Here is a 144,179-nt window from a genome sequence, read left to right on the forward strand (position 1 = left end):
AAGAGTAGGCAGAAAAAGTGTAAGATCCAGAGGGGATGGAAGACACCAGAAGAGCAAAGCCCTCTGAATCAACTAAGCAAGGTGCAAGTAAGCATACAGAAACTACAGCATAAAGCACAGGGCTTTCATGAGACTGCATCAGGTCCTCTGTGAGTAGCATGAACCTGGTATTTTTTATGGGACTTCTGAGTGTGAGAATGAGTGGACCTTTGCTTCTTCTCCCTGCTCTTAGTACTCTTTTCCTTCTTTTGGTTTGCCTTATCCAACTTCAATATGATGGTTTTGTAATTTTTCATGTTTGGTTGTCTTGCCTTAGAAATTTGTTCTTTTCTATTGAAAGACAGAAAGGGAATGGATCTGCAGAAAGTGGAGATGGGAAGGAACTGGGAGAAGTAGAGGAAGGAAAACCTATATTCAGAATATATTATATGAAAAAATCTATTTTCAACAAAAGGAAAAAATCAAAAGAAATATAAAACTACTTCTTTCTTCAAATAACTGCCTAATAATGTTTGATTATAAAAATCACTCTACTCAACTAACATGTAGATATTCTAATTTAAAATAACTCTTGATTGATGATTTACAAGAAAGAGTGATTCATTATTCATTCATATTGAAAGACGATTGATGAATCCAAATCAATATTAAGTAATTCTTCCATATCTAGTAGCAACATTTGTGACCTAAGTGCTACAGAAATACAAACACGATCCAGTATACCCTTTGAAAAATGATACAGTAGATTCTAAATGAAACTTTTCCAATAAGTTTTAAACTACTATTGTTAAAACAGTCTTTTTGAAAGGATAGAATATATAAAATAAAAGGGAAATAGTTGGTTACAATGACTCTTTATTATACTGCACAAAGTATTGTGAAAATGTTTTTGTTATTTGTCAAGAGACATGAAAAATCGAAAGATTTACAGAGAAAAGTGATATAGATATTAGAATTTGAATTTTTGTCATTAGTTGTTTTACAGTTTTTCTTTGAATTAATTTTAATAGTGTAGTTCAGAAGACATACTCCTCTGAGTGCTAAAAGCTAAAAGCTTATTTTATAATTATACCCACCTCAGGTTATACGCATTAAGAAAGATTAAGTTCATGGGATTTTGCTCATTATCCAGCATTTTGTTTCATTTAATGGATCAAATTTCTGTTAGTAATTAATTACAAGAATTCTATGGGTTCAGATTTCCCCAAGATGTACTATGTAGTGTATGGCATAATTGGTTCTAATGGTACAAATATTTTGGAGATATTGGACTAAGTAAGCATACATCTGGTTCATTACTGGCCTTTACTTTTGATCTATGTAGTGATGATCTCATAAAGAGGTAGTTTGTCACATTTTCTACATGTAATTGGTGATGAAAACCATGTACTGTGGAGCATTTAAGACCAATTTAGAGACTACTTTTTGAGACTAGTCTAAATATTGTTCACAATAAATTGTTTCAGAATAAATTGACAATCTTTTGTTCATATTAGCACCTTATCATCATACTTTGCCAACATTTTCCATTCAATTCTTAGCATGGGGATTTTAAATTCCCTGAATTTGGAGCTTCAAAGTTCAACTAATCTTTTTATAGAGGTCCTTGTATAATTTTACAATGATTATAATACACATCATTATTCATAAATTTCCTCATCATAACCACTGTGTGGTGGATAAATGCTAGTCAACCCCCAGTTTGGTGATGATTTTGGGTAAAACTTTTAGTCAAAGTCTATAGATTTAAGAGGTAACAAAATTTGCTCTTTGCCAGGTGGTCTGAATCTATCATCTAACCCTATTTGTTTATAATTACTGGTCTTTTGAAACAAAGACTCCTCTGTCCTGGGCTGGCCTCAAACTTGCTATGTAAACAAAGATAATTAGAAACTTATTATCCTGCTTCCAATGGGATTACAGGCATGTCTGGTCATTTGGTTTCAGTTTTAGAGAATGAATGTAAGGTCTCATATGTGATAAGCTAAGCAGATATTTTGTTGATGAGCTATCTAAGCAACCCCCAATATTGTCTTCTTTAATTCTGTCACCAACCATCTCAGTGCCACTATATTAACATGATTATACAAATAATCTGTATTCAAATGTATGTTCGTCTGTGATAGAAGCCATACTTACTGGATCACTCTTCTTGCTGACTTCATCTCCAAAATGAGCAGGGACAACACTTAATGAAATATTACTTTTGGTCTGGACTAATCCTGATTGTTCCTAAACTGTAAATGAGGTTCTCAAGCCAGAGAGTTCTCTTCTGCTGCAGAGGGTCTCAGCAGGAAGCTGATCAACTCACATACCTGAAAGCCTTTATCATCTAATTAGTTTCCAATTGTCTGCTCCAAGGAGTTCTCACACATCATTTAACTAAAGCCTCAGCTGGTCTTTGTCAGCTCTCATCAGGAGATCTGCATCCCAGTGATATCAAATCAATTTTATATCACAATATAAGTCAAGTTGTAAGTTTGCTTGGCCAGCATCTAGGAACTACTTTATTCTAACTGAAATTCAGCATTTCCAAATCTGTGTTTTAGAACTACTGCCAGGTGAAGGACCATAATGGACTTAGGAAGACCAATTAATTAGGATACTGTTTCACCTGTCAGAGTTGTTTAGCAATATCCAAGTTAACAGCCGTGTGCTGCTTCCAGGTGCGTTGCTCAATTTCTGAACTTTATTTTTGGCATTTTTAGAAGAGTTTAAAGCAGCTGCCACCAACCTTGGCATCTTATTAAATTATTTATGGATGTTTAAAAAATTTGGATGTCCCTGTTCTACCTTCAGAGACACAGATCTAATTGATCTGGGGTAAGCCCTGGGCAAAGATACTGTTGAAAAAATTGCCCTCCTGATTCTAGTGTGAAGCCAGGCTTGAAACTTCTGCTTTGTAACTGCACCAGTTACTTGAGTTTCTCTATGCTTTACATAATGTTCTTTAAGTTCAATTAACAAGATGTTCCATCAGGGAAGCAAGAAATTTAATTGAGGGCTGTATTTTTAAGCTAATATGCATTCTGTACTGACTCTAGAAAAATCTACATTTTAATGCTGCCCTTTTTTAGAATTAATGTGGAAGTTTTTTGTGATAATATCACAAATCACAAGTACATTAAACAACTAACAATTATTTATTGAAAATCTGTCAAGTTAAAGTCTATTGGAAATTTAAGATGAGTAAACAATATCCTAGATTTTGATGCATAACATTATTTGTGGAGGTGTATTTATCTGAAATAATAACCCAAGTTAGGAAGTAAAGTAATGCATCACAAATTAGAAATAGATATACATATTTATCAATTTTTTGTCCCAAAATGATAAAATTCCCTCAGGCCTTCGGATGGAGAGCCATCAAAGGCCAGAAGGAAGAGATGGGAAATTATGAAAGTAACAACACAAAGGCTAATATTTGGGAAACAATGGCAGACCAAAGTTGCTTTGGTAGATTACTAAATCAATCTCAGTAGTTTCTGCTTCCCTGATCCACAAGTTGCAACAGTTCTATCCTTTAGTGTTAGATTTGGGAACATGACTTACCAGCAATTGGTGTGGTGAAAATGACTTTAAGTATTATATATTTCTATTTGTCTTCTGTTAACATCATTGAAATTTTTCTGCCTGCCCTTTTATAGAATGAGAGAGGTGGGTTCAGAGCACTAGACTGAGTGTATAGGTTTCACATGTGTGAATAAGCCCAACCAAGTTCAACAGAGCTCCCCAGCTATACTCAAGTTACATGCATGTATGTATGAACAATACACTCAACAATAGATAACATTCCCATAAGTAGAGTGAAGGAATGTTACAACTAAAATATATGTCTAATGATTGCTTCATTCCTACAAGTTTGAAAATATAAAATACGATTACACTTTCAATTATTTATTTATTTTTTTATTAGTTCAAGTTAGGGAACAAGCTTGTCTCACATGTATGTCGCTTCTCCCTCTCCCTCCCCTAACCCCAACCCTCCTCCACCACCCCCAACCTACCCCCACCCCATCCACCCACCACTCCCCAGGCAGGGTAGGACCCTCAACGGGGGCTCTGCAAAGTCCACCAAATCTTCCTGAGTTGGGCCTGGGCCCTTCCCCATGTGTCCAGGACCAGAGTGTATCCCTTCATGTGGGATGGGCTGTCAAAGTCCCTTCTTACACCAGGGAAAAATGCTAATCCACTACCAGAGGCTTCCTGGAGTGCAGAGGCCTCCTTATTGACATCCATGTTCAGGGATCTGGATCAGTCTTGTACTGGCCTCCCAGACAGCATCTGGAGTCGATGCGCTCCCCCTTGTTCAGGCCAACTGTTTCTGTGGGTTTCTCCAACCTGGTACAGACCCTTCACTCTTCATTCCCCCCTCTCTTCAACTAAATTCCAGATTTCAGATCAGTGTATATCTGTGGATGTCTGTCTCTGCTTCCATCAGCCACTGAATGAGGGCTCTAGGATGGCATAAAGAAAAGTCATCAATCTCATTTTAGGGAAGGGCTTTTAGGTTATCCTCTCCACCATTGCCTGGATAGTCAGATCGTGTCATCCTTGTAAGTTTCTGGAGATCTCCCTAGTTCCATATCTCTTCTTGGACCTATAATGGCTCCCTCTAATGGTATCTCTCATGCTGCTCTCTCTCCTCTATTTTCCCCCATCTCAATATTTCTGGTCTTCCAATTCCTCTCCTCTATCTTCTACTTTTGCTCTTATTGTGGCAGCACCCTTTCCCCTACCCTCATGCTCCCAATTAGCTCAGGAGTTCGAGCCACTTCTCTTTCCTGGGGCCCATTTATTCCTTAGAGTCCTTAATGTTTCCTAGTTTCTTTGGTGAAGAGGATTATAGGCTGGTAATCCCTTGCTCTATGTCTAAAATTCATATATTAGTAAGTACATACCATGTTTGTCTTTTTGTGACTGGGTTACCTCACTCAGAATGGTTTCTGATATTTCCATCCATTTGCCTGCGAATTTCAAGATTCCCTTGCTTTTTTCTTCTGAGTAGTACTCCATTGTATAAATGTACCACATTTTCTCAATCCATTCTTCAGTTGAGGGGTATCTAGGTTGCTTCCAGGTTCTGGCTATTACAAACAATGCTGCTATGAACATGGTTGAACATATGTCCTTGTTGTATGAACGTGTACTATTTGGGTATATATCCAAGAGAGTAATGGCTGGATCTTAAGGTAGACTGATTCCCATTTTTCTGAGCAACTGCCATACTGATTTCCAGAGTGGTCTTACAAGTTTGCATTCTCCCCAGCAATGGAGGAGTGTTCCTTTTTCTCCACATCCTCTCCATCATAGATTGTCATTGGTATTTTTGATTTTAGCCATTCTGACAGGTGTGAGGTGGTATCTCAGAGTTGTTTTGAGTTGCATTTCTCTGATGGCCAGTGATTTTGAGCACTTTCTTAAGTGTCTTTCAGCCATTTCAGATTCCTCTGTTGAGAATTCTCTATTTAGTTCTGCAACCCACTTTTTAATTTCATTGTTTGGTGTTTTGGTGGCTAGCTTCTTGACCTCCTTGTATATTTTGGAAATCAGCCCTCTGTCAGATGTGGGGTCGGTGCAGATCTTTTCCCATTCTGTGGGGCGTCGTTTTGTCTTACTGACCATGTCCTTTCCCTTACAGAAGCTTCTCAGTTTCAGGAGGTCCCATTTATTAATTGCAGACCTCAGTGTCTGTGCTACTGGCATAATGTTCAGGAAGCAGTCTCCTGTGCCAATTTGTTCAAGGGTATCTCCCACTTTCTCTTTTGGAAGATTCAGTGTGGCTGGATTTATGTTGAGATCTTTGATACATTTGCACTTACGTTTTGTGCATGGTGACAGGTATGGATCTATCTGCAGTCTTCTGCATGCCCGACTCCAATTGTACCGGCACCATTTGTTGAAGATGCTATCTTTTTTCCATTGTATAGATTTAGCACCTTTGTCAAAAATAAGGTGTTCGTAGGTGCGTGGGTTAATACCAGGGTTTTCAATTCGATTCCATTGGTCTATCTGTCTATTTTTGTGCCAATACCAAGCTGTTTTCAGAACTATGGCTCTATAGTAGAGCTTGAAGTCAGGGATGGTGATGCCTCCAGAAGATCCTTCATTGTAAAGAGTTGTTTTGGCTATCCTGGGTTTTTTATTTTTCCATATAAAGTTGAGAATTGTTCTTTCAATGTATGTGAAAAACTGTGTTGGGATTTTGATGGGTTTTCATTGAATCTGTAAATTGCTTTTGGCAGGATTGCCATTTTTACTATGCTAATTCTACCTATCCAAGAGCATGGGAGATCTTTCCATTTTCTGGTGTCTCCTTTAATTTCTTTCTTTAAAGTCTCAAAGTTCTTATTGTACAGAACTTTCACTTTTTTGGTTAATGTTACCCCAAGATATTTTATGTTGCTTGTGGATATTGTGAAAGGTGATGTTTCCCTGATTCCTTTCTCATTGGATTTATCATCTGTATATGGTAGGGCTACTGATTTTTTGAGTTAATTTTGAATCCTGCTACTTTGATGAAGGTGTTTATGATCTGTAGGAGTTCCCTGGTACAGTTTTTCGTGTCACTCATATAGACTATCATGTCATCTGCAAATAGTGAAGTTTGACTTCTTCCTTTCCAATTTGTATCCCTTTGATCCCCTTTTCTTGTCTTATTGCTATAGCCAGAACTTCAAGTACAATACTGAAGAGATATTGAGAGAGTGGACAGCCTTGTCTTGTTCCTGATTTTAGAGGAAATGCTTTGAGTTTCTCTCCATTTAGTTTGATGTTGGCTATTGGTTTGGTGTATATTGCGTTTATCATGTTTAAATATGTTCCTGTTATTCCTGTTCTTTCTAAGATCTTTTATCATGAAGAGATGTTGGATTTTCTCAAAGGCTTTTTCAGCATCTAGTGAGATGATCATGTGGTTTTTCTTTTTCAGTTTGTTTATATGGTGGATTACATTGATGGATTTTTGTATGTTGAGTCATCCTTGCATCCCTGGGATGAAGCCTACTTGATCATGGTGGATGATTTTTCTGATATGTTCTTGGATTTGGTTCGCCAATATTTTATTGGGTGTTTTAGCATCGATGTTCCTGAGGGATATCAGTCTGTAGTTCTCTTTCTTAGTCATATCTTTGTGTGACTTGGGTATCAAAGTGATTGTAGCCTCATAGAAAGAGTTTGGCAATATCCCATCTGCTTCTATTTTGAGGAAGAGTTTGAGGAGTACTGGAATTAGCTCTTGTTTGAATTTCTGGTAGAATTCTGCAGTGAAGCCAACTGGCCCTGGGCTGTTTTGGGTTGGGAAGATTTGATGACTGCTTCTATTTCATTAGGGGTTATAGGTCGATTTAAACTGTTTACCTGATTTTGTTTTAATTTTGGTAAGTGATATTTATCCATAAAATTGTCCATTTCCTTTAGATTTTTGAATTTTGTGGAGTACACGTTTTCAAAGTATGACCTGAAGATTCTCTGGATTTCCTCAGTATCTGTTGTTATATCCCCCCTTTCATTTCTGATTTTGTTAATTAGCATGCTCTCTCCCTGCCTTTGGTTAGTTTGGCTAGAGATTTGACTATCTTGTTGATCTTCTCAAAGAACCAACTCTTTGTTCCATTGATTCTCTGCACTGTTTTCCTAGCTTCTACTTAGTTGATTTTGACCCTCAGGTTGATTATTTCCTGGGTGAGTTTGCTACTTTTTGCTCTAAAGCTTTCAGTTTTTCTGTCAATTCTCTAATGTGACTTTTCTCCAGTTTCTTCATGTGGGCACTTAGTGCTATGAATTTCCCTCTTAGCACTGCTTTCAAAGTGTCCCATAAGCTTGGATATGTTGTGTCTACATTCTCATTAAATTCTAGGAAGTCTTTAATTTCTTTTTTTTTTTAAATTTCTTCCTCAACCCAGGAATGGTGCAATTGGGTGTTATTCATTTTCCATGAGTATGTAGGCTTTCTGCCATTTGTATTGCTGTTGAATTCTAGCTTTAAATCATGGTGATCTGATAACTTTCAGGGGGTTATTTCAATTCTTTTGTAACTGTGGAGGTTTTCTTTGCTGCCAACTATGTGTTCAATTTTAGAGAAGGTTCCATGTGTCGCTGATAAGAAGGTATATTCTTTTGTGTTTGGATGGAATGTTCTATAGATATCTATTAAACCCAGTTGGGTCATAACTTCTGTCAGATCCTTTGTTTCTTTGTTAAGTTTCTGTCTGGTTTTCCAGTCTAGTGGTGTAAGGAGGATGTTGAGGTCTCCTACTATAAGTGTGTGTGGTTTTATGTATGGTTTGAGCCTTAGTAATGTTTCTTTTACAAATGTGGGTGCCTTCATATTTGGGGCATAGATGTTCAGGATTGAAACTTCATCTTGATGGACTTTTCCTATGATGATTTTAGTTTGAAGTCTAATTTGTTAGATATTAGTATTCCTACACCAGCTTGTTTCTTGAGCCCATTTGATTGGAAAATCTTTTCCCATCCTTTTACTCTGAGGTATCGCCTGTCTTTGAAGTTGAGGTGTGTTTCTTGTAAACAGCAGAAGGATGGATTCTGTCTTCATATCCATTCTGTTAGCCTATATCTTTTTATGGGGAACTTAAGACCATTGACATTTAGGGATATTAATGTCCATTGTTCGTTGGTTCTTGTTTGTTTTGGATTTATTGTTGGTGGTGTCATTGCGTGTGGATTTCGCCCTCCTGTTTCTTTTTGTGTTTGGTAAAATTAGATTATATATTGCTTGTGTTTTTGTGAGTGTAGTTATGTTTGTTGGGTTGTAGTTTTTCTTCCAGAACTTTCTGTAGTGTTGGATTTGTGGATATGTATTGTTAAATCTGTTTTTGTCATGGAATATCTTGTTTTCTCCATTTATAGTGATTGAAAGTTTTGTTGGGTACAGTAGTCTGGGTTGACTTCCATGCTCCCTTCCTGCTTGTAGGGTATCTATTCAAGACCTCTGGCTTTCAGATTTTCCATTGAGAAGTCGGGTGTGATTCTGATTAGTTTGCCTTTATATGTTACTTGGCCTTTTTCTTTTGCTGCTCTTAATATTTTCTCTTTATTCTGTAGATTTGGTGTTTTGATTATTATGTGTCGGGGGGGACTTCTTTTTGTTTTCCAGTCTGTTTGTTGTTCTGTAAGCTTCTTGTACTTTCATAGGCATATCCTTCTGTAGGTTGGGGAAGTTTTCTTCTATGATTTTATTGAATATGTTTTCTGTACTTTTGAGCAGTGTTTCTTCACCTTCTTCTATACCTATTATTCTTAGGTTTGGTCTTTTCATGGTATCCCATATTTCCTGGATATTTTGTGTTAGGGATTTGTTGGATTTGAGGTTTTCTTTGGTTGATGAATGTGTATCATCTAGCAAGTCTTCAATAGCTGAGATTTTCTCTTCCATCTCTAGAATTCTATTAGTTATACTCACATCTTTAGTTCCTGATCATTTATCCAGCCTTTCCATTTCCAGCATCGCCTCATTCTGTGTTTTCTTTATTGTGTCTATTTCAGCTTTCATGCTTTGAACTGTTTCAAGAACTTCCTTCACTTGTTTGGTTGTTTTTTCTTGGGTTTCTTTAGATTCTTTAAGAGATTTGTTTATTTCTTGAATTTTTTGGTTTGTCTTTTCCTCCAATTCCTGTAATTTTTTGCTTGTTTTTTCTTCTATTTCTTTAAGGAATTTTCTTTTTTTCCTCTTTAAAGTTCTCTATCATCTTGCTGAGATAATTTTTGAGTTCCGTCTCTTCTTCATGCTCTGTGTTGGGCTTTTCAGATCTTCCTGGAGTGGAGTCCCTAGATTCTGGTGGTGTCATAATGGTCTTTCTGTTGTTAAGTGAGTTCTTATTCTGCCTTCTTCCTATATCTTCTTCCAGTGAGTGCAGGAGGGGTCTCTCTATCTCCTCTTTGAACCAGTGGTGTGTAGGGGCCAGGAATTCAATGTCTGCTGCTCTGGATGGTCTTGCCTCTCCTGGTAGTCTCCTCACTCTGAAGGAGTTAGGCCTCTGTAGGGGTCAGGTTGGAAGAGAGGGTGGGAAGGAAGAGTGGGGTGTTTCCAGATTCAGGGAGCTCCTCCCTGCCTGGGTGTGTCTACTCCAAGCAGGCACAGGCCTGGGGAGATCAGGGTCAATGATGCTTTGGACGGGAGTTGGGTAAGAGCAAGAGGCTCACTCACCTCGTTGTGGATCGGTTAGCAGAAAGGGAAGGAAGACCACTTTCAATTATCATTTGCTCTGATATTTATTTCACAAGTAGTTTTAAGAATATGTCTGAATATTTAGGAGTGTTGATAGACACATCCTCCTTTGTATGCAGTCATCCAGAGAACTACCTAAACCTAAAAGACAAAACCTTAATTTCAGAAACAATTTAAATTTGCCTCATCACACAGGAAAATCAGAGAATAGAAAGAATTTGACTTTCTTACTTCAGGAGTTGTACTTGTAGGGAAGAAATGTAATAATCTCGTCTAAACTTAATTTGTTCTTTCCTGATGCAAGCATTTCCTAACCATGCCCAATTGCTTTTAATAACAGCTCAAAACACCAGCTTTATTGGAGTGTTGATATTCTCAAGAATAGAATCACCCACATAACCAGCACATTTTTGCTAAAATTCAAAGGCAGAATGATGTTGAGTGAACCTTGTGGAATTAACAGGGATCAAAATATTAATAAAGAATTTAAGGAGGTGTGAGGAAAATCACATATATAGGTAATTCTCTTCTAGTTTTCTTCCAGTTTTTACAGACTTGCTTTGACCTAATAGCAATATAAAAGAGCTGCATATAGCACAGATGTATTATACTGCCTGGGAATAGGGAAGTAAAATTGAAGGTTATCATTCACTATAAGTACACATTCGTTGTTGCTCTAAGAATAACCTATTTTATCATTCATTTTCTTATATGTACTTCCTTGATTATGTATCAGTTTGGTCAAGTTTAGAGTTACCTGACAAGGGTGTCTTAACTGAGGGAGTTCCCAGTTTGTATTGGATTGTGTGTTTGTCTATGGATGATTGTTTTGATGGTTAATTAATTTAGGAAATGACAGACCACTGTAGGCAGCACCATTTTCAGGAAAGTGGCTCTGGAATATATAGGTTGGACATCACAGTGAAGTGGCATGCGGTCACATTGTGAATGGTTTCCATAGGTACCTGCCAGAGGGTAGTAGAGCTTCCTTGGAAATTATAAGAATGGGCACTGTCAGAAAAATTGTCAGTCATATCCAGAACATGATCAAGGGTGTTACACTAGGATTCCACTACAAGATCAGGTTTAACTATGTGTGCTCACTTCTACACCAATGTCATTATTTGGGAAAATGCTTACTTGGTTAAAATCTGAAGTGTCTTAGGTGAAAAATGCATCTACAGTGTCCAGATGAGACAGGTGTTGCTTGTTCCATCTCTCAGGCCCAGAAGAATTAATTATTCCTTGAAAGAAATGAATTTGTTTAAAATTCAGCAGTTTTGATTCATAAGCCATAACAGTTCAAATTGAGGATATCAGAAAGTTTTTGGGTGACACCTATGTGTCTGAAACAGGAAGAGGGCAGCAGGCTGATGAGTAAGACCCAAGGCACCCAGCTCAGAAAAAAAAAAGCTTCTGGGTTATAAGTACAATTTAGGGTGTCTTTTGGGACCAAAGAAAACTTGTACTGAAAAATAAAATACAGGAAGACCAAAAGCTAAGAATGAACCAGAAAATAGCATTCCTCCATGACTGCTTTTTCAAGTTCCTGCTTTCAAGTTCCTTCCTTTCACAGTTGTGACCTGACTTCCTTTAATGTGGATTGTGACCTGCAAAATGAAATAAACTCTTTTGTCCTCTAGTGTGATGATATCATGTTTATATTATAACAAATAAAGCTTGTCTGAAGATAAGAGAGTGGAGTTAGTGAGCCACTAAATAACCATAGATATCTGGAGAACTATACAAACAGGAAGTGATATGGCTGGGTAGAGAGAGGAATATAGGCGGGCAGAGAAAGTAGCTCTGTCTGTTTTTAGTCTGAGGATTTCAGAGAGGAAAGAGCTCTAGTAGCTGGATGCTCTGCTTCTCTGATCTTTCAGCTTTCAACCCCCATATCTGATTCTGGGCATTTATTATTAAGACCTATTAAAACTCATACTACACTATATTTGTTTTTTGGCCAGAGTATTTTGTCCCAGCATTGATACTATAGCATGTCTATGAATGAAACCAGAACATGTCTCCTCTTTGTCTTCCCAAGGTTAATGAAGACTGTAAAGCTGTTATTTGTTTCTTTGAGAACTAACTTAATTTAAAAACAATGCCTGCTTTTACTATTCACTGTTTCCTTTTCTGATGCATTGAACTTTGAGGGACAGCTTCATGATACAGCTTATGCTAAGCATGTGTGACACTATGGGTTTGTTTTCTAACACACTCAGAAAATTGAGCCTACATTCTTTCACAGTATACATATTGATGTTCTAAATGCTATTATTGTACCACTTTTTATAGTCCTCTGTGGTTTTGGTGTGCGACATTTTCTTTTCATTTCTGCTGTTTTAAAATTTCATTAATAATTTTCATTGTGTTTCTCAGTTTCTTGCTTTTTTTTCTTGGTTTTTTGAGACAGGGTTTCTCTGTGTAACTTTGGAGCCTATCCTGGCACTCGGTCTGGAGACCAGGCTGGCCTCGAACTCACAGAGATCCACCTGCCTCTGCCTCCCGAGTGTTGGGATTAAAGCCATGTGTCACCAACGCCCGGTGTGTTTCTCAGTTTCTAAACGTAGAGGAATTTATATCATTTTATTATGAACTTCTAAATTACATTGTGACTAGAGTAGAAGAATATGGTACCTATGTTTTAAATTGTATGAAGTTTGCTCTTATAATAAATAATTGATTTAGAATATCTTCCCTTGTTTTCATAGAATAATGCATTTCTCTTAATATCATATGCAAATCCTGTATTTTCCCAAATAGTCAAGTTGTTTGAAAACTTTTCCCCAGATATTTCATATAATTGAATTTCTTCATTATTGCAACTTCATATATCAAAAAGAGATTTCCTGAAATCTCTTAGGATAATAGAAAATGAATTCATCCCTCGTGAGTTGTAGTACATCTTCATAAATATATTTTAGGTATATACTTTTTGGAAAATTTGAATTTCTGCTGAGTTATCACTTTATTTTAATACTACTGATTTTATTTTGAATTGTTGAATTCAAAATAAATTGAATTATATCTATGCCTGTAGCCTCTGTGAGAGTATGTGCAAATGAGTGAAGGGATGTGAGGAGACCAGAGATGGATTCACTCTCTTGCAGCTGGAATTTATGAACTTGTGAGCAACCATGGGTACTAGGAACAGAGCTCAGGTCCTCTGCAAGAGAGTAAGTGCTTTTAACCAGTGAGTCATCTCGCTAGTCCCTAGTTATCATTTTGATCACCATGTAACTACCTAATTCTTTCTCTAACAACACGTTTTGTTTTATATTTTTATCTTATTTTATATTAATATACATATATTTGCTTTGGGGAGTAGGTTGCCTAATATTAGTTTTGGGGTTACAGTACACACAGTATTAGTTTTGGAGTTAGAATATGCCTAATATGAGTTTTCTACCCTTGTAAATATTTGATTTTTTATAATTTATTATGAGTTAAAATCTTACAAAAGAATTTTTAAATATAGTCTGATATGTATTCTGATTTTTGTTAATTGACAGTTTATTGTACATTGTTTTTCTAACATTTTATCTTTCTATATTTTAAAGTGTTTGCTCTACTACACTGTCACAAAATTTCATTTGTTTTTCCACTAACCATCAGCAAGAGACATTGATAAGTGCATAGGGAAATACTGAGTTGCAATCTGTCCAACATTGCCTCCCAATTGGCCTTGGAAATTCCTGTTGCAGCCAAGGTTATGATTTTTTAAAGTAAATTTTTGTAATCATTAAAGCAACTGCATAAAAACCAGATAGACTGCCAAAGAATGTAGAGAAGATATCTGTTAATGAAGCTGGAGAATAGTCATTTGCCCTGGCAGAAGCATTACATACAATAGCATTGATTCACGACATTAGTAGTCTATGCACTGTTGTGCGATTGAGGTTCTAGTAATATTTGCCCTGTTTGTGTCTTTAGACTTAATTTTTTTCAAGATTTTGTTACTGAATTGTAACCTCCTCTTGATGATCACTCTATTGTACACAACACACATACACACACACGCGCACGCGCACACACACACACACACACACACACACACACACACACACACACACACACTTAGTAGGGGATGAGAAGCTTCAGGTGCTTTTGGTTTATTCAAAAGTTGATTTTCAATTACACCTGGAAAAGAATGGGATTTCTAGGATAATTTGTTAGAACTAATGCTGATCTTAAAATTAAAATGTCTAAGGATCCTATAATGCTACAATATTAGCCTCCCTTTCTCACACCCTGTGTACATTAAAAATAGAGCTGATATGAGGATATTAGCTCAAATTCTCATGACAAAAAGTAACAAAAGAGAGATATGCCTCGAAAAATAATTCTACTAATTGACAGTGAGCTCAATAATATTTCAACTTTAACTTATTAAAGAAAAAGGTACAGCATAAATAACAATTCAGTTCTTAATTGATCAGTTGAAGTGCATAGACCCTGGGTTTCAGAATCTCAAAGCAGTAAGTAGCAGAACACAATTTATTATTGTTATTAACTTGCTCCCAGGAAAGTCAGAAAAACAACAAAATATTACAAAAAAGAACAGTAGAGTTGAGCAAAGATTCTAAATGATCCTCATTTTGTCAAGAAAAATAATATAAAAAATGAATGTCAGTACTTTTTTCTCAGTTTGTTGAAAATGTTCATATAATTTCCAGGCCTTACTCTATGATATGTTATATTATTCTTATTTTCTAGAAAGGGCAGTAGACTGTATGGAACCTGGATATAAGGTATGGGGTAACTGAGATCATTCATCTTGCCCAGTAATTATACATAAAGCCAGAACTCCACCGGGGTATTCCCTTTGCAGCAGAAGAGCCATTTTATCTTAAGGTCATGCCTACCTAAATTTCCCCTTTCCCTGATGTTAGCATCAATAACCCATGCTGGGATTAATACAGTCTACCTTCCTAAAATAACCTTCTATTACAAGGTTGGATAGTTTTCAAAACCACCTTCAATATCAATCTTATGTAATGATGAAAACACAAGGTTAGAAAGTTTGGATTTAATATGTTTCTACGAGATTTTTCTTCATAATAACATGAGATGGTAATGATTCAAGATAATGTGAGGATCTGTATTGATAACTGCTAACCACACATGAAAGACAAAACTCACAAATTCATAAATGTCTTCATGGATAAATAAGACAGAATTATATTTAATTACTGGTGCATAAGATCATGTGAGATTCTAAACTGATTCCCAAGTTTGACACAGTTATAAAAATGATTTACTTTCCTAGCCTCATATAATTAGCTTATGCCTATCCTGGGAAAAGTATATTGCCAATTATTCTTCATACAAAATATATGTCACATAAATTTTGCTAGGCTAGTGATACAGTACAGGATAAACATTAGTGGTAAATATACTTGGTTCAAATCCTGGCAAGATTTGGAAAAGGTAATTATCCAAGTAATTAGATTCCATTTATAAAACATTATAATGGCATGCTTCTTACAGGATGGATGTGAATTCAAGTGAGATTATATACATAAATCACTCAGCAGGCAATTGGTACTCACATGGCTTGTTTTCTTTTAATTTCAGAAATCGTTTTTGAAATTCTTGAAAGCAAAGTGGCAGAATACAAGATTGATTAATTAAAAAAATCAGCAGCCCTATCTAAGATTTATAAAATTCAGGTTTTAAGAAATTTTTGAAATTTTAAAGTAACTTGTTATTTGAATTTTTACTACAATGTCAGCATGAGAAAGTGTGAAAATAATACCATCATCATTTTTAAATGCTACTAATAAATAAGACATACATAACCAGAGTAGTGAGAAATGAAAAAGGAATATGTAAAATGTGCTCTATTTTACATACTATAATATATGTATATATCAAATGCATTACAAATAATTTATTATATGTGTTTTAATCTTATATTATCTAATATGTTGAATATATAGTTATATATCACATCTTATATGACATTCATCAATACTTTCTATAACATTGTGTGTTGTATAAAATTCCATTACCATTTAATATCTTATCTCTCTTAAACACATAGGAGTTAATAGGTTATTTTTTGTTTATTACATACATATTTTACAATACTGTTTTGATATAAATTATACATTACTTGTTACATGTTTATATCAAAATATGTATACTTAGAGATTTAGGCATACAAATTTAAAATTATCACTTATTATTATTATTGTCTTTTTACCTAACTAATTGTGCCTTCTCTATTGAGTAAAGGAGTATGCCAATGTACTTTCAAAACCTTTCGATATGTTAGTAGGTTGTATGTTTTAGGAAAAATAATTTGAATATTTTGGAGCTATTAAATAAAAATATCAGAGTAAACCTTACATATTATATATATAATATAAAATGTCAAAGTTGTTTTATTAGTCTGTTATTTGCAAACAAGAAATGTCCTTTATAAGTTTGTGGTGTATTCTACCATTTTAAGTTTGTCTGTTACTCTTAATATTACACTTGACTATAAATAACAGTGAAATCTGTTCATTAATCACAAATTTTATCTCTAAGTATTGTGAAATTTTCCTTTATTTGTATATTAGAAATAATAATGCAGAACATCATGTCTATTTGAATTTTTAATAATATTAAGTATTCTGTTACTATGGAACATCTAGATATATTTAGTAAGATAAGCACAGACTTTATGTTCCTAAAATATTTTGTAGTGATAAAGTACTTAGATTTGGCCTTATTCTTGACTTACTGAGCCATTAAGACCACACTTTTAATATAATATAAAACTTTATTTTATTTCAGCTCTAGCACATTAATGTTTATTTGCTGCTTCAGCATTGTATATAGATATTCAGAATATCAAAAATGGTCAAATGTCAAATATACAAATGGAAGATATTACTATACTTCTTAAAAATGAGTATAATCAAGGAAAAACAAATCCAGAATGATTACATGTATTGTGGTATGGGTCAGGTTATGTGTTCTTGAGTTCACTTGCCAAAGGAGGTCAGAAAAAAAGTATAAGATACATTGTAACAGGAGTTATAGTTGCTTGTGAGCTGCCTGAGATGGGTGCAGAGAATTGAATTCTGGTTATCTGTTATCACAGTTGTACTCTAAACCACTACTCCATTTCTTCAGCCCCAACCACAAGCATTCTACTCTTAATACCATGAGTTATTTATCAGTAAACACTAGGTATCCAGAATTGGACATTTTCTAAAAATTAAACCACGAAATAATGGTCCAGGCAATTTACATAGTTCAAACTTCCACCAAATGAATTTATGCACCTATTTACTATGTAAGAATCTGAGAAATGATGAAGATGCATGCATGTAAAATACTATGTTTTGAGGAAAATACAGCATTCTGAATTAATATATATATATATGTGTGTGTATATATGCATATATGCATATATATATTAACTTTTAATTTAAATGCTTTATGTTGGATTGTTTGGAAGAAGAAATTAAATATAGCTGAATATTTTCCAAATGTTGGTAATATTAATATAAAGTTTAATCTTATCAGGATTAAAAAGCAAGAAGTCAAAAAGTTTAACTGCTTTGTATTGAAGTCAAAATTGCACACATTTTAACATTGTTTTATAACAACAACAAAACCCTATAAATCAATAGCATCAATGTGCTTTTGCCACATAGCAACATAAACAATATAGGTATAAAAGTATATGGATTCATAATGATACTACTATGTGAAATTAAGACTTTTTTAGTGAAGCAATTTGCTCTATATAGATGAAAAAGGAAAAAAACACCCCAGAAAAACTAATATAATGGCTAGAAGAATTTAAAGTTAGAACATTTTAGTGTGAAAGCCCTGGGTTTGATCATCATTGACTTTGACCACTGATAAATAAGTAAGAATGAACAAATCCAATGATATTGAGGTGTTAATATTTTCCATATGGAGATTATTTTGAATATTGAGAAGTTATAAAGGGAGGCAATATTTGTAGGCTTGTATTGTCTTATATTGATTCCAGGAAAGTTTCTGTTTGTGACAGCTGGTGTGTGCCATCTGTGATAGAATGAAAAAGATAGCAAAATTACTCAGAATACATTAATGTGTGATGTTATCCATGCTAGAAATAAGTACTCATTCATATAATATTTTATTAATTCCTTGAGAATTCTTATACGCTATTTTCCTACTACCTGCTGCAGATATACCCTCAGCTTCCTGTTATTCTTCCTAATATTGTTTCCTCTTTATTTAGCACCCCAATTCCAATTTTTGCTGCCCATATACTCATGGTGTGAGGCCATCCACTGTATCACAAGCAAACTACCACAGCCAAACCCTTAAAAATAACTGACTTTCCCTCTCCAAAAAGTTATTCTATAATACTTCAGTTCTGTGTGGGGACTCATGAGCCCCCTCGATCTTCGATTTTAGAAATTTGACTGGCTTGGGTAGACACTACAGCTTTTGTGAGTTCATAAGTATAGCAGTAGTTCACTCATGTTCAGAAGAAACTATTTTAGTTCCTTTGGCTTTTACAGTATTTCTACCCTTTCTTCTATGATCTTCCTTGAGCCTTGGGCACAGCAGTGTGTTGCTAAAGATGTCCCATTTGTGGGTATGGACTCAACTGACATGTATTCCTTGCACTTGGAACAATTGTGCATTTCTGTGTTAGACACTGTACACTGCATGAAGAAATTCTCTGATTATTTCTGATACCTGCACTAATCTATGTGTATAGAAACACAAATGTAGATGGCAGGTTGATACTATGTCCATTTAGCAGAATATCAGTAGTAGGTGTACCCCTGGTGCCTGTGAGCTCCCCACAGATTGGCTAGATTTGCAGTAATAAGAATGTGTTTCTTCTTGTGGAGTGTGTCATAAATTCACTCAGAAGGCAGTTAGTTAACCCCATAATATTCATGCCACCATTACACTTTGGGCATATTTTACCACTCTGATGACTATTATAATTCACATATTCAGAGCTGAGTAAGACTGGTGATGACTATCCCCTCCCCTTAGCCTACTTAGCACTTTCTGGTACTAGCCATCAAGGAAGGTCCTTGGTAGTCAGTGAAAACTTGATTTCTCAGTCCTCTGGTAAAATATGTGTATGGTGTTTTCAGCAAGAGGGTCTTACCATAAAGTCCTTGTAGACAAGCAAGAGCAACACCAATAACCTTTACTCTGTGTGTGTTCCTAAGAAACCTATAGTAAATAAGTTTAGAGGAGATATCCTACATCTAGCATTGGGATTTTTATTTGATAACCTATGGCTTCTAGAAGAGCTTCATTCTTTCTATAGGTCACCAACTATCAAAATTTTTCGTATGAATAAATGTGTACTGGCAAGGATGTGATTGACATGAACCATTTATACACTGTTGTTGGGAATGCAAATTGATTGCAGCTACTAAGGTAATCAGTGTTGCAGTTGCTAAGGATCTGTCATCTAACAGAGTTGTACCTCTCTTGCATATACAATTAAACAACTCGATTTCATAGTAGAAACATACTTATCTGTTTTTATAGCTGTTCTATTTTCAATAACTAAGACATGGAAACACCCCAGATACCCATTAACAGGTGAGTAGAAAATGAAAATGTGGTTCATTATAGATGGAAGTTTCTGTCCCAACCATTGCTACAGCTGTTGATTCCCAAATAAACAAACAGAGGCTTATATTCATTATAAAATGTTTGGCCTATTGCTCAGGTTTACTAACAAACTCCTAAAATTTAAATTACCCAATATTTGTTATCTATGTTTAGCCATGTGGCTTGGTACCTTTTCTCAGTAAGGCATTCTCACCTTGTTTTCTCTGTTTCTGGCAAGCAACTGCATCTCTGCCTTTCCTCTTCAAAGAATACTCCTAGTCTGTTAGCTCCTCCTCGATTTCCTGACTGGCCATTGACCAATCAGTGTTTTATTAAACCAGTATAAAGTGACAAATATTTACAGTGAACAAGAACATTATACCACATCGGTACATGCAACAGAATATTATTTAGCTATAAAATTTTAAATTTGCAGGTAGAAGAATGGTCCTAGGAAACATAATGTTAAGTGATGCAACCCAGACCAAGAAAGACATATGTGATATATTCTCATTCATATGTAGATTATACCATCACATCTTTAAATTAGTGTTTAATTTGGATTACCTTTAGAATCCATGAAACTAGAACGAGACCATTGGTTGAGAGGCAGAAGAACGGTATTAAGGCAGAACTATAGTAGAACAGAGGTGTCATGAGGAAAAAATGGAATAATGGAGAGGGAGATTTAGGTAGGAAGAGGGTAGGAGACTATGGAAGAAGCGACATGGAAATAGGGATAATTAACACTAAGGATGTTTGCCAATAAGTACTTTTAAAGGCCAAATTCATTAATTTTAATACAGGAAAGAGTAAGTGAGAGTCTGGAAATTGGATTCCTATACTCTTGCCAAAACTATTGTAAAAGGTGTCCAGTTAGTTCTAAATTATCAAGAACAAAGTTTGGATATCTTTAATTACATTGCTTTCCCATATGCTAAGGATGCCTTCTTAGCAGTCCAACAAAAGCAGAAAAAAGAAATAGAAATTTGGTACAAAGTTGCTGTTGAAGAGCATTCCATATTCAGCTCATTTCCTTGTCTCCCCATGATCTTTTTCCAAATAAAAGACAATATGCTTTCTCCTGAAAGAAGGGTTATTTCCAATTATTTGTTCTCTCCTCATCTATATAAGAACCTTATAGTACTTTCAGAATTCAAACATGTAGATTTAGGTTTTACTTGAGGTCCGAAAAACCCTATTAATAATAAAAGTATGTTAAGTATACATATTTCTGACCCTGTCTCAAAAGATTTTGCATTTTACAATGATTACCAAGTCAAAACTTTCTGAAAAAGATTAAAAGTCAAAAGTATGATATGAAAAAAAAAACACAGAAAGGTCTCTTATTGGCTCAAGTTGTCTTATCACCTACCCAAAGTAGTAATTCTATTGATAGGTCACAGGAAGTAGAAAAACCCACTACTTGTACCTGTTGCTACTAGAAGTAATATCATGTAATTGCTGTGTGCATTTGATTACAAAAGATAAGCATATACTGAGAACAAAGTGGCCTCAGTGTCTTCTAATATATGTTTTATTCTATTATATCAAAGAACGCTTATCTTACTCTACAGAGTAATAGTTATTGAACAGCACATATTTAAGCAACAATAATGGTAATTAACATTTAAAATATGTAGTAGTATCATATGGTCATTTGACATCAAAATGTGTGCATTTTCAATTTAAGGAAAATATTTTTAATTAAATGTAGACAACATAAGAAATTTAATATTCTACTAATGATTATTCCATGGCTTCAGATTATTGCTATTACTATATTATATCAGTGTGCTCTGGTCTTATACAGTTAGGACTTTGGAATTTATAGAAAGCACTGAACATTTATTATTATGGAAGGTGATGTTAAGTTCTTTATCTTAAGAGCTTTGTAGATTTTAGTATAAATAATTTCCTTTATTTTTAATAATATTATAAAATCTTTTCCTTGACACTGTGTCTGTCTCTGCCTGAATCTCTGTTCTTCCTGTTCAGTTTTGAAACATGTCCTTGCTGTGTATTCCAAGATGGTCTTGAACTTATAATTCTCTAGCCTGTACCTTATTCATGATGAGATCACCAAAGTGTACCAATATACCTTTCTCTATACTTTCTTAATTTATTATGTTCATCATTTTGTTCATATTTCTAATTAATAAGTAAATAATAAAATAACTTTTATGAGCAAAAATATTTATTATATATTTCAGAATTATATTCTGCTTATTATCATATCCATCATTAAATATACTGATCATTTTCTAGTTAGAACATTTAAATCCATTATATTAGCAATGTATATACATGTTATTAATAGCATAATAATAATAATAATAATAATAATGTTATGAAATAGATTTCAAAAGTTATTCATCCTGTTTACATCTTTATTTGCCTTAGTTAACATGTTTCCATTCCCAAATTCTACACCCCCAAATTCAGTGTTAATCTAATAAAACTTATCAACAAAATACTGGGAGCAAATTATTGGGATAAGAACATGAAAGATCAGAGAACATTGGGCAGCTGCCAGTTGCCTACTACCTCTCTCCTTCCTCCATCCTAAAGGGCTGAGATCCGGTCTCATCCCTGCCTTACTACTTCCTGTCCCTCTCTACAGTCTTCCAAACCTCTATGGTAAGCTAATGCTTAACTTTGCCCTCTGAGTTCAAGCAAGCTTTATTTGTCAGAACATAATCAAAATATCACAGAATATTTCCCTTTTTATCTAAATAAAATGAAGATTTTAGCAACATAGTAAACCATATACAATGAGTACAATAATTATATAAGGCAATAATTACATTAACAATGTCCAGTCCATTTGCATTTGACAAATTCAGATAAAATACTCCAGTACCTGTTCTATCTTGGTAAGTCCAAAGTGTTGTACCAAATTCACTCTCTATCCTAACTTGTATTATGAATTCAAAACTATCTTTTTATGTCTCTCAAGATTATGGAGAGAATTGAGCCTAGGGCCATGTTTAGGTTCATGGTCATGCTGAAGCTGGGATCTGTGTTGATGTTTCTGGCCCATGTTACCACCAAGGGCCATGAGAATCATGAATATTAAAATCTGAGGGAGTTATTGAGCCAGCTCCAACCTTTGCTGGCCTTGGGAGATCTTGTCCCACCACTCATCCATCAGTCCTGGGAGAGCTGGCCCTGCCCTAAACAGGAGGACTAGCCCCATGATACTGTTCCTCAGTCAGCTTGCCCTACCCCTCATGAGAGAGCAGGTCCCTCACTTGGGAGAGCAGGCTCTATCCCTAGCCTGAGGGGTGCTCCTAGCAGAGGCCTGACCAACCAACTCAGCTACCACCCAAGCCCATATCCAGTGCTTTGAGTTGGTCATCAAAGCTCCATCCCATCTATGACCTGCTGGAGCAAATGAAAGGACTGGTAAAACAACCTTAGGATCTCCATGACTCAGTGCAACAGTAGGATATCTGAGAGAAGTTTTGGTGAGGGTCAAGTATTTATTGATGGTATGCCAAAAGTCAGAGCCTGAAACTGATCAATAACTCATTACAATGGACATTTGAGAAAGTAAGCTGTTTGGGCAAAAGGTTATACTGTATGATGCACCACAGCTCCCAATACCACTAAGATGAAAGAAGAGGTGATGGAAATTTAGGAAAGTCATAATAAGGAAGTTGTTTGTTTTTTGGTTTTATAACTATTATTTTTACTTTTTAATTTTTCCTTGGTGGGTGGACATAGCAAGGATGAGGGACCAATATAGGGTCACTAGGAAATGAGTGGGATTTGAATACACGATGTGGAATTCCCAAAGAATCAGAAGAGAAGAAGAAGAAGAAGAAGAAGAAGAAGAAGAAGAAGAAGAAGAAGAAGAAGAAGAAGAAGAAGAAGAAGAAAGAAGTCAAGAGCCCACAGAGACACTGACAGGTGTAAAGAGGTAAATTAGAGTATGGCTATTCTATTGTGAGGCCAAGGAGAGAGCAAGGCTGTCACAAATTGTCAGAACTTCCCTTGAAATTTATGTTTTAAATTAATTAATGCAAATCATTTTAGAATATTTTTAAAGGCTTGAATTTGTAGATTGTTATCAGTTATTTGCTCTATTAAATGTAAATGCTTCTATAATTATATTATAAATTGGACATGAACAGATTTGAGGAACAATCCAACTACACATCAAAATAGAATGATATATCAATGTATTATAATTGCTATGTGTAAATATCTAAGCACCATGCATAACTGGCCATCTTCTCCCTCAGATTCAAATATGACATTTGTTTTTTAAATATGCTATTTGCCTTTGGCTTATTTGATATTAAATAATGGAATATGAATAGAAAATAAAATAAAGCTTTCCTTTAAAAGGGAAAAGAAGTGAATACAGATGGAAGTTACTTATTCACAGCCAGTTTCAAACCCTATAGGACAAGGACGGCAAAAATATCATAGCATCTCAGCGTTGTAAGCTGACTGCATGACCCTGTAGATGCAATTTCTCAGAGGAATTTCTTTTCCTCTTATTTCTATGGTGGCAACTATCTTTGCCCTCTTGAAGGCTATTTTGTGCTTGTTATCTTCTATAACACATTTGAAGCAAAGCAACAAAGCTTTTTCACCTATCTGTTTTGCTGGTGTTGACTGAGAAGCCTGGAGTTGCTTTATAGTTTACACATTCATAAAATTTTACAGTTCTGGCTTATATTTGGTCTATGTTTTTGTAAGGGATTTTTATAACAAATTTCCTGTCGTGTATTTCCCAATGACACGGTTATGTTCTGAGAAAAATACTTCAGATTACGTTGATTTTATCATTATACAAGCATCATAGTGTCTTTATATATGCTAGATGTCTGTGTTGTCATTTCCCAATGCAATCTATGGTATCTCTGTAGCACATATAGTTGATTGTTCCGTGAATGTGTTTATGCAGTGTAGGACTATATTTCAAAATTGAGTTTATTTCTGACTCATTTGATTCAGGCATTTGCTATATGCAAAGAAATACTTATACTTTAAGATTCTGGTCATTTATTTATAGGTCTGTATCCTCTAAACAAGCTATACCCCACAGTTCATTCATTAGCTATCCGAAATATTAGACTAATGAGAAAAAAGTCATTAATCCTGATTTTGAAATGTAGCTTTTCAATTTGGTTTTTTTTTTTTTTTTTTTTGCAGTGAAGAATGTTGGGGCCCATAAAATGGCTCTGATTTATCTTGACTTAAGGTCAGAGTTCACACACACTATCTCTCTTTCAAGGATAAACAACAGGATATTTGGCCTAAGGAGTAACTAAAGGATGTCTTATTTTAACAACAGGATATTTGGCATAAGGTGTGTCTATTGAATGTCTTGCCTTGGCAACAAGATATTTGATTTAGGGTGTGGTTACTTGATGTTTAGGGTATTGAGAAGGTAAATTAGGCTAGCTTGTTCTCTGTATCCTGCTGAGGAAGTCTTTTGCCTTCCCCTCTTTTGGTTGGGGTATTTAAGAGCTGTGATAGAGAGCTATTATATGGAAAATTTGAGCAAATTTTCCTATCTCACTGTATTTTGATATCTGTTATTCATCATAAAAATGTTATTACTACATCAGTTAAAACAAAAATATAAATAACAATAAACCTTTAAGCATCAATTTTCTATTAAGTTTATTTTCAATGCCGTTTAATGAGTTGCCATATAATACACCTTGCTTAAAATCTTGGTGTGCTGTTCACTATCTAAAATAAAAATCACAAATTATTTTTCATCCTAGAAACAACATATTTTTCTCATTTGTTGCCATCTATTTTTATCAAGTTATTCATTCTTTATATAAAGATACATTTAATCATAATGTTGCCTTTGTTCTTCATTATACCTCTGTTGGGTGGCTTTTAGTTTCCTTACCAATCTTTCCTGTTAATTTTCCCATTAATCTTTCAAAGTTTCTCAAATGCTTTACTTTATCTGTATAAGGCTTTCTTGGGTACCTTTGGCAGTAATAATTAATTCTCTGTTCTTTCTATGCATTCCTGTACTATCTTCCACATTATTTTAATGGTATATTACTTGGAATTTTCTTCAGTTTCAATGCATTTTCTCCTTACCAAAATTCTAAATGTGATTAAATTCCTATTGTAGATACGTGTTGAGGCAATGGAAGCAATAAGAAATAATTTGTTGATGGACCTCTTCTCTCTTGAAGGGATTAATGTAATTATTACAAGACTAGGTTGCTGTAAAAAGAGATTGTCATGTGTGTGGTGTCTGTGGTGTGTGTGTGTGTGTGTGTGTGTGTGTGTGTGTGTGTGTGTGTGTGTGCACGCACATGCGTGCGTGCATGTGCATGCATGCTCATAAATGAACTATTCCCACTATTTGGCTAAAGCAAGAAAGTCAACACAAATCAGTACTGTAAGTTTGTCTGATTCTTTTAAAACAGTAAACACAAAGACCTTTTTAGTCATTCCAATTTAAAAAGCACGTACATGCATAGGTACACACAAACACACACAAATTTTGTTTGTGATCATGCATTTTTGTCTATGTCATTTTACCTATGTGAAGTTCAGATGACAGCTTCAGAGTCATTTCTTTATTTCCTTTATGTGGGCCCCAGGGATTAAACAACAAGCATCTTTTCTTTCTGTCGTCTTAAAGGCTCAATGCTGTTGTTCTGCTTTTTTCTTAATTAATGTTTGTATATTCAGGGGCTATGTTAGCCATAAATACATGTGGTCTATAATAAGTATGTAATTAACCCTTTAAGTGTTCAATATGGTACCTTGGTCATTCTGACTATTCACCTCATTTTTCTTGGCCAAACATGGAATAAGTTTACCTAAACCTGCGTTTTTGGAACATTTGAATCACTGACAACATATTATGTTAGAATTGTTTCATGGTAGTTGGACAGCTCGTATTCCTGAGTGCTACCTAAGGTACTACAAGGTGAGTAGAAGGCAAAAGGTGCTGTCATCATTTATCAATGATATAAAATACCATTATGAAGATCGTTGCTGTCAACTTACCATTAAATTTTTTTGTTTTCATTGATTCGTGTTATCAGTTTCTTTTGTGCAGTGTCTGCTTTGTCACAGAATTCAAATGCAGGGGACATTAGAGGAGGAAATTTGTCATCACATGGGGTTTAATTAAATTTTGCTAATACACAAATTCTGCATATGTTGTAAAATTATTCCTTGAGTAGTTTGTAATCCAGCCAAATTATGGTATTTTGTTCTGCTATGATTAATCTCTTTAGCTTCAAAAATGTCTGTTAGTTGCTCACAAGTGATAGTATGTAAAATGAAATACTCTGTTTACATACTGATTTCTTATATTCTTAATTTGGAAATATCCAAGTGAAAAAAAGTAGAAACTGAGGAACTTACATGAAGAGAAAAAAGCATGGCATACCCATAGATCAGTTGTATTTTATTGGTATTTAAATTCCATAAGGAGTGAATGATTTATAATCCTCAAACAATCCCTTATCAGTAGGTTTTTAGTTTATACTCTTTTGATTCACTGTTTGTAGGGAGTGTGATAGCAAGAAGGGAGTGTGAATGTAAGTGTGATCCTTGGATCAACAGCCACACATTCTTGTCATAGACAAACTTTGAACTTCTTATGAGTAATGCAGACTTACAGCCACATCTCAAAAGACCATATTTTGCAGACACATTTTCATTTCTATCCACTTGCGCAGAAATCTAAGTTAGCAACAAAATGTTATCATGTAGGATGTATTCATACAAATGGTATTAACTTTCCCTTCTGACTTTTAGTGCACAGATATATAAAATGGAGAAATCTTTAGGAACAGTGTTTCTAGTTGTGAAAAAGATTAGAAGTTTAATGGGTAATATTCATAAATTTTATGTTAAACATTATAAGAACATGCCCTTTGTGTAAGGGTGTATTTGTAAAGAAAGATTAAATTAAAAGCTTTTCTTCATTTCCCCAAGTATAATGTCCACTTGAAAGTATACCTAAATATTCCAAAGTGGCTGCACAAGTTTGCAATCCCAAAAGGAATGAGGAGTCTTTCCCTTACTCCACATCCAGGCCAGCAAAAGCTGTCATCCATGTTTTTGATCTTAGTATTTCTGACTGGCGTAAGATGGTATCTCAGATTTGTTTTAATTTGCATTTCCCTTTTAGCTAAGGATGTTTCGCAATATATTGTCTTCCAGCTATTTGAGATTCCTCTGTTATGAATTCTCTGTTTAGATCTATACCCCATTTTCTAATTTGGTATTTTGAACTCTAGTTTCTTGAGTTCTTTGTATATTTTGGAGGTCAGCCCTCTGTCAGTTGTGGTGTTGGTGAAGATCTATTCCCATTTTGTAGGCTTTTGTTTTGTCTTGCTGACCATGTCCTTTGCCTTACAGAAGCTTCTCAGTTTCAGAAGGTCCAATTTATTAATTGTTGCTCTCAGAAATCAGTATGGTGTTTTCTCAGAAAGCTGGTAATCAATCTATCTTAAGATCCAGTGATACCACTCTTAGGCATAAACCTGAAGGATGAAAGCTTATACCACAAGGACATTTTCTCATCTATGTTCATATCAGCATTATTCATAATAATCAGAACCGGGAAACAACCTATATGCTCCTCAACTAAATAACAGATGAAGAAAAGTGGTTCATTTACATAATGCATTACTACCCAGCAGTAAAAAACAATGACATCTTGAAATATGAGGCAAATGGATGGAACTAGAAAACCATCCTGAATGAGGTAACCCAGAAAGACAAACATAATATGTACTCACTCATAAGTGGATATTAGAAATAAACCAAAGGATAACCAGTCTACAGTCTACAACCCCAGAGAAGCTAGGTAAGAATGATAAACCTAAGTGAGACACATATGGATCCCCCTGGTAAGGGGAAGTAGACAAGGACTCCTGAGCAAATTTGGAGCTTGGGGTGAAGAGGAAGAAGAGGAGGGGTGAGGAGAACTTGAGGGGATGGGATGGTCCATTTGGGGAAAGAACAGAAAAGGAAAGCAGGAAGGAGATATCTTGATAGAGGGGGCCGTTATGGGGTTAGCAAGAAATCTGGCACTAGGGAAATTCTCAGGAATTCACAAGGATGAGTGCCCAGCTAAAGCTCTAACCAACACTGGAGAGGGTGCCTGAACTGGCCTTCTGCTGTAATCAGATTGATGACTACATTAATTTTCATCATAGAACCTTCACCCAGTAACTGTTGTAAGCAGATGCCAAGATCCACAGATAAGCACTGGGTCAAGTTCCTGATGTCCAGTTGAAGACAGGGAAGAGATATAATATGGGCAATGGGGTCAAGACCTTGATGAGAAAACCCACAAAAACAGCTGAGTCAAGCTAGTGGGAACTCATTGACTCTAGACCCCTAGCTGGGGAATGTTCATAGGACAAAATTAGGCCCTCTGAATATAAGCAACAGTTATGTGGCTTGGATAGCTTATGGGGGCACTGGCAATGAGATCAGGATTTATCAATACTGCATGCACTGGCTTTTTAGAGCCCATTCCCTAAGGATGGATACCTTGTTCAGCATAGATATAGGGGAGAGGGCCTTGGTCCTGCCTCACTATGATGACTTTGTTGACTCCCCATAGGAGGCCTCACAATTTTGAGGATTGGTTTGGGGTGTGGTGGGGGAAGATAGGGAAGCAGGAAGAGAGGAAACTGGGATTAGTATGTAAAATAAAAAAGATCATCTTAAAAATAAAAATACAAAAAGGAGTACCCTAGAGAGACATAAATGGTCCCCTGGAGAAGGGGAAAGGGACAAGATCTCCTGTGCAAAATGGGATCACAGGAGAAGGGGAGAGGGAGCTAGGAGAATGAGAAGTGGAGAAGAGGTGGGGTGAGGAGGACATGAGGGAGCAGAAAGGTTGTGTCAGGGGAAGAATAGAAGAAAACAAGAAAGGAGATACCATAATAGAGGGAGACATTTTAGGTTAACAGAGAAATCATGAAACAGGGAAATGTATGGAGATCTACAAAGATGACACCAGCTAACAATCTAAGCAACAGAGGAGAAGCTACCTTAAATGCCCTCCCTGTAATGAGATTGATGACTGTTTTATATGCTATCCTATAGCCTTCATCCAGCAGCTGGTGGAAGTAGGAGCAGACACTCACAAACTCAACAGGAATCCAGTTGGAGAGAAGGATGAGTGATGTGCACAGTGGTCCAGACCAGGCTGGTGAAACCCACAGAAACAGCTGACCTGAACAACGAGGAGCTCTTGGTCCCTAGACTGATATCTGGGATACCAGCATGGGACTGATCCAGACCCCAGGAACGTGAGTTTCAGTGAGGAGACCTTGGAAATCTATAGGACCTCCTGTAGTAGTTCAGTACTTATCCCTGGCATAGGTGTGGACTTTGGGAGTCTATTCCACATTGTGGGATAATCCGTGAGCCAAGACACATGAGGATGGGCCTAGGCCCTATCCCAAAGAATATGATAGACACTGATGACCCCCCTATGGAAGACCTCACCCTCCCTGGGGAACAGAAAGCATATGTGATAGGTGCGGTATTTGTTGGGGGGTTGTAGGGGAGGAGGGGAGGGAGTGGGAACTGGGATTGACATGTAAAACAGTCTTGTTTCTAATTCAAATAAAAAAATAAAATAAAAATAAACCTAAAATGCAGTCATGTTCTGCTTCACAAGCAGTTAAGCACAGATACTGATAACAGTACCAGTGAATAGACATTATGGACACTGAGATATAGTTGTAATGTAACAACCAGGTTTGATTATAATCAATGTTCACATAAAAATCCACCACATATCCAAAAAGTTAGTAAAATTTATAAACTGATAATGTTTTTATCTCCCAAAATTAGCATCCCTGCTTATGCTGAGATTTTCTATTTACTATAATCATCCCAACCTAGTTTGACTCTCTCATTAACAAATCTGTTATTTTAAACGTGCACTGGTTGTTTTTTTGTAAATGTTTGTACATATTTACTGTCTTCTCAATTCTTCCAACATATACCCTGTTTCCCTACAATCCAACATTATACTTTGTTATTTTAACTCATAAAGGCAGTGTGTTCTGCACAAACATTCTTGGATGTATGCACTTCATAGAGAGCATGGTTAACTTATCTGGGTCTACACTCTTAGAGAACACTGACCTCCCCTCTTCCAATAGCTAAGAATTAGTTATAGCTTCCCAGCTAGATGCGGGGTTGTGTTTCAAGCATCCTCCTCTCTTCACACTGAGATTTGATCTGGCTTAGTCTTACATGGGTCTTGTGTGTTCTTTCTCAACCACAGTGAGTTAAAATATGTTATTTCTGTGGTATGTCCAGAAGACACTGACATTGTTTCTCTATAGTGGTTTACCAACTCTGGCTCTTAAACTCTTTCAGCCCCATCTCTGTAATTATCCATGAGCCTTTGAGGGAGAATATCTCTCTCTCTCTCTCTCTCTCTCTCTCTCTCTCTCTCTCTCTCTCTCCCTCTCGCTCCATCTCACCCCTCTTTCTCTTACACACACACACACACACACACTTATTTAAAGTTGAACATTATGCAGTATCTTATTATTTATACATTTGGCAGAGAGAAGTCTCTGGTTTGGTTACCATCTACTGCAAACAGAAATCCTCTCGTGTGAGTTGAGAGACATCTTAATCTATGGACATAATAAGTCAATTTTATTATTTGAATAAAAGAAAAAATGTTATTTCATTAAGTTTAAAAAATTCTCAGAATTAGGAATGTATCACATTGGTGAAGGGCTTACCCAGCATGCAGATTTCATGCTTTAAAACATAAAACAGTTATTTTCAAATAGTATATAGGATATGTCTAGTTATAATTCTTCCACTCTATTTACATACTAAGATAATTTCATGTTTAGTTGTTATCTTAGAAAAATCAGTTTTCTTAATATGGATAAAAGAAGCTGTAAAAATGGCTTATGCCTTTGGAAGTCAATTCAACTAGATTATTTACTTGAATAGTTTACTGCATATTCCTGCTTCTAAAAGTACATTCAATATGTATACTAAAGATAATTTTATATATTTAGAAATATTGCATGTTTATATACTTTTGCTGTTTTTTTTTTCAGAAATATTTCCTAGTCTAAAATTTGATTATAGTATCACAACAAGTTAGAAATTTTAATACATGCTTCTTTAAATACCAGGGAGAAATAACTACCCAGTAAATGACTCTTTATTAATATTAGAGAAAGTCTTTTTATCTTTTCTCTTAACTACAAAAATCCAATTATTTTGAAGTTGTTACAGTTATCATTTTAAAATATAATCTGTAAAGGAAAATAAATGTAAAATCCCTCATCTCAGTTAATGTTTCTTCAATTAAGTATTCTAGTGCTGTAAGATATAACATTGGCATATTATTCAACATATTCATCATTTATTAAAAACTAAACAGCCAGTGATTATAATTAACTGCTTACTTTACATCAGACACAGTGTTAAAGTTTAGAGATGTGTATGGTTACTAAAATCAGACTTTGCTTTTTCCATTATTAAGTTCGTAATTTAGAAGGAAAATGAGAATCTTTCTACTTGCTATATTTTATGTACCCACTCATATTTGGATTATAGACATAGAGCAGAGGATAACCAGCCGACAACCCACACCACCAGAGAAGCTAAGAAACAAGGAGGAGAATAAGAGAGACATACATGGTGCCCTGGAGAAGGAGAAAAGGACATGATCTCCTGAGCAAATTGGGAACATGGGGGAAGGGGAGAGGGAGCTAGGAGAATGAGAAGGGGAGAAGAGGAGGGGACAGGACAGGAGGGAGCAGGAAGGTTGAGTTGGGGGAAGAATAAAAGAGAGCAAGATAAGACATACCATAATATAGGGAGCCATTATAGGTTTAAAGAGAATTAAGGCACTAGGGAAATGTCTGGAGATGTACAAAGATGACACCAACTAATGATCTAAGCAACAGAGGAGAGGCTACCTTAAATGCCCTCCCTGATAATGAGATTGATGACTAACTTATATGCCATCCTAGAGCCTTCATCCTGCTACTGGTGGAAGTTGAAGCAGACATCCACAGCTAGTCTCTGAACTGAACTTGAATTCAGTTTCATAGAAGGAGGAGTGATGAGCAAAGTGGTCCAGAGCAGGCTGGTGAAACACACAGAAACATCTGACCTTAACAAGGGAGAGCTCTTAGGCTCCAGACTGATAGCTTCGAAACCAGCATGGGACTGATCCAGAACCCAGGAATGTGGGTGTCAATGAGGAGACCTCTGTAGGGGAACCTGAAGCCATGCCTGCTTAGGGCATTGTCAGGGTGATGTAGAGTAAGAGTTTGAGTTGGCTGAATTTCAATTTCAGTTTTTCACACTTTTCAGCTTGCATACAGACCACTGCCAGGCAGGCTGGCTAGGTTGCTCTGTAAGTAAGGCTTTTCCCTATTAAATACCCTTATATTTCTACTTGGCTCTGTATAAATTTCCCACTATATCTGGTTGTCAGGAGAGGGATATTGGAAACCTAAACCCCATTGGGGACAGGGTGTGTGTTCAACCTGGCCTGTGGCCTAGGCACGGAAAGCTCCCCCTCTCCACAGGTGCTCCCGGCTAGCAGCAGACCCACTGCAGCTGAGCTGCTCAGAACCATCCACCCAGCTTGGAGAGAGTTTCTAGCTGCCTAGAGTCGAGGTAGGGCTCGGCTTTCAGCAAAGGCTTCCCCTGGCCGCTGCTGCAGTAAAGCAGCATCTGTTTCAGTGGTTGTTGCAGCAAGGCCATATACTCTCTAAGATAAGCGTAGCTAGTTTTGTGACCTCTCACCACCACTGACCGACCGCTGCCAAATGCCACACTGAGTAGCTGAATGCCTGAGTCACCTGCTGGTCAAAGATAGTTAGTGCATCTGGAGTAGAAATTGGATAAAATTATGGTGGAATATTTATCATTTGCTAAAATTGGTAATATTTTTAACTATTACATGAATTCCATGTTTGAGGAAGATGCTAATCTGCCAATTACTGGCCTATATACCGTAATGGCAGTTAGCTTGCTGGTACAAATAATATTACTAGCCAGAGGGCTCAGGAACAGGGACAGAGATAACCTCACCACCGGCTTGCAGGAAATAACAGCTTTACACAATGAGGTTTTGGAGAACAGATTAGGTCAGGCCACAATTGTGCAGCAAGTAGAAGAGAAATTGGATGATATTTACGATGAGATAAACACAGAGAGAACCTCCATGTATGAGGCCTTAGAGGCTAGGCTGTCAGAAGACCATGACAGGCTAAAGAATATCTGTAGCCAGCTAGAAACTCAGATAGGCAATGTTACCCAGAAACTAGATGCAAAGGTGCAAATACCCAGGATAGGGTTGAAGAATTGGACAATGCTATTCAATCAATTATTGATGCATCTAAGATAGCTGATCAGAAAATTGAGTCTAGATTTGAATGTTTGGAAGATAATTTACAGTACAGGGTTGACAGATTACATAGGTCCATATGGTCGATTGCTGAGGACACAAAATCAGCAAATCATGACCTGGAATCTAGACTCCAATACCTAGAAGGCAGTTTCCATACCATCCAGATGCTGCCTAAGGATGATAGTATTAAAGACCTAGAAAAACATGTAGATAAGCAGTTAGAGCAATTTACAGATTCACTAATATACTTGGAATCTTTTATGATTAAGGAGATTGAAACTTTTCATAAGGATATCATTACTAGGCTAAAAGATCATTGGGATGCCTCAGAAGCAGAATCACTTTAATCTGAGGCACCTACTCCACCCAGGTATTATGACTATTCCTCTAAGGTTGTTACTCGTACATGATTAGTATACCCAGCTACCATGGTAGAAAAGCCAGCTTCAAAGAAACACCCTCATGGACGGATGGCTTATGAATGGCAACCTATACAGCTGAATGATCTTAAGAACATTAAAGAATAAGTTGTCTCATATGGTCTCCATAGCCCATATGTAAAACAGCTATTACATTCATGGGCAACCTTTAACAGGATGACACCCACAGTTTGGCAATGATTGGTAGCAGCTGTACTTGAGAATTCATGCCAAATCCAGTGGAAGGCATTAGTAAGGGAAGAGGCAAAGCTCCTTGAGAGTTGGGGCATAAGGAAGGTTTTGAACCCCCTCTAGATAAGCTTCTTAGTCAGGGTATTTATGCTGACCCACAGGTTCAGGCTGAATATGATGACGATATACTGTCTCTATGCAGTATATTAAATGCCTGGGATAAGGTTTGTGAGCCAAGAGAACGCCTAGAAGCTTATACCAGAATAGAACAGGGACCTACAGAACAGTTCCAGGACTTCTTACAAAGATTAACTAGGGCAGTAGAATTACAGGTAACAGATCCAGAAACAAGACAATTGATTATATATACAATAGCTTGTGAAAATGCAAACCCAATACGCAAAAGAATACTTTAGCCTTTAAAGATCAGATCAGCTCCGCTAGAAGAATGGGTTTTGTATGCAGCCAACATTGAATATAATGTGCAAGATACTGGAGCTTGGGTAGGAGAAGCCATTTCAAAAGGTTTAAAAAGGCAACAGGAAATTAAAAGTTCTAGATGTGAGAATACAAGGGCTTGGGAAGGAGAAGCAACTTACAGGTACCAAGCAACATAAGGTACCAAGAGGCTAGAGGTTACTACTAATATGAACCCATACCTTGGGTAGGTAGAGACTTCCCCTGGAGACCACGAAGGCCCCAAGAACCTAGATGTTTCAGCTGTGGTAATGGGACATACTAAGAGAAATGGGACATACTAAGAGATGGGACATACTAAGAGAAATTTTAGACAAATGAATTTTAACAGTGTCTCATACGGAAGGCGACTGCCTTCTGGATTGTGTAGAAGATGGGTAAGGGCAGACACTGGACCAATGAATGTAGATCGACCAGGGACATACAAGGAAACCCTTTAAGGTTGGGAAACCCCGAGGAGGAGCCTCAAGAAGGCCCCCACTTCGAGAAAGTTCAGGTCATTCCAAGTAGCAGTGGGAGACAATCTCTCACAGGACAAATAGATAGTTCTTTGCCTATTTTGAAAAATGATACTGCTCTAGATGGTAGGTTGAATAGTGATGAAGAATCAAATGTGAATGTACAAAATGAGAAACAGATATTTTGGCAAGCTTCTATTATTGATAAAAGGCCTCAGTTTAAAGTGAAAATTAATAATAAAGTTATTTCTGGCTTAGTAGATACTGGGGCAGATGTAACTGTTATTACCCAAAAGACTTGGCCTCAGAAATGGCCTCTTGGAGAGGCACATGTACAATTTTTAGGAATTGGAACTCTATCTAGAGTTCGACAGAGTGTTAACTCGGTGGTCTGCATTGGACCGGAATGACAGAAAGGGATACTGAAATACACTTCTGCAATTCTGATGCAAAGGGAAGATACTATATTGGAATGGATATTTCTGCAACATAAACAGAATAAAAAGTTAAAGACATATATAAAAGATTTCTGATTTTATTTTAAAGGGAAAATTAAGACTTCATCAACTGACTGGAAAAGATCCAACAGAAATTATAGTACCTTTAACTAATAATGAAATTTCCTCCTAGTGGAAGGATAATGAATAATGGCAAATAGCTCTTACTGACTTTTTGGGAACAATTAGCAACAACTATCCCAAAACTGACAGAATTAAATTAATAAAAAACAGTCTGGATTCTTCCACGTATATTAAGACAAACTCCCATTTCTGGAGTTCTTACCTTCTACACTGATGCCAACAAATCAGGTAAGGCAGGTTATAAAGCAGGTAAGGAAAGTAAAGTAGTTCAAATTCCATATACACCTGTGCAGAAGGCAGAATTATATGCAATTCTCATTGTGCTTATAGATTTTACAGAACCTCTTAATATAGTTACTGATTCTCAATATGCAGAGTGAGGTATGTTACACATTGGGACTGTAGAATTTGTTCCTGATAATACAGAATTAACTTCTCTGTTTTTACAATTACAGGAAACTATCAGAAACAGAAGTAATCCTATATACATTACACATATCAGATCTCATACAGGTCTGCCAGGTCCACTAGCACAAGGCAATGATGAGATTGATCGTTTATTAATTGGAAGTGTGCTAGAAGCCTCAGAATTTCATAAGAAACATCATGTAAATAGCAAAGGTTTGAAAAGGGACTTCTCCATCACTTGGCAACAAGCCAAGGAGATAGTAAGAAACTGTCCTCCATTGCCATCAGGTTTTAATCCTAAGGGCATTCAGAGAAATGAGGTTTGGCAGATGGATGTCTTTCACTTTGCATAATTTGGAAATTTGAAATATATGCATCATACTATAGACACATTCTCAGGGTTCTAATGGGCTACTGCTCTTAACTCTGAAAAAGCTGATTCTGTTATTACACACCTGCTGGAGGTAATGGCAGTTATGGGTATAGCTGCACAAATAAAAACTGACAATGCTCCAGCATATGTCTCTACGAATTTAGAACAATTTTTTAAATATTATAACATAAAGCATGTTACAGGTATACCACACAATCCTACAGGACAAGCAGTGGTTGAGAGATCTAATAGAACACTTTAAGGAGATGCTCAACAAACAAGCTTGGAAGACTAAACCCCCAAACATAGGTTGCATAATGCTTTCTTAACACTAAACTTTCTTAATGCCAATGAGAAAGGACAAACAGCTGCAGAAAGACACTGGAGTACAGAAAAAACTGCTGAACTCAATCAGCCGGTATACTTCAAAGATGTAGTAACCTCTGTATGGAAACCAGGACATGTGTTATGTTGGGGTAGGAGTTTTGCATTGGTTTCTACAGGAGAAGAAAAACTCTGGATACCATCAAAGTTGATCAAGATTCAAGTTGAAAAGGAAAAACCTCTCGACGAGGAGAAATGACAGTTATTCTACTAAGGTATATTTTATAAACTAAATAGAAACCCCCCAAAGGAAAGGGAAGTGTTTTGCTTTTATCTTCACAGGAAAACTCATCTCCAGAAGGCAAAGGACACTGCATGGGTAGATGCTTAAGGAGAAAAGGTTGCTATAACCATCAATCAAAGGAACGTGCCATATGGTAAACTTTACAGCTGTCTCTCAGAGAACTCTATTTCTCTTTATTTCCTAGTCCCTATTCAATTAAATCAATGCTGGATTTAGAGGTGGATTTGACTTTCCTTCTCTAAAATCCAAGCACATGATTTAACTAAACATTAGTATTTCTGTATTGTATCAAGAAGCCAATTGATGTAATACAGAATAAAAGAAGAATTTGGGGACTGTCTTTGTCTTTTCTTGGATCTTTCTTTCAAGGTGTACACCCTCTCATAATTGTTATGCTCCCATTGTTGCCTTCCCCAGCATGTGTACAAACACAAGCAAACATTTCTCTGCTAACTGTTTATATTTGAGTCCCACACAGCCAATGAAGCCCTGCCTGACAGCAATCCCTGGACACCCTGGAAAGAAAATGGGCCACACCTCCTCAACTGCACTGGATCCAACTTGCTCCATTTCAACTGACACTCTGGCCAAAGCTTCGGATACTGACTTCAATCAAGTTGAGTATTTCAATCAAGAACTTCAATCAAGGGAATCCCATCTAACATGGACTGGATACAATCCATTCAAGGCTTTCACTATACTAACATTTTCTTCCTACAGGACCCCACAAGGCTATGGTCATCCCATTTCAGCAGGAGGTAACTTGGAGGTTGCTACGCCCCCTTCCCCCATTGTTGTCACTTAGGGTAGTATATATATACTTAGTTAGGAATAGCTTCCTATTGTTTATGTTTGGGATTGGAAAGAGATGTTCAGGCTTAGATACCTCTCTCAGATGACTTTAGGGTTTAGTTAAAATAGTTAGGATGTGACATAAGCAGATTGTTGTGTCTTCTGTATTTCACCTTTATGATTGTTAATTTTGGATACTTCACACTGTTCAGTTTTAATCCTCTTTTAGACTAAAAGGGGAATTGTAGGGGAACCTGTAGCCAACCTCCTTAGGGCGTGGTCAGGGTGACGTAGAGTAAGAGTTTGTGTTGGCTGAGTTTCGATTTCAGTTTTTCACCCTTTTTGGCTTGCTTACATACCACTGCTAAGCCGGCTGGCTAGGTCGCTCTGTAAGTAAGGCTTTTCTCTATTAAATACCCTTATATTTCTACTTGGCTCTGTATTGATAATTTCCCACTATAGACCTCGAAATTCTATAGGGCCCCCTGTAGTACATCAGTATTTATCCCTAGCATAGGAAAAGACTTTGGGAACCCATCCCACATAAAGGGATACTCCCTGAGCCTAGACACAAGGGACCAGTCTAGGCCCTATCCCAAAGGATATGACAGACTCAGAAGTCCCCCTCTGGAAGGCCTCATCCTCCCTGGGGAGCAGAAAGTGTATGGGATAGGTAGGGTGTTTGTTGGGGGTGCAGGGGAGGAGAGGAGGGAGAGGGAACAGGAATTGACATGTATAACAATCTTGTTTCTAATTCAAATAAAGAAATTAAATTTTTTTAAAATTTTATAGTAACATAGAAACTCAGTTTGTATAGAATCTACCTTCACAGAATATGTGCATCAGCCCCTTCTATTTATAAAACATTTAAAAATATATCTAAGATCATACAGACTGTGTATTACTAGTTTTGTAATTATAAAAGTTTTTATTTTAGCAAAAAAAGATCTGATTTCCTGCACATATTTATAATCAGAAGACCAAATGAATGCCTACAAACAATTCACACTTTAACAAATTAATGCCTAAAAGAGGCTCATGTGGTTAATAGTTGATTCATCTCATTCTATATCAATTTGTGAATAATTGTAGAAAATTTCATTCATTACAAGAAACAATATTCAGTAATTGTCAAGGGATTATAATTATAGTCTATGAAATTACTGAAGCAATGAAGACTTACTTAAGTTAAACTGAACTTATCACTTAACTAAAAGCACTTTACCTGTCAAATAGAACAGCCTAGGGAAAGCGTGCTGAGGCATGAAGTATGAGAACATGTGGCTCACAAAGCTCTCATGACTGGACAATTATAGTGCTTGCTTGCACTTGGTATTTCCTTTCAGAAATGTGGCACTTACTAACAACAAATTTTTAATATAGTGAACACGGCATCAACCACAAAGTTGAAAATAGGTCAGAAAGCATAAAATTTAAGTTATTGCCTCTGGAGTCTTAACAAACTAAGTAATCTGAACACTTCCAGTGAAAACAAACAAAAAATGATGGAAAATATATATATTTCATTATTTTTATTTTATTTTAGAGACACTCATATTTACATATTCTTACCCCGATTTCTTTGCCCTCCCATCCTCCCATGTTCCCCACCAACCCCCCAACCCAAACCCTACCTCCTCCCCAGGGATAGTGAGGCCCTTGATGAGGGACCATCAATGTTTGTCATATCAATTGGAGAAGGGCCTAGGCCCTCCTTGCTCTATCTGGGCTGCAATAGTTTCCCTTCATAGGGAATGGGCAAGCAAAGTCCATTTGTGCTCTAGGGATAAACACTGGCTCAACTGTCAGAGATCCCACAGACTGTCTTGGCCTCCTAGCTGGCACCAACATTCAGAGGGCTTGGTTCAGTCGAGTGCTGGTCCACCAGTTTACGCCTAGGGCCTCCTTGCTCTCACTAGGTCAGGTCAACTGTTTCTGAGGGTTTCTTCAGCACATTCTTTGCTCCTTTGCTCCTCCTTCCTCCCTCCTCCCTCTTCACAATTGGATTCCAGGCTTATGTTTCAGTACTTATCTGTTACGATAAATCTTTCTGCCAAATGCCGCCTGAGCCCCACCACCCCGTGTACACTTTACGCCAGCCGCCTGCCCGAGTTAGGCCCAAATGAATACACAGAAACTTGTATTAGGTACAAAGCTGCTTGGCCAATGACTAGCACTTCCCATCTGCTAACTCAGTCTTAACTATAATAAACCTATATATTTTATAAGACTTATCTTATCAGACACCTTATTGGTGTCCCTCCTTGCTGGGATCACATCTTGCCGCTGGAGCAGGAATGGAGGGGGAAAAGGGGGCCCTTCCTGTTTCTTCTCCTTGCTATATCACTTCCTGCCTGGATCAGCACTTCTCTACTACATTTCCCAGAATCCTCTTTGACCCCATATTCCTGTCTACTTGCTGTCTCATTGGCCAAACAGTATTTTATTTAACAATCAATAAGATACACATACACAGTACATTCCCCATCACTTATCTGTGGGTGCCTGTTTCATCTTTGATCAGCTACTGGATGAAGGCTCTAGGAATGGTAACTAAGGTAGTCTTCAGTCTCATTATAGGGAAAGGGCATCAAAGGCAGCCTCTCCACCATGGCCTAGATTCTTAGTTGGGGGTCACCCTATGGATCCCCTAAAATTTCCCCAGTGCCAGACCTATCTTCAAACCTGTACTGCCTCCCTCTATCAAGGATTCTCACTTCTTGCCCTCCTCTATTCCTCCCTTGTCTCAGTCCTCTTTTCCTCCTCCCCCATCCCTTTCTCCCATTCCCACCTCTATCCTCTCTCCACACTTTGCTCCCAATTTGCTTAGGGGGTCTTGTCGATAGAAAATATTTTTAAATATTCAGACTGCATTGAAGACCAGAAAAATTGTAATAAATAATTCAAAAGCCATGAAAACATGGATGTGAACGTGAACCAAAAGAAAAAATAAGTAAATTGCCATTTGACTTTCAAGTTATTAACACTGCACAAACATGGACTTCGACTGTACTTTTCAGGTCATCTTAACACCATTAAAAGAATAGACAATGCAAAAATGTCTAATAGGAAACACCCTCAAACTGAGTAGAGATCCAAAAGAGTTGTACCCTCAAAGTAAAAAAGAAATACTAGACACAACACTTCATTATCCATTTTTTGAAGAATGTATGGAAACCTATCCAATTGGACTTGTATTGAGAACTAGGATAGAACAATAAATTATAAATTATATTTGAAACCAAATAGCACAAAAGTTTGCTCTATAAAATGTATCCCAAATTGTTTGTATATGAATTTAGAGTCTAAATCACAACCTGTGGTGGTATATATTTTTCATGATTTATTAAAGCTTTCCTGAGGATTCAGAAAGCAAAGTCAGCCTCAATCTATAGAGATCAGGAAGTGGTGATAGGCACCTTTAATTCCAGCATCCAGAAGCTAGGAAGTGGGGGTACACGCCTTTAATCCTAGGACTCAGGTTTAAGAGGTACACAGATCTCTAGGTGAGCCCAAGGCTACCCAGATCTATACAAGATTGATCCAGGCCTAAAGACGAACAGCTGGCACAATGATTATCTCAGCCCTAGGGATCACAGGCCTTTAATTCCAGCACTAGAGGGGTATTAAAAATAGGAGCAGGGTCTTCAGTAGTCAGTATCAGGCATGCATTCTAAAGCCACATTGAGGATATGAGGCATCAATTCTCTACCACATTGAAGATAGGTTTGGTGGAGCCTGGATTGACATTCAGTCTAAGGTAGAGTGAGAGCTAGTGCCAGCTACTTTGCTCTTCTGATCTTCATCTTGAAGCTTGAACCACAACAACAGTCTCTGGTTTTTTATTTTTTATGTTACACAACCCAATAGGTAATTCTTTAAAAAAGTATCCAATAATTTAAAGTGACCAGAGCTAATTGAACATTCATGTAGATCCCAAAGTAAAATGAAAATGCACTGAAGAATCTGACCTAGAACACTGACTTTGAAGGATGCCCAGAGAAGCATTTTTCAGCTCAAACTAACTCAAATTCAAAAGTAGCAAAATGCCCAATGAAGTGTAGCAGCATAAATGAATCACAGCAAAGGTAGGATGGAGAGTTACAGTAGAATAGATTCACTATTTACTTTGGTTGTTACAGAATATATGCAAAAATGTGAATACTGGTAGTTTTTTTTTAACAATATAATAAGTGATTTGCATTTCCCTGATGGCTAAGGATGTTCAGGACTTCCTTAGGTGTCTTTCAGCCAGTTTAGATTCCTCTATTGCTAATTGCCTATTATTTCAGTACCCCACTTTTTTATTGGATGAGTTGGTATTTTGGAGACTAGTTTTTTGTGTTCTTTGTATATTTTGGAAATCAGCCTTCTGTCAGATGTGCGGTTGGTGAATATCTTTTCCCATTCTGTGGGCTGCTGTTTTGTCTTATTGACTGTGTCCTTTGCCTTACAGAAGCTTCTCCATTTCAGGAGGTCCCCTTTATTAATTGTAGACCTCAATGTTTGTGCTACTGGTGTTACCTTCAAAAAGCAGTCTCCTGTACCAATTGTTTGAGGGGACCACCTACCTTTTCTTTTAAGAAGTGAGTGTGGCAGATTTATTATTAGGTCTTTGATCCATTTGTACTTAAGTTTTGTGCATGGCAATAGATACGGATTTATCTGCAGTCTTCTACATTCCAGCATCCAGTTATGCCAGCACCATTTGTTGAAGATGTTCTTTTTTTCCATTGTATAATTTTAGATCCATTGTCAAAACTCAGGTATATGGATTAATATAAGGGTTTTCTACTAGATTCCATTGGTCTACCTGTCTATTTTTGTGCCAATTCCAAGCTGTTTTCAGGACTATAGTTCTATAATAGAGCTTGAAGTCCGGGATGGTGATGCCTACGGAAGTTCCTTTATTGTACAGGGTCATTTTGGCTATCCTGGGTCTTTTGTTTTTCCATATAAAGTTGAAAATTGTTCTTTCAAGGTATGTGAAGAATTGTGCTGGGATTTTGATGGGGATTGCATTGAATCTGTAGATTGCTTTTGGCAAGGCTGCCATTTTTACTATGTTGATCCTACTTATCCAAGAACATGGATGGTCCTTCCATTTTCTGGTATCTTCTTTAATCATTCTTTAAAGACTCAAAATTCTTATGGTACAGGTCTTTCACTTTTTGGTTAGTATTACCCCAAGGTATTTTATGTTGTTTTTGGCAACTGTAAAGTGTGATGTTTCTCTGATTTCTTTCTCAGTGTGTTTATCATCTGTTTACTTATTTTTTTTTTTTTTAGTTAATCTTATATCCTGTCACTTTGCTGACGTTGTTTATCAGCTGTAGGAGTTCCCTAGTAGAATTTTTGGGTCACTCATGTAGACTATCATATCATCTGCAAATAATGAAAGTTTGACTTCTTCCTTTCCAATTTGTATCCCTTTGATATTCACGTGTTGTCTTAATGTTCTAGCTAGAAATCAAGGACAATATTGAAGAGTTATGGAGAGAGTGGACAGCCTTGTCTTACTCCTGTCAGAATGGCTAAAATTAAAAACAGCAAATACAGTTTATGCTGGAGAGGATGGGGAAAAAGGGGAACAACTTCTCCACTGTAGGTGGGCATGCCAACTTGTACAGCCACTTTGTAAATCACTATGGACATTTCTCAGGAAAATGGGAATCAATCTACCACAAGATCCAGCAATTCCACTCTTAGGCATATACCCAAAAAATGCACATTCATACAACAAGGACATGTGTTCAACCACATTCATAGCAGCATTATTTGTAATAGCCAGAAACTAGAAGCAACCTAGATGACCCTCAACTCAAGAATGGATGGAGGAAATGTGGTACATTTACACAATGGAGGAGTATTCTGGGCAGAAAAAAAATGGAATCTTGAAATTTGAGGGCAAGTAGATGGAACTAGAGGAAATCATCCTGAGTGAGGTAACCCAGTCACAAAAAGACAAAAATTGTATGTACTCACTCTTATATGGATTTTAGACTTAGTGCAAAGAAGTGGCAGCCTACAATCCACAACACCAGAGAAGCTAGGAAACAAGAAGGAACCTAAGAGAGACTTACATGGCCCCCTAGAGAAGGGGAAAGGGATGAGATCTCCTAAGCTAATGGAGAGCATCGGGGAAGGGGAGAGGGAGTTAGAAGAAAGAAGTGGAGAAGGGGATGGGAGAAGAGGACATGAGGGAACAAGTATATGTACTCAGGGGAAGAATATAGAAGAGCAAGAAAAGACATACCATCATAAAGGGAGCCATTATAGGTTTAAAGAGAATTCTGGCACTAGGGGAATGTCAAGACATCTATAAGGTTGACCCCAAATAACAATCTAAGCAACAGTCGACAGGCTAACTTAAATGCCCTTCTCCAATAATGAGATTGATACTACCTTATATGCTATCCTAGTGCCTTCATCCAGTAGCTGATGGAAGCTGAATCAGACACCCACAGCTAAACACTGAATTGAACTCTGGAATCCAGTTGCAGAGAGGGAGGAGTGATGAGCAAAGGGGTCAAGACGAGTCTGGAGAAACACACAGAATTAGCTGACCTGAACAAGTGGTTGTTCATGGACCCCAGAGTGATAGCTGGGAAATCAGCATAGGACTGTTTCAGACCCCCTGAAGGAGGAGGTCAGTTTGGAGTTCTGGACAATCTATGGGTCCACTGGTAGTGGATCAGTATTTATCCCTAGTATAAACTAAACTTTGGAAGCCCTCTGGATATAGCATGATACTCTCTCAGCATAGACACATTGGGGAGGTTCTGGCCCTGCTCCAAATGATATGACAGACTTTGAATTTGGAGATCCCCCATGGAAGTCCTCACCGTCACTGGGGAGCAAAAAAGGGGTTGGGATAAGGGGTCGGTTGGGGGCAGGGGAGGAAGGGAGAAGAGAGAACTGAGATTGATATGTAAAGGAAGCTTGTTTCTAATTTAAATAAAATTTAAATTAAAAAACAATATAAGTAACTAGAGAACTGTATGGAAAGCAGATCAGAGAAAGGAATGTAGAAAAATCTATACTAAAGTTGTGATTTAAACAAGGTAGTATTAGCTATTTAGATTTCAGGGGTCTAGATCACATGTAGTATACTTTATCATTGCTTCATAATCAAACTAATGGTTTCAAAACATGTAACAATAGGGAATTTCTTTATGGTGATTAAGGATTTATCCACAAATCCCACAATAAAGGTTATAAACAATAGGAGAAAATATTAAGCATCCTTTTATGTACTACTCATATTTTACATTATATTAACTTTAAAATTCAGTACAGTTCCAGAAGAAAAAAATCTTACAATTCAAAAGAGAAAAAAAGATTAATGTTTCTATTAGACAATATTGAACTTAATTGATCACAAGCTACAGATTACTTATTATTAAGTAAGAATTTTAATCACATGTTGAAAAAGCTGTGTACAAAATCCAATACATACAATCAATCATAGTAAGTATAAGAAAAGCATAACTTTTTTCAACATTTAATTTAAGAGTAGAATATAAATTGATATTCATTTAAAATATTAATATAATGGAGAACCACATACCAAATTTGTGATTCATGAAATATAATCATTTTTTCATTCATATTTTATTTGTGTTAATTACACATAATGTTTCATTTAAGATATTCTCAAGTAGATATACAATGTATTATAATATTTATGCTCCATGTTGCACTATTATTCTTTTTTACTCCTGCTGATCCCTATCTTTTTCTTTCTTATTAGTCATCTTAATTCATTATTTTTTTTTTGAAGATCCAGAGAGTTATATTAGGGTTGCTTAGAAAAGCATGGAAGGCTTACTTACAAGAGCATGAGCAATTTTCTAAGAGCTATAATTTTATTAGCATTGTAGTGTCTCCCTACTTGCTCTTTCCTGATCACAAACATTTCCTTTCCCCAAGTGTAAACATAATCATTTTCCTGGATTGGAGGATAATATATACCTAACATTTATTGCTATATAGACATACGTGTGTGTGTGTGTGTGTGTGTTCATGTGTAGGCATCCATGAAATGTATGAATTTGTTTTGCTTGGTTATTATTTTTATAAATAAACACAATGAACTATTTGTTTTTTCTGTACCCATGTATCAATAAGAACAAAAAAATAACAACACATTAGACAGACATTTAATATACTTGTACAAGGACTTTAAAGGAGAAAAGAAATGAATAAAAATGTAGATGATCAAAACTCACATTACTGATAAGAAAATTACAAATTGTACTGGAGAAATTGATCAGTGGTAGAATGCTTGTTATTCTTCCAGAAAACCAAAGTTTGTTTCCCAGCCCCTATATCAGGTGGCTCACAAAGACCTGTAAGTTCAGCTCCAGGAATCTGTCATCCTCCTATGGGTTCCTCAGGTATCCACATATGTAGCATACACACACACACACACGAGAGAGGGAGAGAGGGAGGGAGGGAGAGGGAGAGAGAAAGAAATAAGATCAACTTAAAATCAAATTAAAATTATATTTCCTTCCCAAAATATTGGGAAAAATTAAATATCAAGCTTATAATGAGGATGCATAATAACTAGAACCACTATGTACTGTAGTAGGAAAGTAATTTGATTAAATATCTTTGAAAAATAAAATAATACTCCTGCAAGCAGGCTCCACCAGCAGCCCCCCATGGGACCCTGTAACCTACAAATCCCACTCTGTCCCCAATCCCACCCACCCCCAGTCACCTCACCAGCTCACTGGTCACAGGCATCGACTTCACAGAGAGGGTTGAGGAAGAGAACTGATAGGGTTGGATCAAGAAGTAAAGACACTGCCTGTAACCAAGCAGAAGAAGTGATAGGTAGACAACAGTACGAGTATACATTACATTCAACAACCTAAAGAGCAATATGGCAAACCAGAACCTAGTGGTACTACATCAGGAAGATATGAACACCCCAACACAGAAGATACAGAAGAAAATGACCTTAAAAATAACTTGATCATGATGGTGGAGACCCTTAAAGAAGAAATGAAGAATTCCCTTAAAGAAATGGGGGAAAATACAAAAAAAATGGAAGAAATCAATAAATACCTAAAAGAAAGCCAAGAAAACTAAGAAAAAAAAACAATTGAAATGGAGGTGATCAAGGAAACACAAACTGAGGAAATTCTGGAAATGGAAAATCTGGGTAAATGAACAGAAACTACAGATGCATGCATAACCAACAGCACAAAAGAGATGGAAGAGAGACTCTCAGGCATTGAAGATAAGAGAGAGGAAAAAAATTCTTTGGTTAATGAAATCATTTATCCCAACAAAGTCATAACACAAAATGTCCAGGAAACCTGTTAATCCATGAAAAGACCAAACCTAAGAATTATAGGGACAGAAGGAGGAGAAGAATATCAGCTCAAAGGCACAGAAAATATATTCAACAAAATCATAGAAAAGAACTTTCCCAACCTAAAGAAGGAAATGCCTTACAGAATGACAAGTAAACTGGACCAAAAAAATCCTCACACCACATAATAATCAAAACAGAAAATACACATAATAAAGAAAGAATATTAAGAGCTGCAAAGGAAGGAGGTCAGGTAGCATATAAAGGTAGACCCATCAGAATAACACCCAACTTCTCAATGAAGACTCTCAAACCCAGAAGATCCTCACAGATGTTGTTCAGACTCTAAAAGATCATGGATACTACCCCAGACTGCTATATGCCCCCAAATTGTCCATTACCATAGATGTAGAAAACAAGATATTCCATGACAAAACCAGATTTAAACAATACTTATCCACAAATTCAGCCCTACAGAAAGCACGAGAAGGAAATCTCCAACCCAAGGAGGTTAGACAGACCCAGGAAAGCAAGGCAATAAATAATCCCAGAGTAGGTAATCTTAAATAAAACACACACACACACACACACACACACACACACACACACACACACACTGACCACCACCACCACAAAATAACAGGAATCAACAACCACTGGTCACACTGGTCATTGATATCTCAACTTGCCTAATAAAAGAGACACAGACTAACAGAATGAATACTAAAAGATGATCTATCCTTCTGCTGCATACAAGATACAAGAATCCTACCTCAATGTCAAAGACATACACTTCCTCAGAGTGAAGGGATGGGAAAACACTTTGCAATTAAATGGTAGACTTTGAATGTCCACACTACTCAGTCATTGCCAAATGCTTACCACTGGGAATGGGAAGGAGAGAGATGGAAAGAGAGGAAGGAGAGGTGGGAATAAGAATATCTCTCAGGGAAGATACAATGATACAATGGGAAACAAGCTGGTGTATCTAATATCCAAAAAATAGACTTCAAACTAAACTTAATAAGAAGAGATTACTAAGGACATTTCTTATTCATCACAGGAAAAAAATCCAACAAGAAGAATTCTCAACACCGAATATATATGCCCCAACAAACAAGGGCAAGCACAGTTGTAAATTAAACATTGCTACAGCTTAAATTGCATATCAAACCCCACAGACTAATAGTGGGATACTTTAACCTCCCACTATCACCAGTGGACAGGTATGACAGACAGAAAATTAACAAAGAAATAAGGGATCTAGCAGATGTTATGACTCAAATGGGCTTAACAAAAAATGTTAAAATTTTAAGTATGTAAGCTGTGGTGTGGCCCAGTGAGTCACACAGTATATCTTTTGTTACATCTTTGTTTATAATTGTTCATTGCAATGAGCCATTGGTATAGTTCAAGGCCTAGGCTTCTGCTACTCCCTTAATACTGGGCCCTCACTGGGACTCCTCTTGAATATCCTATTGTTGCCTTGTGTCATGGAGACCCTGTAGCTTTAGATCTGCAGCTCTGGCTCCTTCACATGCTCCAAGAACAGCTCTGCCCCAGGTCTCTACACTTGGGGCAGTAAGAATTTCACCCAGGAATTGCTGGGTCATGGTACTTTTTAAATGAGAAACTAACAATTGAAAATTCAGATCAATTTGATTCTCTCTACCAGGAAACATAGATCTATAGAGAATCTTAAATTTTTTCTCAATGTTTTTATTTGAATTTACACTCCGAAACTCATATTGAAATTTAGGTAGTATCCTCAAAGTATTCAAAGCGGATCACTTTAAATGGTGATTACATCTTGAGGGATTTGCCTTCATGAATGTATTAAGGTCCTTGTCTTTGGATTTAATTAGTCAATAATGATTTAGCTCTCTCATGAACTACTATCACATTATTTCTCCATTTTACACATTTATCCATGCTATGGTGCAGCAAGAAGCACCCTCCAAGTACAATATATTGATCTTAGCTATTATAACTTTCAGAAATATGAACCAAACTTACATTGTTCATAATTTGCCGCATCTATTTGTGATGTTATAGCAGCAAAAGCAATACTGTGACAATCAAGTATTGGTTTTTAGATTACTCGGCTGTACTTCTCTTCATATTTTGCAGCCACAATTAGAATTACCTTTCATTACTGTGTGTGACAGATGACATTATTTTCTATACCATCTGAATTTGCATCTCATTTTTGAATCTAAATGAAAGAAGTTATCTTATAGTAATAAGTTTTAGATCATTTTATTAGTTGTATCAAATGGTAAAACACTATTTTCCATAATTTAATATCTTTATTTTATGTAGAAAGTAGATATATAGGAAGTCAACATCTTCATCTTTTGATAAATTATTGAAAATACAAGATAAAGTTGACTAAAACAAATTGTTATCTAATTTCAAGAGTGTTGTGTTAATATATCTACAATCAATGACAGAGAAAGGAAGTAATAGAAGCAAATATAACGCGGGAAAGCAGGTTTTAAATAATGGAGTGTAACCTTGTGTCTAAATGAAGACCAACTCTACAACATAGTCTGAAGTTTGAACTCTTCACAGATGAAGTAAATCATTGAAGACAAGTGGTAGACTTTGAATGTCCACACTTCTCAGTCATTGCCAAATTCTTACCACTGAGAATGGGAAGGAGAGAGATGGAAAGAGAGGAAGGAGAGGTGGGAATAAGAATATCTCTCAGGGAAGATACAATGGCATCTACTTGTTTCATCTTATTTTTTAATTTTTAAAATTATATTAAGAATGTGTGTGCTACATATATACAGAGAAAAAGAATGACACAGAGAGATGGAGAGATAAATAAAGAAAAGGAGTAGAAAGAGAGAGAGAGAAAGAAAGAAAGAAAGAAAGAAAGAAAGAAAGAAAGAAAGAAAGAAAGAGAGAGAGAAAGAAAGAAAGAAGGAAAGAAAGAACAGAGAAACAAGCCATGGCATGTATGTGGAGGTCTAAGAAAAATTTGAAAAAAAGTCAGCTAAAAAATCTATCACCTTCTACATTATGGGTCTTAGTGGGATTGAAATCAAATAATAAGTTTGACAGCAGACCTCTTTCTATCATGGGTTCTCTCAATAGCATCAGTCCCCCTTCACTTAAAAAGTTACTTGTACTAATTATATATAATAATGGTTTTCATAGCAGCATTTTATTCACTTATGTCAGGTAATTTGTCCACATTCATTCTCCAGTTACTCTCATTCTCTCTCATCCTCCTTCTATTTTACATTGACCATCACTTTATTTATGAAGAAAAATATGCTCTAATGTTAGTAGACAGCACTTAAATATGGTTAAGAGGTGATAGCTAAGAGAATTGTGGTGGGTTTCAAAATTAGTCTACAGGAAGTTTAGAGAAATAACTTGAAAACACTTATAGAATTTTGCTAATATGTTTTAAATGTATGTAATCATACTGAATACTTCACACACATATTTGAATTTACTATAACAAAAGAGGCTTTTTGTAGAATAATTAAAATTTAAACCCACATACCTACACTTTTATGGCTCAACTATTACTAATATTTTAACAAGAAAAACTGTAAGAACAGTTGACTGCCCAATGGTAGAAGCCACATGACTACATATAGCAATGTGTTGAAATATTTGATGTGATAATAAGTATAGATTATATTTCAAGATTTTATATAACCTGTGAATTGTTACATGTACAAAATAAAAGTAAATTACGTTTATCTAACCCCAAACCAGGAAAAATTCATAGAGAGATATTTCCCCTGAGAACTGTGAGCAACAAAACATGCACTTTCCCTTAAAAAAAGCAAACCCAGAATTCATCAAACTCCCTAAATCAGAAACAATTTTTAAAAACCTTATGCTAATGGGTTTTATGATTATTTATGGGAAGAATAGAACACTAATTACCATAATTGGTTCCAATTAGTTTAAAACCAATCAAGAGCTTAAGCAGTAGCTAAGACTCCAGCTGCTGCCCAGCCTTTTTAATACAGGAATGTTAACTCTTAGCAGTTTTCTCCCCCGTGCCACACATGGTTTATTTCAATATTGTCTAGTGTAGGATCTAGAGTCTTCATACATCTGCCATTATTGATTCTTTAGTGGTATTCCCAGAACAAAAAAAAATTTGCCCCATGCCACTCTTCTCACTTGGATTCATAATTCTACTGCATTCAACAAAGTAGTAATTTCAGGGAGAAACTGGAGGATAGTGATATCTGTTGAGTATCTTTTAGAAAACAGCACATTTACATATGCTTAATGAAGTATAATGTTTATAGCCATGATGTTTTATAGCTTCATAAAATATTTCTTCTCAATATGCATATTGCTGTGCAAATTCAAGTTGGGAGAGGCTAAATAACTCACCAGAATTTACACAAATAATAAAATGTTTAAACAAACATTTAAGCCCAAGATTTATACTGAAAAAAAATTAGAATGTTTTTCTATAATAAAAGTTGTTATAAAAATTTGGTCCCTAGATCAGTAGCATAAACATAACTTTGAAACTTCTTGGAAACATATATTTATGTATCTTAGAACAAACCTACTTACTGAGACAGTTCCAGAGACAAACCTGAAAATCTGCCTTAATAAGCCCTTCAGAGTATTCCTGTGCATGTTGAAATTTGAGATTTTGCTTTCATACAATGCTTTTATTTTATTGTTTCTCATTTTAATTAAAATACAATGAAATTATTTCCCCAATTCCCTTTACTTCCTCCAGTTTCTCCCATGTTTTATCCTCAAAACACCTCCCATGCCCTCTGTCTCCTTCTTGAAATAATGGCCTGTTTTTTCTTTTATTATTATTCTTACATATACATATATAGATGTGTATATAAACACATAAATAATAAATAAAATTACTAATTCCCTTTTTACTTTTGCTTTCATGTACATGATTTCATGGCTGACAACTTGATATTGAAAAAACAATTAGGTATTTTATTATACAAAGTCTAATTATCCCAGTCTCAGCAGTCATTATTTGACTGTAGTCTTAGCCTAGGTATGGGTCTTCAAAAGATCCCACCCTTCCATGTTAGCATGCTTATTGGTGTTTGTCATTGCTCAGATCTTATTAGGCAGCAATATTTTTGAAGTATCACGGGTGTGGTTTCTCTTTCTCTGTCATTTCTAGGAAACACAATCTGAGAGTGGACTCCCTGATTTCTGGCTCTTACACTATTTCTGTTCACCTTTCCGATATGTTCTTTGAGTCTTAAGTTCAGGAGTCATGCTGTAACTGGACCTATTGGGGACAGAAATCTGAAGGATCTGTTGAAAACTGCAATTTGATCAGGCGTGGTTTTCTGCAATGGTCTCCATCTTCTGAAAAGAGAAGCTTTGACTAGAAGCACAGAATACACTTATTTGTGGGTATAATGATAAGTATTTAGAGTTTAATTAAAAAGAATGTTGGTCTGGTAAAATATAAGTAATATGTTCTTCTCTAAGATCCATGTTCTTACTAGTCCTAGGTAGTTGACTTAGTTTCCACTACCAGACATATTATCACTTCTGTTGAGTGGGCCATATGTACAATTAACAGCTTTTGGTTATGAGCAAGATATGAATGCCAATATTATACATTTGAGAATATCTTGTTATCCTGATAATTGTTGTAGCTCAAAAGTGTCACAGCTGGGTAGGATCATGGATTGATTGCATTCTTTGGCAGCTTGCATAGCAAATTAAGGTACTATGAATGCTAGACCTTGGGAACAAGATTTCAGTTCAGAACCCACTTGAATATTCTGAGTCCTATGTCTTACATGTATGGTATTTTGAGCAGTAGGGATTAGTCATCAACCTCTGAGAGACAATCAGCATCAATATCTGTAACATTTATTGATTTGAGAATCTATTTCATTACTCTGATCAACAACTGGAAAGGAGATATATCATGCCTGGACTGGAGGTTTTGCTAAATAGTTTATGGTTCTTGTCTGAAGCATTGTTATCTCAAGTGATATAACTTCAATATATATATATATATTATATATATATATATATATATATGTGTGTGTGTGTGTGTGTGTGTGTGTGTGTGTGTGTGTGTGTGTATAATTTTAGGTAAATATGAGGGAATATAATACTTTAAGGCTTTTCAATCATCCATAGTATTATTTTCTATCCTCTTTCCCTCTTGTTCTGTATCAGCCTTTAATTTATGGTTTCTGCTGCTGTGAAAAATATACCTTGACCAAAAGAAACTTGTGGAGGAATGTATTTTTGTCTAGCTTGAATCTCCATATAACAGTACAGTATTGAAGAAAGTCAGAGCACCAAATAATAGTCAGGAACTTAGAAGAAGGAACTGAAGAAGAAATCATGGAATAACCCTGCTTGCTGATTTGCTCTACCTGAGTTGTTCCATGTGCATTCTTCTATCTCCCATGACCACCTGTTGAGGAGTACACCAATCAAAATTGGCTTGGTCCCTCCCACATCCATCACTAAGATAATGGTCCACAAGCTTACCTATAGGTCAATCCTATGGAGGCATTTTCACAATTTAGTTTCCTTTCCCAAATAATTCTAACTTGTGTCAAGTTGACATAATGTCAGCCTGACAGTTGACCACTTTTCAACTTGACACACAAACTCATCACTATTCAACTTTAGTCTTTCCTTTCTTTTTCATCTGCAAGATATATTAATATCACAATAGAAATATAGTATAACTTCAAAAGTCTTACAGTCTTTAAAACTTCAATACTTTAATAAAATTTCTTTTTCTTTAAACATGTCCAATGTTTCTTTCAAGTTTCAGGTTCTCTCTAAATATTCAAAGTCTCTTTAAAATTCCATAGTCTCTATAAAACCATAAACTGTCTTAACTGTTGGCTCCTACAAAATTATAAAAAGTTAACACTTCTTAATTAATAAGATTAACCAGGCCAAAGTTCCAATCAGATATAAACAAACAACAAAAGAAAACAAACCAACAAAAACACAAAGTATAATAGTGCAAAAAGGGCTTTGTGTCAGACATCTAAGCTTCATTCATGATTTTCTGGGATACAATGGACATGGCAAGTTCCACTTATCTTTCTGTCGTTCTTCATGCATGAAGCTTCTCTTGAAGGATCAGACTGGCTCCAACCTATACCTGGTGCTGTTCTTGGTGATTACCCCCACAGTATGAGCATTTCTAAAATGCTGAGGCCCGTGCTGGAGCTGAGCTACATCTTCATCCGTAGCATCTCCTTGATTGTTTTCAAGTTCTTTGATCCTGCCACATGGTGCCAAGCCTCTTCATATTTTCATTATCCCTTCAACCCTGAGGTTTCCACTGCAAATGAGGCTAAATATTCACCAATGTCTTCTCCAGGCTTCTCACAGTTCCAAGACTCAGTTTGCTCTCCATGACTGATTGATAATTTCAATGCTAGTGCCACATGGGAGACTCTGAGACATTACCAAGTTCAGAAGCAAGCACAAGGTACAGCCTTGGCCACATCTTAACCATTGCTTCTGTATGCTTACTCTAAGGAAACACTTCCTAGAAGATGTTGTCTCAATTATGGTGATCTTTTGTTTATTGTAGCTGATCTTTTAACCCCAACTGACCAGTATTGATTGTTTCAGCAAGTAATGGTTTCACTTATTTATTCAGATCTCTTGTTAATCACAGTCAATTATTCTTCAGCTCCTGCTGATGAGAACCAGACTCTTAATTCAAAACACTGAATGTCTTTCAATAGCATCTTTAGGGACTTTCAAACTTCCTTCTGAAGTTTCACAATCCATGTCTCCATAAATCTGCACTGCTCTGAGTATTATCTTCTAAGTTCTCACAACAACTCATTAAACACTGAACATTTCATGAACTTTATAACCCAACATCCCAATGTCTTTCCACAATGCTATCAAAGTAACAGGGTATGGCCTCTCACAGCAATATGCTATCAAACATGGTACCAATTTCTATCTTAGTTAGGTTTCTAGTGCTGTGATAAAACAACAAAACCAAAGCAACTTGAGAAGCAAAGGGTTTATTTTATTTTACAATTCTAGGCATTCAAAGCTTGAACTCAAGCCAGGAAACTGGAACCAGGAAGTGAAGCCAAAGCCATGCAGGAGTGCTACTTATTGTCTTCCTTTTCACGGCTTGTTCAATCTACTTTCACATACAATTTGGGATGATCTGCCCACTCGGTACACCAGCCATAATGGGATGGGCCCAGCAAAGCAATCAATAATCAAGAAAATGCCCAAACAGTCTTGCCTATGTGTGAATTTTATGGAGCCATTTTTTTCAATTGAGACCTCTTTATCCAAAATTACTCTACCTTGTGTCAAGTAGACACAAAAATCCATGACAGCCCCTTCCAACTTCCTTAATAAAATCCCCATGCCATACTTTAAATGAGTAAAATCTGTGTTTTATTTAGAAATATTTTCACACAATGTACTTTGATATTATTCTTTCCCTTTCTCCAACTTCACCCAGAGCCTCCCTATGATTCCACTGGACATATTCATGTTCTTTTACTCTCTCAAAAAATGGAACAAAATATAAGATCTACGCATGATTACACATAACTTCAACCGTTTATTATTTGACAAAGATTCCAAAAATATGGAGTAGAAAGTAAAGCATCTTCAGCAAAGGGGACTGGATCCTTACATGAAGAATAAAATTAGAACTTTGCCTATTACTCAATGGTATTTTTGAAGTATTTTTCTTCTCCTAGAAAGTTTTATATGGTGTTCTAATTTTTAAAGTTGCAGATACTCTGCTTATATATTATGTTTTCTGATTTTATTTTGTTTTCTGTGGTGTTCATATGTTTGTATCTCAATGTGGGTATAACTTTCTTCTGCTTTCTTGGCTCTATTTTTTTTGTCCTATTGTGGTTTGTTTGTTACTACTTTATCTTATTTTAATTATCATTTAAATGTCTAATTGTAGTTTATGGAAAGAAAAACAGGGTGTGGATTTGGGTTGGTGGGGAAGTGGGGAGGAGTTTCAGGAGGGGAAAATAAATCAGAATATAGTGTATGAAAAATTTATTTTCAAGAAAAATAGCAAAAATAATGGGCCTCATGAACCTGAAAGAAACATTGAGCTTTAAATAAATTTTTGTTAAAATTCTTATTGGTTTTGACTTATTTCACTTTTTATTATACAAGAAGCTGATAAAATGGATTCATTCTTTGGACAACCTTCTCTGTCACTTAACATAAATGTACTCTTGCTTTTGTCCACATATTTTCCCTTCCACCAACTAATGGTTGATTATCTTTCATGTATTAAAAATTGTTCTTGGCAGGCTGAAGCCACCAATTGACCAAAAAACACCATTTCTAAATCCACAAAATTTTGAATATGCTTTGTTACCTAGTCAAATTGAATAAAATTTCTGGTAGATTTGAAGCTGCTAATTATTTGACTGAAAAATAAACATTGCCCTAGTGTATGAGCTCAATGTCATCAGAAGGATGCTTATGAGTTGAAAAAAAACTGTGACTCTAGAAAAGAAAGCTCTAACTTAAATTTCTAGCTTTGAAGGCCATGATCCAAGAAAAACATGTAGACCCTGGAAGCTAGAAAATAATAGATTCCCTTAAAATGTAAAGAAGGGTCATAACACTTCATACATTGTACTTAGCCCATAGAGATTCCTTTGAGTCTTGTGATGTCTGGAAATGTAAGATGATAAATTTGGTTTGCTTAAAGAAATGAGATTTAAATCGTTGTATCATAGAAAAATAAAATTACAAAAACTGCTGTAGGTGTTGCCTGGTCATTTGTGCTATAATATCATAAAAAGTAATTTAGCCCCTATGAACTGAATAAGAGAAATGTATCCTCTAGTAATTGATATAAGCCAAATTCAACAAGCTAAAATGGTATGGCAAATGTTACACTAGAGAATACTTGCCTAGAAGAAGAATTTCATCTATTCCTGAATGCAGATTAAAAGCTAAACATACAAAGATGGGTTTCAGGAGATGTGATGTACAAACACATGTTTAAACAACAAGTATTACAGAATATTCGTAAGAAGAAATATCTGATATGTTTCATAACTCAGAGGAGCTTATTTAGTTGTGGAGGGTAAGCGTCTTTTTCATTTTTTTGATATTTGATGACCAACACTTTGAAATGTTATATATGAGACAAAAGGGAAAGAAAAGTAAACAATCAAATATAAAAAGTCATCAAATTATAGACCAGTAAAAAACACAGATAAAACCTGATTTAAAATATCAAATGTTATAGGGTTAAGAATCCCTCTAAGATATATTTGTTATATAGAGTATATTACGAATAATGCCAGATGGTCAGATAGGCATCTGGAAATTCAATTAAACTGAAAAACTGAATGTATTCTCACAAGATACATTGACTGGGGGCTAGGGTTATAGTCTGTTTATCATGGGAGATATGGCTGCAAATTCAGCTGGCACATCACTCTACTGACATGCTTACCTGATAGCTTATCCATGAAAATCACATGAATACCTCAATTCTGTCCTGTACTAAGGTCTACACGTACTTTATATTTCCGCTGAGATCAGTTATTTTTTCCTCATATAACTTTAATTTCTTTATTAACTTCTCTTTTCCCTCCATTTTTAATTTAAATTAGAAACAAGATTGTTTTACATGTCAATCCCAGGTCCCTCTCCCTCCCATCCTCCCCTGCCCCCCACTAACACCCTATCTATCCCATACCATTTCTGCTCCCCAGGGAGAGTGAGGTCTTCCATGGGGGGGACTTCAGAGTCTATCATATCTTTTGAGATAGGGCATAGGCCCTCTCCTGTGTGTTTAGCCTGAGGGAATATCTCTCTATGTGAAATGGGCTCCCAAAGTCCATTCCTATGGTAGGGATACATATTGAGGCCCCATAGATTTCTGAGGCCTCTCACTGACACCCACATTCATTGGGCCTGTATCAGTTCCATGCTGGTTTCCCAGTGATTAGTCTGGAGGCCAAGAGCTACCACATGTTCAGGTCAGCTGTTTCTGTGGCTTTCACCAGCCTGGTCTTGTCCACTTTGCTCATCACTCCTCAATTCCAGTTCAGTTCAGTGTTTACCTGTGGGTATCTCCTTCTACTTCCTCTAGCTGCTGGATGAAGGCTCTATGATGATCAATGGAATCAAACTGAAAACCAAGAACACCTGATTTTTGACAAAGAAGCTAAATATACACAATGGAATAAGGAGAGCATCTTCAACAAATGGTGCTGGTATAACTGGATGCTGGCATGTAGAAGACTGCAGATAGATCTATGTCTATCATCATGCACAAAACTTAAGTCCAAATGGATGAAAGACCTCAACATAAATCGAGCCACACTGAACCACTTAGAAGATAAAGTTGGAAGTATCCTTGAACAAATTGGTACAGGAGACAGCTTCCTGAACATTACACCTGTAGCACAGACACTGAGATCGACCTTTAATAAATGGAACCTCCTGAAACTAAGAAGCTTCTGTAAGGCAAAGAACCATCAGCAAGACTAAAGTGCAGCCCACACACTGGGAAAAGATATTCACCAACCTCAAATCCGACAGAGAACTTATGTGTAAAATTTACAACGAACTCAGGAAGCTAGTTTCCAAAACACCAAATAACCCAATTAAAAATTGAGGTATAGGACTAAATAGAGAATTCTCAACAGAGGAATCCAAAGTAGCTGAAAGACACATAAAAAAGTGATCAACATCCTTAGCCTTCAGGGAAATGCAACTCAAAACAACTCTGAGATACCATCTTACTCCAGTCAGAATGGCTAAAATAAAAAACACCAATGATAACTTATGCTGGAGAGGACGTGGAGATTGGGGAACACTCCTTCATTGCTGGTGGGAATGAAAACTTGTACAGTCACTTTGGAAATCAGTACGGGGATTCCTCAGGAAAATGGGAATCAGTCTATTATAAGATCCAGCAATCCCACTCTTAGGCATATACTCAAAAGAAGCACATTCATACAACAAAGACATCCATTCAACTATGTTCATAGCAGCATTATTTGTAATAACCAGAATCTGGAAGCAACCTATATGCCCCTCAATTGAAGAATGGATATAGAAAATGTGGTACATTTATACAATGGAGTACTACTCAGCAGAAAACACACTGGAATCTTGAAATTTCCAGGAAAAATGGATGTAACTAGCAGAAACCATTCTGAGTGAGGTAACCCAGTCACCCAAAGACAAACATGGTATATACTCACTCATATATAGATTTTTCCATATACAGCAAAAGATTACCAGTCCATAATCCACACAACTAGAGAAGATAGGCAACACAGAGGACTTAGGAGAGACATACATGTTCCCCTGGAGAAGGGGAAATGGACAAGATGTCCTGAGCAAATTGGGAGCATGGGGGGGAGAGGAGAGGGTGCTAGGAGAATGAGAAGGGGAGAAGAGGAGGATTGAGGAGGACATAAAGAGCAGGAAGGTTGTATGGGGGGAAGAACAGAGGAGAGCAAAATAAGAGATACCATCAGAGAGGGAGCCAGTATAGGTTTAAAGAGAAATCAGGCAGTAGGGAAATGTCCAGAAATCTACAAGAATGATGCCAACTAAGCAACAGTGGAGAGGCTACCTTAAATGCCCTTCCCTGATGATGAGATTGATGACTATCTTTATCAATTTCTCTTTTTTCCCCAGTGCCAGAAATGCATGTTTATGACATTAAAAACAAGAATACTAGTCTAAAAATTGGTGTTCACCCAGGGCATTTTCCAGATAGTTCTACTAATGATACAGTAAAATATCAATTGTTTTAACTTAAGAGCTTAAGAATCACCTAGAAATAATGGAAATACAACTACTCAAAGTATATTGGAACATATGTAACTGTAAAGCAGAACATTAACTTAACTTTGATCATAGTATAAATCTCTCAAAATTTAAGTGACTTTTGGATGACTTTGTATGTATGTGTGTATATTAGTGTACATGTGCAGTTCAGTTAAAGTTTTCTAATTAAGGGATATATAGAATATAAGTTTTGCTCAGATTTTAAACAACAGTACAACAGCCATTGTGGGATTGGAATAAAAATTTTAGAACTATAGTTATAATGTGTAATTAAAATATTAAGCATTTCACAAATGTTAACAGGACTTTTGATAACCCAAGCCAAATGAAAATCAAAAGAAAACTAAACCTGTGTCCTTCATTACATCTAATACATATTTTAGAGGCACTTATTGAATAATAACAAAATGTTGTAAAAACAGAAATTACTACCTCTTAACATTCATAATTAACATAAATAACAAAGAATATTAAATTAGAGTATTATTAGAATAATGTATAAGAACCGAGTCATATGAGGAGACTTCTGAGTGCTCATAAGAAAACTCCAAAAAGCAATGACAAAAGTCTTGTGACTTCATTTTCTTCGAAACTTGAAATTCTTTCTTACCTCTAGGTATAGTATGTAGTAGTGATTTTCCTTCAGATTACTCATTACAATTGGCTATTGTTATTTGTTTATATGCATCTATGGAATACATATTTCTGCTATATATACTATTAGCTTCTTGCCCTTGTGATTCTACATTTTACTCATGTGACTCTCCTTGACCACCACAGAACAAATTTTCTGTGGTTCAGAATAAAGTTGGCTATTGGATGAGTCTTTAATCCACGTAAGTTATTGACTCCATTTTCCCAGGTTGCATCACCTCTATAACAGTGACAGGGTATAAGTTCCATTTTATTTATATCAATACTAATCTATCAAAATACTGCTGTATTTCAGAAAATCATGTAAATGAACACAAATATGAGCCAATATAATTTACCTAAGATTGTCCTATTTCTCAAACTTAGATCTTTGAAAAGACATTGCCTTCTTTCAGAATAAACACTGATGCAATGACAAGTATTTTACTGATTTGAAAAGCAAATCAGAAAACAATACAGTTGGACACAACTCCATGTTGAAAATCAGCAAGAAACCAATAGCATGCTAAATCCTAAAACATAATGTACCCTTCTGCTTTTCTCTTCTTTTCTTAACTCAATGCATGGCAACATATTTTCCATAAAAAAGTAAGTTTTTCTGTTTTAGTTATCCAGGAAACCTATAACAAAATACCACAAATTGCATGGCTTCAAGATCAGAAATTTATTTTATCACTTATTTGGAAGACTGAGATCAAGGTGCATGCAGGATTGGTTTTATACCAAATCTTCTGAACACATTGAAAACTGCCACTTTGACACGTTAAACTACTGAATCTTTTCACACAAGTTGTACAAAAAATAACTAAGAAAATGTCTGGCATTTCTTTTTTCACTAAAAGTAAAAGACGTGTTTAAAGATCTATTTTAAATTACTTAAAACCAATATCTTACTTAGCATTTCCTTTGCAATTGTTAATGTATGGAAAGAAGCACTGTGTTGTAGGGGAAATGTTAGCCATGCCCTCTTGGGGGCTGGCATAGATGACTAGTGTGCATGGTCTTTGTCACCTGTGACAGCCCCCAAGAGGGCGTGGCTAACATTTCCCCTATACCGTGTTTTCTAAAATGCATCTAAGTGATATTCTTTTCCAGATACAGATTTTTTTTTTTTTTTTTTTTTTTTTTTTTTGGTTTTCCGAGACAGGGTTTTTCTGTGTAGCTTTGGATCCTATCCTGGCACTTGCTCTGGAGACCAGGCAGGTCTCAAACTCACAGAGATCTGTTTGCCTCTGCCTGCTGAGTGCTGGGATTAAAGGCTTGCGCCAGCAACCCCCGGCCAGATACAGATTTTGAAACGCATTTAAACATAGTCTCATAGTGTACTCTCCTAAATGACATCTTCCCTTTGATCAGGAAGAATGATTTTTAAAATTCCTTTTGAAACACTGGTTCATTTCCTCAATATATAGGTAACTCTATCTAATCTCTTTTCTGTTTCTTGCCACCTTCACTTTCCTTTACTTTTTCAAAGTGTCATAAATTCTGATACAATTTTCCAACATTTGCTATATGTCATCAAACGCAATAATTTTCTATTGCAAACTATGACTCAAAGGATGATACATTATAGCTTGAAGGACTCAATTTCTATAAAATTTCCATTATAGATCATAACTACCCTAGTCATTTTCCTGTCGTCCTCTTTAGTAAAAGACATATAGTAAACTTAAATCTATAAGATTGGAAATATACATAGTACAGATTTGTTCTGGATGTTTAATAACTAAAAATCAAACAAAAGACATACAAATAAAATGAGCAGGAACAGCAACAACAAAATATCAAGCATGGTTGCTCATACCTATAATACCAACACTCAATAGTTTGAGTCAAATGAATGCCATGAATTAATGGCCAGTATGAGCTACAAAGTCACTTACAGTCCAGTCTGGGATATAGAATTGAAAATCTCCTCTCCAAGAGTTTGACCAGAGCAATTGCAGTAGTAGTAGAAGAGTTTCATATTTACTTTGATGTTTTATCAAGTTTTATTATGCAATTGGAAATTTCCAGGTGTGGTTAATAATGTAGAAATCTTCTCTTTATACATAAAATTCCTTTAGTGAGTTCAACCCTTCATCAAAATAGCTCCCCTAATGAGAACACTATTATACTCAGAAGGCTTAATTATTTATTATTTTTCCAGAAATACAAACGAGAAAATGAGGCATAAGTACTCAAGATATTTGACATACATTGATAACTCTGAAAACTACCCAAACAGTCATGAATCCCTTAAGTTCCAAACAATTTATCCATTTAGATTTTACAAATATGTATTTATATTTTAGGGAAAGTATCCTTTGTGTCTGAGTCTGATTCATTTTTCTGTCTAAAACAACTAAAACAGATAACAGATAATGGACTATAGATTATCCATTTTTCAGTTGAGGGGCATCTAGGTTTTTTCCAGTTTCTGGCTATTATGAATACTGCTGCTATGAATATTATTGAGTGAATGCCCTTGTGGTGTGATAGAGTTCAAGAGTCATATCACTGGGTATTGAGATAGATTCCCAATATTTTTAGAAACCAGAATACTGATTTCCAAAATATATGTACAATTTTGTACTCCCACCAGCAGTGGAGGAGTGTTCCCTGACTCCACATCCTCTCCAAAATAAGCTGTCCTCAGTATTTTTTATCTTAGCCATTTTGAAAGGTGTAAAATGATTTCTCATAGTCCTTCGGATTTGCATTTCCTTGATGATTAAGGATGTTGAGCACTTCCTTAAATGTCTTTTGGCCATTTGAGATTCTTCTGGTGAGAGTTCTGTTTAGCTTTGTAACACATTTTTCAATTGGGTTGTTTTGTATTTTGATGTCTAGTTTATTGATTTCTTTATAAATTTTGGAGATCAGCCCTATCTCAGATGTAGAGTTGGTGAAGTTCTTTTCCTGTTCTGTAGGCTGTCATTTTGTCTTATTGACAGTGCCCTTTGCCTTACAGAAGCTTTACATTTTCATAAGGTTCCATTTATTGATTGTTGTTTTCAGTGTATTCTATTGGTGGTATATTTAGGAACTGATCACCTGTGTAAACACATTCCAGGTTACTTCCCATTTGCTCTTCTATCAGGTTCACTGTAGCTGGGTTTATGTTGACGTCATTGATCTCCTTGGATTTGAGTTTTGGGTATGGTGATAGATATGGATATATTTGCAATTTTGTACACATTAACATCCAGTTATGCCATTACCATTTGTTAAAGAGTTTTTTTTTCCATTGAAACATTTTGGCTTTGTAAAAAAAAAAATCAGGGTTTCATAGGTGTTTGGATTGGTGTTGGGTTCTTTGGCTTGATTCCATTGATCCACCTGTCTGTTTTAAAGCCAAAGCTAAGCTGCTTTTATCACTATACCTGTATAGTAGAGTTTGAAGTCAGGGACAGTGATGCATCTGGCAGGTCCTTTATTGTACACGATTGCTTCAGATATTCTGTGGTTTTTGTTTGTTTTACCATATGAACTTGATTTAGTGTTCTTTCAAGGTCTGTGAAGAATTGTGTTGGGATTTTTGTTGGGATTGCATTGAATCTGTAGATTGCTTTGGGTCAGATTGCCATTTTTATTATGTGGATCTTACCTATCCAAGAGCATGGGAGATCTTTCTATTTTCTGATATCCTATTCATTTTCTTTCTTTAGGGACTTAATTTCTTGTCACACAGGCTTTTCACTTGTTTGGTTAGTATTACCAAAGATATTTTATATTTGTTTCTATTGTAAAGGCTGATGTTTTTCTGATTTCTTTCTCAGCCCCTTTATCATTGTATATAGGAGGGAAACTGATTTTTGTTTGTTAATCATGTATCCTGTCACTATACTGAAGGTGTTTATCAGGTATAGAAGTTCCTGGGTAGAGTTTTGGTGGTCACTTATGAATACTATCAAATCATCTGTGAATAGTGATCATTTTACTTCTCCCTTTCCAGTTTGTATACCCTTGATTTCCTTTTGTTATCTTATTGCTCTCACTAAGACATTGAATACTGTATCGAATAGATGAGGAGAGAGTGTACAGCCTTGTATTGTTTCTTGTGGTTAAGTATTGGGTAACTCTGGTTTCCTTTCCCTGCTTACTGAACTTTCAGAAACTATTTCCCAATGGACAAATATTTTGCAACTTATACATCCAGTTACATGACCTAGAGTTTAAGAAACTGTGTTCTGGAGGCCTTAGTTCTAAATATATTCACCTAAAATAAGAGGATTCCATATATAATTTTGAAAGGATATATCCATATTCATTCAGTCCATAATGAATACTGTTTTTGCAAACCTTCCAGACAGAATTAATAGCTACATTTGATTTTAATTGTTTTATCAGTGCAATGTTCATATCAAATCATGTTAGTAGACAGATAAATTTGCTCCCCTTCAATGCAAAGAACAACAATATTGACAGCAGACTATAAAACGTTTGCAAAAAAGTAGAATAAACATATCCTTTACATGATATAATCTTCTACATGTCTTTAAGTCATGATCAAAGCACATTCTATGAAATTCTCAAAAAGTTAACTAAGATTATTTAAAATTTGATAATTAATTCTTATTCCCTTTATAAAAGTTTTTAGTTTTGATTTTTATAAATTGTTTTGTTGTTATTAAATATAATCATGAAGATATTCTACTTTTAATTATTCTAAATAAACAAAGGTTATTAAATAAAATGTAATGATAAAATCCTTGAGCATTGTTGGCCTTAAAATTATGTTCCCCACCCCCCGCTAAGCTTCTCTCATTTGCACTGATTTCAAATATCTACTGTAACTTAAAAATCATCATTCAAGTGGAAATGTTTTTAAAAAGAAAGCATGGTGTTGAGAATATAGGGAAGAAGAGTGAATTAGCAGTAGTTGGAAGATGTGGTAAATATCAAAATATATTTCATGAATTTACCAAATCAATAAACATTTTATTTAAAATACTTAAAAAGATGTTGGACTAATATTTTCTGATGTTCACACAAACTACAGCCTAAGAACCATGAAGCATCATAATCTTCAAGTAAATAAACATGAAGGAATCAAAGAAAAAAATCATAGCATATCACAAATAAATAGGTATGATCAGGAACCAAAGAGAAAAATATTAAAATCAGAGACCAAAATATGTTTTGTACAAAAAGAATCCAATGGTAGGATTCTTATTGAAGTAAATGTAAGTGAAATGACATTAGAACAGCATCTTGAAAATAATAAAAATGTTAGCAAGAACTTTGAATATTCACTTCTATATAAAATAAATATATTGAAGAAAAAATACTTTTTCATGTTAACAAACTGAAACAATTAATTTTCAGTATGTATACCTATAGAAAATGTTAAAAGAATTATTTAGGTAGAAAAATTCTTCATAAATACAAAGTAGGAATTTCACAAAAATTGAAGAGTACTAGAAACGATACATTTAAATATTTAAGCATTTGGTCTCACTTGTGTATTATAGCTTTTCACACAAACATATTAATATTTAAATTATAGTTCATTAGATGTCAGGAAAATAGTAGGGGGCCCTAGAAACTCCACTAGTTACTTCTCTGTTGCTTTGAAAAGAATACAATGTGCAAGAACAACTTCTGGAAGAGATTATTTTGGCTTATGGTTCCAGAGGGATAAAACTGTATTATGGTGGATAAGACTTTTAGCAATTGTTAAGCATAATGACAGGATTAGAAATTTAAGAGGTGTTACCTTTATCCACAAACCTGAAGAAGGATGAGACAACTATAAGTGGAGCGAGGCAATAAACTCTTAAAGCCCACCACTGTTGTTATACTTCACCGAGGCTGTATCACCTCCAAATTAATGCTACCAACTTTAGACCAAATGGTCAAATACTTGAGATCAGGTGGGACATTCTTTCACATGACTAAATGTGAAGTGAGAGGGTAGAATATAGATGTTATGAAAGAGGACAGGTGCATTATTAGAATCACGAGTATTAAGTGACAGAGGCTAGAAGGCAGGGTAGAGGTGGGCATTTGAGAAGACATAACTAACATTAAAGGAGACCTTTTCAAAAGCCATATGTCAACATACTATTGTCTAAGATTCCTAAAATAAAGAGTTTAAATGTAGGTACCCTATAATATGGAAATAATTACTCTCCCATGTGTCTTATATTATCAGAATAAAGAGGTCCACTGCCTTGTATGTTCTACCTCTCTTTCAGTAGTTAGTCAATGATCTCCTATTGTGGGAAATTACCTATACAGAGTCAGGTAGAAATATAAGGGTATTTAATAGGGAAAAGCCTTACTTACAGAGCAACCTAGTCAGCTGGCGTGGTAGAGGTCTGTACAGCAAGAAGCAAAGAGAAACTGAAACCAAAAACGCAGTCCCACTGCATCACTCTGACCACGCCCTCACAAGCCTGGTCAGGCACACCTGTAGCCAGCCCCTAAGAAGGCGTGGCTACAGCTTCCCCTACAATCTCCCATATACTCCCCCAAACATTATGAGCTATTGTCATATTTTAACTGTTTTTGGTTACCCTCTAAAACTTATAGTATTCTCCTAGTACTTATGCCAGCACATCAAAGAATCATAGGAAATTGAAAATCTAGCTGGTACCAACCTGGAAATTTCATCCCTGTGTACCATCTTCTAAAGTGATTGGAATTTTCATGAATAATGACAGGCATGTGAATTAATTGATAGTCTTACCCAGCTGTGAACACCGTGAGCTATAATAAGACCTGGTATGAGAAGATTTGCCCACTGCTACATGAATATCATGAATGTTACAGGAGTAAGCAAAAATTTTCTGATTTGATTTAAGACATGCTCCCTAAGACAAAATGCATGTCTTATATCATTAATTGTGGCAACAAACCATGACTGATAGATCATAGGCTCTAAGGGAAAACTTACTATGATTTGCTAAATTAATATAATATTAAATTTCTCTACTGGGTACTTATCTTTATACACATATATTAGTGTATCTCTCAAATGTCATTAGAGAAGTTTCTTTTTGCAGTTGATGAGTATTAATGCAGAGACCTACAACCAACCAGTCAGTATGTAGAGAAGAAGAGACTTAGGGGATCTCAGTCCTAAATAGAATATGTATATCAAATTGCTTCCTCCTATGGATCAAGGATCATCACAGCAGAGTTATGAGGAAAGATTCTAAGATCTAAAGTTAGTGGGTGAATGCAGCCAAAATAGTGTTTTCTTAACATGAGAGATCTACTACTTCACTTACAAACTCACAAAAGGTTGTAGCAACTTTGTACAAGATCTAGCAAGTCAAGCCAGAAACACCCAAGCATATGTGGGGAAGGAATTTATGAGGTTGCACCGCTAGCTGAGGAGGTATTGATAATTAAATGTTGCTGGTTGAGGGAGAACCAGTTTTCAAGAGAGCAGCACCTGAGAGTATGCACATGTTTCAGTAGACAGCCCTATATTAATTCACATACTGGTCAGACAAAATGGACTCTGTGTTGAAAATAAAAGGGCAATTACATGAGTTTGGGAAAGACTAGGGATAGGAGTATGTGGAAAGAGTTGGAGCAGAGGGAATTGGGCATGGGGTGGATATGACAATTCACTTTTAAAACATAAAGAGTAAGTGAAAATTTATTCAAATGACAAAGCTTACTTCAGAATATAATCATATGTTTAAACCCAAGATAATAACAATGTGCTGTGTTGTTCAAACCCTATATTGCAGTAAAATATATTATAAGCAAAACATAAGGGTAGAGAGTGCAGGGTTTAAAATACTGATATTATAGCTGAATACTGATATGTTAAAGACATGTACTATCATCCCAAAACAACCACTTAAATATAAGAACTATAATTATAAAGCCAAGAAATAGAGTAAAATGAAAATTAGGAAGAGCTTAACCCCAAAACAGGAACAAATAATTGATGGTTTTGTTTAACTTACTGTCTTACTGTTCTATTGTTTTGGCCAAGCCAACTTATAAAATAAAACATTTAACTGATGGCTTGCTTATAGTTTGAGAGGATTAGTTCATGACCATCAGGTCAGCATTCATGGCAAGAATCATAGCAGCAGATAGGCAGGCATAGTTCTGGACCAGTAGTTGGGAACTTACATCTGATCCACAGTAGCAGACAAAGAAGTAGAGATTGGACCTGGTTTGAACTTTGGATACCTCAGAAAACAACCACAATGACACACCTCCTCCAAAACAGCAACACCCTCTAATCCTTCTCAAGCAGTTCCATGAACTATGAAACAATAATTCAATTGTATGAACATATCATTCTCACTATACCGCCATATTTGCATAGCTAAACTGATGATTTATACTCAGCCATAGTAGATAATGACAATAACATAATGAATATTTCAAAACAAAAAGCTGGTTTCAATTGTGGTTAAATTTCCATTCCTAAAAAACTCCTAGTAGTGCTAGAGAGATGGCTTGGGAATTAAAGGCTAGGCTCATAACCAAAGAAAACTCCTAGTACTTCATATAAATAATTGTTTGATATTTTAAGTATCAGAACTCTTCTGAAAACAAAAATTATTAAATTTCAGGAAAGTATTATTATGATTATCCTTTAAATTCTGTTACAACATAGAGAAATATAAGAGAAAATAATACCAAAAAATAAATTTATTAGGATGATCAATGCATGTTGACAGCTGTGCACCTGCTTGGATCAAATATACTAGGAAATAATCATAAGATAATTATTGATTTTATCTGCTTATTTTCTACTTAATATACATCAAAATTTATATTTTCTGATGATTTGCATTTGATGTAGTTTTGACAGTAAATACATGAGAAAATAGAATGAAAATGTTAGGTTTTGTGAATATATGGACCTTTACTTTAGAACAAAGACAATGAAATACAATAATGAAACATCTGAGGTTGTAATTTTTAGGCAAAATCTTTTAAATATATGCATGCTATTAATCTCATGACACACATCATTAATATATCTAAATATTTATATGTATGTTAGTATGATGTGATCAAAAAACTGATTATGAACTGAACAAAAAGTTCTATAATAGAATTATAGATGTCTAGGTGTGAGAAAGCAATAATGGCTTTGTGCCAGAGAGTCCATTTCAGGTTTCATATTTAATTTTGGTTGTACATTGAACAGGTACTTATGTAGACAAATGAGAATATGTCCTTGGGTGGGCAAATGAGAATGGAGTACATTCAGAGCCAAGGTTTTAAATAATAATTGAATGACCTGAGTACATTTATTATATAGGATAAAAGTCAAAGAGTATGGTATAAAGGTTCACTCTAATATGTAAATTTCTATGTTTCATGATACTTATGTAATACTAACTATAGAAATTAGTGGATTTCAGTATGAAATTTCCAAATGAATATACATTGTTCTTTAATTGGTATTAATTTCAATTTTGTTCTCACCCACAGTTGCACTGTCCAGTATTGGAGCACAAGCAGGCTAGCAGGGATGCCTTCCTTGGGCCTGGTGATGGAGAACAGCCAGGTACTTCTGGCCATCCTGTTCGGTGGCATGCTGCTGGTAATCAAGATGTAACATGTTTGGCTGACATCACATTGTAGACTAGGCTGTTAAAGAAGGCTTTTTCCAACCCCGATGAGGCTCTGAAATGTGTAGCCTGCCAGTATTACAGGAGTGATCCAGACAAGGATGGAACACTGCCTCAGAGCACACCACAATGACATGTAGAATTTCTACCCATTCAGTTTCCTGGGCTTCATCTACTAATTCCTGGGACTCGACTCTTTGATTGTGTGGTTACAATTCCTTGGCATTATCTCAGGCTGTGTTGTAACATGAAGAAAAGAGCCAGAGATGGATATTGGTGTTCAGGCTTCAAGCTGAAGTTCAGGAAAGCAAAGCAGCTGGCCACTAGCTCTCACCTCTAGCTCAGGTTGAAGGGGCTGATCCACTCACAAGCTTTTCAACAAGTCTCAAACTGCTGCCTCTCCTCGATGTTATTAGAAAATGAATCCCTTTCTGAGACTTGCTTCTCTCTTATATATTTCCCTAGTGTTGGGATTAAAGGTGTGAGCTTGTGAGCTATAGCCCTCTTTTTGACCGATTTACTCTTGTGTAGATCTGGGTGGCCTTAGACTCACACAGATCCTTCTATCTCTTAATCCTGAGTTTTAGGATTAAAGGTGTGTACCACCACCTCCTAGTTTCTGGCTGCTAGGATTAAGGGTGTGTGCCTGGCTCCTATGGATTGTGGCTGACTTTTTCTGAATCCTCAGTCATTTTTTAATAAATCATAAATAACATATCAGTAGACCACGTAGTACATATGTGACCTACCTGGGCAAGCTGAACTCATGCATCTCCTCCAGGGTCTACATTCCAGCTCAGTTTGCCTGTGTCTCCAAGACCCTTCAGATTCTCTGTGAAGTGGCCTTCCATCTGGGACTAGCAGCTGAAACCTCTTCATCTACAAAGTTATCGATTGAGAGTTGTGTAGACAACCTGGGAACTTGGTGTGATTTCTAGAATGGGGATAGCAAAGGTCTTAGGTTCCCAGCCACCTAGGTATTTTATTATAATTTGTGGCTTGTGTGTGTCTGTGTGTGTGTGTGTGTGTGTGTGTGTGTGTGTGTGTGTGTGTGTGTGTGTGTATGTGTGTGCGTGCGTGCGTGCGCCTTAGCCTCTTAGGATCTTGGATGAACTGTCTTATTAAAACCACTTACAGGTGCTTTGTCAAAATTAAGCTCCCTGGCCTTTGTTCTGAATCCTTTATTGCAGGGACAGAAATTGTGAGAGTGTTCAAATATATCTAGCCTTCTTGTTCCAAGGCCTTAGTTCCTTCAAAGAGATTAACAGATAAGGATGGACTTTTATTGACCAACTGCTGAAAGGGTACTTTGGGGTCCTTCAGCAACAGTGAATTTTGAAGATGTCAAATGTCCACCAATTTGGAAAATCTCACATGTGTGTGTAAGATTCCTCCAGAATCCTCCTGAGAGCTGTAATGTTCAGGTTTAGACATTAAACAACAATATGTGCCTCATGAGAAAAATATAATTAATTCTAAGTTTTCTGTTACTATATATTAACTGTAAAATTAATGAGTTGATAGTTTTCATTTGCTAATTTAAGGTACCTTGATTTTTTCTCCTCCCTAGTATTAACATTTATCTTCTTTCTCTCCTCTCACTAGTTTCCATCTATTACCTAATTGCCCCATATCTACTTTCTACTTCTTTATAATTTGTAATATAGTTTATACTAAAATAATTTTTTAATTTAAAATAAAATAATTAAATCATGTTATTGCAGATACAGATGGGACAGAATTGCAGATTATTATGTTGAGTGAAACAAAATAAACACAAAAAGTTGTGTGTTTTTAGAAAATATATATTGATCATATTATTTCCTCTCTCCCAACTCTCCCAACTCTACTGAGATCCCTCACCACATTTATAATTCTACCTGTGCAAATTCATGTACTCTGTCTATCAAAAAATGGAAAGCAAACAAAAGGCAAGAAATGAAAATCAAAACCGACAAGCAAACTTAAAAAAGAGAAGTAAGACAAAATTCAAAACAAGACAAAATGAAAAGTACATACACCAAAAACTGAAAACAACAACATATGTAGTCCATTTTTTGATGGTCATATACTCTGCAGTATGGGGCCCACCATGGTGTGTGGTTGATAGATTAAGTGAGACTTCATTGAGGAAAATTGATATGTCTCTTTCCCATCAGTTGCAAATAACTTCTTAGGGGGTATGAATTTGTGTCTATTTCTGTTTCTCTATGTTGCTATTTTGTCTGGTTTGAACATGTGTAGGTCTTGTGAATGTTGTTCGTCTCCTGAGTTTGTATGTGACAGCCCTATGTATTAGATGCAGTTTCCTTGCAGTCATTAATCCAGAGCCAAAAGAACAGAATCTTGCATGTTTTATATGAGGACCCTAGTTTTTAATGTTAAGAAAAGTGTATTTCAATTCAAATGTTTCTCATTCTGAAAAATTTTCAAAACTATTTCACAATTCACATATAAAAAAGAAATTCTAGTTGCATTTGTTTGTTTTTGTCAATATCAGCAACAGAATGTTTTATAAATTCTCATAAATTATTAAATAAATTGAAGATCTCACAGGTCTTCAATTGAAGCTATTTAGACCCCCCAAATTTGTGCAAAATATTAGTGAACAGAAAACAGCAGGGACTCTTATGAAGTTATGAAACTATGAGGTACCTTAACCTTTGATTGTTAGGACCACCCAAAGAAAAGTTGAGCAAACAGAAATTTAAAGCCAAAATTCCACCGAAATTGCTTAAATACACAGTGTTTTCATTTTCATCACATGTACCATCTAAACACAGTTGAAACATATACTTTACAACCTCAATATCAGGAAGTCCTTCAATTTTCTTTCCATCACAGTTCCTGAGCATAGTACATCTTGTATGCTTTCATACCAAGTAAACTTTGCTTATGTCATTCCTGTATTCTGCAATATCATTATTATTTCCCATATCTCACATTCCCAGTTTCAACCAATCTCCTTTCAATCATTCAAGTGTCAAGTACAACATCATACTACTTTCTCACAAAAAACTAAATTAAATATTCTCTACTTTGAATCTCATAGTACATTAAGACTATGTGATAATTCTCATGACATTTATTTATACTATATGGGTTTGGTGATTATTGTTATAAAATGAATTGAATACACCCTACTACCTATATTTTAAGCCCCATATAAATGTAAAGACAGTTTTAAAGATGGGATTGACCTAATTAAGAAGGCTGAATTGGCAAAATTTTGTTTATATGATATGACTATTTCCTCTCCTGTTTAATATAAGTAAGAGTTCCTTGCAAGGTAATTTAAAAATATGTAGAAAAAGTGCAAATTAAAAACTGCAAAAGTTATCCCAACATAGCAATTTTTATTGGACCTTATCTAATAAATGAAATAATTCTAATAAGGGAAAGAATTCCCTTCCCTGAAATGTCATATCTATCTATCTATCTATCTATCTATCTATCTATCTATCTATCTATCTATCTATCATCTATCTATATCTATCTATATATACATATACATATATTCATCAATCTATATCTATCTATATCTATACTTATAATACAGATAGATATAGATATAGATAGATAGAGACCATATTCACCACCATTATCCTCTCATATTTCATCTAATTTCCCTGACCCTCTTCTTTTCCCTACCATTTCCTTTCCAAATATTCATGTCATCTATTTGGTGATCTGTTGAGTTAAATATATAACATGAGTGATTTCTGATAGTAAACTACCTATACACTTAAGTTGCAATACTTGTTTTTCCCTGGTTCTTTTACATAGAAACATTTATCAAGTGTATATAAATGCATGTGTGTACACACACACACACACACACACATTCTCTACCAAAAGTGTTGGTTCTATTTCTCTTACAAACATTTGTGTGTGCACACATTCAACAAATAGTATTGATTCCATTTCTGTGGCAAACTGTGACTGATCTAGTACAATTGCAGATGCTAATATGATTAATATTGACTTTGAATTTTTCTTTGTGTTCAAATCTTTCATTATTAAAATGTCACTTAAACTTAGAAAAATTACAAAGAACACCATATGGTAATGCTTCTGTTAATCTGGGTGCAAAAACAAAAATTTGCTCACAAGTGTTAACTTAAGGTTACATTTTTCTTTTTTTGCAGCTGTCTCTATTATCAATTCAGGTTTTAAAAGTAAATTACTTATATTAACTAGAAGCAAAGTATGTCATACTTTATTAGGAAAGTTTCAATTATTCATTTGAGTAAGTTGATTTGTTCACTCATACCAAAGACAATTTGTATGAAATTTTGAAGGAGAGGAATAAATTACTGAGACTAACATTTTAGAATATTAACAGAAAATGATGAAAGTTCTGAGGAATTTGGATGTAAGCATATAAATGGCAAATATTTCTGAACACTGTTTTTGTTTTATATCAGATTTTTGCTTGTAATATTTCAGCATGTAAGCAACAGACTGAAAATAAGAAATGATAATCTGTTTTATGTTACAAGCAAACACACCATTAACAACTTTTATTAGTGACCTTGTGTTAATATATCTTAAAATTATATAGTATTTTTCTCAGAAATAAATTCATTTTTAAAATTCCAATGAGAATTTCATGTGTTAAAATTCCACTGAATGCTACTAAAAATTCTTCATGAAGAACACATATCAGAGACAGAAATAAGTAAACAAAAATGAATTGCAACTTACTCAAAGCAACATCAATGTGATTCTATGCCAGTATTTATTTATTTCTCTTCAAGCAAAACACATGACCACCTACAGATATATATAAATATATATATGATTATATATTTATATATATAAATTATATATATGAATATATATTCACTAAAGATATAATATATTATATTTGGGATAACTGAAGATTTTGTTATGTGGATATGTGTGTGATTTTAGTAGTAATATTTCAAAATTTTAGATGGTCAGAATGATAAAGATGAAACATTTTAGGCAAATGTCAGAAGATGTCCATAAATGTTGCAACTTGTCTAAAACATAAGTAAATGACTTTCCTTATGGTTATTTTCAATCACATGTGGTAGATTTTCATGAACAGTAAAATATGGTTTTTAATTATCCAGGTGAACAATATTAATATTAATTCCAAACATGAATCATGTTCTCAAAGCAGACTTCTACCACCCAGGTACATTCCAAGCCCCTCAGAAGAACAGGGAGTGACCAACCTGCTAACTGAACTGCCCAATTTCCTGTATTATGCTCCCAAAGACCTTTCCCTCTGCCTGCTCCATGCTAACACCAAGGCCAGGTGTTGCCCCCATCCTCAACCAACTTAATCCAGAGATCTTGTCCCTTTCTCTTTCTCGGTGTCCATGTATGTCTTTCTTAGGGTCCTCCTTGTTTCCTAGCTTCTCTGGAGTTATGGATTGTAGTCTGGTTATCCTTTCCTCTATGTCTAATATCCACTTATGAGTGAATACATACCATGCTTCTCATTCTGTGTCTGGATAACCTTGCTCAGGATTATTTCTTCTAGTCCCATGCATTTGCCTGCAAATTTCTAGATTTCATTTTTTCCTGCTGAGTAGTAATCCATTGTGTAAATGTACCACATTTTCTTTATCCATTGTTTGGTTGAGGGGCATGTATGTTGCTTCCAGGTTTTGGCTATTACAAATAGTACTGTTATGAACATAGTTGAACAGATGTTCTTGTGGTATGGATGTGCATCCTATAGGTGGAATAGAAAAGAAGGTAGGTGGCACCCTTGAATTAATTGGTACAGGAGACCACTTCCTGAACATACCACCAGTAGCACAGACACTGAGATTGACAATTAATAAATGGAGCCTCCTGAAACTGAGAAGCTTCTATAAAGCAAAGGACCCAGTCAACAAGACAAATCAGCAGCCCACAGAATGGGAAAAGATCTTCACTAACCCCACATCTGACAGAGGGCAGATGTCCAAAATATACAGGGAACTCAAGAAGCTAGTCACCAAAACACCAAATAATCCAATTAAAAATGGGGTACAGTTCTAAATAGAGAATTCTCAATAGACAAATCTCAAATGTCTGAAAGGTGCTTAAGAAATTGCTCAACATCCTTAGCTATCAGGGAAATACAAGCCAAAACAACTCTGGGATACCATCTTACACCAGTCAAAATGGCTAAGATCAAAAACACAAGTGACATCTTATGCTAGATAGAATGTGGATCAAGGGTAACATTTGTCCACTGCTGGTGGGAATGAAAACTTGTATAGCCTCTTTGGAAATCAATATGGTGATTTCTCAGAAAATTGGGAATAGTTCTTCCTCAAGACTCAGCTATACCACTCCTGGGCACATACTCAAAGGATACTCAATCATACTACAAGGGCATTCACACAACTATGTTCCTAAGCAGCATTATCCATAATAGCCAGAAGCTGAAAACAAGCTATATATCTCAATGGAAGTTTGGATAAAGAGAATGTGGTACATTTATACAATGGAGTATTACTCATCTGTTAAAAACAGTGATATCATTAATTCTGCCGGCAAATGGATGGAACTAGAAAAGATCATCCTGAATTAAATAATTTAGACCCAGAAAGATAAATATGGTATATTCTCACTTCATAATTGTATATTACACATGAAGTAAAAGATATCCCTTCTACAATCCCCCAACCCAGAGAAGCTAAATAATAAGGGAAGCCCTAGGGATACATGAATCTCACTGACAAGAGAAAATAGAATAGATATCACTGTTGTATGGGTGGGGATCAGGTGGATTGGGGATCAGAAAAGTGGGATTAGGTGAGGGGAAGATGGAGGGAGAGAGTACTAGGAGAGACATCTTGAATCTGGGGATATCTCTTGGACAAACTAGAAACCTAGTACAATGGCAACTTCCAGCAACCTTTGAGGTGCCCTTAGCTAAGACTCCCAGCTCAGTAAGATGGAGAGCCTGAACCAGCCGTATCCTACAACCAGGCAATACTTTCAGTGGAGGGACTAGGACTCCAACCCAGCCACAAAACTTTTGACCTACAAATTGTCATGCCTACAAGATGTGGTAGTGTAAAAGTAGTGCAGAAATTGTTGGAGTGGGCAGACAATGACTGGCCCAGCAAGGGATCCATATCCTTAGAGGGAGCTCACACCTGAGAGTCAGGAATCATAGGTGTGAAATCCTACAGACCTAGGATAGAACCAAACAAGAATGGGAAAAATCAATGAAATTATTCCTAATGATATTCTACTATACTCATAGATTAGTTCCTAGCCTATCATTAGAGTAGTCTCATCCAAAATTTGAATTAAACACTGTAGAGACTCATTTCCAAACATTAGGCAGAACTCAGGGAACACAATACAAGAGGGTGACAAAGAATCGCAGGAGCCAGTTGTTTCAAGGGCACAAGGAAAACCAGAGAACCAACTAATCTGGTTTCATAGAGGCTCACAGAAACATTACTAACAACTACAGAGTTTACACAGGACTGATATGGGCCCTCTTGCATATATGTTATAATTTTGTGACTTTGTCTTCTTTTGGAATTCCTAACAGTGGGAGCAAAGGCAGTCTCTGTCTCTCTTGCCTGCTTTTGGGACATTTTCCTCTTACTGGATTGTCCCATCCTGCCTTAATAGAAGAGAAGGCACCTAGAATCACTGCAACTTGATATACTTTGGCGGGCTGATATCCATTGGAGGACTGCCCTTTTCTGAAGAGGAACAGAGGAGAAGTAGATAGGGATCAGGAAGAGCAGAGGTGGGGGGATGGACTGGGAGGAGAAGAGGGAGGGAAGGTGGTTGGGGTGTAAAAACAAACAGAAAAAAATAAACAAAAATACATTAAAATGTAACCTGCACTTTCTAACTTTAGAAATCCAATATTGTGAACATGATACATATTTGGATGTTTAGAGGAATTAATGTTGTCCTTAGAGATAAATATAAAGACATATTTTCATGTTCACACATTTGGATATCTTTAGAAAGTCATCAAGAGTTGTTTGATCTTCCTGAAAAGTGTGCTAAAGAGTTTACTCCTGCCTATATTGAGTAGCCACCATTACTTGGATGCTTTTGTTATAGTTGTAAAAGTCATAATCCAAGTAATTCTACCAGAGATACAGACATCTGGATACCTCATAATATTTTCTAGAATGGAAAAGCTTCAGAATTTGCATGATAACGTATCATTTTTAAATAAGTATTTTTCAGACATTGTCTTCTGGTTTCTCCTTCATGTTCTCCCAGACCCCCTCCCACTTCCCCCACAATCCAACTCCATACCTTCTCTCTCCTCTTAGTAAAAAAAAGGAAATGCAAAAATGATACAAAACAAACATAGAAAAAGAAAAAAACTGTACAAAAGAAAACATGAGCAGCATATGCACACAGGAAGGCACATGTTAACATAGAAAACCCATAAAAATAGCTACTATGGAAATGAATGTGGTTGTTTCTAAGGAAGATGGGAATAGACCTACCCCAAGATCTAGCTAAACCATTTGTCAGTGTGTGCTCAAAGGTGTCTACACTTTGCTAGAGAGACACTTGCTCAGCCATGGTTATTCCTGCTCTGTTCATAATTAATTTATAAATAGTGAAGATGTCTACCAATGGACGAATTAATAAAGAAAATGTGGTCTATTTTCATAAAGGAATATTGCACTAATAATTTTTAAAAAATTAATTCATGAAATTCACAGGTAAATGGATTGAGCCAGAAAAAATCATCCTGGGAGAGGTAACACAGGCACAAAATACAAAAATGTGTATGTCAGCTTTTAAACCTAAGATTGTCATACCACAATTCATATAAGAACAGAGGTTCAATACAAAGTAAGGGACAACCAGAAGGGATGGCTCTCCCTAGGAAGGGGAAATAGGATACTTATAGACAGAAAGGATAAGGACACTGGAATGGGAAGATCAAAGCTGTAGGGAGAGGGAAGATGTGGTTAATGAGGAAATATGTGGATAAATAGTTAAAAGTAAAGGCCTTTTGAGGAAGCATAATACAATTCGAGTGTACTAAATATATACATAAGTAAAAGAAATCTAATTTAGAATCACCCTTCTTCATCTCTTTTGATTGATTTTAGTTTGAAGTCTAATTTGTTAGATATTATGATTGTTATACCCGCTTGTTTCTTGGGTCCATTTGATTGTAAAATCTTTTTCCCAGCATTTAATTCTTAGGTACCATCTGTCTTTGAAGTTGTGGAAGTGACAAAGAATTATCTGATGAATTTAAGGTCCATTCCATGAGATAGAATGCACGCCTGACACTCTATAGGTACTCAAGACCTAGGATTAGATAGACCATGGCCCTAGGTGAAATAAATGTGGCAATTTACCGATTCCAAATGACATTCTTCTATATCCATGAATCATCCACCATCAGCGAATCTTTGTACATGCAAAGATGGCAACAAATACAAAGACCCACAACTGAAATACGTGTAGAGAATGAGAGACCTTGGAACATCCAGTGCTTTATTTATAATTTTGTGTGATAACAAGCTCCTGTTCAAAAAAGTAAATTTAGAAAATAATGTCAATGTAATCAGCATGCAGATGAACAAAAATATGATCAGAGTATTTTCTATACATATAAGACATAATAAAGCCTATATTTTTCAGTATTGTATTAATGAACAAAAAATCAATAAGCTTATAAGTAAATGAAAGACATGTAAATTGAAAAATGAAAGGCAGATCTGGTGGAACAAGTATGTCTGTCATGCACTAATCTGGAGGCTGACACAAATTCCAGGACTTCCTGGGCTACAGAGTGAATTCATGGCCACTCTGGATATCATGTTTCATAATTAAACATGAGAAAGGGGCTGGGAATATAGTGTTTGTCTAACATGCATAAGGTCATAAGTTCAATACTCAACACACACACACACACACACACACACACACACACACACACACACACACACACACGGAGGGCTGGTGGTAGTTAAAAAAGGGCAAGAGAGAGGAAACTACAAAATGTAAATAAAACAAAAAGAAGGGACACACGTAAGTGAAATATCATTCCAAGGATTGAAAGAATCCAAATTGTAAAATTTTTCACATTATTTGCAGTGGTCACATATTTCATGCTTTCATCATGTATTTCAATGTATATAAAGTAGCATGTTTCCCCATATATATTAATTTTTATCATCAAAAACCTCAGCATTTTAAGATCTGCACACTTCCCTTTATGTGTCTATTCTGTTGCTTGTTCTGACACACAAGTTTCTAAGCTGAGAATGCACATTTTAATTGAACACTCTCCAGGGACATGCAGGTAGTCGACCAAGATCTCCAGGGTGTACAGCCAACATTGCAAAAATCATCATAGGTCAAATACCATGTTGTATATGTATGAAAACTTCCTTGAACTACAATTGCAAGATCAAAATTGGTAAAGATTAGGTGTACAGGCATTTAGTTTCACTAAGTAATTTAGATTGGTCTTTGGAATAATTTTAATCATCAGGTCTTCTGAGCAATTTCAATCACCAATAGTTATAAAAGCAATGATGTTTGAACACACTTGGCACAATGTGACTCTCTAAGTATTGCCAAAATTCTAGATGAAAAATGATCTTGCTTTCGTGTAATTTCTATTTCTCTAAATAACATTAATTTGGAGAATTTTACATACTGAAAATCATCGTTTTCTCACATAACATATTCTGATTAGGGTTTCTCCTCCCTCTACTCTTCCCTGTTAATCCGCATGATCCCTCCCATCTGGATACCCTCCCTTTCTGTCTCTCATTAGAAGAACATGCTTCTAAGAGATAACAGTAAAATACAATAATATAAAACAAAACTATCACATCACTGTTGAACAAGACAAACCAACAGAAAAGAACCCAAAAGGAGGCTCAGTAAATATTTATCAACTCATCTGCACAGTCAGAAATCCCATAAAAACTAAACATGAAACCATAATATGTATATAGAGAACATTAGGCAGGCTCTGTGTATGCTGCTTCAGTCTCTGAGAGTTCACATGAGCTTTGTTCAAGTTGATTTAGAAGGTTTTGTCTCTTGGTATCTTCAATTCATTCTGCCTCTTCTTTCACAGGTTTCTCAGAAACCTGGGGGGGTGTTGAGGGAGATGTTACATTTATGAATGAGAGTTCTGAGGTCTCTGTCTCTGCACAATGCCTGGCTGTAGGTCTCTCTATTTGTTCCCATCTATTACAGGAGGAAGTTTCTCTGATGACAGCTGAACAAGCCACTTGTCATATTTGTCTTTCTGGAACTGGGATATCTCATTCAGGATGATTTTTATTCTGAGGTCTGTTTACCTGTAAATTCCATGATGCCACTTTATAAATGTCTGGGTAGTAATCCAGTATGTAAGTGTATCATATTTTCTTTATCAATTCTTCTGGTGAGGGGCATCAAGGTTGTTTCTAATTTCTGGCTATTATGAATAAAGCAGCAAGGAACATTGCTGAGCAAATTACGTTGTGGTAAGATGAAGAATACTTTGAGTATATTTCCAAGATTGGCATAGCTGCATTTTGAGGTAGATAGATCAATTCCCATCTTCCTGAGGAGCTTCCACACTGAGTTCCATAATGATTATAAAAGTTTGCATTCTGACTAACAATGGATGGGTGTTTTCCTTATTCCACATCCTTGATAGTATTACTTGTCATTAGTTTGACTTTGGCTATTCTGAAAGCTTTAAGATAAAATATCAAAGCAGTTTTAGTTTTCATTTCCCTACTGACTAAGCATGCTGGACATTTCTTTGAATGTTCCTCAGCCATTTGAGTTTTCTCCTCTGAGAATTCACTGTTTAGATATGAAATCAAGTTTTTAATTGGGTTATTTGTTTCACTAATATCTAGGTTTCTTGTGTTTTTTTATATATTTTGGATATTAACCCTCAATTGCATGTATAAAAATATTTTCCCATACTACAGGCTACCACTTAGTCTGAATAATGATGCCTTTTGTCTTATAGAAGCTTTTTTTAAGTTTCATTAGTTTCTATTTACTAATTCTGTATCATCCAACCTATGTTAACAGTAGTTTTCTGTTCAGGAAGTCTTCCCTGTGCCAATGAATTAAAGGCAAAATACTACTTTCTCTTCTTTCAGGTTCAGTATGCATGGTTTTATGTTGAGGTCTTTAATCCACTTTGGATGGAAACACAAACACAATTGCAACAAAATAATACAGGAAATGAAAAAATGAGGAAACTAGGATATCTAATCCAATCCTGAATAATAGAACTGCAAGAGGCATCAACATTCATGATTTCAAGTTGTACTACAAAACTATATCAATAAAAATATAACAGTATGTTTTATATCATTGTGCTTTTTTAGATATGTATTTCTAGATAATCCTATTTAGGAAAAATATTTCTTTCAGGTATTATACATATTTTCCCATTCCATCTAGCATGAAGGCATTGTCCAGTATTCTTTGTTAAATAGAATTCACTTGCTTTTGTATAATCAGTTTCATTAAAATTTTTCTTTAAATATTTTCCAAGTTTCATGAAGTCTTATTTTGGTGCCAGGAGAGATGACCCCGCAATTAAGAGTACACGCTGCCCTTGAAAAAAACTTTTATTCACTTCCTACTACCCATGACAGATGCTTCTTATCCACTGTGACTCTAGCTCCAGATGATCTGATCCTCTTCTGAACTGCACAGGCACAATACTCAATGAATGAAGTCCACACTGAAAAATAGAAAAATACATAATTAAAATAAACATAAAATATTTTTAAAAGAAATCTTTTGACTGTTGATCATGTAGTTCCACATGTTCAATGAATATTATTATTTTATCATTTAAATTTGCCTTGACACAAGTATAATTTAGCATTCCATTTAGTGGTAAATGATAATTACATTTTATTTTCCTCCATAGAGTGATCCATTTTTCCCACACCATCTATTGAATAATCTATTTTCCTACTTATGTGTATTTCAGTAGTTCAAGTTCCCATATGTGTGTCTAGGGGAAGGCAGTTGTGGGGTGTCCAGGCAGCCAGTCTAACTCAGTTTGTTCCAGGCTATTGTGCCTCCCAGAGGCCCAGTATCACAAGGGACATCCTTGGTGGTGGGGTATCCAAACAGAAGGGCTTACCCCTGTGCTGCACAGGCTGGGCCTAGTGCATCTGTAGCTGTTCATGTACAGTCAGGGGCTGAGGGCACAGCATGCAAGGGCACCGTGGGACCTGAATTAAAGAGGCAGCAGTGGGTGACTGACTTTGGTGGCTGTAAACCAAGCTGAGTGCAGTTGTGATTGAAGTCCTGGGACTATCAGCCCAGGGAGTGCAAGGAGATCATGATGGGAAACAGCAGGAGCTACTCATGGATTCCGCCCCTTCAGTCAAAGTCTTAGAGTGTCACTGTGCAGTCAAATATCCCACAACACTTCCATATTTCCTTCATTGAGATTTTATGTTTTGATAACATAGTGTGTTTTGTGACTAGTCTTATAAATTAATATCAGGAAATAACAATTGCCATGTTTATTCTTCTTTTGAAAGACTGGCCTATTCTTATATTTCTTAATTGGCAGGATTTTTAGGGTAAGTTTACTTAAATATTCAACTGTTGCTTTCATTGTTAAATTGAATGTAATGGGAGTTTGAGAAATACCACAATGGTTAAGAACACCTTACAGAGGAACAAAGTTAAGTTTCCAGTATCCACATGGTGGTAGAAAACCTTATGTAACTTCAAATCCAGGAGTTCTGATGCCTTCTTCTGGTCTCCAAGAACACTAGACAGACAAAACACTCACACACACACACACACACACACGCGCACACACACACACACACACACACACACACACACACACACACACACACATGCAAGAAAATGAATAAAATATTTTAATTGAGATAATGAGTATTTGAATACATCATCCAAATAGTTACATTTAAGTCCATATTTAAGATCCTTTATAAAGTGCCAAAAACACATATTGGGAAAAAGACAGTCTCTTCTCTTCAGCAAGTGATTCTTGGACAAATGAATATTCATGATTAGATCAATAAAATTATATCCATGTCTTCCAACCAGCCAAAAGTCAGTTCAAAGTGGATCAAAAACTTTAATATGATACTTGAACCTCAGGAAAATACTAGAAGACAAAACCACATTTTTTTTAATATTAGGCAATTGTAGAGGGAAATTTTCAAAATTTGATGAAAGGAATTAGAAAAAATTCAGAATACTCTGCACATCAAATGAAACAGCCACCATAGTGAAGAAGTAAATTGTAGAATGTGAGAAAATCTTTACCTACTGCACATCAAACCTGGAATTTATGCATAAAATATGTAAATAATTAAATTCAAATACTAAAATGCAAATATTCTAGATAATGAATGTGCTAATGGACTGAAGAGACTGATGTACATGAAATGAATTAAAATGGTCAGTGACATCCCTAACCCCAAGTTAAAGGTAAATTAAAACTTCTCTGAGATTTCATTTCATCCCACACATGGCTAGCATTAAGAAAACAAATTCCCATGAGGAGGAATGGACTGAAAGGAGGCAAGAGGGGAAGTAAGGGGGTATGAGAGGAGGTGAGTGAGGGTGGAAGGAGGCAGGGAGGGTTGGAGGAGGGGTGGGATGGAGAACTGTAGTTGGAATGTAAAGTGAAATCAAAAATTAAAAAAATTGAAAAAGAAAACAAATGCCCACTAGTACTGGAAAAATATGGGGGAAGAAGAAATCTTAATCAGTGCTTGTGGGAGTGAAAACTGGTATAGCCATACAGTGGGAAATTACCAATATGGAGTCAGGTAGAAATACAAGGGTATTTAATAGGGAAAAGCCTTACTTTCAGAGCAACCTAGCCAGCCGGCGTGGCAGCAGTCTGTCCAGCAAGTACAAAAGTGAGACCGAAAGAGAAACGCAGTCTCCTGAAAGTATCACTCTACGTCACCCTGACCACGCCTTCATAAGCATGGTCAGGCACACCTGTAGCCAGCCCCTAAGTAGGCGTGGCTACAGCTTCCCCTACATAGCCACTATAAGAAAATATACAAATGCTTCTCAAATAACAAGCCAAACTTTAAAGAACCATATATCCTATCTCTAGCACTTTGGGGATTTTATCCAAGGATATATTAGTTCTACCGAAGAGATACTTTCACAATAATGTTTATTTTTACTCTATTTATAATAACTCAGAAGGAGATTCAGCCTAGATGTCAATAAACAGGTGACTAGAAATGAAATTTTATTCATCCACAAAATAATTAAACAATAGAATATCTGAAAAGTCAAATGCAATTGGAAATTATTATAGCTAGCAAAATATGACAGACTCTTAAATGGAATACTGTACGTGTATAATCTCTTAAATGTGGAATGTAGATAAGTATGTGGGTGTTAAGTGGGTAGGGGGGAGTAGAGATGAAATGAGAAAGTGGACCACAAATGTGAAAGAAAAGCGGTTGGATGCTATAAACAAATCTTAGCAGATTATTCTAACCTATTAGGATTCCTAATCCTGAAGATAGAAGTTCTGAATGTAAGGCAGACTACAGAATCTTGTCTCATGACATTTCAAAGGGAAGCAAGGACTTTCACATAAAATGAGCTATACCATTCTTGTGGTATTTTGGGAAATAATCTGGCTGTTTTCTGCTCATATCCAAAGAACATGAGAGGAGCAGATTAGTACGGTTTTGTGGGATGGAAAGTGGGGAGGATATGGGATAAGCTATGGGAGGAAAACATGACATATTGTATGAAGAATGAAAGGAAGGAAGAGATAGAGAAAGGAAGGAAGGAAGGAAAGAAGGAAGGAAGGAAGGAAGGAAGGAAAATAAAGAAGTAATGGATTCTATGGTAGTGGAATTTTTAAGAAAGCATAGAATTAAGTCTGCAGAATTTTTATTGAGAAGTCTTATGCATGTCACAATGAAAATTAGCATCATCAAGCTTAATATTACAGTCAAGGACATATCCTCAAAGAGCAGGTTGAATTGTTAAGATTAGCACCAATAAGGCTCTGCTCTGTTCCTGTTCTGTATTGGAACAACAAGAAAGTTATCTTCAGGAAATGACCCTGTCTAGCTAAGTTTCCAACTTATGACAGAGAACCTATGAGGTATTCTGATCACAGAAAACAACTGCATACAAATGTTGTTGCTAATGTGATTTAGGGGGATGGGTCCATCACAAGTTGCCATTCAAACTTGCCAGAGCTTTTTCTATGTCTTTAGTAGAGCCACTGAGACTAGGTAACTTGTGGCAGTGTAGTCCCTGTGTAAAAGACTGAAGAAAGCAGAAGGTCATGGGAAACCATTGAATAAAGCTATGAAATTAAAGCCTGGTTTGAAGTGGAGACACTAAGGTGTTGGAGATGGCAGAATCATGAAATATCCACCGAAGTGAATCATGTACAGGCAGTGGAACCCACCCAATGAAAGATATATGTTCCAGGCATCAGAGCTGGAAATGAGTCACTTAAGCCCCATTAAGTTCCAGATACTGGACACAGAGCTAAACTACAGAATTGGTTGCTTGCCCTTCTCAGTTTGACTCTTGCTTTGCTTCAGTATTTCCTCATTATGCTGTATTATTCTATTTTTGGAATACAAAGGTAAATTTCATGCCATTTTATGTTGGAAGTACCTAATTTCTTATTTTATTCTATACAACATTATAGTTAAGAGATTGCCCTGAGTATCAGAAGAAAATTTGGACATTAACTTTGAAACATTATTGGTAATGTGAAAGACTGCAGGGCATGTCAAAGTTGGGCTAAATACATTTTACATTATGATGTGCCCATGAATTTGTTGTGGAGTGGACTGTAGTTGTTTTAATGAGAAATTACCTTCTTAGACCCGGATATTTGAAAACTGGTCCCAAGTGGTGGTGCTGTTTTGGAGAAAATTAGGTAATGGATCCTTACTGGAGGAAACACATCACTGGGGGCATGATCTGAGAGCTTAGAGACTCTATCTCCAGTTCACTTGCTTTTCATGTTTATATTAAATATTTAACCTCTCAGCTTTCTCCTCCAGCTATTATAGACTTTCTATCTGGACCATAGCCCCCCAAAACTCTTTCTTCCATAACTAACTCTTAGTTATGGTGTGTTATTACAGCAACAGAAAAGCCACTAACACAGGAATCAAAATGCACTGTCATCAAATCATGCAGGTAAAACATTTTGTTGTATTCCTGGTACATGGGGTGAAAAATGACTGTTTTTCTGTGTTAACCCTCTTTAGATTTCTTTCGGGTACTTGAAACTTGGGCCCATGTTTTCAAATATAGGTAATTTGGGTAAAAGGGACACAATCAGTATAGTAATTTTCAGAGGCAATTCTATCTGCTCAAGTACAGCTTGTGTGCAAAGCCTAAGTGAACAGAGATGGTAAGACTATCACATAGTGTTGTCAGATTTTTTTATTGGTTAAACTTCCCTCTTCTTTACCATTAAAGTCATCTTCATAGAGTGGATTTTTATTATATTCCTTTCCCTCCTACTCCTCCCAAATTCTCCCTCCTTTCGCTACTCACACAACTTCATATCCACGCTTAAAATAAAAAAGAAAAACAACAAAAATCAAAAATCAAGACAAAAAGAATCAAAGAAAAATCAATAACAAAAACATCAAATCTAAACAGCACACACACACACACACACACACACACACACACACACACACACACACACACACACACACACACACTGGAGTCTGTTTTGTGTTAGTCAATTGCTCCTGGCCATGGGGCCTGCTCTGGACTGTGGTTAACATACTTAGTGACCATCTATTTGAGTAAACTGATATTCTGTTTCCCAGCAGATATTAATTGCAAACAACTTCTAGGTTGGTGTGTGACTTTGTGCTCATTTCTCCTTCTCAAGTCTCGGATTTGAACCTGTGTAGCTCTTGCTCATGTTTTAACAGTTTCTGTGTGTCTAGAAGGCACTGTTTCCTTGGAGTAATTCACTACCCCCTAAGGCCTTGAGTGGATGATTTTGATAAAGATATCTCATTTAGGGCTGAATGCTCCAAAGTTTCTCACTCTCAGCACATTGTTCAGTTATGGATCTTCTTGATAGTTGCCATCTCCTGCACAAATAAGTTTCTCTGAAGAGGGCTGAGTGATGTACTCTCCTATGGGCACAGCAATATGTCATTATCATTATTGTTATGTACCTTTAGCAGAATAATCTAATCATACTAGGTTCTATCCTAAGCTTATGACCTATCTAGTTTTATGTTCTTGGTCACTTTAGTAGTGTATTGTTTCATCTCATGGAGTGGGCTTTAAAACCAATAAAATATTTGGTTATTCTCTGTGTTACTTTAAGATTTTATTGCTGTTATGAAATACCATGATCAAAGCAACTTGGGGAAGAAAGGATTTATTTGGCTTACACTACCATATCATGACTCATCATCCAAAAAAATCAGGGCAGGAATTCAAACAGGGCAGGAACCTGGGGATAGGAGCTGATCCAGAGGCCATGGAAGTATGATACTTACTGGCTGGCACCCCATGGCTTACTCAGCCTGTTTTTTTTTTAAAGAACCCAGGGATGGTACCACCTACAACAGCCTGGGCCCTCCCCCATCAATCCTTAATTAAGAAAATGATTTACCAGTCTTCTTAGAACGCAGTCTTATGGAGGCATTTTCTTCATTGAGGTTCACTCCTCTCAGACTCCTTTAGGTTGCATCAAGTTGACATTAAACTAGGCAGAACACACTCATAACATTTGTGCCAGTATTTTGCCAGTGTATCTTGAAGGTGAGACTCTGTTGTAGGTGTTATGGGATGTAGCTATATAATATTGATTACTTTTCTTCTTTGATAGTATAGAGAGTACCCTCCAGCACCATGAACACTAGTCAGTAAGGCTGCAGCTATATTTGGGTATCAGCTCAATTTTCTCTATGTATTAATTCCATCAATACGCTGCTCTGTTTTATGCCAATTTTGTGCAATTTTTACTACTATAGTTCTGAAGTAGATCTTGAAATCAGGGATGGTGATACATACAGAAGTTCTTTTACTGTACAGGATTGCTTTATCTATTCCTTTTTGGTTTGTTTGTTTTCCCATATGAACTCGAGCATTGTTCTTTTAAGGTCTGTAAGAATTGTGATGGAATTTTGATTAAGATTGTATTGACACTGTACAATGTTTTTGATAAGATTGACATTTTTTACTATGTTAATCTTGATGATCCATCAGCATGGGAGATCTTTCCATTTTCTGATACCTTCTTCAATTTCTTTCTTCAAGGACTTAAGGTTCTTGTTATACATGTCTATCACTTGTTTGGGTAGATTTACCCCAATATATTTTATATTATCTATGGCTATTGTGAAGTGTGTTATTTCACTGATTTTTTCTCAGCCCATTTATCATTTGTATATAGGAGACTACTGAAATTTTTGAGTTAATTTTGTATCCACTGCTTTTTTGAAAGTGATTATTAGCTGTAGTGGTTCCACAGCAGAATTTTGGGGCCTCTTATGGATACTTTCATATCATCTGCAAATGGTGATACCTTGACTTCTTCCTTTCCAATTTATATCTCCCTTGTTGTCCTTAATATTTCTTATTGCTCTAGCTAAAACTATGAGTGTTACATTGATCAGATATGAAGAGTAGACACCCTTGTCTTGTTCCTGATTTTATTGGAATTGCTTTAAGATTCTTTGAATTTAATTTGATGTTGGCTATTAGCTTGTTATAAATTCCCTTTATATACTTAGTAAGTCTTTTAGACCTGATCTTCCAAGACTTTCATCATATAAGAGTCCTGGATTTTGTGAAAGATTTTTTTAAGTATCTACTCAGTTTGTTTATATGGTAGATTAAACCGATAAGATTTAATATCAAGTCTACTTGATTATGGCAGATGATAGTTTTGATGTTTTCTTGGATTGTATTTGGGAGTATTTGTTGAATACATTTGCTTCTATGTTTTGAGAGAAATTGGTCTCTAATTCTTTCTTGAATCTTTGTATGGTTTAGGTGTCAGGATGAATGTGACTTCAGAAAATGAATTTGGTAATGTTCCTTTTATTTCTATTTTGTATCATATTGATATTAGCTTGTTTTTGAAGGTCTGATATAATTCTGAGCTAAAATGATCTTGCCTTGGCTTTTTTGTTGTTGTTAAGACACCTTTCATGACTTCTACTTTCTTGGGGACTTTTAGTTAATTTAAGTTGTTTATATAATTGATTTAATATTGGTAAATAGTATTAATTGAGAAAATTGTTCATTTCTTTTTGATTTTCAAATTTTGTGTAGTATAGGTTTCTGAAATAAGACCTATTCTTTGTATTTCCAATTTTTAAGTGTTCTGTCAATGTCTTGTAACTTTGTATGCATGGCCTTCTTTAGGTTAGGGAAATTTTGTTATGATATTGTTAAATATATTTCCTGTGTTTTTGATCTGAGATTCTCCTCCTTTATCTCTTTCTATTATTCTTATATTTGATCTTTACATGGGGCCCCACATTTCATGAATGATTTGTTTTAGCCATTTCTTAGATTTAACCTTTGTTTGACTGATGAATCTGTTTCTTCTATTGTATCATCAACACAAAATTTTCTCTTTTACATCTCTTGTATTTTCTTGGTAATGCTTGTGTCTGGAGTTCCGGTTCACTTTCCCAGATTTCCATTTCCTTAATTTCCTCAGTTTGTGTTTTTCTTATTACTTTCATTTTGGTTTTCATGTCAGGACTAGTTTACTCCAACTGTTTAGGTTTTGGTTTTCTTGACTTTCTGGGCATTCATTAAGGAATTTATTGAATTCCTGTCATTTTTGGCTTGCCTTTTCCTTGATTTCTTTAAGGTAGTTTTTCATTTCCTCTTTAAGGACCTCTATCATCTTCATAAAGTTGTTCCTTTTTTTCTTCATTTTATATTTAAATAAGAAACAAGTTAGTTTTACAGGTCAATCCCAGTTCCCTCTCTCCCCCCTCCTCCCGTGCCTCCCCACAAACACTCTACCTATCCCATCCTCTTTCTGCTCCACAGGGAGTGTGAGGCCTTCCATAGGAGCTCTTTAGAGTCTGTTATATCCTTTGGGATAGGGCCTAGGCCCTCCCCTGTGTGTCTAAGCTCAGCAAGTATCCCTCTATGTGGAATGGGCTTCAAAAGTCCATTCCTATGCTAAGGATAAGTACTGATCTACCACAAGAGGCCCCATAGATTTTTGAGGTTTCCTCACTGACACGCACTTTCATGGGGTCTGGATAAGTCCCATGCTGGTTTCCCAGCTATCAGTCTGGGGACAAAGAGCTTCCTCTTGTTCAGGTCAGCTGTTTCTGTAGGTTTCACCATCTTTGTCTTGATCTCATTGCTCATCACTCCTACTTCTCTGCAACTGGATTCCAGTTCAGTTCAGTGTTCAGCTGTGGGTGTCTGCTTCTACTTCATCAGCTGCTGGATGAAGTCTATAGGAAGGCGTATAAGTTAGTCATCAATCTTATTATTAGGGTAGGGCATTTAAGGTAGTCTCTCCTTTGTTGCTTAGATTTTTAGTTTATGTCATCCTTGTAGATTTCCAGACATTTCCTTAGTGCCGTATTTCTCTTTAAACCTATAATTGTGGTATCTCTTAAATTGCTCTCTTCTATTCTTCCCCAAAATTAACTTTCCTGCTCCCTCATGAATCTGTAGATTGCTTTTGGCAAGATTGCCATTTTTACTATGTTGATCCTACCTATCCAAGAGCATGGGAGATCTTTCCATTTACTGGTATCTTCTTTAATTTCTTACTTGAGCTTCAGCTCTGTTGGAGAATTCAGGTCTTGCTATGGTAGGACAGTGGTTTTGGGCCTAAAATCTCCTGGAGGTGAGGCCTAGTGGAACTTCCTGAGCCTGGCTAGATTTTGGCAACCTGTATCATCAATACTGTCTCTACCCAGCTACTGCTGGTGTGGTGAAATTTTATTGGCCCTTACACCTCACTCTATCCTGAGGTCCCAACCCATTTTCTCAACTCAATATAAGCTCATGCCTGTTACAATACATGGAGACTCTGCTTCAACATGTATCCACAATGGTTCTTTCTGGTAACTGGGGGGTGGGTCTGAGTCGTGGGCACTCACCATCCCTCTCAGCCCTGGAAGTGCCTGGCTGGACTGTCCCTTCCCAGAGCCCTTTCTGCCAGAATACCCAGGAACAGCTTGGATCTGGTGGTGCTGTATTGACTTGGCTGACATTGATTGTTTTCTTACAATGGCCTTTAAGCATCTGGTTTTGGGATGATTAGGTTTAGGCCCTAATATCTGACTTTCTTTGTTGGATGCATGGTTTGTTCTTTGCTTTCTGTTTCCTCTTTGCTTTTCCAGTTTTTGTGGCCTGAGTTTCTAGTAGCCCCTAGGACTTCTGTTCTACTTGGGAGTCTGTGTCCAAGTTTGGATTTGGTCTTATGGTGGTTAGGTTGGCCTTTATTGAAGCTGACAGGCTGTCTGTTCTTCTGATGGGTGTGGCTAACTAAAACTCAGTAGGGACAGAGGAGATAGTGAATCATTTTACTGATTTCATTTTTGTCAATCAAAAGCTAAACAATAATGCATGATTGACCAGAGTATTATAAAAATCTTCCATTAATATTGAAATCAGAAATAACTCTAAAATAATGGTCTTTCTCCACTTTGTATTTAAAAAGAAATCATAGAAATTATTTAATAGCCTTTGATTCATGTGGACTTGCAAGAATATGTCTTGAAAATGGATTATTAATGACTAATGCAGAAATGGAGTATTATTTTATTTCTTAGATATGTACAGACTAATGAATACATGCTCAACAATAAAATTAATCTCTGATGATAATTATACTAAACTACACTGAGATTGTTGATCAAAGAGTGAAAGTCATTAAAAGTATTTTTGAATTAGTTACAAATTTAGGTAGAAGTCTAATTCAGAATCAGTCAGTATCATTAAGCATTTCACCATTTATTATTTAATTAAAATTCTACAGTATTTCAAATGGATCAAGTTCTCTTGGTATTAGCTTTGAATCTCAATAATATTACCAGAATCCAATATTATCAATCCAGTTTCTATCCAATTTGAATGTATGTAATAATTTTCATTTTATCAATATTCCTTTGGATACCATGCTGCTACTTCATGCATATTCAATATTTGATGAACTATATGTTATTATCCCTAATAAGAAGACATAATGAGCATAAGATTTGCCTCTCCATCTTGGTATAGGTTTTTCTCCATCATAAGGAGGTTGTTGATATGTAGAATGGTATTAATGATGTTAGAAACTCAGCGATAAGATTGAGTTCTTACAGTGCTGTCCAGGATCTTTAGATCAGTAAAGATTAATAACATTTCCATATTCCAGATAAACTAGTTATCCAATCACATCACAGATAATAAATACATCAAATCCCCTCTTAATTTGTCTGGATAAAAAGGAAAGGTAGCATATATATATATATATATATATATATATAATATATATTATATAATTAATCTGGTGAATTTTTGAAAAAATACAGAGATGATATTATTATATCAATCCAGTGCTTTTAAAATTTTAATCATGGACGTCATTGTCTACAAATTCATAAGTGATATGCATGGTAACAATTTTATATAATATGTGTTTGAGCAGTGCTTTGGAACTGGTTGATAAATGTTCATAATGAATAACCACCCAAGCAAAAATGACATTGTCTTTCTTAAAGTTTCCAGAGTATGTATCTCCATCATCACTTATCACATAGTGTTGGTGGCCATTCTTTATATTGCTGTGTAGTTGTATGATTTGCTCTTGTACAGTGATTTATCATCTACTGTCATTGCTAATACCCAGTTTAGATTGACAGCCCTATGGAAAAGGACTGTGTATAATATTTCTAAACATGCTCCACTGCTACAAAGCAGAATGTTGCATGCATGGCAGGTCATTAATACTATCAGCTGAATGATTCCAGGGAACTTGCTGAGGATTCCTGTTCAGTTAACTGGGAAGTTAAATCTATATGTTTCCATTAGATAATATGTAAGTGTTTAATGAATGTGACAATTTCTTTCTTGATGGATTATTTTGATATTGTTCCTGTTTTAAAGCAGAAAATTTACTTTAGACATCAATTGATTAAACAAAGCCTATTTCTGATATGCTAATTGACAAATACCTGAAGCATCCTAAGATATACTATACCAAAGAGTTTGTTTCCCTCAAGAACCACCTTAGTACATGCTTCCTAAATTCTAATAAAAATGCATGCCAAACAAATGTCTTTCAAATAGTCATTTACCATTAGAAACATTTCAAACACAAGCATAAATAAAAAAAAATACTATGTGTTTTTAAGTGAAAACTATTTCAAATCTTGGAAATAGTCAGAAAGGGCTTAGGAAGACACAGCTTTTATAAAATGCAGAGCTTCATATCATAAAATAGGAATCAACTAATTAAAACTTTGTTAAATGTCAGTTTAATAAATGTTATACAGTAAAAATTTGGCAACTTTTTATTTGTATTTATATTAATTTGTAAACTTTGAATGCATATGAATTGTGTGCAGATATTTAACACTAATATGGAAATATTTAAACCTGTTACACTGAAAATAAATTATTTAAATATCTAAAAACATCCCCGTGGTTTTTAATTTTTCTTGTGTAACTGAAATAAAACATCTATTAAATGGTAACATGGTATATTTTACTTCTCTATATTTCCAACAGTACCTTGTAAGTGTTTTGTGTTTGATTTCTGTCAATCTGTTTTTGACAAATTTCAAAAGAAAAAAGACTTAATTTTATATGATGGATGAATTAGTTAGTAGAAAGGTATCATTAAGTAATGAAATGAATTTTTGTCTTCTTTTTAATTTGCTAAAGTGTCCTTCCAAGCATTACGAGAAATTATTGAACAATGTAATTATGAGACCTCCATTTAGAATGAGAATTTCTAAACTGAATACACATATTAACCTGAAAGCTTAATTCTAGTGCTGTAAAATATGGAACACGCCAATCAAATAACAATACATTCCAAGAACAATTGTGAAAAGCCAAATAAAACTGAAAAATGAAGAATTTCACATTTTCTGGCACAATGAAAATTAACAATACTCTAAATATATAAAACTTGGTATGTGACTGTTAATATTAGCACAATTGTAGTTCTTCTCATGGTGCTGGCTTTCATCATTAATTATTAATCTCATCACAGACCTCTATGCCTGTAATGAAAATGACTTTTTGATCATATGAAATGAAGATTCACAGACAGAACCAGAACTAAATTACAAACAAGAAGTAAAAACAAGCCTTTATTTCCAGAGAGCAAATATGCTACGTATTTATACACCCTTATAATATTTTATACACCCTTATAATATAACATTTACACCCATTTGGAAGTGCTGCAAATTAAACCCAAGGCCCTGTTCATGGTTAAATGGTAGATTGTCAATGTATTGCATAACTTGTCTCAACACTTTTACACTTCCATATCACTCTATAACTATCACATTCTTATTTTCCTGTTTGTTTAAACATTTATATGCATGCAAGTATTGTTTTTCCCAAGGGGTTATTTTTTATTAGTTGAAATTAGAAACAAGGCTGCTTCACATGTCAATCCCTTCTCCCTAATGAATGATACTAATGATACCAATAATTGCTCTACCAAGTTTTACCTATTAAACATACTCTGTAAGTACATAAATTTTATTATGACACTTGAACACTCATAAACATATAATGGTGTTTAAGTTCCCTTATCTTTCACTTCCATAATAATATATCATCCTAATTTCATATTGTTTTCCAAAAGTTTTTCCATTTTTGTATTTTAATTGGACTTCTTTCTTTTCTCATGATCTAAATAGGTATTCCTGTACATACTAACTACTCTGAAATGCAAAATTATCATCTTCCTAATAATTATTTTTGTATTGCTGATTAAACCTATCTCTTTAGTCTAGGTTTCAACAAAAATTGCAAAACTCAAATTGCAATTGCTAATGGGTTTTAAAATCATAAAAATGTATCTTCTGGGGCTGGAGAGATGGCTCAGCAGTTACAATTACTGGCTGCTCTTCCAGAGGACTGGGCTTCAGTTCCCAGCACCCACATGGCAGCTCACACACACCTGTCTGTAACTCCAGTTCCAGGGCTTCTGACACCCTCACACAGTCATATATGCAGGCAAAACACCAATGAACATAAAATAAAGAAAAATCTTATTAAAAAATAAAAAAGTAACTTCTGAAGATCATCTTGATTTCTCAAATTAGTATTTAAATTATTAGCTCGTTTGTAAGCATAAAGAGGAATGGTATCATTATAAGATTTTCTTATCTCTTTCTCTCTCTCTCTCTCTCTCTCTATATATATATATATATATATATATATAATCATTATGCTTTTTCTGCTTTTCCTTCCATGTTCCTGTCCATCTCCACTTTCTCCTTTTTCATTAATTTTTCTACTTTCACCATGTCATAATTTTGCACTATCCAAATTACTGTTGACTGTTTCACCTATCATTGTTTCCTTTCTACAATTCTATTCCTACCATTATCTTCCCTCTGCTATTCATAATATAACTGAGACACTATTTGTTCTTAATATTTAATAAAAATATTTTTCTTTTTTAAGATTAAGATTATAATAACAACATTTTCCCATTCCTTTCCTCATTGCAAACCCTCCTATATATTCTTCATGGATCCCCTTTGATTTTCTGACCTCTTTATTCATTAGTTTTTATTGTATGGTTCCAGCTTTTGCCTATAGTTCTTTGTGGAGGAATAAAGCTTCATGGCCTTTTCCCCGTCCACTTTGGCATATAAACTGTTGTCATCTTTGTTCAGCTCACCTTCTGGTGGGTACTTTGTATTGTATTTTATATTATCACTGTAAGGTACACATTGTAACTTTCTTAATTTGGTTGTCTGAGAAGTTAGTGGGGTGGGATATAGAATTTGAAAATGCATATGAAGTGTGAAAAATTTTATAACAATTTCAATTTGTAAGAAAATACTAGCATTAATTTCTTAAAAATTTAAGAACAAATATTTGAGGAGCTGGAGAAAATGCTTCATCATTTAAGACCACTGGCTGCTTTTCCACAGGACCTGTGAATTGCATGGTGGCTTGCAACCATCTATAACTTCAGTTCCAGGGAATCTGATGCCCTATTCTGGTCTCTGAAGAAACTGTATGCACATGGTACATCTACATTCATGCAGGAAATACATTCATGTACATAAAATAAATAAATCTAATTCTATTAAATAACAAATATTTCAGATGTTCCTCACTTTATACTCTTGCTGCAACAAGATATTTAATAAAATACTTCACATCTCCAATAATCATTAAGTCATGCCTCAAAGATTTATTTAATAATTTTATGATCTAAATACTCTTAGAGATTCTGTTGCCATATTGTTATATTGTTGAACAAATTAGAAAAAAGTTCCTGTTTCTCTGAATCTTCCATTCTATTAAGTGAAGATAAATCTGTTCAAGGAATAAACAAAGAATTAAGGAAGTAATAATTAGCCATATTTGCTCTTAATATAATTAGGTGGGGGAAACTACTTCAGAAAAATGATCATGGTTTTTCATTTTAGGAGCATGTATTTAAATCACACACACACACACACACACACACACACACACACACACACACACACAATTGGCCATGAACTATCCAGGTAAAATCATTTCAAACACAGGTGACAACTAATGTAAAGGATTAAAAAAAACATGGAATCTCTCTCTCTCTCTCTCTCTCTATATATATATATATATATATATATATATATATATATATTAATTATTTATTTAAATTAGAAACAAGCTTGTCTTGTATTACATGTCAATCCCAGTTCCCTCTCCCTCCCCTCCTCTTCTGCTCCCCATTAACCCCCTATCCCATTCCCTTTCTGCTCCCCAGGGAGGGTGAGGCCTTTCATGGGGGATTTTTGAAATTTGTCATATCATTTGGAGCAGGGCCTAGGCCCTCCCCCATGTGACTAGGCTCAGAGAGTATCCCTCTATGTGTAAGGGGTTCCCAAATCCATTCTTTTGCTAGCATAAATACTAAGCTACTACCAGAGGCTCCATAGGTTGCCTAGGCCTCCTTATAAAACAGGAGGTTGGTGGCTAAGGAGATGTCTCACTTGATATAGTTATTGCTCTATAGCATGTGGACCTATGTTCTGATCTAACATGGCACCTAATTAAAAGGCCAGGTTGAGAGGTACATGTATTTGTAACTCCAGCATTTGTGAGTAAGTTAGAAACAGGAATGTCCTAAGTGCTTGGCAACTAGCCAGTATAGCCTATTGGCAACCTCAAGGCTCAGTGAAAGATCCTTCTCAAAAAATAAATTGAACAGTTTTGCAGGAAACCTTCTATCTACAGTGTATATATATGAATGTATACCACCAACACCTAAATGGATACTCATACATCACACATTCATACACGTGGGCATAAGCACATGCACACAAGTCAGTTTTTCTAAGTCAGAGTGAGCAAGAAATAAAATTCTGGATGGTGTCAAAGGGTTAGATAGGACAGATAACCAAGGACTCATGGAATCTCACCTAACGTGTTGAAATTAAGCCTTATGTACAACTGAAAACATGAATATAAAAGGTCAAATTATGTTACATGAACAACAAATATATCTCAGCACAATAAGAAAGAGGCAGTTCCAGCTGTTCATATGGCAAAGTTCAGAAGTTAGATTGCTTGTGTTTATAAACAACAGTTTTCCTCATAGATGAACCCTGGGTGCTTCTTCACATTTCTTAGATGATGAAGATTTGGTAGATATCAGTATCAGGGAAAAGATAGTGATTGACAGAGAGTTTGAGGCTCAGCATTTTAGGTTATTCATAGACTCAAAATAAATAATCTTTTACCTACAGTCATAACATTCCTGCAGATTTTTGAATATTTGAAGTTATTGGTAATCCTAAGTACATTCAGGTCAAATATATTATTAGGACCACCAAAATTTGTCTGTTTCTGTTCTTAGGCTGGAATATTTGCATCAGAAACTGCTACAGAAAGACACTCCAAGATGTCTATAAATTGTCTTGTTGACTCTGTAAGAAGCAGTTTTGTGCAGCTGGGCCTGATTTGCAACATCGTTCTCAATTGAGGTTTCCCTAATACCAGGGGTGCTACAGTTACTGATGACAATGGACAATGAGGCAGCAGAGGTAAAGGAAGATACCTAAACCATGCAAGCCTAGAATACTATTTCTTCTACCACAAGAGACCATCAAGGATGGCTGATCACAAACACAGCAAAAGGCTACAACTCATATATTCCAGGGATCAATATTATTCAATCCCTACCTTGTGTTGCCAAATAATTCATTGTGTATTTCTAAGATAATCATTTTTGATAAATCTGTGCCTACTGCTTGTCTCACAAATGTGTCACAGACTATGAATAATAGCATTCTGCACTGATAATTATTTAAATTCAAGGGTATGTCACTACATGTGTTCAATGCTTCAGGAGGCAGGCAAGTCTCAGTTACATATGCTGCCCAGAACACACTAAGATGTCAGTTTGTTTGGTTCAGGTATAAGTGTAATTTTCCCAAGTACCATGTTATTGATAGGTTTTAGGTATGGTCCACATTTATGATGAAGAGCCTTAGCTAAGTGTTACTGATATATTTAGTTGTTTGCATGTGGTGATTCCCCTGCAGGCTTTATAGAAGGCAGGGGAAAATGATGTATGAAGAGACAAGAATGAAACTTCAGCTCAGATGGATTTTATTGTAACAGTTGCTAGACCAGGACTTATAAAGTCTGGGTCAGGTCATTTCACATTAGCCATATTTAGGCATGGCACAATTTTTGATGATAGTATTCGGGTAACAATTAACTCAGCCCCAAGTGCACAACAATTTAAGACATGTACATTGAGATTCCCTGCAGAATACATCTGGCTTTTCACAAGAATGGGTACTGTCTACTCAGGAATAGTGTCAAAGATTTTGGGTCTATGGAGTTTTACTGAGGTAAACACAATGCCCTTCAGAGTCAGGATTGACCTGGTCGGAAGATAATATAGAGATCACTTAGGCTGTTGAAAAGCACAAGTGACCTCACTCATAAGGATGAGTTTTTTTGGTCTCAAGATATAGAGTAAAAACTCTCACATAAGTAAAAACATTAATTCTGAGAGAAACTGACAGAGCCTGTCTCATTGGACAGCCAAGGATCACCAGGTTGCAAAACTCCATCATTCCTAGCATTCCAGGAAGATCAGCAATGCATCTCATCCCATTGAAGAGAGCAGCTGTGTGTTTAACTTCCCTGGCTTCTCCAGTGTTTATCTGTTGCACAAGCATTTTTGCCCTCTACAATTACTGTATACATCAATTATTGATTCTATGCAAGCAAAACAAAATGTGAGCTTCACTACTGAGGTTGATAAGTCTGCAACTGCCACCTTCAGACTATTGATGTGTTTGATGTACTATCGAAGTACCTGGTTCTCAATAACATTTTCATGATGGTTATAAAATTCTAAATGAGAACACATAAAATAAAGAAATGGGGGAGGGAACTAGGATAATGAGAAGGGGAGAAGAGGAGGGGTGAGGAGATCATGATGGGGCAGGGAGGTTGAGTTGGGGGAAGAACAGAAGAGAGCAAGATAAGAGATACTATAATAGAGGGAGTCATTATAGGTTTAAAGAGAAATCAGGCACTAGGGAAATGTCTGGAGAGCTACAAGGATGACACCAACTAACAGTCTATGCAACAGAGGAGAGGCTACCTTAAATGCCATCTCCTAATAATTAGGTTGATGACTAATTCATATGCCATCGCGTAGCCCTCATCAAGCAGCTGGTGAAAGTAGAAGCAGACACCCACAGCTAAAGCTTAAACTAAACTCAAATCCGGATGCAGAGAAGGAGGACTGATGAGCAAAGAGGTCCAGACCCCCTGAATGTGGGTGTCAGTGATGAGAACTTGGAAATCTAGGGCCTCTTGTAGTGGATCAGTACTTAACGCTACCATAGGAATGGACTTTAGGAGCCCATCCTACATGAAGTGATACTCCCTGAGCCTAGATACAAGGGGGTTGGCCTAGGCCCTATCCCAAAGAATATGACAAACTTTGAAGACCCTCCTATGGAAGGCCTCACCCTTCCTGGGGAGCAGAAAGGGTATGGGATGGGTAGGGTGTTAGGGGGGAAGAGGAGGAGGGGAGGGAAAGGGACCTGGGATTGACATGTAAAATAATTTTCTTGCCAATAAAAAAAGAAAAAATGTTAATTTTAAGAATATGATCAAAATATACATTATTATAAATCAAATAAAAGATCAATAAAGTATAATAGCAAAAATGAATAATACCGAGGGAACAACTTGATATGGTTGGGTCACTGTCTCAGAAGAGAGCCCTTATTATGTGTTATCATATCTCCTATCAAGAATGATAGATGCTTGTGTCATGCATGAGTTCTAGTACTATTTCTTTCACTTATGCTAATAGGTCCTTCCTTGATGTGGGATGTATCTAGAACCTTTCTGCTGATCTGAGGCATTATTTTAAAATTACTTGAATCACTTTGAAGGGGCACATAGTCACTGTGAAGTACCCCCAGAGGAACCACCTGGAGGACTACAATCACATCAATGTAGAACTGAGACTTCTTGGAAAGTAAAAGAAGAGGCTCTAGGTTGACAAATGCTGGGGTAACAGGAAAGAACTGGCCACTGTCATAATAATTTGCAGTCATGTTCATAACATGATCAAGGCTGTTATGCTTGACTGCCATTACAAGAGGAGATATGTGCATGCTGCTTACCACATCAGCACCATTATTCAGGAGAATGGGTCTGTTAACTGAAACCCGAAATTCCTTGTGTTATATCCATAGATGTAACATGCAAAGAAAAACAACCAACAACCCAAAGACAGATAGTGGGGTTCAGGGTTTAAGCTGAAGATCAGAGAAGCAAAGCAGACAAGCCAGTAGATCTTACCAAGCCAAATTGGCTATTCTGTCTTCAGCAATCCTCAGAGGCAATGTTTCTGAATTCCTGTTACTTCCTTCTTATATTCCTTTCTCTGCCAACCCATATCCTCCTGTCTTCACTTCCCTAATGCTGGGATTAAATGTATGTGATCCCAAGTGTTGAGATCAAAGGTATGAGCTGTTACTCTTCACTCTTATATAGGCCAGGGTGGTCTTAACATCAGAGATATTCATCTCTCAGTTCTGACTCCTGGAGTTAAAAGTGTGTGCTGCCACTGTCTAGCTTCTACAGCTAAATAGTATGGCTGGCTTTGCTTTTTAATACTTCAGGCAATATTTATTAAATCATAAATAATGTCACCACACACAGGATTTGGATGAGGACAGGTGTGGCTTATCCCTCAAGTGCAGAAGGATTAAACAATTTCTGAAGGAAATAATATTGAACTTATTTCAAATTCATCAGCTCTGGATAAGCATGCCACAACTGTTCAAAAACAAGGGTATACAAAAGTTTTTGGATGGTATTATGTGTATGAAAAGAAAACAGTGCAGGAGACTGATGAGTAAGACCTAAGCTCCAAAAACAAGGTCCTGTATTACAAGTATGATTTGGGGTATCTTTGGTGATAAAAAAGTATTTGAATAAAAAGTGCTTGATTAACTTGATGTTGAACCCATAAACTGTTATAAACTTCAATACAAGCATGGGAAACTAGGCAGCTCATCTCCTAGAAAAAATCTTCATTCTTACATTGTGAAAATCACCTGAGCTGGTATTTCTTACACACACACACACACACACACACACACACACACCATAATCTTGTGTTCATATGCCTTTCCTCATTTGTGTATCCTTTAGTAAATCTCATGGGAAGTCATAGTAGATGGAATTAGCAACATGAAATAAATATGTAGTTACAAGGAAACTTCACACACCATTCAAGATATAAAGGAACATAATTCTAAAAGTTAACTGGGAACAGAAGTTTAACTGTTTCATGCCAAACATAAAGGATGGATACAAAGTTACTCAATTAGGGAGAGCTGCATTCTGAGACAAGGACTGGATATAAAACATGTTCTAAAGCTCAGAATACCAAGAGCCCATTGCTAACATCTGAACATATGCCATTTGGGTAATGTGGAAATATTAACATAACTCTGAAGTATCCCAGTTCATGCCCTCTCTTCTGTCTCCTAGAAAGTCATTGACAAAACACGAGTAAATTGCTGAGAAACCTTTTAGGCATGGTGGCACATACATCATCCAAGATTTATGTGACTGAGACAGGCAGATTACCATGAATTTCAGGCCAGCCAGGGAGTTCCTGGCCAGTGTGTGCTTCAGAGTAAAACCCTGTCTCGGAAAAAATACTATTTTATTTTCTTAGTGCAAATGTATATGTAAAATGCCAACAATATTTGAGACTATTAATCAACAGAATTTTTAAATCAATTTTGTGCAATGAGTCATATATGGATGTCACATTTGACTCACAAACAAGAAATAAAATTAGTAAATACTGTACTTATTAAGCCACAATCCTAATATTAACTTAATTACTTTATTTAATGCAATTACATCTTTAAAATATTACACTTTACCTTATTCTTAAGAATTTCATACACATGTACAATTAAATATGACTTTATCCAACCACAATTTCCATCATCCAATTTCTTATATTTCCCAACATGCAACACTCCCAGATTTGTGTTTGTTTGTTTTTCTGATAGTCTAATTAGTGCTGTCCATATGTGCATGGGTGTAGCGTAACCCATTGAAGCATGGGGGAAATTATCAACCAGTAAGGGAATATTTATCAACTTCGTCTCACCAAAACTAAAGAAGCACCACTGAAGAGGAGGTAGAAATATAAGAGCCAGAAGGCAAAAAGAAGTGCTGTGGAATGCTATCATTTTGGTTATGACATATGTATTCCACTCATGAACTCACAACAGCTGTGATTACCTTCAGAGAACCATATTAGATCACATTATCCAAAATCATGGCATAGGTGAGATAGTTTTTTTTTCTTTATATGTTTTAATTATCTTATCACATGTTTATCTAAGTATTAGTGATCAAGTTTGTCTCTATGAATGATTTTATAATATGTAGACATAAATATGTAGGTATAGATTTAGATATAGGTGATATAGCTATGTTCTAAATTTAAATGTTATGCATTTCACACACATTTGATATTTAAAAAGTGATGGTGATGGGAACTAGGGTCATCAATCTATGAGTAAAGCATACTACCATTAGGCATCATTATATTGATATTTTTCTCCAATTATATTTGGTTCTATCCTAGGTCTGTGGGCTGTCCAGTCTCTAGGTCCTGGCACTCCAAGTATTGTCAGGGGTAGGTGCATGATGCCAAGCATACCCCTTTTTGAATAGAAACAGAGTAGGAGTAGATTGAGGAGAGAAGGGAAGTTGAGGAGGGAATGGAAGGAGAGGAGGCAGGGCACATGGTGGTTGGGATGTATAATAAATAAGAAAATGATGATGAAAGCAGAAGCACAAAATAATTATGTTGATTACTAGTATAGCATCATTACAAATTTACACTCAGAGGAATGGACATTGAGTTTATCAAGTGAGCTTTCATTTCTTTTTATTTTATTTTTTTATTTTTTATTTTATTAGTTCTAGTTAGGGAACAAGCTTATTTCAAGTCCCTTCTTCCTCTCCCTCTCTCACCCCTAACCCTCCTCCCCCATCCCCAGCCTACCCCCACCCCATCCTCTCATCACTCCCCAGGCAGGGTAGGGCCCTCAACGGGGGCTCTGCAAAGTCCACCAAGTCTTCCTATGATGGTCCTGGGCCCTTCCCCATGTGTCCAGGGCCAGAGTGTAACCCTTCACATGGGATGGGCTCTCAAAGTCCCTTCTTGCACCAGGGAAAAATACTAATCCACCACCAGAGGCTCCCTGGAGTGCAGAGGCCTCCTTATTGACATCCATGTTCAGGGGTCTGGATCAGTCTTGTACTGGTCTCCCGGACAGCATCTGGGGTCGATGTGCTCTCCCTTGTTCAGGTCAACTGTTCCTGTGAGTTTCTCCAACCTGGTACAGACCCCTTCGTTCTTCATTCCTCCCTCTCTTCAACTAAATTCCCGATTTCGGCTCAGTGTATATCTGTGGATGTCTGTCTCTGCTTCCTTCACCCACTGGGTGAGGGCTCTAGGATGGCATAAAGAGAAGTCATCAACCTCATTTTAGGGGAAGGGCTTTTGGGTTATCCTTTCCACCATTGCCTGGATTGTCAGAACGTGTCATCCTTGTAGGTCTCTGGAGGTCTCCCTAGTTCCAGATCTCTTCTCGGGCCTATAGTGGCTCCCTCTGATATGGTATCTCTCATCCTGCTCTCTTTCCTCTATTCTTCCCCCAACTCAATGTTTCTGCCCCTCCATTTCCTCTCCTCTTCTCCTCTTCTCTTGCTCTTATTGTAGCAGCTCCTTTCCCCCCCTACCCTCATGCCCCCAATTAGTTCGGGAGTTCATGCCACTTCCATTCCTGGGGACTATTTATTCCTTCTTTATATCCAATTTCTACTTAATCTGCCTTAGCAACTTGAGACTTAAAACATCTTCAAGGTTTCCAGGTACCATATAAGGATATATAGAAAAAGTAAAAACGTATCTTCAATATATAGAGGAAATGTAATAGAGAACAATTTAAAATTCAATCAAAATATAAAAATGAACACACTTGACATCTATATTCAATCTAAGTAACATAGGTAAAATTGAAATTAGTATACAATCATGTGATATTTCTGATTATTAAAAAATGAGCAGCTTCTACCAGTGAAACATGATTTTTCATACGATGTACTTCCATATTTTTGAATATAATTAACCTTGCATACAACAATAACCATTTCCATATTACTATCCCCAAAAATTGATTTAATTTTTCTTTATTACATATTTATTTTGGTCTTACATCATAAACACTTACTAACTCAAATGACTAGTTTTGCATCCTGATAAAAGGCAATACCTATTGTATTTTATATTTGTATTACATTCTACCTCTATCCTCATAATATCTGTTTGAGTAATAAATAATTTTAATCTATAATATAGAGGTGAAAAGACAAACTATATCACCAGTGAAGCAATTAAATCATGAGCAGAATGATGATTTTATTTTCTTTAACTATACGCCATGTGAAAATTATTCCATGTTTCCAACCAGATTTTATGTTAAGAAATTTTATCTTAGAAGAATGGGGGAATTTTCTTTTGTTTAAAAAGTTCCTTCATATCCTCAGCCTGAGATCATCACTGGGACTTATTCTAAATTTCAGAGATGAAACAATATTAGAGGTTTTGATATTGAATTTGGAAAATGTTATATAAATGTTCATATGAATCCCCCAGAAATCATACTTCACCACCTTCACTTATGATCTGCATTTTGAATGTCCCAAGGTACTCAAAGTAAAAGACGTAGTCACCAGCTCCTAGGAAGTTGTCACTTCAAGTATCCTCAAAAGATATGTTCATAATCTCTCTGGGAATTTTATTTATTTTATTTGGTTTGGTTTTTGATTCTGTGAAGTAACTGTAGCCCCTACTCCTTTGATATGTCACACTGTACCACTACAAGGTCTGGTCAAACTGGTATATGTACTAAAACTTCTGAAATTATGTGCCATAATAAATGTTTATCCCCTTATAAAGAAATTATTTCTGATATTTAGTCATAACGAAAGAAAGCTCACTGAAACACCTCACCAGCTATCTTCCTTTGAAAAATTTCTTTCAACTACTTCTTGGGATACACTTGTGAAGGTGGAAATATTAAATTAATTACATACAAGGGAAAAGATTTTGAATAAATAACAAAAATGCTATGGCTATTATTGGTTATCTATTTGAATACATCTGGAATTAACCACATTCTAAAGCATGGAGGGCACATCTGCAAGGGCTTTTGAAAAAAATTGAAGTTGGAAGATCCACTTTAATTTGGAAATTTGAGGAGGAAAGACACAACTTTAACCCAGATATTTAACTGGGAAATAGAAAGACTTTAATACATAACTTGAAGCAGGCAGATACACCTTTAATATAGACCATATCTTCTTGAAGCCTATATAAAGCACATGGAAGATGGGGGCTTTTTCTATTTGCCTGCTTGCCCTCACTTTACTAGTAAGTCCATTCCTTTACTAGTGTTAGAACTTAGACAATTTCCTTGTCTATGTTACTAGTTTCATGTTCAACAAGTGGTATCCTGTGCTAATTCACTCAAGGGTACTTCCCACTTTGTTTTCTAAGAGGTTAAGTGTGGCTGAATTTATGTGGAGGTCTTTGATTCATTTGGACTTAAGTTTTGTGCATGGGGACAGATATGGATCTATCTGGAATCTTCTACTTGTCAGCATCCGGTTCTATTATATAATTTTAGCTTCTTTGTCAAGAATAAGGTATTCATTGCTGTGTGGATTAATATCAGGATCCATTGGACACAATACTACTAGGCAAAAACTTAACAAAAAATAAAGGAACTATCACGAGTTATGACTCAATTTGGTTTAACAGACATCTATAGAACATGCCATCCAAACAGAAAAGAATATACCTTTTTCTCAGAAGCACATGCAACCTTATCTAAAAATCGACCACATACTAGGAAACAAAGCAAACCTCAATGGATAAAAAAATTGGAATAACCCCTGTAGCTTCAGATCACCATGGCTTAAAATTAGAATTCAACAGCAACACAAATTGTAGAAAGCCTACAAACACATGGAAATTGAACAATGCTCAATTGCATCACTCCTGGGTCAAGGAAAAAATAAAAAAGAAATTACAAACTTCTTAGAATTCAATGAAAATGAAGATACAACATACCCAAACTTTGGGACACTTTGAAAGCAGTGCTAAGAGGAAACTTCATAGTACTAAGTGCTCCCTGGATAATAGTCACTCTATTATATAACAGCATACCTAAAAGCTAGAACAAAATGAAGCAAACTCACCCAGGAGGAGTAGATGCCAGGAAATAATCAATTTGCAGATTGACATCAATAAAGTAGAAACAAAGAAAACAATAGAAATAATCAATGAAACAAACAGTTCATTCTTCAAGAAAATAACGAGCTAGACAAAACTTTATCCAAACTAACCAAAAGGCAGAAAGAGAGACCATACAAATTAACAAAATCAGATATGAAAAGGGAGACATAAAAATGTAGACTGAGGAAATCCATAGAATCATCATGTAATACTTTGAAAATCTGTACTCCACAAAACTTGACAATGTAAAGGAAAAAGGCAAATTTTTGGACAGGTATCATTTACCAAAATTAAATCAAGAACCACAAATAAGCAATTTAAATAGACATACAACCCCTAATGAATTAAAAGCAGTCACCAAGTCTCCCAACCAAAAAAAAAAGGTTCAGGAACAGTTGGTTTCAGTGCAGATATCTACCAGAAATTCGAAGAAGAGCTAATACCAATACTCTTCAAATTGTTCCACGCAATAGCAGCATAAGGGTCATTGCCAAACTCTTTTTTTATAAGGCTACAGTTACCTCTGTACCCAAACCATATATACCCATTTCTATACTAGAGAGATTCATTCTACAAGTCCTATTACTCTAGAGAATCCTGACTAATACAGAAACTCAAGTTGAATAGCAAACATTTAACCTTGTAAATTGATAGTAACATTTCTTAAAGTATCCTCACACAGCTAAACACTTCATTCTATTTTTCATGTAACTTCCTTAAAATATTTTTCTTTAGAGAAACAGTAACATGATGATTTTTAAACAATATTAATCAATGTCATATGTTTAAAATACATTTGTTATGCATGAGGAGTTATTATTATGAATTTATGTAAACTGCCTTTGGCTAATAAGCAAGAAGAATTAATTTATCAATGTAGTAAGTGTCAACTGGATCAATGATAAGTAATTTGTATAGATTTAAATTATATCTATCTACCTCGGGCAATCATTGATTTCTTTAATAACTGTGTTGGAACATACTCTTCAGCAATTACAACTCAATTGCTATCAAATAGCCTAGATTGTAAAATGAATTTTAAAAATTACATGCTTGAACATTTAGAGAAATTAAAATCCTGTTTATTTTTGATTGCCTATTATATAGGTCACTGAACATTTTCCGAGTGTAATTTCAGTAAATTTATTTGTTGTTTTCTGCTGCCTTCAAATGTGTGTGTTTTAAGGATGAGATTTGAAATAAACTATATCTCCAGTGTAAAACCATATGGACCTAATTTAGTTTATCTCAATCATAACATGACCATTCCACACATTTATTTTTAATTAGAAATTACAAGATTAAGTTGAGGAATCTATGTTATCATGAATATTCCAGGTTAACACCCCAACAAGATGTCTGAGGAAAATCATAATGGCATGCCCTATGCCATTCATAAAGGAAAATGTGTCAGATATAGTGTGTTTTCTGAGACAAGATGATTTCAAGAAAAATAGTAGCTGTCAGTACTTAAAGAGTTTGAACAGTTTAGGCTTTAATTTCCTTTTTAAAAAAAAAATCATCCCTTTCAGTTACATTCCAATATTCTCACATGGCCAGTATTTTCATGTCTTAAATTGAAAGAGTGACAAATAAGGTATGCTCCTTTTTCTTATAAATACATTAAGGGTTAATGAGACCAGCACTGAGATATGACCCCTGTCAGTTCCCTAACTGTCTTAGCTCCAAGCATTCCTAACGGTTTGTATCTGAAAGATTTCCTTACTGAAAATATAATATTAAATATAGTTGTTTTATGACTTTCAATTGTAAATGTGGCAAGTAGGTAAAATGGGCAATTATTTTCTTAAATGTTCTAAAAGTATCACATATGTGGCGTGATAGACAGGGAAATACGGGAAAAAGGGGTAAAAGCCAAAGACAGAACCTGACTTTAACATACTTTCTGATCATAAAAAAGTATGTGAGTACTGACACTGCAGCTTTCTTTGCTTCACAAGGAAATAACAAAGGTCAAATAAATAGCCTTAGTGATAGAATGCAAAGGTATGAATTTGTTTGTTAATCTCTTAATCCACTCACTAAGAATTGAGTTATCAAAGTCATACTCCTTCAGGAAAAAAGTAAATAACACTTGCCAAGAGCAGATTGTATATTTGAAAGCTAGGATAAATAGTGAGATTACTAGAGTGAACATTTTCCTTTCAGGTGAGAAATAATGCCAATCCAGAGATATTTACCACAAATATTGTCCATCAAAAATTAATTGACAGGGATTATGGAGAAGATTCAGAGTTTAAGAACTTTGGCTCCTCTTCCAGAAGACCAGAATATTATTCCCAGCCCCCATATAGTGGTTCCCAACCATCTATAACTCCAGTCCAGGGGGATCTGATTCCCTCTTCCAACATCTCTGTGTGTGTGTGTGTGTGTGTGTGTGTGTGTAGACAAAATACCCCCATAATTACAATAAATTGAGGTATAAAACTAGTTCTGTGTCTGAGATATAAAAAAGATTGTATGGTTTTACTCTGCCATAACAACTCAGGAAAAGGTGAATTAAAGAGTAGACCTGTAGATCAGAAAAGTGTGGTAACAGTAGACATGCTCATAATAAATCAAACCCTTAAATGTGTGAAAAATTATAAAGTATGAGCACATTGAATTGACTATAGTTATGCTGTGCTACATAAACATTAAAACTAGGCCCAGCATGGTGGCACTCCACTTTAATCTCAGCATTCTGGAAGCAGAGGCAGGCAGATATCTTTGAGTTGAGGCTAGCTTGCTATACAAAATGAGTTCCAGTCCATCCATGGATACATAGTGATTCCTAGTATTAATAAAACAAAATATTCAACATACATTATGTAACTTATTCATATCAATAAGAGGAAGAAAATTATCCAGGCATGGTGGTACATGCCTTTACTCCCAGCACTTGAGAGTCAGGGTAAGTTGAAAGCCAGCCTACTTTAAAAACCAGTGTCAGAACAGCTAGAGCTGTGACACAGAGAAACCCTAATTTGAAAAACAAACAAAATGAGGAAAATGAAATAATCATAAGGATAAAGACAGAAAAAGAAATAAGCCCACATTTATGACAATAAAACTTAGTATACTAGGAAAGGTAGGGGTATTTTAAACTTAATAAAGAACATGCAGCGAAAAATCCCTACAGTTAACATAATATTTAATTGTAAAAAAGAAAACACGTTTTCTATCTACAATCAATAAAATGACAAAGATACCCACTTTCAGCATTTTTTCTTCAGTGTTGTGTTGGATATAGTGTATCTCTTGAAATCAAGGAGGAAACAGACAAAACTCTGACAAATGAATGGAATAAAATTGGCATTTGTATGAGATGATTAGAAAACTAGGATTGGGTCACAGCTACAGGAATTCAGTTTATTCATATGTGCGCGCGCGCACACACACACACACACACACACACACACACACACACACACACACACACACGAATATAACAGGAATTAGCAATAATTAGTCATTGATATTTCTCAACATCAATGCTCTAAATTCCTTAATAAAAAGACAGACTAAGAATGCATACAAAAACAGGATCCATCCTTCTGCATTCTGTAATATACTTTAATACGGATGATAGACTTTACCTAAGAGTAAATGATAGAAAAACATGTTCTAAGAAAATGAGCCTAAGTAATCTAGTATAAGTAATCTAGTATAGCCCATTTAATATCTGACAAAACAGACTTTAAACCTAAACTAATCAGAAGAGATAGGGAAGGACACTATATACTGATGAAAGGAAATAGTCACCAAGATGACATGTGAATTCTTAACATATACACACCAAATACAAGGAATTCAAGTTTATAAAAATAAACACTACTGTGGGCAGTCATTTTGTCTTGCTGATTGTGGCCTTTCCCTTGCAGAAGCTTCTCAGTTTCAGGAGGTCCCATTTATTAATTGCAGATGTCAGTGTCTGTGCTACTGGCGTAATGTTCAGGAAGCAGTCTCCTGTGCCAATTTGTTCAAGGGTATCTCCCACTTTATCTTCTAAAAGACTCAGTGTGCCTGGATTTATGTTGAAATCTTTGATCCATTTGCACTTAAGTTTTGTGCACGGTGACAGGTATGGATCTATCTGGAATCTTCTGCATGTCTGAATCCAGTTGTGCCAGCACCATTTGTTGAAGATGTTATCTTTTTTTCCATTGTATAGATTTAGCATCTTTTTCAAAATAAGGTGTTCATAGGTGTGTGGGTTAAAATCAGGGTTTTCAATTCAATTCCATTGGTCTTTCTGTCTATTTTTATGCCAGTACCAAGCTGTTTTCAGAACTATGGCTCTATAATAGAGTTTGAAGTTAGGTATGGTGATGCCTCCAAAAGATTCGTTATTGTGTAGGATTGTTTTGGCTATCCTGGGTTTTTTATTTTTCCATATAAAGTTGAGTATTGTTCTTTTAAGTTCTGTGAAGAACTGTGTTGGGATTTTGATGGGGATTTCATTGACTCTGTAGATTACTTTTGGCAAGATTGGCCTTTTTACTATGTTGATTCTACCTATCCAAGAGCATGGGAGATCTTTCCAATTTGTGGTATCTTCTTTAATTTCTTTCTTTAAAGTCTCAAAGTTCTTATCGCACAGGTCTTTCACTTTTTTTGGTTAGTGTTACCCCAAGATATTTTATGTTGCTTGTGGATATTGGGAAGGGTCATGTTTCCCTGATTTCTTTCTCATTGGATTTATCATTTGTATATAGTAGGGCTAGTGATTTTTTAGTTAATTTTGGATCCCGTTACCTTGCTGAAGGTGTTTATCAGCTGTAGGAGTTCCCTGGTGGAGTTTTTTGGGTCATTAATATAGATTATCATATCATTTGCAAATAGTGAAAGTTGGACTTCTTCCTTTCCAATTTGTATACATTTGATGCCCTTTTCTTGTCGTATTGCTCTAGCTAGAACTTCAAGTACAGTATTGAAGAGATATGGAGAGAGTGTACAGCCTTGTCTTGTTGTTGATTTACAGGAAATGCTTTGAGTTTCTCTCCATTTAGTTTGATGTAGGGTATTGGATTGGTGTATATTGTGTCTATCATGTTTAGATATGTTCCTTTTATTCCTGTTCTCTCCAAGATCTTTATCAGAAGGGATGTTGGATTTTGTCAAAGGCCTTTTCAGCATCCAGAATGGGAAAAGATCTTCACTGACCCCTTATTGGACAGAGGGCTGATTTCCAAAATATACAAGTGTCTCAAGAAGCTAGCCACCAAAACACCAACCAATGAAATTGAAAAGTGGGGTGCAGAACTTAATAGAGAATTTTCAACAGAGGAATATGAAATGGCTGAAAAACACTTAAGAAAGTGCTCAAAATCCTTCACCATCAGAGAAATGTAACTCAAAACAACTCTGAGATACCACCTCACACCTGTCAGAATGGCTAAAATCAAAAATACCAATTACAATTTATGCTGGAGAGGATGTGGAGAAAAAGGAACACTCCTCCATTGCTGGTGTGAGTGCGAACTTGTAAGACCACTCGGGAAATCAGTATGGCGGTTGCTCAGAAAAATGGGAATCAGTCTACCTCAAGATACAGCCATTCTTTTCTTGGGTATATATCAAAATAATGCATGTTCATACAACAAAGACATCTGTTCAACTATGTTCACAGCAGCATTGTTTGTAATAGCCAGAACCTGGAAGCACCCTAGATGCCCCTCAACTGGAGAATGGATAGAGAAAATGTGTTACATTTATACAGTGGAGTACTACTCAGCAGAAAAAAGCAATGGAATCTTGAAATTCTCAGGCAAATGGATGGAACTAGAAGAAACCATTCTGAGTGAGGTAACCCAGTCACAAAAAGACAAACATGGTATGTACTCACTCATATACGGATTTTAGACATAGAGCAAAGGATTATCAGCCTATAATCCTCTTCAACAAAGAAACTAAGTAACATGAAGGACTCTAAGGGATAAAGGAATGGACCCAGGAATTGGAAGAGGCAGGAACTCCTGTGATAATTGGGAGCATGAGGGTAGAGGAGAGGGAGCTGCCAGATTGAGAACAGGAGAATAGGAGTGGAGGAGAGGAAATGGAGGAGCAGAAATATTGAGTTGGGGGATGAATAGAGGAGAGAGCAGGATGAGAGATACAATATTAGAGGGATCCATTATATGTCTGAGGAGAGATCTGCCACTAAGGAGATTTCCAGAGACTTAAAAGGATGACACGAAATGACAATCTAGGCAATGGTGCAGAGGATAACCTAAATGCCCTTCCCCTAAAATGACATTGGTGACTACTTTTTATGCCATCCTGGAGCCCTCGTCCAGTGGCTGATGGAAGCAGAGACAGACATCCACAGATATACTCTGAACTAAACTCTGGAACTTAGTTGAAGTGAGGGAGGAATGAAGATCAAAGGGATAGGTACCAGGTTGCAGAAACACTCAGAAACAGCTGGCCTGAACAAGGTGGGGCATATCAACCCCAGATGATGTCTGAGAGGCCAGTACAGGACTTATCCAGACCCTTGAACATGGATGTCAATGAGGAGGCCTCTGCACTCCAGGGGCCTCTGGTAGTGGATTAGTATTTTTCCTGGTATAAGAAGGGACTTTGAGAGGCCATCCCACATGAAGGAATGTACTCTTGCCCTGGACACGTGGGGAAGGGCCCAGACCCATCCCAGGATGATGTGGTGGACTTTGTGGAGCCCTGGTTGAGGGCCCTACTCTGCCTGGGGAGTAGAGGGTGGATGGGTTGGGGGATAGGTCAGTGGTGGGGGAAGAGGGATGGGGGTAAAGGGAGGGAGAGGGAGAGGGAGAAGGGATCGACATGTGAAACAAACTTGTTCCTAATTTGAACTAATAATAAAAAATGTAACAAAAACAGTAAAACAAAACAAAACAAAAAATAAACACTCCTACAACTTAAATAAAAAATTGTCCCTTGCCCACTGAAATTTGGAGACTTCAATACCCCACTCTCACCAAAATGGACAGGTTATCCAGTCAGAAACTAAACAGAAATTCTGGAACTAACATATGTTAAAAACAAAGACATTAACAGATATTTAGAGACCATTTCACCAAAACACAAAATAATATACCTTCTTCTTGGTATCTCACAGAACTTTCTTCAAAACTCACCCCATACATTGATAGACACATACACAAACACACACAGGCACATACACGCACACTCACAGTCTCCCTGGATTCTACATGATCACTTGGATTCAAGCGGATATCAAAAGCAGAAAGTTAACAAAATCATGGAAATTGAACAACTCTCTACTAAATGACAAATGGTTTATGACAGTAATGTTTTAAAAAATATTTAAAATTCTCTAGAATCAAATGCAAATGAATACCTAGCACATTCAAAATTATAGGACACAAAGATGGTAGTTCTAAGAGAAGTTCTCTGCAATAATTGTTTAAATAAAATACTGGAGAGATCTCATACTAGTAACTTAACAGCATATCTGAAAGATTTTGATTCTACAAAAAAGGTAGAATTTAGAAAAAAAAGGAGTAGACATCAAAAAGTAGTCAATTCATGGTTGAAATCAGTAAAATAATAAACACCAACAACAAAACAAACAAATACAAAATATCAATACAACAGAGTTGGTTCTTTGAAAAATTCAATGAATGAAAGAAAGAAAATATTTATGGTAGAAGACATAAACTGAAAAGTGGTGCAGCATATTTGAAACTAGTGTGACATTCTAAGATTATAGAATATAACAAATTAAATATCAAATAATGATTTTAGATACAAGTAAAGACAATGGAAGTGAGAATTAATTATGATAAAAAGTATTCAGATTTAAGTAATACAAGACAAAGAGGATGAAAATATATTGAAGATAATGAACTGAGTGTTCCAGTGAGTATGTCTAACTTGTGTTTAATAAACCTACATAGTTCATATTATGCAGAAATCAGTTTTTGAGACTGAGTCTCGATAAAGCACAGATGTACAGCAAGATGTCTACATACAGACCTATCCATTCCTCCATCTCCATATATCTCTGTGTCACTGATTTACCACAGGCTCAAATGAAAAAGAAATGATCATCCACCAAGTGTAGAATCCCAAAATAAACTATAATATATGAATTTACTGGTTACTACAGATCAAGGAAACTTAATAAATTTCTGCTTTTTATTATACCTGGTAACTACCTTGAAAGCACAGTACTAAACAAATGAATTTAGGCATATACTGATAGAAACAATGCACTATTTGTGCAACAGCTCTTTGTCCAATTGCAATTTGTTCAATACCCAACCAAACTAAACCATATTTAAAACATTATGAAGATGAGTAGATACATCAGTCTCTTCTTCTAGTGCATTATCCAGTTCTGTCCATAGCCACATATACCTTTTCTGACCTCTTCTGCCTACCTCTTCCAATTATTTGCTTAGTTGTTGGCACAGAGAAACAAATCCATGGCTTTGTAAATGCTAACTAAGTACCTCTCAAGAAGTCTTCAGAGAATATTCACCCCATATGAAAAATCGAGAATATTAGAATTATTTGAAGCTTACCTGAATTGAAGATTTAAATCTGAGTGTGCATCTCTTTGCCATATATCATAGATTCATACCACATTATATCACACAACATAGCATAACACAACAAAAAATATGGCATAACAAAATATAACATAATGTAGCATGTTTAAGGTTGCAGGAATTGGGGAACAGACACCTTTGGTAGACTTGATATTCTTCTAGTTTTGTTTGGTTATGGTTAGGTTTTATTTTTTAGAAAGCAGATTACATGCATACAATCTTTTTAGGATTTTTCTCCATTTTTTTAATTTAAATTAGAAACAAGATTGTTTTACATGTCAATCCCAGTTCCCTCTCCCTCCTCTCCTCCCCTGCCCCCCACTAACACCCTACCTATCCCATAGACTTTCAGCTCCCCAGGGAGTACAAACATACTAATTAAAGGTTTGAAATATATTTTTATGTCACAAGATTTTTTAGATCATAGACATATTTTGATGTGAAGTTCTTATTGAAAATTGTTGTAACATAGGATGCCCAAACTCATTCTTCTTCCTCCCATGGGTTTACACTTTATCCTATCAATATTGAAAAAAGAAAACTTGAATGATTGTCTCATCTACTTGAAAGATAAGTATCAATACATATCAATCCCAGTTCCATCCCCTCCCATCCTCTTAAGCCCCCCCCCCCACTAATCCACAATCCCATTCCCCATCTGATGGGAGAAGTCCTTCTGTGTATATGTTTGTCTTATAGGTTGATAAATAAAGAAATTTTGGCCAATACGGAAGCAAGATAGGTGGGGCTAGGAGTCGAGGGGATTCTGGGAAATGTAGTAAAAATGGAAGTCACCATGTGATCCTGGGAAGAGAGGACACATGCTGCTGGAATCCTTGATAAGTCTTTATAAAATACATTAATTAATGGTTGTGGTTGATACTTAAGACAGAGCTGGGGAATAAGAAATCCTAGTCATTGGCCATCAGCATTATAGCTAATATAAGACTCTGTGTGTTATTTGGGGGCCCTATCGTGGCTGCAGAACTCTGGTGGCTGGTGGAAAGATTTTCGATACACCCATCCACTCCCAAGGGAGGGTGAGGCCTTCCATGAGGGATCATTAATATCTGTCAAGCCAGTTGGGGCAGGGTCTAGGCTCTTCCCCATGTATGTAGGCTAAGAGAGTATAATTATAACTTTTGAATATTTCAATTTCTTATAAAAGGATGAAATGTAGTACATATACAATTGTCAGTACAGAGCTTAAGTGACAAAATAATATATGTGTACAGAAAATGCATAAAACTTATAAAATTATTGATTCCAGCTTCCATATGCCTGATATTTTCAAATGACTTGCTAAACTTTTTCTCTTCCAGTAAAAGGGTTAGGTAGTAACTCTCTTCTTAGAATTCTTACAATATACTTCCTCAGTTTAGTTTGAGTCTATTCAATATATTTGAAATGAAAATTTTGTCTGCTTTTTACACTACAAAAATTTTTATTAAAATTATTATGCTGAAGGTAAACTTGTGATAGCACAACTAAACAGTCACTCTATTTAATACCATTTGAACAATCATAGTGTCATTCAGTGAGATTGAGAATTAGAAGATGCATTGCATCCAAAAATTTAATGTGGCCCCTGGTAGTGGATCAGTATTTACCTCTGGTTTAAGAAGGGATTATAGGAGCCCATGCCACATGGAAGGATGCTTTCTCAGCCTGGACACATGGGGCAGGGCCTAGGCCCTGCCCAGGATGATATGACTGACTTTGGGGAACACACATGGAGGGACTTACCCTCCCTGGGAAGCAGAGTGGGGATGAGGAGGAGGGCTGGTATGGGAGGAAAGGAGAGGGAGAGGGAGAGGGTGAGGGAGAGGGAGAGGGAGAAGGGATTGACATGTGAAGTAGCCTTTTTTAAAATTTGAACTAACAAAAAAATAATCCCTTGAGGAAAAAAAAGAAACTAATAATTTAGTGTCTACTGTTAGTGAACAATTGCAAACTGACCAAAATTGAAATTCAGTCATTAACAAATAACTACACAGGCTGGAAACCCTTTGCTCTATGTGTAAAATCCATATATGAGTGAGTACATACCATGTTTGTCTTTTTGTGACTGGGTTATCTCACTCAGGATGGTTTCTTCTAGTTCCATACATTTGCCTGCAATTTTAGAGATTCCTTTGTTTTTTTCTGCTGAGTAGTACTCCATTGTATAAATGTACCACATTTTCTCCATCCATTCTTCAGTTGAGGGGCATCTAGGTTGCTTCCAGGTTCGGGCTATTATAAATAATGCTGCTATGAATATAGTTGAACAGACAGAACTAGAGAACTTAGGCAACAAGGAGGACTCTAAGAGAGACATACATGGTCCCCCAGAGAAGAAAGGGACAAGATCTGAGCAAAGTTGGAGCATGTGGGGAGGGGAGAAGGAGCTAGGAGAATGAGAAGAGGAGAAGAGGAGAAGTAAAGAGGATATAAAGGAGCAGGAAGGCTGTTTAGGGGGAAAATGGAGGAGATCAAAATAAGAGATACCATCAGAGAGGGAGCCAGTATAGGTTTAAAGAGAAATCAGGCACTTGGGAAATGTCCAGACATCTACAAGGATGACTCCAAATAACCATCTAAGCAACAGTGGAGAGGCTACCTTAAATGCCCTCCCCTGATAATAAGATTGATGACTAAATTACATTCCATCCTAGAGCCTTTATCCAGCAGTTGATGGAAGTAGAAGCAGATACAAACAGCTAAAAACTGAACTGAACTGGAATCCAGTTGCAGAGGAGTGATGAGCCAACTGGACAAGACCAGGCTGGTGAAACTCACAAACAGCTGACTTAAACAAATGGGAGCTCTTGGCCCCATGACTGATCACTGAGAAACCAGCATGGAACTGATCCAGACCTCATGAATGTTGGTGTCAGTGAGGAGACCTTGGAAATCCATGGGGCCTCTTGTAGTATACCAGTACTTATTCCTAGCATAGGAATGGACTTTGGGAGCCCATTTCACATAGAGGGATACTCCCTGAGCCTAGACACACGGGGGAGGGCCGAGGCCCTATCCCATAGGATATAACAGACTCTGAAGCCACCCTCATGGACCTCACTCTCCCTGGAGAGCAGAAATGGTATGGGATAGGTAGGGTGTTAGTGGGGCCAGGGGAAAAGGGGAAGGAGAGAGAACTGGGATTGACATGTAAAACAATCTTTTTTTCTAATTTAAATAAAAAATGGAAAATTAATACAAATAATGACACAGAAAATTTTGCAAATTTTTGTAGTCACTTCATAGCACCTTAGCAAAAGGAAGTGCATACTCTTTTCAGAAGCAGTAAACATAAATCTTTTATGTGCGGATACATCCCTTTCATCAGATCTTCCTTTGTTGTACGTCTAGCAGCATATAGCATGGTTAAATTATCTTTTTCTTCATTCTTTGAGAATTTCATGTATGTATACAATGTATTCTGATCATTTATACTTCTAGTTTCATCCATTTCAGCCCAGAATGTTCTTGCCACATCCCTCTTCCAATTTAAGGTCCTATTTTCATAGATTTTAATCCACTCAGTACTGTCTTAAGTGCATGTATTTAGGGTCATCCACTGGAGTGTAGGAAAACTTAGAGGCACTTTGGAAGACATTCCTGTAGGCCTCTGGTCTGTGGATCTAAAGTATCTGACACACCCTTTTGGGAGTGGCTTCAGGCATACAGAAGTGGAAAGAGAGGAGTTTGAGGCATGGCTTTCTTTTGCATGCTGTGAGGTGGGACAGCAGATCGCGTAGATAGAACAAGGAAACACTGTCAGTTCTTTGTATTTTTCTGTGTAATTGACTCCAATAAACACCCATTTATCATTTATAATGGGTCTAGTGACACAATTATGTTCTAGCCTTCATATACCTATATCCATATCTACATATCTTAATATATTTTGTTATGTTTATTTAAACACACTTAGCAACTCTGAAAATATAGTCCACTATTACTCATACATCCAACACTGTTACCTTACTGTCTAAAGTTACCATAATATAATAGATAATATAACAACTTTCCAGTAAGAATCACATGTTGTCTAAGGAAAGATTATCTTCAGAATTTCTCAGTTGCTTTTAAGATTATATACTTTGGTGATGAGGACCAAGCAACCTTGAGTCTGCTGAGATCTCTGGACCACTCCCACTCCCACTTAGGGTGGAGGTGAGATTTGGCCCCTGCCTTGGACCCATCTTCTGACTGCCTACTCTGGGGACTCCTGTCCTGGAGTCTGTAGGCATGTTGACTCGACCCCTGAGGACCAAGCAACTACAAGTCTGCTGACATTACTGTGCTAGTTTCACTCCCACCCACCTGGAGAGGTAGTCCCTCAGACCTGCCTGCACCCACTGTGAGACACATCAAAGTACCATACCCTCTTGTACCCAACAGAAGAGAACCTTGGACCTGTACACATCAGGAGAGGAAGTGACAGCATGTGCACACACTAGAAGAAGAGATGGGAAGAAGGCAACATAAGACCACATTCAACAACAGAAAAAAAATAACACCACCAGAGTCAAGAGATCCTACACCAGCAAGACCTGAACATCCAAACTCAGATGAAGCAGAAGAGAACTACATTAAAAACAACCTCATGAAGATGGTGGAGTCCCTAAGAGAGAAAATGAGAAAATTCTTCAAAGAAATGGAAGAAAAAAACAAACCAAAAATTGCAAGAAACAATTCAAATAGTGCAAGGTTTAAAACCCGAGATACAGACAATAAAACAACACAGAATGAGGGAATGTTGGAATTAGAAAAGATGGGTAAACAATAAGGAACTACAGATGCAAGTATAACCAACAAAATACAAGAGATGGAAGAGTGAATCTCAGGAGTTGAAGTTACACTAGGAGAAATAGATTCATCCACCAAAGAAAATCTTAAGTCCAACAAATACCTAACACAAAATATACAGGAAATATGGGACACCATGAAAAGGCCAAACCTAAGAATAATAGGTATAGAAGAAAGTGAAGAAACCCAACTCAAATGTGCAGAAAACATATTCAACAAAATCACAGAAGAAAGCTTTCCCAACCGAAAGAAAGACATGGCAATGAAAGTACAAGAAACCTACAAAACACCCAATAGAGTGGACTACAAAAACATCCACTCATCACATAATATTTAAAAAATAAAAGAATAACAAAAGAGTATTAAGAGCAGCAAAGGAAAAAGGCAAAATAACATATAAAGGCAAACCTACCAGAATTACACCTGACTTCTCCATGGAAACTCTGAAAGCCAGAAGGTCCAGGGTAGATATTCTACAAACAATAAAAGACCATGGATGCCAACCCAGACTACTATACCCCACAAAGCTTTCAGTCCCTATAAATAAAGAAAACAAGATATTTCACGATAAAATCAGATTTAAACAATATGTAACAATTATTCCAACCCTACAAAAAGTACTGGAAGGAAAACTCCAACCTAAGGAAGTTAACGACACTCACAAAAAACATAGACAACAGATAATCCCATATTACCAAAAGCCAAAAGAAAAAGTAGGGTAAATCCACACAATACCAACAACAACAACATATCAAAACAAACAAGAACTGACACTCAGTGGTCCTTAATTTCCCTCACTATTAATGGTCTTAATTGCCTACAAAAAACACAGGATAACAGAATGGATACAAGACAGAATCCATCCTTCTGATGCATACAAGAAACACACCTGAAATTGAAAGACAGACATTACCTCAGGGTAAAGGGATGGGATAAGTCATTCCAATCAAATGGACCCAAAAAACAAGTTGGGTTATCTCTCCTAGTATTTAACAAATTAGACTTCAAACTAAAATCAATCAAAAGAGATGAAGAAGGTCATTTCATTTTCATCACAGGAAAAATCCACCAGGAAGAAGTCTCAATTCTAAACATCTACATCCCAAATATAAAGCCACCAATGTTCGTAAAAGAAATATTATTAAAATTCAAATCACAAATAAGACCTCACACAGTTATAGTGGGAGACCTCAACACCCCACACCAGTGGACAGGAAAGCAAGCCAGAAACTTAAGAAAGAGACAAAGCAACTAACAGAAGTTATGACCCAATAGGGATTAACAGACATCTATAGAATATTCCATACAAACACAAAAGAATATACCTTCTACTCAGTGCCACATGGAACCTTCTCTAAAATGGAACATATACTAGGCAATAAAGCAAACCACAACAGACAAAAAAATGGAATAATCCCCTGTATCTTTTTGGATTACCATGGTTTAAAATTAAAATTCAATAACAACACAAATCACAGAAACCACACAAACTAATGGAAATTGAACAATGCTTAATTGCATCACTCCTGGGCAAAGGGAGAAATAAAGAAATAAATCAAAGACTTTCTACAATTCAATGAAAATAAAGGTACAACATACCCAAACCTATGGGACACTCTGAAAGCAGTTCTAAGAGAAAAGATCATAGCTCGAAGTGTCGACATGAAGAAACTGGAGAATCGCCACTCGAGAGAATTAACAGAACACCTGAAAGTTCTAGAACAAAAAGAAGTAAACTCAACCAGGAGGAGTAGACACCAGGTAATAAATTGAGAGATGAAATCAATAAATTTGACACTAAGAAAACAATTCAAAGAATCAATGAAACAAGACTTGGTTCTTTCATAAAATCAGCAAGATAGACAAACCTTTATCCAATATAAACAAAAGGCAGAGAGATAACATGCATATTAACAAGTCAGAAATGCACAGAAAGACATAAGAACAGATGCTTGGGAAATCCAAAGAATCATCATGTCATACTATGAAAACATGTACTCCACAAAATTTTAAAATTTAAAGGAAATGGACAATTTTCTGGAGAGATATCACTTATGAAAATTAAATTAAGAACAGATAAACAATCCAAATAGACCTATAAACCCTAAGGAAATTTAAGCCACCAACAAAATCCTCCCAACCAAAGAAACCCAGGGCCACATGGTTACAGCCTAGAATTATCGCAGAAATTCAACATTACCTTGACATGAATCCAGACACACAAAACTTATTAGAAGAGAAAGTGGGAAGTACCCTAGAATTAATTTTTACAGGAGACTGCTTCCTGAACATAACACAGTAGCACAGACACAGATCGACAATTAATAACTGGGACCTTCTGAAACTCAGAAGCTTCTGTAAGGCAAAGGACACTGTAAACAAGACAAATGGCAGCCCACAGAATGGGAAAAGACATTCACCAACCCAACGTTTGACAGAGATCTGATCTCCAAAATTTATAAAGAACTCAAAAAGCTCGTTTCCAAAACAACAAATAATCCAGTTAAAAGGTGTGGTGCATAACTAAATAGAGAATTCTCAATCCAGGAAGCTAAAATGCCTGAAAGACACATAAGAAATTACTCAACATCCGTAGCCATCAGAGAAGTACAAACCAAAACAACTCTGAGATACCATATTACTCCTGTCAGAATTGCTAAATTAAAAAAAAACACTAATGACAGTTTATGCTGGAGAGAATGTGGAGAAAGGGGAACACTACTCCATTGCTGTTGGGATTGCCCACTCTTACAGTCACTTTAGAAATCAGTATGGCGATTCCTCAGGAAAATGTGAATCAGTCTACCAAAGGATCCAGCAATTCCACTCTTAGACATATACCCAAAAGAAGCACATTCATACAAAAAGGACATCTGTTTAATGATGCTCATATCAGCATTATTTGTAATAGCCAGAACCTGGAAGCAACCTAGAAGTCCCTCTACTGAAGAATGGCTAGAGAAATGTGGAACATTTACACAATGGAGTACTACTCAGCAGACAAAAAAATATTGGACTCTTGAAAATCTCAGGCAAATGGATGGAACTAGAAGAAACCGTTCTGAGTGAGGTAACCCAGACACAAAAATGCACACATGGTATGTACTCACTCATACATGGATTTTAGACTTAGAGCAAAGGATTACCAGCCTACAATCCACACCACTAGAGAAACTAGGAAACAAGGAGGACACTAAGAAAGACATGCATGGTCCCCCAGATAAGGGGAAAAGGAGAAGATCTCCTGAGCAAATTGGGACTATGGGGGATGGAAAAGGGAGCTAGGAGAATGAGAAGGGGAGAAGAGGAGGGTTAAAGAGGACATGAGGAAGCAGGAAGGTTGAGTTGGGGGAAGAATATAGGAGAGCAAGATAACGGATACCATGCTAGAGGGGGTCATTATAGGTTTAAAGAGAAATCAGGCACTAGGGATATATCTACAGATCTACAATGATGACACCAACTAACAATGTAAGCAACAGTGGAGAGGCTACCTTAAATGCCCTCCCTTGACAGTGAGATGGATGACTAACTTATATGTCATCCTAAAGCCTTCATCCAGCAGCTGATGTATGTAGAAGCAGATACCCACAGCTAAAAACTGAACTGAACTCATGGAATCCAGTTGCAGAAGTGAGGATTGATGAGCAAAATGGTCAAGACCAAGCTGAAGAAACCCTCAGAAACAGATGACCTGAACAAGGGTGAGCTCACGGCCCCCAGACTGAGCACTTGAAAACCAGCATAGGACTGATCTAGACCCCATGAAAGTGGGTTTCAGTGAGGAGGCCTCAGAAATCTATGGGGCCTCCTGTAGTAGATAAGTACTTATCCCTAGCATAGGATTGGTCTTTGGGAACCCATTTCACATAGAGGGATACTCCCTTATCCCAGACACAAGGGGGAGGGCCTAGGCCCTATCTCACAGGATATGACAGACTCTGAAGTTCCCCCATGGAAGGCCTCACCATCTCTGGGGAACATAATGGGCATAAGATAGGGTGTTAGTAGGGGTCAGAGGAGGAGGGGCGGGAGAGGGAACTGAGACTGACATGTAAAACAATCTCATTTCTAATTTAAATAAAAAATGGAAAAAGATTATATATTTTTGAAGCCATTAATCTTTGCTGGGTTATTGATTTAGGAATAATTAATTGGGTACCTATTATATAAAACCACTATACTTCAAGATTTTAAATTATAGTCATTAAGCTACCTCATAATAATTCATTTCATTTGATCATACTAATCAAATATTTTGCCTAACGTTTTTCATATGATCCTTGATTTTTCATAATAATAGTACTTGCATATAAATTGCCAAAAAGAATTATTTGGGTCAAATTCCATTCTAAATTTTTGAATTAACATGTGTTATGACTTTCCTAATTTCAAATGCTAGCTATCACCCATACCTTGATGTGTATTTTATATAATATCCTTTCTTACCTTGTCCCTCATTTAAAATTTTATTACCTTTAAAGTTAAATTTTCAGTTTGAAGTTGACTTAGAATTAAATTTTCTAATGTTTTTTTCTTGATTATGAACTTCCTAATTCAAACTTCAAAAAATTTGAAGAATCAAAAATTCATTTAAGGATCAGAATTTCATATTTTAAATATAAGTCTTTTGTGAAAACTAAATTACTGGGGTCTGTGTTTAGATTTTGCTCATGCTTCAGTAATTTTTAACCAGAAGATGATTAAAAAGAAAATGATACAACTATTTATCATATATGGGTGATTTTCAGGTCTGCCAAATTGTTCATTCTGTATTGGCCTAACCACGTATTAACCAGTTCAGATTTTCTAGAAAGTTGACATGGTGTTATCAAGATTTTTATATAACTATGTTACACAGCAATTTACATTTCAAACATGGTTCCTTGGACCAGTGAATAAAAGGAATAAGCATTTGGACTGAGGTTTGAAATTTCATAAGTCGAAGAGGCTCAGTTTTATTATCAGTTTATCCACATGAGAATCTGTGATGTTATGAACTCAGATTTCAGTAGATGTTCAAAAAAAGGTCTTCACCACTGTAGAAAACTGCAGCCAATCAAAACACAGAGCTATGGAACTTAGTCCCAATGGATACATCTATGAAACACTCCCACCCACAAGGTTCAGGGAACATTGTGGAAGTGGGGGGAATAAATTTAAGATCCAGATGATCAAGGTGTTTTCTGTGAGACTGTGTCTCTGAGTAATGACAGATACTATACACATAAACTCTCAAGAATATGCGTGCTCAGTTGTGAACTGAACAAGGATGCAACCAACAGACTTGCCATTGTGAAAACAGAGAAGGCCATAAGGCCTCATTCCTATATGAAGAGAAAATCTACAGGTAATTAAGGAATACTGAGATTGAGAGAAATTGTCTTCTCCAGAGAAGAGCATAGCAATTGGTTATCCAATACCAAATGGTCAATGTTAAAAAATTCATACAAGTAAAATTATATAAACTGAGCAGGTTAAGTTTAGGAACATACATGAATATATGTGTACATGCATGTGGTAACAATTAATGGGAAAAAGGAAACTTTGCATTTGAAAGAGAGCAAGGAAGAATATATGGGATGGCCCAGAGAGAGAAAAATGAAAGGAGAAATGTAGTAATTATATTGTAATTTCTATTTTTAAGTAGAAAATAAATAAATGTCTTCAAATGTGTTAATGTCATCTAATACACCCAACCAAACTTTTTCCTTTATAAGTTATGTAGTATTATAGCTATGGTATGTCCAACACTCCGGAGATACCATTTTTGGTAATCAGTGAATCCTACTGAAATGTGTTCTTAAGTTTACAAGAGGTAAGTTTGGACTTTGAAATCAGAAAATGACATGAATCTGCTTAATGAGATCATGGACCTTTCCTTAAACATCAGCTGTACTCTATAATTTGACGGATGTGAATGGAATGCTCGGATATACATGACTTCAAGAGAAAGAAGATTGAAACCCCAAGTCAACAATTGATATTTTCATTAATAATTTTCCTGGGTTGGTGGATTTGAAGAGAATCAGATGGGAGCCAGTGAACTGTAGTTGCATTTCTTATTGTGGGGAGGCACTGTTGAATTGTCACAAAACTTCTTACTCCTCTCTTCAATGATACTTGCATAGCAATCTAAATTTTGCATTGTTTGCTCAGATACCACCATTATAAACAGAACAAGCTGCACATTAGTGAAATGAAAATCAATAAGAGATTACATACAAGTCCAAGTGAAAGGCCACTGGAATTGTTACTCTTGGTTCTTAATCATTTACCTACTACTTAATTAGCATGTATTAGCTGCTGCACATTGTTCTAGATATGGATATTTGTTTAAAATCTCTGTCCTCATTAATTGTTCACTTGTCAAAGCAATTTTTGTATGTAGACTATTGACTTACATCAAATCAATATTTTTGTGAAGTATGACCAGTGTATCCCTGTGCTGAAGTTCCAAAGTAAGGGTTTAGAAGTAGAGTTGAGCCATAGCTATAGAACATAAAAGAGTATGAAGGGTATTGAGTTTTGTTTGGTAAACACAAAAATTCACTGAAACATTATGAAATAAGGGATGCACTAATATTTAAGGGCCAAGTTAAAAGTTAAACAATTCATATGGTAGTCTTACAAAGAAGGATTAGTGGAATTGGGAGGCAGAGTCAACACGCAATGCCTGGGAAAATTACTGGGTAAACAGTATTTTATGTGGTAGCCATGACTTCACCATAAGCAAGAAAAATGCCATGATGAACACTCATCTTCTCTGCACAAAAACAATTTCTTGTCACTAAATTATTACATGATTACTGAGCATCAATTCTGAAAAACAACTTAAGACTATACATTTTTGTTACTTCCAAGAACAATTGCTACCCATAAGTGCTCAATTTTATCTGTCTTATTTTAACAAAACTACTGCATACATACAAAGACTTTACATTGTATTATAAAATGATATATCATAAGGTCTCTTAGCTACTAGTTTTCATCCCTGAACTGTAGGTGGTGAAAGAAAAGCCAGTTTAATAGCATTGCCTCTATCCACACACATGTCACAATGTTTTTTTCTGAAATAAGCCAATACCAATCTAAAGAATCATGCAAACTGTATAACTTCAGAATCATCATTATCATAAGCATGGCATTATTGACGTTATATAACATACAATCTCAAAAAATCCATTATGGCCCTAAAATAAATCAAGATTTATTGAATTCTCTGTATTTTTTGCTACTTATACTCTGTTGTCAGAAATCAAGTATGTATGCCAATTCATGATACTCACAAAAATGCACACATGAGAAAATGTCACAATCTCATGAATAAAATTAGCTTCTATTTTAATATTTAATGAGACATGGCTTTAATATTGTATTGAAGACTTAGAGAGATAACAGAATTAAAGTGTATTTTTAAATATTAAACCTTATAATTTGATAATAAATGGGGTCCAATTTCCTATGAAAATTTTCATTTTAACTTATTTTGATGAATAAATATGGTGCTTCATTTCCTTGCATGAGCAGAAAGATTGGGGAACAAAAAAGTTATATAGATTGATCATACTGGAGTGTCCCTACAAAGAAATTCCAATGTTTGCTTGTGTTTTCAAACTGTAATCCAAATATACTGTACAGAGTACAAAAATAACATGTAGCTGGGCAGTAGTGGTAAATACATTTAATACTAGCACCCAGGATGCAGAGGCAGGCAGAGCCCTATGAGCTCAACTCCAGCCTGATCTACAAAGCTACACAGAGAAAAAGACTGTCTTGAAAAATAAAAAAATGAGTAATATTTCTTCCAAATCAGATTCAATTATCCTCTAAGAAATATAACAATGGGCCAAAGAAATACATGTCCTTGAATAATTTCTGAATGTTTAGACTAGATGATGTCACTGAAAGTTTAGTCATTTCCAGTTATGTAAGATACTTTATGATTCTGTTGTCTTTTATAATTTTGGGGCCTATTCCAGCTTTGTCTTTTGCTGTATTTTAATTTTAGTTTGACTGTACTCTGTGTTTAAAATGATAATTCAGATGTGGCTTATTACTTCATTTCCAATGATGGTGTTGATATTTATATCTTCCCATATTGAACTTCCATGATCTTTTGTAAAAGTGTGATTTCACATTATCATGGAAATCATACAATTAGAATAAACTGAGATAATTTTGTGTTTTAATCTCATATATAGTACTTTTGGATAAACTTGACATGGGGAGTTGTTGAAAACATGGTCCTATGTAATTTATATATTTCATCATTCAAGAGGAGCAAAAATACAGCTGGCTAAGCACAGAGCCATAATACATTGAATGAAACATTTTATTAAGTAAATAAACCCCTAATATACTGATAGCTATTGTCACTTCAATATATTTAAATGTGATGCCTTTTAAACTTCATGGGACAGATAGTTCATAACCAAGTGTTGAGAGCTACTGGTAGAAAATGGCTAGATCATGAACTATTAAGTCGTGTGGTTGTTTCTCTTAGTCTTTTAAACACCTCCCAAGTAAGAATAATTTGAGATAGTGATTAAATGTTTAGACTCATGAAAATCACTTCCAGAGTGCAATCTCAGGTAGATGGATCTGAGATCAAAATGTGATTAGTAAAGACACTCCTCTATGAAGTTCCTATCCATGGTGCATGTGGAAAATCATTTACTTAAATAAGAGTTTTCAGGTTTATTTAGTAGTTTTGAGCTCACATGGCCTGGAGAGTTGGGACTTCTTCTTTCAAAATATAAAATCATGAGTGATATTTTGAGCATTTGAAGTAAAACATTTTTGGCATCATTAAACTCACTAAGAGACACGGTTGAATTCAGTTTACCAGCTAATAATCATGGTTTCAAGAACTGGAGATGGGTCTGAAAATTTACCAAGGTTCTGACTTTATATATGAGCCTGCTATAGTTTCAAGATCAGTAGTAGTCAGAAAACTACTGGCTCTGAAACTTTGAAATGCTGAGTTTATTCCAGACTACCCAGTTGTCAATGATCTAATCATAGGAATCCTTAAAAGTGAAGAACTATTCTTGGCTATAGTCAAAGAAAGAGATGTGAAGACAGATCAGAGCCAAAAGTGCTTTGAAAATAGGAGGAGAGCATGAGTCATGGAATGAGAACATCCTAGATGGGTCTGAAAAGTCAAGGGAATCAGTTTTTCTCTGGAGTCCACACAGAATTCAAACAGGCTAATCCATTTAATTTCATCTAGTGAGACCCGGGTTAGTCTCCTGACCTCTGAAAATAGAAATTAATACAACTGTGTTGTTTTAAACCACAAACTCCATACTAATTTTTATATATTTAATAGAAAACTTTAAAAGAAATTCATGGAAGCAATAGACAGATTGTCTTCATTTTCTGCCAATTCATCAAACTCCAAATTACTTTAGGGTGACATAGGAAAGGCCTTATTACTCTCAAATATGCAGTGTATATAATTATAAGAAATATGCAAATGATTCTAAATCTACTCAAGTTGTCAATGAAAACCGATCCTTACAGTGAAGTAGAAAATTATGGTGCCCAAAGCATATAGTAGATAAATTCTTTATCTCATGGTGGCCAGAATAGAGGCGAACAGTGAAAAATACAGTGCAAGGACATGTCACTAGTAACTTACTTCCTCCATCTAGGATCACTCCCTTAAAGTTGCAAATACCATCAATAATAGTTCCCAGGTAGGCCTGGGAATGGAGGCTTCAACACATGAGTCTAGGAGGCATTTCATGTTTGAACTACAATACACCTGAAGAAAAGTTTTTGTGTTAATGAGATTTATACATAAAATCCATTCTTATAAGATCAAAATGGAGATGAGCATATCTTGCCCATTTCTAAAAGAAAATACACAGAGATGTGCCTTATTACTGAAATTGCCACAGGTAAGGAAACTATATTATTTCCAGTTCTTAATATTTTGGTCAGTGAAAACACTTCCTGATATTAGACAATTGTTTTTTTGGGAGACCTTTGTAATAATGTTCTTTAGTATTTTCACACTCATATTAAAGCAAAGATGATTATGTTTTTCTAGAAACAAGTCCCATATTTTCTATAAAATTCAGAACGAGACTTTTATTAGAGTCTCAGCTCAATTGGTCAAAGCTGCAAAGGGATGAACATGAGTTACATTTCCCTATAAATGCTGCTGAAAATACCATGGTGTATGGTGATAAATGTTTTTTTTTTCTTTTTCTCAAATTGATAGTCTAAATTAAGCCCTAATTACTCATTCAGAAAACTACATCTTCTAGCTACTATTAAATGAAATAGTGTCTACATACTAAAATATATTTTCAACAGCAACAGAAAATCAACTGTATCATAAAATATGCTTCATTAACATTACAGTCAACATAGTAACCATTATAATCCATAAGGTAGAAGACCCTGGATTCTACCATCATTTATAAACATATATTTCTTTATCTTGGTCTGACACTGGAAATGTCTGGGAAATTTGATATTGTCCCAGAACTTAGGAGTTAGCATTCATGTATGAAAGTCACATTTGTGAACAGCTTAAAATTTGGCCCTTAGGTTTGCAGAGAAGAAAAAGTTTATGTTGCTGTAATTCTCATTCAGACACATCATTATCCATTCTGCTTTGTGATCTTTGGGCATCAAAAATAAATGATCCTGCAAATTCCATTTGATTTAGAAGCTGTTGTACATTAGCCTTTAACAATTAAGGATGTTATCAGAACACAGAGAAAGGGTTTCTCTGAGCCGGGCGTTGGTGACGCACGTCTTTAATCCCAACAATCGTGAGGCAGAGGCAGGCGGATCTCTGTGAGTTCGAGGCCAGCTTGGTTTCCAGAGTGAGTGAAGGCACAATGATCTGCCTTCTTTTGTTTCCCAAGTGCTGGAATTAAAGATGTGTGAAACCACTTGCCCAGCTACTTTTAATTTTCAAGATGCTAATAATATACCTTCATTCATTTTATTTTTCCTACTGTCCATATGGATGACAGTTTTTCTCTTCTGTTAGTTATCTCTCTGACACCTTAATTTACACTATTGGTTTCTTATGTTTCTTTCCTCTCTCTCTCTCTCTCTCTCTCTCTCTCTCTCTCTCTCTCTCTCTCTCTCTCGGACAGTGTAGTTGAATGTTTTTCTCTGTCCCCTTGGACCTAAAGCATCTTTCCCATTCACTGGTCCCCACAGTCATTTAGGAAATAATCACTCAGAGGCCTATATTAATTGTAATTGGCCAATGGCTCAGGTTTTTACTGGCTAGCTCCTTCTTATAAATTAACCCACTTTAATAATCTGTGTATCATTACTTGGCTATTGTTTACTGGTCATGTGTTGTATCTTCCCCTTTGGCATGTCCCTGACTTCCCATTATTTCCCTCTGTAACTCTATTTGGATTTCTCACCTAGCTATAATCTATCTGGCTATTGGACAAAACTGCTTTATTTATGAACTAGTAAAAGCAACACATATTTACAGCATATAGAAGGACATCACATATCATCTCCCCTTTTCTGTCAAATTAAAAAAGATTTTATCTTTAGCATAATAAAATTATACATATCAAAAACTTATCAAGCAAGAATTATAATTACAGTATTTAGTACATTTACATTTGGCAAAATGAAAGAACATACTATCATTATCTTATCTTTTTGAGTAAAAAGGTTTATATCTAATTTATCTTTTATCATAACTAAGAAAAATTATAATAATAACTATCCGACTTCAACTCAATCAAAGACCTCAGAAGGATATAATATTACCTAAGTTAACTGGAAGCACTTTGTAAAAAACTTTCAAATCTCTAGAAATGATAGAGATATCTGGATGCCTGGACAGTCACCCAAAGCTTGTCTGTAATGATGGAGCATCCATCTTTAGCCTATAGGCCCATAGTATCTGGCAGACATTTCAATGAAGCAGGAAATTTGAAGATCTGTTCTGACTTGTACTGTCCAAATTCATCAGTTGCTTTCACTTGTGTCCTACATAATGTCTAGCAGTTTCCTCTGTGAAGCAGGTACCCTGAAGGACCATCCCATCTTTTCTTGGAAAGTTCAGTAGTCACATTCTTGTGATTCCTGATTGTCCAGTTTATACAGCATATAATCAAGCAGTCCCAGCAAGAGCAGTTTCTTGCCCAAATAGAATAATCCATAAGGACCATCTTTGATGCCCATCATTCTCTTGAATTAATTGGTGTTGCCAGGAGCAGATGTGTCTCACTGTACAGAAAAGTCTAAGTTCTTAAAACATTTTAAATGTCATATTCTATAGGTCTTTGAAATGTTTTAAGACTATGTATCCATCTGAAATATATCTCTGCATATCTAGAAAAACTAAGTAACAAGACTGCAAGTTTGACTATTATAGAAGACTATTAATCTGTATTTCTCAATTATACATTACATTTTAAATGTGCTACATAAACATAATACTTTAAAGAAGAATAGATATAAATACTTGTATACACACATACATAAATAAACAAAATTGATCTTAAATTTGTACCAGTAAACCAAAATCCATACAAATGTACTCATTTCTATATCATATCCCCCCTTTTTCTTTACAAAGAGATTGACTGTGACCATTAACCTTTATAATCAGCCCCTTTAAATGAAAATAAACATTTATAAACAATATTGGGAATATTGGTGTAGTTTTCTATAGTACTCCCTGCTGATTGTTGGGCATAGTGATCATCTGAGGACCCTGAGAAAATTAAGAATTATGATTAAATCTTGGCTGTAATTAATATGTGAGGATTCATCTAAGTGATAGTGGAAGGCTAAGGCTTATTATTGACTGGCTGTTTCTTATAAATTAACCCATTTAAAATAATCTGTGTATCACCACACAGCCATGGCTTACCTGTAATATTCTGGCATCTTACCCCTTTGGCAGTTACATGGAATTCACCTGACTCTGCCTCTTTCTCTCCATAATTCTGTTTATATTTCCCACCTAGTCATATTCTGACAGGCCATTGGTCAAAACGGCTTTATTTATCAGCCAATAAAAGCAACACATATTCACATCATACAGAAGGACATCCCATATTAACATAGAGTTTCTCTGAATAGTCCTGAAAGTTGGTCTACAGACCAGAGTGGCCTCAAACTCAAAGACCTACCTACCCCTGCCTCCCAATTAAATGTGTGTGCTACCACCCCCTGCTTTATGTTTCTTTCATACTTAAAAATTAGTAATTATTTAATTTACATTATTTTGTTTAAAGTAACTCACCTACATTTGAATTCCAACTGTACCCTTACTAATACAAAATCTACAATTACTATTCATCACCTCCCAATACGAATGTGGGTTGCCTTTTTTATTCTTGTATTGTATGCATATTTCCTAATTTATTCATATGCAACAGTTCATAACTGTTTTATTTCTTCAGCTCTTAGTTATTAAAAATAGTGCTTGGCTAGAGAGATGGCTCAAAAGTTAAGAGAATTTGTTGCTCTTCCAGAAGACACTGATTCAATTCCCAGCATCCTCATAGCAGCTCACAGCTGTGTGTAATTCTAGTGCCAGGGGATCCATTACCCTATTCTTTCCTCTGTGGCACAGCTTGAACATACTTCATAGACATATAAAGAATGAATACCCATGCATAATAAGTGATTTTAAAAAAATAGGAAGAGTAGTCCTGCTATAAAAACTGTATCACATTGATTTGGTGTTTCTTATTATATTGGACAGGTATTAAAGAAGTAGACTTACTAGTACTTCATATGCTCAGTTTTAGTCAATACTGACAATGTGATTTCAACAATGCACACTTTGATCAACAGTGCCACATCCTTGATTATAGCATACATGATGGATGATGATGTTTGTGTTAATAAATTTCACTGGGAAATAAATTACATAATCTTTGTGTATATTAAATCATGATCATTTTATCTTTAATATAAAAATGCTTTTGATTAACTATTTTAAAAGTGTAAAAATAGACAACCTGAGAGAATTTGAAGTCCATCATAGTCCAAATCTCAGTTTATCCTATAAATGTTCATAGCATATAAATAGTAAAAATGGCTATCCTCTTATGAAATAAATGGTGAAGGTAAATAGTTCTCTAATTCTATCCCACTTACCATGGGTTTGCATGAGGTTATTTTTTTGCCACTGAAAGCAAATATAAGGGAGTTAAGATTTGCATCAAAAATTCTTTCTTAGAAAAGCATTTAATTACTCTGCCTCTATTTCTACTAGTATTATTAAAATATCTTTTAGTTTTACTGATTTTTTCTGTTCTATAAAATATTTTTGAGGCTATCTTCTTAGGTATATATTTACTGAAATTGTAACCATTTTAGAATCATAGTTAAATCCATTTTCTGTTTGTTAATATTTTTGTCTTGTTTACTTTCTCTATTATTATAACAACATCTCTCTTATAGTTTGTTTTTTAATTTCATCTAAACTATTTTTAGCTTTATTGTATATTCTTTGTAAATTGCATTTAATTTTGCTTTCTTAAACCACCTGAAAATGACTTTTACATTTTTATGGTGTTCAATACAGTGCAATTATTAATATGATTGTATTTAAGCCTACCACATTATTATTTGTTTTATGTATTTATTCTAAATGCCTTTCCTCTTTTGTTTTATTTTTAAAATTTTTATTTATTCTTTGTGGATTTCACATCATGAATTTCAATTCCATTCATCTCTGTATCCCTTCATATCCAACCTCTGCCCTTACAACCTCCCCTCAAAAAATAAAATAAAATTTAAGGGAAAGGAAAAAAGAAGAAAAAGAAAAATCTCATCATGTAAGCTGTAGTGTGATACAGTGAACCATGCAGTATACCCTTTAACCATAAAGCTTTACTTGTAAGTATTCGTTGCAATGATTCATTAATACTGGGCCCTCAGTGGGACTTCTCTTGGATATCCTGCTGTTGCTCTAAGTTGTGGAGATCCTGTACCTTTGGACTTGCAGGACCAGCCCCTTCATGTGCTCTAGTGGATCATAGATTGGGTAGATGTCGGGGTAGGTCAACTCATAGTCCTGTCCTGCACCTGGGTAGTTGTAGGGTTGGTAGTACCCCATCTTTCCTCCATCCTTATCACCAAGGTGAGCTCTATATCAGGGTTCTGGCTAGTTGACCCTATGCAGCAAGGAACAAGGGCCAAGACTGGTTCCCTTGCTTTCATGATCTCTCAGCCAGCTTGCCATCACACCACCAGGTCCAGCTCTACTGTGTTGCACTGGTGAGGTTCAGGGTACACTCTGAAGATTTCTGCAGCTGGTGAGGTGCCAGGACAGGTCTCTCATTCTTATGACCTGAAGATCAGCTCTCCCACATGCGACAAATGGTGTGTGTGTGTGGGTAGCATCTCTTCCTCATCCATGATAATATATAGCAGATAAGATCCAAAGTCAGAACTCTCATACTCACATTCTTGGTGACTGGTCACCTATGCTTCTGTCTACAGGGTCAACTCTACTATGCTGCCAAGGCAAGAAGCAGGGCCCAATCTCCAGAGTTCTATAGCTAGTAAGGAGTCGAGTCAGCATTCCTGCTTGGTAAATTGGTGAGGTGTGAGCAGAAGACGGCACCTTTCGCTAACTCATACCACCATGTGGCAGACAAGAGAGGAGGGTCCAGCTTTCTCACTCTCATGCCCTAAAAGCCAGTTCACCCTTGGCTCCACTAACAGGGTGATCTCTATTGTGCTGTCCAAGGAAGGCTTAGGACCCACTTTCTTTAATGCTGCAGCTCATGAGGGGCAGGGCCAATTCTCCCTTGTGGTATAGCCAGTGAGAAGTGGTACCAACTCTCTGCCACTCTAACCTCTTAGCCTTCAGTGGTAACAGGAGCCACAGACATCAGCACAGACCATAGCTGAAGCAGGGCCAAAGACCCAGACATGTACCTTGGCAGAATGCCTGGCCTGGATGGCACCAAAGCCCCAGGTGGCAAGCTAGCTACCCACATTAGACCACTCCTCACCACCTTCACCTCTTTATATCTGCCTCTATCCATAGGACATGAACCATCCTGTTTGTCTGTCTCATTTTACAATACCCCACAATATATTTGCATATCATAATAGTGTCCAAGCACCTGGTTCTGCAAGAAGCCAGGTGACCCATATTTTCTGCTCGCTGCCTGGCCAGTCTGGTCAAGGAGATATGTGGGTCTCCTTCTCCTGCTGGGTCATAATGAATCTGGGCAGGGTCATCTCTTGTTTTCTTAGTTTTTCAAATATTATTGGCAATCCACTATATTCCCTATATTTTATGCCTATATGATTACATAAATGGTATCCCTTAACACTAGTCTATTTTATAATAATATAATCCCAACTACATTTTCTTCAGTATCTGTCCTATGAAATTTTTGGCCATGGGATCACTTATGATGTATGTAAAAATTACAATTGTTCTAGAAGATATCATCTTTTCTGGGAGAGTTAGTCATATTTTCAGGTAAATAGAAATGCAAAGGCCAACTAGTCTAATCAGGGTCTTAATGAATTAACAACTAGAATTCAATCTTCCTGAGATTACATCTTCAATCTTCCTCAGATTCCATCTTTTTGTCTTCTGTTTGTTTTTGATATGTAACTCTACATGATTACCAACCTAGAATGCATTGAGTTTATTAGGAGTTTTTCTCAACTTTTAAATGTACTTTAATTCTAGCATGTTAATCACAGATTCTGGTGTGTGTGTGTGTGTGTGTGTGTGTGTGTGTGTGTGTGTGTGTGTGTTTGTGTGTGTGTGTGTGTGTGTGTTTGGTGTATACATGTGTATTTGTATACTAGATGTTTGTTGAAGCAAGCAAGAGTTTGATGTTGGGATCTTCCATTTTACTCTTCTTCTTCTTCTTCTTCTTCTTCTTCTTCTTCTTCTTCTTCTTCTTCTTCTTCTTCTTCTTCTTCTTCTTCTTCTTCTTCTTCTTCCTCCTCCTCCTCCTCCTCCTCCTCTCCTCCTCCTCCTCCTCCTTCCTTTTATTCAATTCCTCCCCGTCCTTGTTTTAAAACAAGATCTCCCAATAAATCCAGAGCTCACCATTTTGATTTTGTAGACTGCCTAATGCTCCAAGGACCTGACTCTCTCCAGCACTATACTACATGGTTTTAATGCATATACTACTACATCTTGATTTTCTTCAGCTATTGAACATCCAAACTCAAGTACTCATTCTCTTTTTTATATTTTTTACATTTTATTTTAATGTGTATATGTGTTTTGTTTGCATGCATTTCTGTGTACCATGCATGTACCTGTGTCCCAGAGAAGCCAGAAGAAAGGTTCTTGTACCTTGGGAAATGGACATATAGATGGTTGTAAAAAAATATGTGTTTGCTGTGAATTAAAATCTGATCCCCTGGAAGAGCAGCAAATCCTCTTAACTACTAAGCCATTGCTTTAATCATCATTCTTGCACAGAAAGAACTTATTTACTGAGCCATCTATCTCTTACCAAGAATTCATGTTGAATTTTGTCTTCTTACTACTACAATATTGAATAACAACTCTGTGTTGTGCTTTTCTTAAATAGCAACATAGATGTAAAAGACTACTACTCCAATATCTCATACCACTTGCATTTTCCTTATAATTTAATAGTATCATGAAGTAGTAGAGTATAAATTCTTTTGGATCTGAGTGGACCTGCTTCAATTTGGGAACAAATCTATGCCATACCTGCCACTAAGTCATAAGTGAAATATGACTTCTTTTACCTGGTCTTTTTGCGATCTTATCCCTTGGAAGTAAGTCATCATGCTGCAAATAACCAGTCACTCTTACTGAAAGGCCAGAGGAAAGTATTTACGGTATAGATCCAAACTAGTACCTAGCATCAACTGCCAGGCATTTAAGTGGAAAAGACAGGATCCTCTATAGATTTCAAGCCCACAGTCATAACACATCATCAGATGCGGAAATCAAAAGTGTGGTACATCTAAGCCTTTCCCAAATGAAGAGAATCATGAGAAAATTAGCACCACTATTGTTCAAACTTCTAAGTTTTTCAGATATTTCATAATTCATTAATAGGAAATTTAAACATGCAACTTTCTGCTTAGTTTTGTAGATATTCATGAAATTTGACAAATACCCTGAGGCCAATATTTCCAAATACTGGGAGTCACAGCTCTATCTCCCCTCCCCCCACAGACACCTTTTTTTTGCTGGAATCTCAGAGGTATACATCATGGCTGTTTTACTACTCTCAATCCCCAATCTTTGTTTTGCAAGCCCCAAGAGATTGCCAAGCTCCGTGTTGCCTGCTTTGCTTCTTGACTGCAGCCTACTGACAGAAAACTTAGCATCTTTCCCAGTTTTAAGAAGTAGCAGGTTCCAGAAAAAGAAAAGGAGCTTAGAGAATGATTTGCTCACCTCTCTACATATCACTTAAATAGGTATCCCAACTTCCGAAGTGGATATTTTGTATTTATTTTTCATTCTATTCTTTGGTAAGCAAAAACAAACACTGGCTGTATGCAATTGCTATAACAGAATCCAAAATAGAAGTTTCTATTGCATTTTAAAATATCACAATTATAGTAAACTAGAGACCCAGTTTGGTACCGACCATCTTAGAGCAATGAACAGTAATGTAGATAGGAAGTAATAATGGACAGAGCTGCAATAAAAACAGAAAAATTAGAAAAGACAGTGAAAATACTAAATGATTAGCAAACATACTTTGCAAGATTAGGTTGTGTGTGTGTGTGTGTGTGTGTGTGAGAGAGAGAGAGAGAGAGAGAGAGAGAGAGAGAGAGAGAGAGAGAGAGAGAGAGAGAAGGGGGGGCACAGAGACAGACACAGAGAGAGGAATACAGGGAAGCATGTAAAAGTAAAAGTCTAGCATGTAGGGTATATGTTAAGGTGCTTCCTGGGTTGGATGTTTCATATCAAAAATTACCAGTAAGAATCTATCTGAAAATGGAGAGTTTTACACTTGAGATATACTTTGACTTTTTAAGTGGAGATGGATAATTGTCAATGAACTTAGAACTCAAAAAAGCTATCTTGACTAGAGGCAGAAAGAGAATTGGAAGGCTACAGAATACCCATGGCATTTTGATATAAAGAGATGAATTTAAATTATCCAAGAAGAGCACATGGAAATAGAAAATAAATTATGACAAGATAAATCAAACTCACTTTTGTACTTTTCAGCATGAATTTAGAAGAACTAAAACATCAGGGTCAGTTTCATGGTTTACACTTTATTTCTTGTATTGTTTGTTTTCGCCAGTATAGATTTATATTATCATTACATGACGTATAGAACACCATTTTCAAATGAAAAGAGTAAAATATCTTGAAATGATATGATTCAAAGGAAAAAGAACAGCTTCTCATGGGTCTAAATTTTAAACATTATAAACTGGCTGAAATAACTTGGGTAAAACATTACATACCCATATTATAAGCCATTCTTATGCTTGATTAACAAAAGAATAAAACATTCCAAAAATGCACAACTATAATTTTAGTGGATTCACTTCAAAAAAGCAAAATCAAGTTAATAAAAATAGTATGAAATATAGATAAACCAACAGTGACAAAGGAAGAAATATTCTATTATAAAAGCTTTATCACTTACAGCTAAAATTCAATTTTCTGAAAAGTATTATGGAATATATCCCTTAGTTTTAGTCTAGTATCTGTAGTATTTTAATTGGTTGATAAGAAGTAGATTTAGATTATTTTAATTCTATTCACACTATAATATATTATTAATTTACCATAATCCAAACACTAAAGAAACTTATTCCTAAAATAGATAAAAATTAAACAAGTAAGCATATGGAACATGAAATAATATGGAAATATATACAGCACACTATGAATTCTTTTCCAATATACTGTCCATCATTATTTGTTCTAGTTATAGAATTATTATTTTCTGTTACACATGAAAATCTACTCACATATATTCTTGTGGAAATTAGTGATACTACCTTAGCTTCAAAGGCAAGCAACTGTTTTACACTGACTTGTGTCTATTACATTTTGTCACCCAGGGTGATTCGTCCAAATAAGAATGAACAAAATCCTATAGAAAAGGAAGAGTTCATGTTGAAGCTCATGTGATCTCTTACAGAAGAAGTTGGCAGCAGTGAAGGTGAAGAGCACCCAGAAATGGATGTGAAGTCAGAGTGCTCAGGAAAGAAAGTACACTTTGCAGAAGCATTAGCTACCCACATCATATCTCTTGCAACTGAAATGGCAGCCTCCCAGTTAGATCATGAAATCACTCAAGAATCCAAGGCTCAGAATCCCCACTTAAATTTACAGAGTCAAAGAAGTGTGCTGTCTGCTTTTTTAAATCATTCTGATGCAAACATGCAGACATGCAGTTTTGCAAGTGATTTGGCAGCTGATGTCATTGCAGAGGCTGAGAAAATTGCAAATGCTAGAAGTTGTATGCTTTTCAGGCAGGAGAGGAGCAGTTGTCATGTTGATGTTGACCATGATAGAGCAGAAGAATAGCTTGATGTGGAGGATGTTGCATATCCAAGAGAAACAGACCCGTTTGTTCTTTTCAAGTTGTGTGCCAGGTCTGACATTCAGATATCCCAGTTCTGAAAGTGTGACTGATGAGTATGCAGGTCATGTTATCCAAGTGCTGAAACAGGAAGGTGGCAATGGTGAACTACTCATGGACCAGTATGCCAGTAGACTGGCCTATCGATCTGTCAAGTCTGGAGTGCAAGAAGCAGCTAAGACAGTAAAAAGGAAGGGCAGTTCAAAAATGTTCCCTTTGCACAACTCTGATATGAAAATAAGCAAGGAACTGTTGACCTCAAATAAAGAGCATTGCCAGGAAGTAGATAAAAGACAAAGAAGAAGAAATGGCAGCCATCTTTTTAAATACCAACCTTGTGAAAGGACACAGGATCCATGTGGAAATGAACTCTCTGAACTGCACAGTTTTTCAGCCTCTCTTGCTAGCATCATAACAAGAGGTGTTAAGAAACAGCTGACAGCACCTACTGTTGACTTGCCACAGCCCTCAACAGATTCTTGTCTTTGTGAAAAATCTGGATGTGTTGACAAGGGTGAGGGTATTGTTGAACCAGAATTTTCAGAGTCTCATCAGCCTTTACAAAACCATGGATTCTGCCAGAATACAGGCACCTTAAGTGGACATAGTCGTGGAGAGAATGCTCAAGTTTTAGAACAGTATGCTAGAAAAGTAGTGGATGACAATTTAGAGTAAGTGCCATCTGATGATAAGTCACCTGACATCAAGAAAAAAAATGGAGGAAGATATTTTGTTGTTTGTTCATTTCTGGATAAGTTTGTAATTTTTACTGTTTATTCAAATCAGTTTAATTTCCATAGTTCAGCTATGGGTATTTGTAGGTTTCCCCAGACATTTAATTTGTTAGCATACTCATTAGTGATTTAGGATTCTGTGAACACCTAAATGAGTAAGTGAGTTTCCCTAGCCTTCCATCAAGTGATGCTACTTGCTAATGCTGCCAGTCATTCTGGAATGAGAAATAGAAGTGGGTAGGGAAGAGGTCTGAGAGAGCACGTGTGCAAGAATGAACTTTAACCTTCGTACTAGTTTATTATCCTCTTTTACTTTAGTGTTTTCTTAGGTAGAAACCCACCATTAACATTAAATAAAATGTTTAAATATTGTGCAGTAAGACAAAAAAAGAATTAGCTATAATACTAGCTAAATGCTTCCAGTGACAGCACAAAGTGGAAATAAAAAATTCTGGAATTGTATGTTTTCCTATTAAACTTTCATACATATTTTCAGGACCTAAATCATGCTTAGGAAGACATCATGGTTTGAATATTAACTTGTAAAGTAATTTTAGTATTTGAAGAAAACTCTAAGAATAACCTTAAAATTTAAGAAACAAAATCTAAGAGATGAAAACTAACAAGTAAATTATTGACATT

Source organism: Cricetulus griseus, chromosome X (assembly GCF_003668045.3).
Source record: "Cricetulus griseus strain 17A/GY chromosome X, alternate assembly CriGri-PICRH-1.0, whole genome shotgun sequence".
Taxonomy (NCBI): domain Eukaryota; kingdom Metazoa; phylum Chordata; class Mammalia; order Rodentia; family Cricetidae; genus Cricetulus; species Cricetulus griseus.